Raw genomic sequence first — 144,179 nt, forward strand, 5'->3', positions numbered from 1 at the left:
ACTATGTCAATAGCCGCGCAATGACGTTTAAACCGTCGAGACGTGTTTTGTTTCGCTTTTGTCCGATGGTTTTTTATGCGAAAATTGACTTGAAATTTGACCAGTGCGTAGAGGACGGTCCTAATAGTGTTTTTGAGAATTGTGTGTTAAGAACACAATAAAAAACAATATCGCTATTATCGACAGTTTTTCGATTTGAAAATTTATTACAAAAGGGATGAAATCCATCGTGGAAAACAAGAAAATCCTCCCTGATGACCAATTTCCGGACAAGACATTCAACAATTGGTTCAACGAGTAATGGACGTAAAGAAAAATTGGAAGAATATCAAATTTGTTCTGCTACCTTCTTTGATGTCTCACTGGCTTCGACAATGTCATGGAGTCATCAGTAATCAAAAAGGGATGCTAATAAATCAGTATGTAGATACTATCAGTTCCTATCTAGGATAGATAGTTTAAAATCAAGCAAGAAGACCAATATTGAGAACTAAAACAAATCAATGCAGAAGTGCCACAAGGTAGCATACTAGCTACAACACTTTACTTGTTATACACAAGTGATTTTCCGAAAATGGTTGGAGTAAAATGTGCAACGTTTACCGATGACACAGCGCTGATATCAGTTGGAGCAACAACTCATCCAAAATCCTTCAAAAGGCGTCTGACTAAATAAATAAATGGAAAAAAATTGAGAATCAAGTTCAATTAGGATAAATCTTTGCATTTAAAAAAGTTTGACCATGTTCTGTCTTCGAACATCAATGCAACATAGCGATACAGCTAAATTTCTGGGAATCAGCTTAGATTCCATGACTGAGACGAGCAGGTGTAGAAAACAAGGACAAAAATAGGTTTTCGTATAGACGATTTTATTTCTTGATCGGAAGCGAGTCTAACTTTACTAGGGGTAGTACCTATCAATTATTATTGTAAAACTAGTCCTAAAGCCTATGCACATATGATATTTAACTATGGGATTGTATCTAACACGGAAATATCAAAATTATACAAACACTCTAAATTATTGTAAAATCACACCTATTATGATCAATACACCTTGATAGGTAAGTAATAAGGATTTACACAGGGGTGTTAAGATCCCTGAAACAATTGCGGAAATCAAAGGTATGGAACAACACAACAGTCTCGTCTCGTCTCGAAGCGACCAAATTTCTAAGAAACCAAAACATCTTTATAAGGTTGGAAAAAACAAAGCCATATAAAACCAGCCAATGCTGGCACTTAGTGTGAGGAATTAAGGGAAAAGAAGGTTTGGTGGCCATCGTTGATTATGCTATTTGTAGGGTTCTCGGGGTGGGAACGTGTAGGAAGGCTAGAGCAGTAGGGTGAGGATGGAGAGGTTGGTGTGTAACTTTTGGAATCGGGAATGGACAGTTTATTGACAAAAGCAATGTTGAGGTCGTTTTGGTAGTAGCATCTGTTTGACACATGCCATGAGAAACTATCCAATGCTAGCAGTCAGTGTTGGAGATTAAGAAAAGGGTGGGTGAAACTTTTGGAATCGGGAACGGAACGGTTCATTGACCAAAGGAATGATGAGGTCGTTATGGATATTAGCATCTGTTTGACACATGCCATGAGAAACTATCCAATGCTAGCAGTCAGTGTTGGAGATTAAGAAAAGGGTGGGTGAAACTTTTGGAATCGGGAACGGAACGGTTCATTGACCAAAGGAATGATGAGGTCGTTATGGATATTAGCATCCGGAGGACACATGCCATGAGAAAACAGCCTATGCTAGCAGTCTGTGTTAGAGATTAAGAAAAGTTGGGGTGAAACTTTTGGAATCGGGAATGGACAGTTTATTGACAAAAGCAATGTTGAGGTCCTTGTGGATAGTAGCATCTGGAGGACACATGCCAAGAGAAACTAGCCAGTACTAGCAGTCAGTTTTGGAGATTAAGGGAAGTTGGGGTGAAACTTTGGAATTGGGAATGGACAGTTCATTGACAAAAGGAATGATAAAGTCGTAATGGATAGTAGCATCTGGAGGACACATGCCAAGAGAAACTAGCCAGTACAAGCAGTCAGTGTTGGAGATTAAGGGATGTTAGGGTGAAACTTTTGGAATCGGGAACGGATTATTTCGTAAACAAAAGGAATGTTGAGTTCGTTGTGGATAGTACGGTTAATAACGTAATAAGGAGCTTTGATGATTTACTTGAGGATTTTTTATTGGAAGGTTGGATGTTGGATGCCTTGGCAGAAACCCAAAGTTCACTCCTTATGCCCAAATTGATCGCAAAAAATCTTGTATAAGTTTATTTTAGTTTTGACGTTCAAGTCAGATTTTAATCCTAGACTTTGTCTTCAGTTTTGTGGGGGATTCCATATTAGTTTACTGCCTAGGTGTAGTCCTATTATTTTAAAAATCGTTATAGGATAGTAAAACTCATTACATATATAAATTAGAAAATACGTCGAACATTTTTTTGAGTTGTTAACAAAACAGATAATTTGTTTGGCGGATAGAAATAAAGTAGCAATTAAACACTTAAGTCCATCCCAGTTTAACTGACATGTTTGTCATATTTCGAGTGAGGGTTGAAATGTCGGGATGAAAGCGAGAGCGGCACTTGCCCCAGGACAGAACAACAAAGAGAAATTGACCAACACAATTGGACTTACCGAACGTGCACAAATCCGTCTCCACTCCAGTCCATCACATTAGCAATAATGTTTCCTTGTAAAGTATACGAATAGGGAACAGTAGAAGTGTAATTTTGTTTATTTTGTTCAAATTTGGAAACGATAATCGCGAAACATTTATAATTGTGTTACTTGTTATCGAGCCTAGTGTTGCTTTATCTTTGTTTTAATAAATCAAAGGTTCTTTTTGTCGTGACTTGTGCTAAATGATTAACATCGTAAAGGAGGGCATGGATAATTTAGGCATTTTGCTGACTTGAAACATTGAAGGAGGTGAGCAATTAAATTTTTAGCTTTGTTTCTTTGTGCCGTACCTATTAAACTTCTTTAAAGCCATCGATTATTGACTAACAAAGCGGATAAAAAAACTGGAAAAACCGCGATATTTTCTTCTCGCAGTTTTATTATTTTATTTCTCACAAGAAGACCAAGTTTCAATTGACTCGAAATAATGCCAAACTTTTATGCTCGCCGACCTACTCAGGGCGTAATTTCCATTACAGAATATTAATGGAAATTCTCTTTCCTCCCCCGCCCGTTAGAAGGGTTTTTAAGCACTTTTGAAAGCCGGAGCGTGGCAAAGCTTTCCATCCGAGTAGGATATCCGTGGACGGGGTCAGCAAGATTGATATCGGGATTTGAGAAATGAATGTAAATCCTTGGCAAACATTTATAACCAGTAGCTCGCAGTTCTCTTAAAAGGGGTGAAGTTAACTTACCCTCCATTTGAAAAGATTTGCTTTGTGTAGTTTAATTTGTCTTCTAAAGCCACTAGTATTTTCGTTAACTTTTACTACATTTGTATTAAAAAACGGAATATTACAACTTTCAAAAAAACTTTTGCCAAAACGAAGGTCTATTCACAAAAAGTGGAGGAGTACTATCCGGTATTTTGGAGTGTAGAATCACCAGAAACAGCTTGGCCCATATCCGTGACCCACCAACCTGGTTATTTCAGAGGAGCAATGCCACATGGCACATACGACATCAAATGTCAACATTTGTTACACAGCAATCTTTAAAATAAACCAAAACAATGTTTAGTTTACCGGATCAACCCACAATTTGATCATTTGCGATCATTACCCATCCGAGGATGCGTGTGCTGCATAGTCATACCAAACTCGTTTTGGCATTTACCAACCATATTTTATGTTTTTGGGTGATCTTTTAATATAGTCCGGTTCTTTTTTATCTGTTTGATTTCATTTTTGTTCACGCGGTGTTTCTTTGAATGTAGTGTCAGTTATGTATACGAGTGTATTTTGATGTGTAATAACTCAATTTTTCTATTCGTAAGTCCAACATAAACGTTAAACAAATGAAACCTGTTCAATAGAACACACAGGTAGGTTAAACATTGACAATTGGTCCTTTTAAAAATTAAACCCCCTTACAAAGAAACCAATGAAACAAAAACCGTTAGTTTTCTGTTTTTTTGATTAATCCAGTGGGTAATAGTAAAAACAAACCTATAGAGTAAATCCTAAAAAAGTAGCACAAGAAATTTAAAATTTAAAAAGACAATTATTCCGAAATCGTGAGATGCGATCTGGTGTGATGTAGGTTTCAGAAAAACATTTTCTTTATCGTGCCAACGTTTCGATCTTTATTGAGATCATCTTCAGGGTCTGGGATTTACAAACATTGTTTTCATTTAACAAATACATTTTGGGTGTGGAAAAGTGAATTTATACAATGCAAAATATATTTTTTTATATTCAATCAAAGTATTTTTACTCACTCAAAGTATTTGTCTTCTGTGTAAATGTGCCATTCTTGCGTGTATGTTGAGAGTGCCAGTGAGATTTTACTGTTTTATGTTTATATAGAAAAGACATTTTTCTATAAGGCGTCGGCTTCTTTGAGGTGAAAAGAGCCGACGAAGGGAAACAATGTGTTGGTAATGGTTCGGCCAGATTATCATTTCAGGATTATATAGAAAGGGATAAAAAGGAAAAAGAAAGCTAAATTGTTGGACAATTAGACTATGAGAAATATTTGATGTGTGGAATGTAATGTAATGATATGTCTTTTCTAAACCGATTTCCTTCCCCACCCCTTCAAAATCCAACGTATATAAACATAAAACAGTAAAATCTCACTGGCACTCTCAACACGACACGCAAGAATGGCACAATTACACAGAAGATAAACACTTTGAGTGAGTAGAAATACTTTGATTGAATATAAAAAAATATATTTTGCATTGTATACATTCACTTTTCCACAGCCTAAATGTATTTGTTAAATGCAAACAATGTTTGTAAATCCCAGGCCCTGAAGATGATCTCAATAAAGATCGAAACGTTGGCACGTAAAGAAAATGTTTTTCTGAAACCTACATCACACCGGACCGCATCTCACGTTTTCTGAATAATTATCGATTAACGGTCACTAATCACCACACATTTAAAAAGATATTCAACAATAGATCAAATTCACCGTGTAACGGACGTAATAGAAAAATCTCTTGAAGAAAAACAAATTTGATCTGCTATTTTCCTTGATGTCTCACAACCTTTTGACAAGGTTTGGCACGAAGGATTCATCAATAAACCAAAATGGATGGTGCCAAAGCAGTATGTCGATATTACCAGTTCCTACCTGACAGAAAGACAGTTAAGAGTCAAACAAGAAGATCAATATTCAAAATTAAAAACAATAAATGCAGGAGTGCCACAAGGTAGCAGGTTAGGACCACTTCTACTTGTTATACACCCGCGATTTTCCGAAAATAGATGGAGTGAAAATTCCAACGTTTGCCGATGACACAGCGGTGTTAGCACCAGGACCGACTATCACCCATTCATCCATCATCCTCCACAATAAACGAATGGACAAAAAATTAAAATCAAGCTAAATCAGCATAAATCAGTTCATCTAATCTTTACAAACAAAAAACCTGGACCATGTTCCATCCCTTATACAGCGATACAGCTAAATATCAGGGAATGACCTTAGATGCCAAGCTGAGATGGAAAGAACACGTGAAGAAAAAAAAGACAGAAATAGGTTTAAGGTATAGACAACTTTACTGCTTGATAGGAGTTGACTCCAACCTTGCTATAAAAAATAAAATATTATTACATGAACAAAAAAGTGGACCGTGTTCCGTCGCTCAAAATCGATCGAACTACTATACCATTCAGCGATACAGCTAAATATCTGGGAATGACCTTAGATGCCAAGCTGAGATGGAAAGAACACGTGAAGAAAAAAAGGACAGAAATAGGTTTAAGGTATAGACAACTATACTGCTTGATAGTTGTTGACTCCAACCTTGCTATAAAAAATAAAATATTATTACATGAACAAAAAAGTGGACCGTGTTCCGTCGCTCAAAATTGATCGTACTACTATACCATTCAGCGATACAGATAAATATCTGGGAATGACTTTAGATGCCAAGCTGAGTTGGAAAGAACACGTGATGAAAAAAAAGAAAGAAATAGGTTTAAGGTATAGACAACTATACTGCTTGATAGGAGGTGACTCTAACCTGGCTATAAAAAATAAAATATTATTATATAAACAAGTCATAAAACCTATGTGGACATGTGGTATTCAACTATGGGTGTTCAACCAAACAACAATATCAAAAACGTACAAACACTCCAAAATAAAATCTTAAGTAACATGGTCAATGCACATAAGGACATAGGTAAGGAATAAGGACTTGCATAGGGATCTTAAGATCCCTGAGGTCACGGCGGAAATACAAAGATTCGCCGGCAAACACCATCCTCAGCCAGCACGAGAATCTTGAAGCGACCGAACTCTTACCTAACCGAAACACGGTCAGAAGATTAAAAAGAACAAAGCCATATGAACTTGCATAGTTAAAAATGAATAGTGAATCGTGAAACGTAAATCTTATTGTACATATTGTAATATTATTGTAAAATTGGTTGGTCTAATAAGACCAGTTTTAATAAACAAAGTTAATAATAAAAAGTTTAAAAAAATAGACTAAATGACTAAATCACAAGAACAGCTTCTTTTGGCCAACAATGGACACTGGGCAAAGAGATAATAATTGAATCGGAACGTTGAAACCAATTGAATTACAGTTTCACAGGGGCAGTGAGAGTCCTTGCTTACAACGTTAACCGATGCGCGTCCATTTGCAATTAAATTTTCAATTAGATTCCCTTTCAATATCGAAGTCCCCCCAGGATACGAATCCGGCGATGTAGAATTGGCTATTTGATCAAAACGATACACGGCGGACCCTCCAGTCATCACACCTCGAACGACTTTCAGAACAATTTTCACCTTCGACAAACAATCCCAGATAAGCGGGAATGAAAAGAATTTTCGACTAGATTTTTTCCTCTCTATGTGAACAGTAACAACAGATGAAACTTTTCTGTCGGGAAGTTGCGCCAGCTCGGCGTAACATAAGCATAACAATGCCCTGGGAGATTTGTAATATACTCTCTTTGAGATGGAAACGATGCAATTTGGAATATAAATTACTTACTGACTTTGCAGATGGAGAAAAGTTGAAAGGACGCTTACCTGAAAAAAAACACAACTTCTTTAATATTTTATAAAAGGATAAGTAATAATAATAAGATTTGGTTTTGGATTTCGTAGTCGCACAGAACTGTGCTTACAAAACAAAAAAGATTGTAATTCAATTAATCTTTCTTTTTATGTAAGGTCTTGGTTGAGATGAAAAAGCTAGTGTCATAAGCGGGATTCGAACCCACGACCTTCGCCCTCAATTTAATATAATACATTACATAAAGATTAATTATTTGAGAAAAGTTATTTGGTCAATCGAACCACGAACTCTAATGGTTATCAGTTACTATCACAAAAAAGTTAATACACTTACAACCATTCATTGACCACCATTATCGTCATAAAAAAATATTTTAATTGAATTAATCATTCTTTTTATGTAAGGTCTTGGTTGAGATGAAAAAGTTAGTGTCACGTACCAACCTACGACCTCGAAGTCAAGATTGCTCAAGTAGTTAGAGCAGCGGCGTATTGAGCCGAAGGTCGTGGGTTCGAATCCTGCTTATGACACTAACTTTTTTCATCTCAATCAAGACCTTACATATGGAAGAATAATTAATTGAAATTAGGAATTATGTTGGGGTCGTTTTGCCAAACATGTTACCGCTTGGCTTTACTACCAAGTCCGTTACAGATTTCACAACAGGACATGGCTTTTTCTTCTCAATCAAAACCTTACATAAAAAGAATAATTAATTAAAACAAGTAATTTGGTCAATTGGACCACTAAAAATAAATAAAAAGATATAATTTTTCGTCCTATCACACAAAACATATTAAAAAATAGTTAACTAAAATCTGTGATCCCAATGCAAATAACTTCTTCTTATTTAAATTAAATTTAATATTAATTTGTAAAGTAACATACATGTTAAGTAAGGGATGAAAAATTTTTATGTCACGAGCGGGATTCGAACCCACGACCTCGAAGTCAAGATTGCTCAAGTGGTTAGAGCAGCGGCGTATTGAGCCGAAGGTCGTGGGTTTGAATACCGCACGTGACACTAACTTTTTCTTCTCACTCAAAACCTTAGATTAAAAGAATAGTTATTTAAAAAAGTAATTTGGTCGATTAGAGCACTAAAAATAAATGAAAAGTTATAATTGTTTCGACCTATCAAAAATAAAAAAATTAAAAAAAAGTAAATTAAAAATCTGTTATCCCGATGCAAATAACTTCTTCTTGTTATTTAAATTAAATTTAATATTAGTTTGTAACGTAACATACATGTGAAGTAAGAGATGAAAAATTTAGTGTCACGTGCGGGATTCGAACCAACGATCTCGAAGACACGATTGCTCAAGTGGTTAGAGCAGCGGCGTACTGAGCCGTGGTCGTGGGTTCGAATCCCGGGTGTGACACTAACTTTTTCATCTCACTCAAAACCTTACATTAAAAGAATAATTAATAAAAACAAATAATTTGGTCAATTAGACCACTAAAAATAAATAAAAAGTTATAATTGTCTCGACCTATCACAAAAAAAACATATTAAAAAATAGTAAACTAAAAATCTGTGATCCCAATGCAAATAACTTCTTCTTGTTATTTAAATTACATTTAATATTAGTTTGTAACGTAACATACATGTGAAGTAAGAGATGAAAATGTTAGTGTCACGTGCGGGATTCGAACCCACGATCTCGAAGACACGATTGCTCAAGTGGTTAGAGCAGCGGCGTATTGAGCCGAAGGTCGTGGGTTCGAATCCCGCACGTGACACTAACTTTTTCATCTCACTCAAAACCTTACATTAAAAGAATAATTATTTAAAACAAGTAATTTGGTCAATTAGACCACTAAAAATAAATAAAAAGGTGTAATTTTTTAGTCCTAACCCAAAAAACATATTTAAAAAATGGTTAACTAAAATCTGCGATCCCAATGCAGTAACTTCTCGTTGTTCTTTTAATTAAACTTAATATTAGTTTGTAAAGTAACATAAATGTTAAGTAAATTTTAAGTAAAATTAAACTTTGTATTAATCTGTAGTAAATTAATTTGTTTATCGAATTGATGTGCAATGGCGAGGTAATGATTATTAAAATTTCATTCATGATAATTTCACATAGAGAAGATTCATGTTGAAATTATCACTTTAGGTCAGTCATTCTCGTCAGTGATCAATTGAACATGGGTTCATCCACACTCCCACTCAAACTCAATTTGAAGATGATCGATAAAAAAAAGTATACACCAGTTTAGTATTTTGATAACGTTGAAACCATGCATCACTCGAAAATGGCGAGTTTTGCATACTTTTCCTGTTGAAACATTGCGCTGGATGAGCCGAATCGGTTGTAATTTTGAATTTATCTCAGTGGCATTTGATAATTAACACCGCCATAACTGTCGCAGCTTTGTGAAAGGAGATCCCGTTGGCCGGGTCATTAACGAGGGCGATATCTCATCGATTCGAGCCCATGTCCTTTTTAACGTCAGCTTTGGTAACTTCCATCATTTTAAGCCAGAAATTTGTATTTTTGTAAAAACCACAAACATATATCTGTCCGTTTTATCTCGGATTACCGATTAGCTGATAACTCTGAAACGGGCGCTGAGCAAATATCGGACTGAATATTCATCAGCCTTCTTTTTGGAGCGGAAAAAAGGAAACAATTATCACCCCATGCTAAATTATCGCGGTCTTTATTTTCTTTTTAGCCCGAGTTGTAAATTCCTCAGGGACGGCGCTTACGCAGTTATTCAATCTCAAATTACTTCAGGAATATCTTATCGTTTATTTGATAACGCGTAACGAACGACAGCCTTAAAGCTTATCCACCCTTAGTATTTAGTGCTTGACTATTAAAAATATCTAATTATCTGGGCAAAAGCAAATAAAAGGTTATTTATTTTCTTCAAAATTAATAAATAACAGTTGTAGAGTTTGTCTTTGTCGATACCAACTGTAAAATTACAAACGTTCAGTTAAAACTATACAAAGTAGATAAAAAAGTAAAAAAGTTTTTCCCTCAAATTATAAAAACTAAAATCTCGTCGTTTTATAATCTAAACCTCTGAAAGGAATAACAGCAAAATGGAATACTACAGGAAATATTTAATGATATGATACAACGTGCACCTTTCAGAATAGACCATGTTAAGTTGACACCAGGACCGTTATTTTTGGGCCAAAGCCCGCGTATGTGTCTGGCAGGTAGAAATGTTTTTTGATGTGTCCCACTTATTGAAAGATACATACCTCGGCTCCAAATAGAAATGCCGCCCAATATGAAAATTGTGGGTATCTGGGTCCACTGTGTCCATTTTTAGAGGAAACAAAGCTTTTTTACTGTATGTAGCATTTATAGTCTTGCAGTCCTGGCGTGTGTTGAGATTAAATGCATTTATTAGCGTGAAAGTGTAAAGTTCGAGGGTTGATGACGGAATATTCAGTTCATCGACCCTCAATGTTCGTTAAGTGGACTGTATATTAAAGGCTAAATAAATTCAAAATTAAAGAAAATGGGAAAGAGTGAATCCGAGGAGAGGATTGGGATAAATTCGAATTTTCACTTACCCCAACGTGTCTCGGTACGGGATCAAGCAATTCGGCAACAGTTGTCCTCTTCTTTCTTTGACTAGGCAGGGCCCCACAGTCTCCGGCGGATTCAGACGTTTGGTACCGAATGCTTACTTGACAACGGCAATTGAAAAACATAAATTGCGCACAAACACGGGGTTTAAATACTCGGGTAAGACAACGATGTTTTCGGCAGTAACTCTAGGCAAAAACTGACTCGCCGACCGGCCGGAGACATCCAGAAGGGTTCAAAAGGGCGATTGGCGTAAAGATCACCACCCACCAAAGCACGAAGGGCTTTAGGAAATAGGACGTCAAAAATATAGGAAGAAACACAAGAAAACAAAATTGAAACTTACATAAGGAAAATAATTAAAGGAACAGAAATTAAACTGCCTGGAGGAGAAAACTAAATAGGTACCCACCTAGAGTAGTCAACAGACAAATAGAAAGGAAAAGACAAACTCCAAATAAAGCAACAAAAAAGTAGAGTTTCCAACCACCAAACAAACAGACACTCAATTATTTTATTTATGTAATAGGTGTCAAAGGTGATGGAGGAAAATTCACAACCACCCTAACAGAGTGAATGGGTTTGGATTTGGAAGCTGATTGCGTTGGGTGATGTAAGTACGATTTAAGTAATAAGTTTTATCTAAAAATTCATAGCTCTTCTGTTTTTTTGTAATAAAAATCACGATTAAAAGAAAATGGCAGCATCGGTGCACCTGATCCTGGAGGGTCTGACATGTCACCCGATTAAGGATAGGCCATGCGAGGTGAAGGCAAAGAGTGTTTGGAACTGCATGGAGGCCCTGATGGAAGTCAGCGACAGTAATGACCTGACCCTGGCATGGGTCCCTGGACATTGGAGGCATAGTGGCAACGAAAAAGTCGATTTGTTGGCTAAAGAGGGAGCCAACATGGACTCTCTAGGTCCTGAACCCTATTGTGGAACTTAATGAGTCCGAAACCTGGTGGAACAATACCACAGGCAAGCGAATAGATTCAAAGAAGGGCCATCCGTAAAACCTACAAAGGAATTACTGGACGTCAACCTTAACCGAACCAGGATTCTGAGTGGACTCCTGACATGACATTGCCTCTTAAGAGAGCACATGCACCGTATATGACTACAGACAGAAGAACCACTGTGAGGATACTGCCAAGAAGAGAACACATTCGATGTTTCTGTGAAGATCTATATATGTTCGGGTTCATGCAACTAAGTCAGGAAAAACCGCAAGCAAGATCCTACACTAAGAATCCTGGCAAAGCTTTTGAGGCTGATTAATAACCTGTAGCTGGCCAGTGAGATATAAAAACAGGGGAGGGGTATAGAATATATTTGGAGTAGCTTTCTTGCAATAACTTTGAATTTGGATGAAAACTTATAATTTTGTTGCCCTGGCGTGTGTTGAGGGTGAATGCATTTATTAGCGTGAATGTGTAGTGTGAGAGGGTTAATGGCGCAATATTCAGTTTATCGACTCTCAATTAGTTTGTTTATTCATAGGTGTCAAGGGTTATGGAGGAATATCCAGAACCACCCTAACTGAGTGGGTTTGGATTTGAAGGCTGATTGCGTTGGGTGATGTAAGTACGATGTTTTACCTAAAAATTCATAGCTCTTCTGTTTTTTATAATAAAAATCACGATTAAAAGAAAATGGCAGCATCGGTGCATCATTTTCTGGAGGGTCTGACATGTCACCCGATTAAGGATAGGCCATGCGAGGTTCACAAAAGGCCAAAGCCCGCGAAGAAGTCCGAGGAAGGTCGCTAATTGAAGGTACCATGGGTGACCACCCTATACGAAAATATATTTTGATTTGAGAATGCACGTATTTATTAGCGTGAATGTGCAGTGTGAGAAACCGATGGCGGATTATTGACTACCCCATGGATTGTCAATTAGATTAGTTAGATAATATGTGTAAAAGATGTTGATAGTATCTATATCGAGTTCTACACTATCTGTTGATAGCACCCTGTCCTCGGTGGCTGGACAGATAAAACAAAGGTCTGACCCCGTCAGTCCGACATTTAACACCCAAGGTGGGTGATTCTCGCGGCCTGCCGTTAATTTATTGCAAATTACCAAAGCTGGAATTGCCGGTGAACGAAAATTGATAGGCTCAACACTGCGTGTACATATATACATACAAGTGAAGATCTGAGCTTATATAAATCAAAAATCCTTTCCCGATTGAATGGACAATATTTTATTACAAATGGATCAAAATTTAACGTTTTCGTTTACCGTTAAATCAACCAGCATGATCATGACATCACAAGACTATAAAAAATAATGCCGATACTACGCAATAATCAGAAAACTTTCAAGTAGAGAGTTATTTTATATGATCGACAGATTGGATTTATTCTAAAAATATCAAAACGAAACAATACATTTTCTAATGTTTGCCCATAATTTTTAATGTTTCAGAACCTCTTTGAAATGTTTACATTAGCATAAATCGAAACTAAAATATGTTGGTACATTTGATTTCTGATTGTCCTCAACAGAAAGTTCACCGCGAAAGAGATAAACAGGAAGCGGGTTGGTAAGAATGTGAAATGTCTGAAGTCCGAAGTACGAAGGGGTGGAAAAGTTCAACTGTTTTTACCGGTACTTACAAACAAAAAGTTCATTACGGAGAAAACATCGGATCATCGTCCAATGTCACGAAATGTCAATTAATCATCAAAGTGAACCTAGTTTGATGATAATGGTGGAAACAAGCCTTATTTTTCCCCTTGCAGAAAAAGAAGTTTTTTAATTGAAGTTTGTTCATTAAATAAACAGTCATATAAGAACATTTATTGAATTTGCCGCTGTTAAAGAATTTTTAGAAAATGTAAATAATAGTAAAATTGAATGATTCATTAAAGCAAAAATAGGTTTAGTTATTAAAAACATTTAGTAAAAAATTATAGTAGAAGAAAGCCTGCAATTTTTCAATTAGAAGAAATAAATCAAGTAGAGAGCATTATTTTTCTTGTACTCTATCTTAAAATTAAGATCTTTTGTGGATGAAAAATGGATAGACATAAATATATAAATAAATTATTTTCAGAAAAATGAACTTTGTTTTTTTCTTTTGTTTTTGCTTAAGGGCGCATCGGACAGCTAGGTCGTTTCAACCCCGAGCACATGCGAAATATTGCAACACTCTTTCAATACGCATTCACGCAAATAAATACATTCACACCTATATACATTGCATTCATTCTATTTGGTAGATGGAGTATTCAATATTCCTTCATTGATCTGCATACAACCGACCCGACTTACACAGCTCGAGGGACGATGGGGATGATAGCCCCTCTCCATTCACTCTAATAAATACATTAAATTCACTAATTTCGTGGTCCACTTGACCAATTAATATATTACAAATAATTAAGGTTTTTAGTTGAGATAAAAAAGTCAATGGCACGAGCGGGATTCGAACACACGATCTTCGGCTTGATACGCCGCTGCTCTACCACTTGAGCTATCGCGACCTAGATCCACTCGGACATCAACTTCCTATCTTAACCCCACCTTTTGAATTTTCCCTCCTTTTTGCCATTTTTCAAATGTCGTGTAATCGGATTGGATTCTGGATTTGTTGGTTTGATTGGTTGGATTTTTTATCTCAACTAAAAACCTTAATTAATTGTAATATATTAATTGGTCAAGCGGACCACGAAATTAGTGAATTTGTTCTTAACATTTGAGTTCGAGGAAGCTTTCACGCTTCCAGCTTAACAGATCAGATAAAAAAACGATACGGTGGTAGAGCAGCGGCGTATCTCGCCGAAGATCGTGGGTTCGAATCCCGCTCGTGCCATTGACTTTTTTATCTCAACAAAAAACCTTAATTAATTCTAATAAATACACTCACTCATACAAAACAAATATTTTGACGGCTATATAAAATAAAAAATTCCAAATTTCTGTAGAAAGGTGAACAGGGGATCCTGTGACTACCGTGTTTGAGAACCATTCTTAAAACCAGCACGCTCTCTATATGAAGCCAGTGCATGCTACGCCTCTATTATGAGGGGCACATCGAGCATCCTTTCTCAGCATAAGGGGCACCTGCGCGGGCGTTGGCCCTAATGCAAGTGCCCTTGTGTCAACCGAATATGGCCAATCCTCAGTCGGGTGAGGACGATTCCTCGTCTCCTTCTCAGGTTCTCTGAGGGCCATCTACCGGTACCTTATTATTTTAGCATACGAAATAAAGTTTAGGTGGTAAGATCTTTAGAAGTTACAAAAGCAAGAAAATTTTTTTGAGCTGTTCCGGGTGTTCGGTCGTTTATTTCACCATCAACAGGGCATGTTTATTAAAAAACCAAAATTAACACAAATATAGTAACATAATATTATGTTGTTATATTACCATATTTATATTATATTTATAACCAACTTGTACAACAGAATTTGAGTTTTATATAAAAGTATACAATTTTTTTAATTTTATGCATTGAAGTGAAATGGTTCACAATAAAGAGTTGAATAAAATTTTATATGGTATTTGATCAATTGTTGTAAATAACGGATCATAATGACTTAATATTATGTTATTCTGTATTTGGGTTGATTTTGGTTTTTTAATAAACAGGCTCTGATGTTGCAATAAACCACCGAAAGCTCGGCACAGCCCAAAACGTTGTTTTTTTGCATCACATGATCTCTAAAGTCTAAACGTTAAGATCTTATTACGTTAACTGCAGGTCGATAAACATCCAAACCCATAAAAAATATCATTATTTGGTAACATTATGAGAAAAGGGATTTGGAAAACATAGTCTTTCACAGGTAAGTGAACAAAGTAAATTATGACTTCAGTACTTAAGAATTGTGATAACAGTACCTTTATCAGATATAAAAGCACTTCAATTAACGCCTTAAAAATAAAAATTGTTTGACAAAGCTACCGGCCAAGATAATCACACGTACGTTCTCAAATTGGCTTCGTTTGTTTATAAATCGACGCGATAAAATTATAATTCACGCTCTTAAGCCGAAACTTCATAATTGGAACGATTTCAGTCACGGACCGAGATCAACACGTGTCTTGAGGACACGTAAGTGCAAGCTGACGAATCGTTGTATGTTTAAACGCGTTTTTTGTAATTCTAATGTACACGAATTAATTACTTTTTTGTTGTTTCATGATTAGGGTTCGTGTTAATTGAGCAAAACGTTTGATGTAATCTTTCATTCTCTAACGCCCTAGTTATGATCGTTAATGGATTCATCACTGTGTCAATTGCTTCTTTTGTTTCCCACTTTTCACAACGCCCGGTGGAAAGTTAAATTTGAATAATTCTGTACTACCTCGATCAAAGACCTGTTTCATAAATGTTTTGACTGTCTACAACTTTTCTAATACTGCGTTGAACTCGGCATCAAAACTTTTTCATACACATACGAACTGTACTGACTCTGATAAAACACTGGTTCGTAGATAATGTAAATTATTAAAGATAAAGTATTAAAATTTCATACAAATCTCACTGTAAAATATATGACTCTAAAATTTATAATTTGATCGATCATCCTTATTTATTAATCCTTTTAAGGGCAAAAATTCTAGATACTTCTTATTACCTTTGTTTATTTGAATATCCCAAACTTAATTAAGATCTTTTCAATTAATTAATCTTTATGTAAGGTATTGGTTGAGATAAAAAAGTCTGTGTCACGAGCGGGATTCGAACCCACGACCTTCGGCTAAATACGCCGCTGCTTTACTTCTTGAGCTATCGTCACTTCGTAGCAAACAGGAGGGAAAATCAATAGATCAATAGTTTGAATTGAACGATCGACTGCTGACAATATCCCTCTTCACTCGAACAAAAACAGCATTGCTTGGGTTTATTTCTTGATTTAGATCAGGACTTCGATTGAGTCTGGCACTCGGGATCATAATGAGATCTTTTCCCGGCGATTATGCCGAGTCCGCCAGGGAACTGAATTTTCACCTTATGTACACATTAGGTCAATAGGTCGGGTGTACCTCAGGGAAGCATACTTGGCCCATTTCTATATTCAATATACATTGCAGACATTCCTACACATGTTAGCATTTCAACATATACATTAGCTGTAGATTTGCGTAATCTTGGATTTTTCATAAGACCTTTCTGGGTGTATGGTTGAGAAATGTTGGGCTCAACCAAGGATTCCAATTCCCAACGTCTCGTGTCAATCCAGTCTAAAATTTTCCGTCAAATTATAAATGATCCTTCTTCCGTTTCAAATTGCACTATCCATAACGACTTACACATCTCGTTTGTACATGAACCCATCAAAACCCGTTATAAAAAATTTCATTTCAACACAAACAATAATTACAATTAATTAAGGTTTTTAGTCGAGATAAAAAAGTCAATGGCACGAGCGGGATTCGAACCCTTGATCTTCGTCTTGATATGCCGCTGCTCCACCACTTGACCTATCGTGACCTCGATCCACTCAGAAACTAACTTCCCATCTCAGCCCCACCTTTTTTTTAATTTTCCCTGCTTTCTGCCATTTTTTATCTCAACCAATACCTTACTTAAAGATTAATTAATCGAAAAGAATTTATTTGTTCGGGCCACGAAACCTAATGAACTTAATTAAAATGTAAAACGGATTCTTTTGTAAAGATATTACATGGAAAAGAAGAAAGGCAAATTATTAATGCGTACATGAATAAGACATTTGAACAAATGTGAGAGTTTGTGTTCTTCGTTGGATGAAAATGCTTTCACAAACGTTGTGTAATTCTTGTAAATCTTAAAAAAAAAAACAAGAAAAAAACGCCCCGAGGTGTTGTAAAAGGGGCGGCAATAAATTTTATAAACTCTCCAAATTAGGAAGGAGGCTAAAGAAGGCGTTTTGCGGTAACAATGAGATAAAATAGCCATTCTTGACTTGAAAAAGTTAAGCTTATTTAAGCCGCGAAGTATTTTTTGAAATAAAACCATCTTGGTAAAAAAAACTTTAGACAAATAGTTTAACAAATAATTCGCAAATAAATATTTACACTGTTAATTAACGGAAAAGTTGAAAAAAAATCAATTAAAACAACCTATAAATTGTCTTTACTTTATGCTTTTTTCCTTTTTACCCTAAAAGCCTCTATTCTTCTTTTCTTTTGTCGAATAAAAGTAATTTATACAACGATACAATTTAACCTTGTTATTAGGGGGCGTCGGTGGCCGCAACGGTTTAGGCATTGACACGGCGTTCATCACTGTAAGGTAAAGGTCCCGGGTTCGAATGCTGGGATGCTCGAACCGGACATACTTACAAATGAGCTTTTTTTCAAAAACACCGACATACAAAGGGTTTATTTGACCTCTGTGTTGCGAACCCTTTTAAAAAAATTTCAAAAAATAAATAAAAAGCTAGTTATTTTTATTCTCTCGGGTGATTACGGATCATCGATCGATTAAAAAAAAAAACTTCTCGGGCAGACTTGCAGTAGCTAAAGGTCTCACGACAAGAGTTCGCAGTTTTCTGGTTGAGATAAAAGGGATGGTCAATGACTAGATATATCGACTAAAGATGAAATATCTAGTTATTGACCATTTCATGCCTCAGCTATTGCCAAGACATGGAGATTTGCCATGTTTGCCGCAAAACCCGTCTTCAGACTCAAACCCAGCCCGACGAGCGAGTGCGGGGAGGAAAAAACGGCGGCACACGTCTTACTAAGATGCAAAAATCGCATCGTATTCCGTGTACGCTGGCTCTTCAAGATTAATGAGCAAACAGCGACCATGGATCCCCTCAGAACAGCGATTGCCGCTCTGGCGGGTTTCAACGCAACACAAAAGATGTGGAAAAGCGTTATGAGACATAAGGATTGCAAACGTAACCAATTAAAAGACAAAAATGAGAAATCAGACAAGCCTATAGCTCCTCCACGTGAACATCCCGAGCGAGCCGCCTCCTGGCCCATCTTGGATACAGTAAAATAACTGTGACAAAGAGCTCGCTAGGTGGAGTAGAGATGCGACCGTCTATAGACATAAGAAAGATCATAGATTCTGTCAATAACCTAAAAAGGTATATAGCAGCGCAAGCCAAGAAGCTGCAAAGAGATATGGCTTAGGAGCGGCAAAACAAAAAGGAACAGACGATTGAGATAAAAGGATCTATTTTGAGAAGAAAGGATGGTGGTGAGGATCGTTTCACGAAGAGTAAGTCTGTAGGGTTTACTGTGTAAAGGACGGGTCAACCTAGGATTCAAAGGAAGAACACAAGGGTACGTTGTTGTTCCCCAGCATCTGTGCTCGAATCCAGCAAAAGAATTGTGATGAACATTCGCCTTCAATTACTCAATTAATTATACACAATCTTTTCGAAATGTAAAATTTGTGTCACAGGGATTCGAACCCACGACTTTAGGCTAAATACGCCGCTGCTCTACAATTTGAGCTACCGTGACTTCGATCCCCCATGCCACAAACTTCCCATTCCGACTCCCTGTTCAATTGTAAGCAAATTGCGGCTTCATATAGAAATAATTTACAATTTGGGACATGGGCGATCGAAGTCACGGTAGCTCAAGTGGTAGAGCAGCGGCGTATTTAGCCGAAAGTCGTGGGTTCGAATCCCGCCTGTGACACAAATTTTTCATTTAAAAAAAATTATGTATAATTAATTGAGTAATTATATAAGTAAAAATATGCTGATAAAAGTAATTAAAAAGATTCGTATTCAAGATCTTTAAAGGAGTAAATTGAATCTGATTTGCTTTTCTCCGAATGTCGTGGGTTCGAATCCCCCCTGTGTCACAAAGTTTTCATTTCAAAAAAATTATGTATAATTAATTGAGTAATTATATAAGTAAAAATATGCTGATAAAAGTAATTAAAAAGATTCGTATTCAAGATCTTTAATGGAGTAAATTCAATCTGATTTGCTTTTCTCCGAATGTCGTGGGTTCGAATCCCGTCTGTGTCACAAATTTTTCATTTCGAAAAAATTACGTATAATTAATTGAGTAATTATATAAGTAAAAATATGCTTATAAAAGTAAGTAAAAAGATTCATATTCATGTTCTTTAAAGGAGTAAATTGAATCTGATTTGTTTTTTCAAAATATATTTTCCGAGCCTACTTTATAGAAACGTCTTTTGGTTGTTCTAACCTTTTATATAATTAATCATATTTAATGTGATTCAGCATATTATTTTCTTATGCTATTTAGAAATAAAAAGAGATCTGCTTGTACATACATATTAATATATTTTCAGCCAGTACCATTAATAAAATAATTACAGATACTCTATAATCTGCCCATGAAAACAATGACCATACCTCATTATATTTTTGTGAAAAAGACGTTTTTTACACCAGAAATAAATTTGAGAATCTTGAAAAAACCTAACTGTTTAGTTAACTCGGTTTGTAATAATTTCAAAAGCGGTTTACGTAACTGGAGTTGGAACTGGGACAAGGAATATAATGATAAAGACGAGTTTTCTTGTATTTCTTTCTCTCTTTATCTCATTCAAACGTCCATTCAAGCGTAATTGTGGCAATCATCTACAAAAACCTTTTTCTTATGTTTGAATTATTTTCTTTCCCTTTCCCACTTGTGATGTGCCGAATTCGGATTGTTTAGAACTGATGTTAAGCCTAAGAGCCCTTCAGGGGATTTTAATTACTCTCGCAAGCTATTAAATTGAGCCGCACCGTAAACATAGGATGAATTCTTTTTTGGTGAGATCCTCTACAACACAATGACTCTTTGAAAACTAAAATCGACTAATGAGAAACAAACAAGAGCATCGAAAAACATTATTTAGTCTATCTTTTAATTATTCCACAGTTATCTCATTACAATTTTACAACCTTGCTAAAGAATCAGGATTGGTTTGGTTTAATTTTTGTCTCGTGTAATACTGGCTCCTGAAATAATTTATGTATAAATATATTTTCTATTTGGTCTTTTCTCACCTTTATTTTACCTACGTCATTTAATGGGAGATTCTCTCCGGGTGGTCTGCGGGTTGAACTTGTAATTTGTTCGTTACCGATATAGTCTGCGTGTGTTATGGTAGTATAGACTGACCAAAAGGATTGAAAACACAGAGAGAAAAAAAAAGAGTGTTACTAATTCGCAGTTTTCCTAGTGCCATTTCATTTCAAGGAAACACGGTTTCGCTGCTCTATTCTCATCAGTGAAAGTATGATGACCTCAATGAGAAAGCAGTGGACCTTTGCATTCTTTTTTTGATTCCTACGCAGGGATAGGGATAGTGAATAGGGATAAAAAGAGGCGGTCACAAGGTCTTCTGCACTTCGACCGGAGAAGATCAGCCCCCCTGTTTTTTAAAACTCTCTGGCCAGGTTGAGGTTGTTTAATCACCTTGCCAGCGACTCGTTAGTATAGGATCTTTTTTGTGGTTTTTTCCTCCACCTATACAGACTTTCACAGAAACATAAAATGAGTTCTGCGGTATCCTTCTCCTCCTGGCAGTATCTGCACAGTGTTTCTTCTGTCTGTACTCATATCCGGTGCATGTGCTTTCTTAAGTGACAATGCATGTCAGGGGTCCACTCCGAATCCTGGTTTGGTTAAGGTTGTCGTCCAGTAATTCTTTTGTAGGTTTTGCAGATGGCCCTTCTACGAACCTTTTCGCGTGCCTGTGATATTGTTCTACCAGTTTTCGGACTCATTAAGTTCCTCAATAGGGTTCAGGACCTAGAGAGTCCATGTTGGCTTCCTCTTTGGCAAACAAATCGACCTTTACATTGCCTCTATGCCCCGAGTGCCCAGGGACCCATGCCAGAGTCAGGTCATTACTGTCACTGACAGCCTCCATGCAGTTCCAAACACTCTTTGCCTTTAGTGCTGCCTGACTGTCAGAAAAATCTTCCGGGAATGCATTCCTAGCCTTTTTATTTCCCTGGCACATTGTTCAATCACTATGATTTCAAACTGGAAAACTACCATATATTCCTAGGTATACCATCAGTTTGGTCTTTGAGTTCATCCCGAATTATCCACCCCCCTGCCTTCACCGGTGTTCCTTTGGCCAATTCTTCCCGTTCTGGGATCAGTGCCTTGTACTTTTTTGTAAAATTGTATTTTGGAGTAGTGACATCTGTATCTGTGACCTGTATTTCCTTCCTCAATTTACATTTTTATTTACATGGTCTATTCTTGCAGGTAGTCTATTCCAAGAGTCTGTGAGCTGTTGTTCTGGCTTCTCCTTGGATTGAAATATGAAGCGGTGGGAGGTTTAACAAAACCTCCAGGGCCGTAGTTGGCATTGTGCTATGTGACACTGAAACAAGTTTGTCTTTGGTTGCCACTTAATTACCTGATTGCTTTGGCCCGCAGAGTCTTCGCCCAACGCACCACCGACCCATATGTCAACATTGGTCTTAAGACGCAGTTAGGGTCATGATTCCTAGATAATTAGAATATCTGTCCCAATATTTACCCTTCCTTTAAAAGTTTCGTTATCGTTTACTCACTCTAGTTCTTTCACAAGCCAGGTGCATCGCCTGTTCATTCGGACAGTGCTCATCTAGTTTAAACTTTCTGTTAGCAATCTGCCAGACTAGAAAACTATGAATAGGCATCTAGCAAATTCTTGTTTGCTACCATCAGGGTAAACTTCGTCAAAGGGCCGGTAGCACATATTCATCACCGGAAACGTCAAGTGCTGCCACTTTTCAAATCTTGTCGGTATGTCGAGTGTCGCTCCACTGATGTTTAGTGTGTACGGACCATTCCGAATTTTATGGACGAGTACCAGATCTTGGACGTGTAAGAAAATAGGTTTTTCTCCAGCAATTGCACGACCGGGTATATTATATATGTGTGTGTTTAACTTGGTTTAGTTAAAAATTCACGTTAATATTACTACTCTTTTATTATTTTTTTTTATATAGTGAAAGTACGGGCGAGCAGGAAGAGGAATAAAATTTCAAATTTACGTATAAAAGTTGCCTTAAAAAAAATGGATAGCAGTTGCAACTTTCACCTTCTTTTATGCACCTTTATCTAGACAATTGTTCCTCTAAAAGCAACTTGCCCTGTAGAAATCTTCCGACCGGTTAAAAAGTGAAAAACAAAAAACACAGACAGAAAAGGACTCTTCTTCTATCTAGTAAGGTAAAAAGAAGAAAGATGGTTGATTATGATATCTGTGAAACTGTTTAACCCCTCTTCTTTGAAGTTCGTTTCCTTAAATAGGCCTGTAAAGTGCGGAAGGTTGTCTAAGTGGGACGAATCTCGAAGTGGGGTTGCTGAGATTTATCGGAGAGGCCCACGGCCATACACCGAGAGGGTTCCAACAAAGTTTGCTTTAGTGCTTTTCGGAACGGCAGTTTCCAGCAAAGTCCAACGGCGTTCAAATGGAACACGGCAATAGAACAACCCGATTGCCAATTTCAGGGTTTCGGAATAATGATAAATCTAACTTTAATTCTTTTTTTAGGTTCTTTATTTTATCTTGAAAAACAAACATTACAAGGCGTTACATAATTTTGAATAACATAAAGTTTAAAAACATTCAAAAAAGATATCCATGGGAAGTATAAATTGAAACTGAACACTGTAATTTACGTGTGGGTTAATTTACCTTCATATAATTTTTATTGTTAACTTTTTTTCTTTTTAACCAATAATTTTTAAGATTCCTCAGTTTTTAAGCCATAATAAAACGAATTATGTTTCTTTAGTTTTTCAAAGGAACCAGACATAGAAAACCTCACCTAGCCACTGCTATACCTAGATAGATATCCAAATTTGAAATGAATAAGAAAACAAAGCAATTAATAGCATGTAGTACTTAAAGTTCATACGCATAGATCAAGATTATTCCTTATAATTAATTGAGGTTTTCAGTTGAGATAAAAAAGTCAATGGCACGAGCGGGATTCGAACCCACGATCTTCTGCTAGATACTCCGCTGCGCTATCAAGCCGAAGATCGTGGGTTCGAATGCCATTGACTTTTTTATCTCAACTGAAAACCTTAATTAATTGTAAGATGTTGATTGGTCAAGCGGACCACGAAACTAGTGAATTATTCCTTATTTGTGCGGAGTGGATCGAAGTCACGATAGTTCAAGAGGTTAGAGAAGCGGCGTATTGAGCCGAAGGTCGTGGGTTCGAATCCCGCCCGTGACACTGACTTTTCCATCTCAAACAAGACCTTATATATAAAGAATAATTAATTGAAAGATGTAATTTGGTCAATTAGAACACTAAACTTAATAGATTTAATAAGTAAAAGAAGTATCACTTCACTAACAGCTCCCCATGGCCAATTCCTAAGTCCTAAGAATCGAATCCTGATTACACGGCATTTGAAAAATGGCAAAAAAAGAGGGAAAATTGGGAAGATTGTAGGATGAGATGGAGGGTTGGTGTCCGAGTGGATCAAAGTCTCGATAGCTCAATAGGTTAGAGAAGCGGCGTATTGAGCCGAAGGTCGTGGGTTCGAATCCCACTCGTGACAATGACTTTTTCATCTCAACCAAGACTTTACATAACAAAATAATTAATTGAAAGATGTAATTTGGTCAATAGACCACTAAACATAATGGATTTATTCCTTATGTTCCTTGGACGTATTTAAAGTTTAACAAACTTCCTGAAATTATAGAAAACAAGAGGCTAGTTGCCCAATGGCACAACTAGGTCAAATTGGCTAAAAATGATTACACCTAATATCTTAATCCGTTTAATACAAGATTAAAATTGGAAATGGAAAATGACTTACACTATATTATATATAATAATGCGGCAGAAGGCTTAAATTTCACGCATGAACGGTGAAGCACAAGGGATAAATCTTGCATTATGCGGGTTATGCCATTCTGTACATTTAGGGGTGAAGTTGTGAGCCGGAGGCATTAATTATGCGACACCGAACCACAATGGAAGCAAGGAGGACTAAATGCAACTTCTAAATGTTAACAGGAGTAGGCTATCTCTTTACTTGTCTCCAATTATTCTGCCCGTTGGAGAGCAAATTGGAGACGTTGTTGGCAAACAGTGTAGTCTCATTCTCTCCTACGTTATTCTGGTGTCATTCGGTTGTACTACCTTACAATTTTCGGATGTTCCCCAAACTGTTTAACCACCAACCAACAAGTAATTAGGTCTTACTTAAAATTCCTGACAGTACACCGTGTAATAAAAGTATGAATGGGTTTTATACGGTTTACACACCTATTTTACAATAGATACTCGTACACAATCATTTCTTTAGTGAAAGTTACAGTTGCAAATAAAAACAAAGAGAAAAAATTTATTATGCAAATTTTACGTACATAAACACGGGCAAACACAACACATATGTTTCGCCGGTTTATCAACATAATTTGTGAAGAATGAACCTAATAGATAGGTAAATAGATAGATAGATAGATAGATAGATAGAGAGAGAGAGAGAGAGAGAGAGAGAGAGAGAGAGAGAGAGAGAGAGAGAGAGAGTGACAGAGGGGGTGAAAGAGAGTGTGCAGGCAAAGATTTAAGTACTACTAAAAACTAAGGCCAAAAAATCGATTAAAAAAATGGGAATAAAAGAAATGTTTATATGTATTTGGATATAGAAGATAGAAATGACAAAGAGAGAGAGAGAGAGAGAGAGAGAGAGNAGAGAGAGAGAGAGAGGGGGGGGTGAAAGAGGGTGTGCAGGCAAAGATTTAAGTACTACTGAAAACTAAGGCCAAAAAATCGATTAAAAAAATGGGAATAAAAGAAATGTTTATATGTATTTGGATGAAATAACAGATTGGAGAGAATAGATCGAGAAATAAGGGGATGAGGGTAATGGAGATAGTGTGCAATTAAGCAAGGGTGAGAGGGTGAGTTTACCCCTATTTTCGTCTGACCCCATCTTGTGGAAGAAACATACAAGGATTCGTCCATTATTTCAAGTCTGCATTGGAAAACAAAACGTAGCCGTGTAAATGTAGAGTGAAAATAAAAATAAAACCTGAAATTATATATTATATACTTCTTTCGAAGCTGTAGGGTGTAATAACAATGAAGGACCGACCTAATCACACACTGGATGCGTATTGACGCCATCCAACGGTTAATTGTGTAAATTTACATCGAACGAAATGACTCGAGGGTTGTCCATTGTCATCCGAGAGATGTTTTAATTAAAGCGACCCGGGGTTTCTCGATCAATGCCGACCGAATTATCCCACAATACAATTAATTGACCGCTATTATTAGAAATGCCGCTCAGACGAGAACAAAATTCTCCCCGATAACCGATCGATTCTCATTAGAGTAAGCTACAAATTGAATGAGCTTGAAAACAGCCATTTAACCAGAGGGTTGACGATTGATTCATGGGGTACACGGTACGGTAATTAAACTTTCGTGCGGTTTACATAAAAGAGTGCTACATATGTACAGGATAAAAAAATATTATGCATCTTTATTTTATAAAATTTACATGAATTTAGTATGGTTTTGTCTAATTTCTACATTTGTTGAATTAGATGATCTTTGAACAGTTTGAAGTACTGGACTTAGTTTAGAGTTTTTGAAATTTCTTTGTAAAACTTACTGAGCCAAATGTATTAGAAAAAGAAATATTCTATGTGTAAATTTTGTCCTTTCATCGTGCTGAAATAAAGTAATTTAAACCATCATTTCAAAGCTGTAGAAGAAATACGACACAACCGGTTGAAACATGTCTCCTTGAAACCAAGGGATGTTAAAAAAGCAAAAATACATTTTTTGAGAAAGGATCATTTGACGTACTGCACTTGTTTTATTACTCCGCACTGCACTCGGGCCAATTGGACAACATTCCTACGTTTGAAATTAGTTAGAGCCAACAAAACGAACTCAAATAGAGAAATCAAGTTCATTCCAACATTTGTGCAAACTCAACTTACTAAATGTCAAAATAGAAAAATGTAATCAGATTAGATTCTAAAACCGCGGATGCCCAGGTAGTAACTGGATGGATCCGTCTATTCATAGTTGATCTCGTTCAATTCAAAATGCAATTTCCATTACCACATTAATCAAACAAGCTTAAATTCTTTACAAAATATTGTATTTATCAGTTGATTGACTTCACGAACACGAGCATTTTGAACCAATTTAATTTAAGGCCGCACCTGGAATATGCTTCATTAGTATGGTATATGCTTAATTAGTGTGATATCTGAGCTATCATCAAAAATTTGTACATAACGTCAAGTGCATGTTGTAATAGGCAAACTATAGCTCTCCCTATGAGGAAACATTTCTCTTTAGGCTGCAGTTTATTTGCAGTAAATACTGACTGGGGAGCTGGCCTTTGGGGGTGGAGTGAGTCGAGCTGAGAGGGCCGGTCTACGAAGTCCCCGGTCATGGCCGTTGCCCGACCAACAGTTGCAAATACCACCTGGGGAGGGTGGTCTTCCGGGGAGGAGTGGTTGCAGCCCGTGAGGGCTGATGTGTGAACCCCAGTGAGAATCCGTTACCCATAGGGGAAAGAATTCAGCCATGTGGAGAAAGGTATCTGAGATTGAACAGCTATAATCCGAGCTGTGTGTGTCGGGCGGTCACACAACCTCGAATTCGTCCCTCGAGATGACTGGTCGGAATGGGGTTCGGCGCTGGAACGGCCATCTCATCTCTTCTATCCATCCAGGGGAGCCATAGCCCATTAAATGTGGAACTACGGTGACAATGGATGGTACAGTGTGGCCAAGGCGGGGGTTGCAACCTGGAAAGGTGAGCCTCATGTTCTCGGTCACTTCTCAATCTAGGTCCTTTTATACTTCCTTGAGACCTCACCCAACCCTTGGATGCAAGAGGGGTATCCAGGCCCAACATAATGGTGTAGCCTTGGGAGCGTGGCATCTTCTCTAAAGGACAAGCTAGATTCGCGTCGGCCTCCGGATCAGATTTATCAGAGGCACACGAGGGTTAGGGTACCAAATCCTGTCTGCATAGACGGATACCGTTCTTGGTTTCCTTCCGAGGGCAGTGTTCCTTTAGGGGGTGGTTAGAAACTCCACTTTAAACAAAACCGCAGCCGGAGCAGATCTGGAAGTTCTTATGCTGGAGGAGCTCCAATACTCTTGCAGATCGAATCGCCTTCTCTATCTAGGGAGCCGGCAGGACGATCCAGGCTGATGGATTTCAGCCACCTTGGGTTACCCTTTGCCGAGCGGCTCACGGTCTAGTGCTTAATCCAGCCCCATCCACTCGGAAAGGACAAGCGAGAGTGAGGTTCGTCTCGAGGCGGCTTCTAAACCAAAACTTGCGCCTGTAACATCCATTCAGTCTCGAGCAAAGGTGCGTCATATCTCATCACGAGAATCAAAACGTCCGGTAGGGCCGAAAAGGCTAGGTACGGACGTTAACGATCCTCATGTCCTTTTAAGGGCTCTGAGTACGTACGGGAAGCAATGGGCTGCAGTTTCTTAACTCCAGGTACGTCCTAAATAAAATACCCCAACCTGCGGATTGAAAATTTTCAATAATGCTATATATCTTCCCTGAATTATTAGGGATGATGAAGTGCCACAATTTAACCTAAGGAACACTGAGCTCTTTGACTAAAGAAAGCAGGTAACCAAGTAGGTTTTACATTAGTTAACACAATTGTTCAAGATGATATAGCGTCGGGATATTGTTTCGAAGACCATGGGTTCGAATCCCACCTGCCACATTGACTTTTTTATCTTAAAAATTAGTAATAATTTATTTTTATTCGAATCCCGCTCGTGGCACTAACTTTTTAATTTCAACCAATACCTTACATGAAAAGATTAATTTAAAAAAGATCATGATGGGAGAAAAACAGGTTTTATTATTTACATGACATTAAGGATGGTGATGAAGTTGGATATTCATTTGATTAGATAATGATTCCGTCGTTGAAGGTAAATATAACGTGACTTGTGTTTGTTCAATTAATCAAACCGAACTACTGGCAATAGTGTCATTAAGTCATAAAGTCATTGGACTGCTTACGAAATTAGGCACCTAACAATTCTGAAACATAATTTACGAATAATACAGATAGTGAAACTCCATCATCATTATTAATAACGAAAGACTAAAAATAAGTATCACATGTCAAAGGAAATTAGTACATTGTCGGTAGAAAATGGTTGGCAATTTTGCGGCATAGATTAAGTTGTTGACCCAGAGGAAAAATAGAAATGAGCTACATCAGTTTTCCAAAATAATATATCAAGGATAAATACATTCGGTGCAAGAGGCATGGATACAGACAGCAAAAGTCGATTTAAGTAAAGATTCTTTCCCTACATTTTATTGTATAAACATCCATTACCCAATTAAAAATTAATAATGCAAATTTAATTATGTTTTTGAAGAATTTTATAATTACAAGGCTATGATTGGCCGTCTGACAAAAAAATATTTATTCAGAATCTTTATAAACATTGCAATAAATTAATCAATAATCCATTAGATCTCGTGGCCCGATTGACCAAATAACATGTTTCAATTAATTAATCTTTATGTAAGGTATTGGTTGAGATAAAAAAGTCAGTGTCACGAGCGGGATTCGAACTCACGACCTTCGGCTAAAAACGCCGCTGCTATATCACTTTAGCTATCGTGACTTCGATCCACTCGGACACCAACTTCCCATCTCAACACCACTTTTCGGATTTTCCCTACTTTGTGCTACGAAGTGACGATAGCTCAGGAGATAGAGCAGCGGCGTTTTTAGCCGAAGGTCGTGAGTTCGAATCCCGTGACACTGACTTTTTTATCTCAACCAATACCTTACATAAAGATTAATTAATTGAAACATGTTATTTGGTCAATCGGGCCACGAGATCTAATGGATTGTTGATTAATTTATTGCAATGTTTATAAAGATTCTGAATAAATATTTTTTTGACGGCGTGACATTTGTTATATTATGCAATTAGAATTTGTAACTGATCCATCTATAAAAAAGTGGTAATATATTCCCTTGGAGTAAGTGAATTTCTTTAGAAAACGAGTACCTAAACAAATTTATCTTAAGGATAAGGATTAAAAAAAAACATTGTTAAAACGTTATTTATCACGTGAAACATTTTTATGTGTTTGCTTGCATAGCCGCAATGGAATATAACAAGAAGTTTTCATATCCCAGGCCCTGAAGATGATCTCAATAAAGATCGAAACGTTGGCACGATAAAGAAAATGTTTTACTGAAACCTACATCACAACAGACCGCATCTCACGATTTCTGAATAATTATCGATTAACTATCACTAATCACCACACATTTTTTAAAAATATTATCGCGTGAAATATTTTTACGAGTAGTGTATTCTGTTACTTGCATAGCTGCAATGGAACAAAACAAGAGCAGTTTTCTGTAATGAATTTTTGTATATGTATAGAAGTGGCTGGATTAAATGTACAATATTTCTAAAACTTTTTAAACATGGAGTTAGTTATAATTTGATCTTTTCCTCTCCGATTTACTTTTTTCTTATAGAGACTTTTCTGTCCCAACTTTCATAATGTAATGCCTCAGGTGTGATATTGGGATTTATTATTTAGAGATCGTGAGGTGCGGCCTGGTGTGACGTAGGTTTTAGAAAAACATTTTCTTTATCGTGCCAACGTTTCGGTCTTTATTGAGATCATCTTCAGGCTCAAAGTGTTTGTTTTCCGTCTAGATGTGTAATTCTTGTGTGTCGTTTGGAGAGTGCCCATAGTTGGGATTTATATTAAGAATTTCATGTGATTTTAATGATAGGACTGTATTGAAAATGTTATATTGTTTTTTATGTAAGGAGCAGATTAAAGTACAGCTGTATTGTCTGGAGTCCAATTCATAGTTCCCGAATTGGTCAGATCGAACTTGTACAGAATAAATTTCTTCGATTTGTTTCTTATAAAATTCAATATACATAGGGATCCTCATCCCTTTGTAACAATTCAAAGAGCATTGGGGTTGAATAGAATAGCATGAGGAAGACAGGTATGTGACTTTTTTAAATATAAGTTGTTAAATAATGTAATATTAGTTAAATCATGTAATATTATAACCCAGTTAGTGACCGTTAGCCAAAGATTATTTGGAGATCGTGAGGTGCGGTCTGGTGTGATGTGGGTTTTTGAAAAACATTTTCTTTATCATGCCAATGTTTCGAACTTTATTGAGATCATCTTCAGAGCTCAAAGTGTTTCTTTTCTGTGTAGATGTGTCATTCTTGTGTAATTCTTGTGTGTCGTGTTGAGAATGCCCAAAATACATCTACACAGAAAACAAACACTTTGAGCCCTGAAGATGATCTCAATGAAGATCGAAACGTTGGCACGTTAAAGAAAATGTTTTTCTAAAGCCTACGTAACACATGACCGCACCTCACGATCTCCAAATAATAATGTAATAGATTGTACCTAGTTATTAACATTAATCCAGTTTGAAGTTCCTACTTTTTTTTCAAAGTGATACAAATTATATTATAAATCAGCCGATGCTAAGAATATTAAAGACAAGGGATTGATTGAAAGATGTATTAAACTCTAATAATTAATAGTGAAATTTGTTCTATTTAAAAAATAATTTCTGTTTTTTCATGTGTTTAGTGTATAGTATCCAATGTAAATATATATAATATTTATATTATTTATGTAATATCTTTATTGTATTTGTTTACCTACTGATGTATAGTATTTATCTGTATAAATAATCAGCCTGTTAAATAATTAAATATCAAAAAATGAATTAGATTGATTAATGACCACCTGAGAGGGTAGTTCATTGAACTACTTGTAATAAACATGCTTTAGTGCAATCTGCCACTTTTAATATCCAATATTTGATCCAGCTTAATTGTTCGAATATTACAGATCTAGTTCGCTTGAAAAGTGTCTATCCTTTTCAATACAAAAAAATTGTATCCTTAATCCTTTTTCTCGTTGAATGAAAAATTATGAAAAACTACCCATGCATTTCTAAAATGCTAAATCACCATAGGTTTTCAAAGATATTCTAACTATTTGTAAAAAAGCTAGTTCGAAAATAAAGTCCGTTTTGATGGAAAAAGTGTGTCGATTTTATATAAGATTTTGTAAATAAAGGACAAACCATCTAATTCTATCTATTTAATTGTCAAAAGTATTTTTAGAACATGTATATTTAAAGTTTGTACCACTTGAAGTAAATTGAACACCCAAATAATTAATTAGACTGACCATAGAGAGGCTAATGTTTCAGTCTTATTCAGCGGGTTAAATAAGTGTATAATTGATTAATTGTTTTCAATGCGTGTGTGGGAAACTATCCAGAAAAGTGCGAAACGAACAAGACAAACGCGACGCGACAAGAAGGAATTTAAATTAGAAAATTCGTTTTAAGAAACATTCAATAATAGCGTATATTTATTTCTGTACGATTCGTTTTTGAAAGCGGCTATATTTAAGCCAAGGATACACAATTCATCCGTTCATTTATTCTGCAACGGTTCAAAGTAAAGAAATGGCTTTTGTTCAAAATTAAAAAAAAAATATTTACTCACACAACAAGAACTCGGGATACATACCTGAAACAAATAGAATAATGTATAAATTCATGTTCGATAATCACAATTAAACTAGTACGATAAAAAAGGCCGTGTTTAGCCGTTATGTCCGTCGGTGAATTTTCATGGCAGGTATTCGCAGAACAATCCTCCAACAACATAGCCGGATGGAATATTTGCCCCAAGCGTGTTCAACACATTAATCACATAAGGACGACTGTTGGTCCTTTTGCAAAATATGGAGACGGAATTTCTCAAATAATTGCCAAGGGACGGTAAATAACCGAGTGTCATAGATGGCCTTAGATTGCTGGCTTGTTTACATACCTCGAGTTTGAACTAGCTCTGTTTATAATCAAACCTAATGTTGCTTTTGTAAATGACACAAAGAGAAAACATCAGACAAGTTTAAGGCCCCTAAAATCCTTTGGCTTAGTGAAAAAATAACTAGAACAGATAAAACCCGTTCTTATGTTCGAATTGAAATTTATTAAAACTACTGGCAGAACCGGACACTTTTATTTTATTTATTTTTCTTAGTAAAGACGTGTAAGGATTAATAGATGACTTAAAACACAAAAACAACAATACTAATTTGTGTTTATCTATCTAGAGTGTTACTAATCGTTTCACACTCTTTAGATTAAAAATAATGACATTCTGTTCAATTTTATCCTTTTCCTAAAATTTCTTTATCGTGCCAACGTTTCGATCTTTATTGAGATCATCTTCAGGGCCTGGGATTTATAAACATTGTTTCAATTTTACAAATACATGTAGGATGTGAAAAAACTAAATTTATCCAATGCTAAAAGATTTTAGATTAAAAAAATAAATTTATACAATGCTAGAAAATTTTTTAGATTCAAAATTATAAATCCCAGGCGCTGAAGATGATCTCAATAAAGATCATCTTCAGCGCCTGGGATTTATAAACATTGTTTCAATTTTACAAATACATGTAGGATGTGAAAAAAACTAAATTTATGCAATGCTAAAAGATTTTAGATTAAAAAAATAAATTTATACAATGCTAGAAAATTTTTTAGATTCAAAATTATAAATCCCAGGCCCTGAAGATGATCTCAATAAAGATCGAAACGTTGGCACGTTAAAGAAAACGCTTTTTTAAAACCTACGTCATACCAGATGCATCTCGCGATCTTCGAATAATCATTGGCTAACGGTCATTAAACACATTAAATTTTTAATTAAAAGCATGTTTTTAAGTAGCGAAAATCTCGCCCGGGCAGATGCATTGGCGTCCGTCACATAGCCCAAGTCCTAGGTGTGTCCAGCTGTTTTCAATATTAGAAGTAACGACTAATTTTTCACTTACAAACACTCTAGACCGAAGGTATGGTTTTGAAGATAAGAAGCAAATAGTCGATACTGCGAAGCTTTCGACCTATTTTAAGGTCATCATCAGGGCAAAACAAATTTTAAATACTCTACAGATTGACAAATTTAAGTTTTTACAGGCGATTTTAAATTTCCTTGAAGACCGAATCACATCATTGCCAAGCTCTTGAAGTATAGGGATAACCTTCTGTTTTCTTGTTAATTATTAACAACAAATTACTGTCACTGTCCTTGGAAATATCTACAAATTGACATATTTAAGTTTTTTCAGGCGATCTTAAATTTCCTCAATTCTCAGTCCTAACATTTCCAAGGACGGTGATAGTAATTTTTTGTTAATAATTAACAAGAAAACGGAAGGTCATACCTATACAGTTACAGGCCATTGCAATGATGGGATTCGGTCTTCAAGGAAATTTGAAATAGCCTGTAAAAACTTAAAAATGTCAATCTGTGTACATATTTAAGGTTGTTTTCCGTGATGATGACCTTAAAATTGGTCCGAAATCTTGGCAGAAGCGACTAAATTTGCTTTTTATCTTTAAGACAATACCTCGATCCAGTGTTCGTCGTGCCAAGCTTTAACACCCTCGATCGTCTACGGGGGTTAGTCGGAAGTTTCGATTGAAGGTAGTGGTAGACCGCGATGTAAGACGGCTTGAGATGTTGAGATAGAATTATAATTTAACTTTTTTCTTGCTAGCTAGTACTTGGTGAGGATAGCCCGGTAGTTGCCCCGCTTTAGGTTCTGTACTAATGACGAAGCCTCGAGTAGAAAGATGATGACCTCTTCACAGATGAGTGCCGATTTGGTTTGTGCCCGTACTGATATGATTATCATGGAATCGCACTAAGCTTCATTGAGTAAAGGATACCACAATGTATTGGCCAGGTGTTTTCTTAACATGAATCCTACATAAAACTTGTGGGACGTGATAAAGGGACAGGTTAGACATAGTCCGCCGCCTCCCACAAGCGTTGAACAGCTTCAAATCGCTCTTGTTGAAGAATAGGGTTCTGATTCACAAGGAAAAATCCGAAATGTTCTTTGCTAGTGCAGACAGAGAGCAGACTTTCATAAAGCTTACGTAGATGAAATGTCACAGCTTTATTACTTAAAATAATATCCGTATAATAGAGAACAACAATGTGGGCGTCGGTGGCCGCAACGGTTTCGGCGTTGACACAACGCTCATCACTGAAAGGTAAAGGTCCCGGGTTCGAATCCAGCGGTCCTGCATTCGAACTCGACATACAAACAAACGGGATTTTTTTCAAAAACACCGGAACCCCGAGGGTTGATATAACCTCTGCTACAAAAGAAGATAGTTTTCATACAGACGTAACAACAAATAGTTCGCAGTAGCCCTTTTTATTTTTTTCTGTAAGCAAACTTAAAGGAGAAACTTAGAAAACAAAACTTAATTAGAAGGTGTAACGTAGCGATTAAACTATTATCTAAAAGGCGGTAGAAGCCTTCTAAATAAGAAGCTACCGGTTCAAAAATATCGGCCCTTGAACCCAAGTGACGTTAAAAAGCAAAAATATTTTTTGGATCGGACCATTTGACTTAAGCATTCGTTTTATTATTCCGCACTGCCCTCGGGCCAATTGGACAACTTTCATATCTGCAGGATTAGTTGGAGCCAACAAACCGTACGAGAATTTATGATCGATTCTTTAAAATTATAAGAATTACTGAAGAATACGCTTGATTCAAAAAGTAGATTATTAGCCCTGTTACTTTTTTATGAATTGAAAATAAAATGATCTTTTAAAAGAGTTTACCATGGGGCAAAATTAAATTTAACTTGATTTTTAGGGTTAAAAAAGGGCATTAGTTATTACTTGAAATATTTTTAATTAGTACAGTTTTCATAAACGAAATGCAACACTGAAGTTTTACCATTTAAAAAACTCAACTAATTAATTTGTAATTCTTTAGGAACTAGTATTTTTCCATATTCCTAGCCGAGCTAAAGAAGCTTGACCAAAGATGTAATGTAATTTGATAATTTTGGTATCAGTACATTTAAAAAAACAATAGACCAAAGCTAAGCCAAACATATAATATTTTACTAATAAAGTAAGCTTGTAAGGTAATTCTTTTGTATAACTACTTCACTTGAAAAAATGGTCAATTTCGTTAAATATTGAGTCGTGATTTGATCATATAACTGTCCAATCAATGCTATATGATTGCAAAAAAAAATTAAGATAAATAAATAAATAGCTTGTAGCGTGATGTACCACGTTGCGGTTTGTATCGTGAAGAGTCCAAATTTGTCGCCTTAATGCTTAAAGTTTTAAATCCCAAGTGTTATTTATTATAAATAGTTATTATATATTTTATTCCCTAATTTCGTGGTCCGCTTGACCAATTAATACATTACAATTAATTAAGGTTTTTAGTTGAGATGAAAAAAGGGTAGCTCAGGTGGTAGAGCAGCGGCGTATCTAGCCGAAGATCGTGGGTTCGAATCCCTCTCGTGCCATTAACTTTTTTTCATCTCAACTAAAAATCTTAATTAATTGTAAATTATATATTTTCTTAAATATGTGAATAAATATAAATTTAAGCACTAAGCGTGTGTATAATAATATATAACTAGGATTGGAGATATGTTTTATTTTATCGTTAATTTTTTTTGCAATTCATTGTTTTCCGATTAACCCAACTAATAAACTAATGAATAATAAATTTTTCAATTAATTGTACGGACTAAGTCGCTTTCTCAGTCTGAACTTTCGTTTTTTTAAAAACTTTTTCTAACTTTATCTACCAATCTATCTCTTCTCTTCTCTATGCTTCCATTTATCTATTCCTGTATCAATCTTTCTATTCATATATTCATGAAACTATCTATCTATGACGCCAATTTCTAATTTTGTGTCTTTCTCACTCATTGACGCTCTCTCTCTCTCTCTCTCTCTCTCTCTCACTCTCTCTCTCTCTCTCTCTCTCTCTCTCTATCACTCTGTCTTAATAATAATAATAAAGTTGATTGAACATTACATTACGTTTAATGAAAAGTATAAACGATTGGGCATATAAATTCCATCTTCCGGGACTCTCTCTCTCTCTCTGTCTCTCTCTTTCTGTCTCTCTCTTTCACACACTCTCTCTCTCTCTCTCTCTCTCTCTCTCTGCACCTGATTATCTAAATATTTATCACTTTATCATCATCTATCTCAGCCAGTAACCAGAATCTATATTTCAATCCAACCATCTATCTCTGTCCCGCTCTGTCTGTCCGTCTGTGTTTCTCTCTCATTTTTATTCTTTTTCTATCTATTTTCTTGTACTTTTTCACGCTCTATTCTACCCATCCAATATGATCATACACCGGACTTTTTTTTTAACTTTCTTATACGCTCTCACTTTGTTTTTCTATAAGTTCTATCTATTTAACTATCGGCGACTAAACTTGAACCTCGCTAGGTGGAAAGCATCGAATTTTTTTAATTCAGCTGTATTTTTCTATGAATTTTTAATTGCCATGCTGATCTTTTTGAAAATGCTAAAATCAGCAGAAAGTATTTAAATACGAGATGATGTTCAACTGAATATTCTTGCACCGTGCCTTTTAAACCGATTTAAAGCTATTATTGTCATTTTTTCCTCCAGAAAAATGGAAAAGGAGAAAAAAATGGCAAAAAGAGGAAAAACTCATAAGGTGGGGTTGAGATGGGGAGTTGATGTCCGAGTGGATCGAGGTCACGATAGCTCAGGTGGTAGAGCAGCGTATCTAGCCGAAGGTCGTGGGTTCGAATCCCTCTCGTGCCATTAACTTTTTTTCATCTCAACTAAAATCCTTAATTAATTAAAAACCTTAATTAATTGTCATTTTTTTAAATTAAAAACATATTTATTATTTTTATAAAATCAAAAAGGAACGAGTCTGTTAACGGCAAATAATAAAGATTGAAGTTTATTAATTGGTACTAAACATCTAGACAAGTTAACTAATTGCAATTAAAAAAAAAAGAATACGTAAACATATTAAATTTTCTTTCTATCTTTTTTCCCTAAGGAGTTACACCTGTACTCAGGTGATATTTTCATATTCCAGGTGGTATTGTTCCAAAAAAAGGTCCTGTAAAATTTTACATTTTGCTGCCATCAAAGCCTTTTATAAGCTGCATACCTATTAATCACTCAGTTTAATTATTTATTGTTTTGATGTCAAATTGAAAATAGTAACTAAAAAATTAATATCTGAAATAATATCTAGGTACATTCCATATCCAATTGAATGTTATCGACAATAAAAATAATTTTTTTATAATAGTATTTTAACTTTTAACACGTTTGATGATTATGTAAGGAATATTTCTAAAATAATTCGAACCTTTTTAAACCTTAACAATAAACATATTTTTTTTGTTAATTTGTGTATCAATTGTAGTTTTTGTAAGATTGAACTAGGCGATATTTAATATTTACTTTTTCATCTTTGAACAAATCCCTCGGGTTTCGCCCTGAAGGCTCGTATGTCAATCCCACTCGGTTTAAAAGTTGAAAGACAAGATATCTGTTGCCTCCCCTGAACAAAGTGACTTTTATTATATTTTTAAAACCACTGAAATAGAAGGCTAGGATCATTTCAACATGACTAAAAATAAGCCCCTTTCGATCCCAGTCTACTTTAGACTTTTAAAACTTCGTCTAGGGTGTCAGGTGGGACGCCCTCGTACGCAGCCATGCTCTGTTTCTAACCATCACGGATTTTAGGTATATCCGGTTGACAATTTGTAAATATGAATTGTATATTTACTCAATACGCAGGTGCTCTAAATACCTCAAGTGTTTATAGCACCGGGTATTGAGTTGAAGGTCGTGAGTTCGCGTCCAACCGTCTTTGCATAAAAATTGGAAATAATGATGAATAACGCTAGGGACTTATTACATAAGCTTGCATAACTTCTTCCTCAGATTGTTATCCTCGTAGGAGCGAATGAGCAGTTAATAATAAGGTTAAGTGATACTTCAACAGCTGCAATTGGCATTGTCCTCATGGTTGCAGTGGCACTGAGGCATGCTAGTGTTTGATAACCACTTAGAAGGTTAATCGCCTTAGGTAGCATGGTCTTAGCCCTACACACAACCTGTATGTCAACATTGCCTTAATAAAATGTACAGGCATAAACTAAGTTTGGGGTATAACCCACCTGACAACTAGGTTCGATACTAAGTCCGTATGTCGTCCTTCGACGACTACAATCTATACAGTAGAAGCCTTTTTTGTTTTCTTAGGAATAAGCCGACTAGAGCCAACAATCACGGCATCAGCAATTTTAGATCAATATATTCTCAAATGATGGCAGGAGCAAATTGTTTTATTGTCCACATAACAGCGTATAATTATTCAGAATATTCCCCTTTGGTTTTGTAAGATGTTTCACTCCATCTGTCATTACGGTAATCATTGCATATTACATTAAATAAAGAAACCCCATAAAATTGAATGAACAAACAACCAACTTTAGTTATTATGATCTTATTACTCAAAAAATTCTCCTCCAACACCTTCCAAAAAAGGCCATCATATTCATTGCATACCTATTCGTACAACCTACTTCCCTATAGCTTGGAAGCACTCGTATATTCGAATGTTCCCTAAGCCAAAAAAGCCAACACATGGTACTACTTCATATAGGCCAATAAGTCCAATACCTACTTTGGGTAAAATTTTAGAAAAACTTCTACTGAAAAGAATTCTTCTGATTCTAAATTCTCAAAACATAATCCCAGACCATCAATTTGGTTTTCGTAACCGCCACTCAACTGTCCAGCATGTCACCGCGTGGTAGACATTATTTCATCCTCCCTTGAGATGGGAGTACTGTTCCGGAGCCTTTCTTGACGTAAGTCAAGCTTTTGATCGAGTTTGGCACCCGGGCCTGCTGTTTATGCTGAAGGGCATCCTTCCATCCACCTACTATCTCGTACTGCACAGTTACCTCAGTGACCGATTCTTCCATGTCATCGAAGGCCATTCCCTCTCTTCATTCACTGTACCAGGTTTTCACAGCTGACATGCTATCTCATCCCGAAACCACCACATTCACATTTGCAGACGATACGGCAATTCTCTCTAGCAACTCCTTGTCATTTCCACTCAAAACCTCCAACAACACGTCATACTACTAGAGTCTTGGTGTAAAAAGAAAAGGATAAAATTTAACACAGACAAATCCACCCACATTACTTTCACTCTTTGTGAAAAGATCCCCCCCCTGTTTTCTTAAACAATATTCCCCTCCCAACTGCGGACAAGGTGCGGTACCTCGGATTGTACATCGACAAACGCCTGACGTGGAATCCTCACACAAGACTGAAACGTCAGGAGGTTATGACACGATTTAGAGTTCTTGCACGACTTCTTGACAAACGCTCTAATTTACCTCTCAAAAATAAAAGGCTGCTTTACAACACCATAGTTAAGCCGATTTGGACTTACGGACTGGAAGTGTGGGGTACGGCCAAACATTCCAATATCCACCTCATTCAAACTGCCCAGTCTTTATAGAACTACGAAAAATACTAGTTGCTCCATTTTATGTATCGAACCAAACTACACATACAGATTTACATATTCCTTTCGTACAAGATGAAATACGTTTCTGTTACCGTAAATTCATAAAAACCTCCCGACTAACGTAAACCAACACATCAGAAACCTCGCATCCCGACGAATCCCCTCAAACCCTCCTCGCAGACTGAAGAGACAATGGCTGTGAGATCTCCTAGGAAGTGATGGTGAAGACAGTGAAAGTGGTAATGACACACGTATCAATTGAACAAACAATATTATTGTAACATTGGAGTAATACCAATGGGTGTTTTCTCAACTCTTGGTTTTAATTTTGTCTTGTTTTAATTACCTTGCTCACTGTTACTTATTATCTACTTTAAGGTAGTTGTAATGTACTACAAATTATAAAAAAAAAGTTGTGCAATCATTACTCTTCAGGGTTTTTTTTTTGACATGGGCATCCGACAGCTTGGCCTTTCCAGCCCCGAAGCACTAACCTGATACCGCTACACACTCGATACCCAATCACGCAAATAAATGCATTCATACCTATATACATTGATTGCACTCATACTCTTTGGTAGTTCCCTGTAATGAACTAATCTAGATTGGGGTCCATGGTGTATTTTTATTAAATTTCCGCCATCGGCCCCAGTCATACACACAACCTGAGAGGCTACTTCAGCCCCTCCCCATTCACACCAATAAATACATTCACTCATACAAGACACAGAAACACAAAACACGTAACTTTATTTTTATATACAATAAAAATTACCAATTTCTTTAAAAAGCGAAACAGAAGACCCTGCTGTGCCAAGAACTCTCTTTAAATCTGGCGGCATGCCTACTCGCGCACTGTAGGGAACCAAGGCACGACACGCTTCGACTATGTGGGACACATCGAGCAACATTTCTCTCACAACGGACACCTGCGGGGGGAGTGGCCAACCAGCAAGTGCCCATGTGTCTACTCTTCATTGAATCATCAACTTCCGGAACAGCTGGCCACAGTACCAGCTCAAATCATAAATCCTCCAATTTAAACAAATTATTATTTCTCTTTACATACTGGTCGATAGGTCTGATTAAAAGAGTAAAACATCCCATTTATCCTGAATAAAAACGAGTGTACGAAAGTGAAAAGTTTCTCGAAATCAAGCCGTACTGATTTATAATAAAATTTTAAAGTGCATGTGTAGTTTAATGCACATTCTCTGCGGGAAAGAGGTCGGCCGGAAATAATACAGGGATTGCATGCCAGCCGGCGGTAGAAAGGTCTGACGGCTTTGCCAAGATTCAGACAGGCCCCGGGTCTGTGGAAAGTTTTTCCGAATTCTTACGTCGAACGTAAGGTTTAATCCATGACGAACTTTGCAGGTTGATTTGATGACGCACAATTACGGATTGTGACAACTTGAAAACTTCCTTTCCGAAAAAAAGACCGAAATTTATTTTAAATAGCGTGACATTTAATTAAACAACACGACCCATAATATTATATGTTTATAAATACACTTTTTTTGAATAAAGTTGACAAACTTAATAATTTTGTACACCCTTCATTCAAAGTATGTTTTAAATCCTAAAATTTAACTTGTTTATGCCTTTCTACACTTCTTTTTTAATATGTTAAACTTGAGTCTAGATGACTAGTAATTTGGTATTTCGCACAAACTAATAAACAATGAACTTCAATATCTGTCCAATAGACTTGTTCCTCTTCGACTTATAACTATGAATATTAGTTATAATTGACGGTTTTAATTATTTTAACTAAGTATACTGGTTATCTAAGTTCTTTGTTGGAAAGAAAAAGCTAGTATCACGAGCAGGATTTGAACCTACGATGGTGGTTAGCGCAGCGGCGTACTTGCCGAAAATGGTGTGTTCGAATCCCACAATAGCTTTGTCGTCTCAACCAAGGCTTAAATAAAAAGTATAATTAATTAAAATAATAATAGGTTTTTGATAAATTAACGAGAAAGAGAAAGAGAGAGAGAAAGAGAGAGAGAGAGAGAGAGAGAGAGAGAGAAAACGAACGAATAAATGAATGAATATCGTTTTATTTCGAAAATCTTTTTAAAAAATCGTGAACGACCTGTCAGCTAATGAGAAAATGACGAAGAACAAAGAAATAACGAGATAGAGAGTGAGAGAGGGCGTGAGATAAATGATAGATAGATATATTGAAATAGGTAGATAAAGCTAGATAGGGATAGAGATAAAGATAGATAGATTTTNCGAGAAAGAAAAAGAGAACAAACAATCGAATGAATGAATATCGTTTTATTACGAAAATTTTTTAAAAAATAGTTAATGACCTTTCCACTTATGTGATAAAGATGAAGAACAAAGAAATAAACGAGAGAGCGAGAGAGAGATGGAGAGAGAGAAAAACAGAGAATGAGAGAGAGCGTGAGATAAATTATATATATATAGTGATAGATAGATACGTAAATAGATAGGTAGATATAGAAATAGACATATATATTGAGAGAGAGAGAGAGAGAGATGGAGAGAGAGAAAAAAACTGAGAATGAGACAGAGTGTGAGAAAAATTACAGTAGCCTTAAATTGTTCGCAAATCAAATTTGATTTTAACTTAGAAAGATTTAAATAATTTGTAGAAGCTTTCAGTAGTACGTAATGTTATCCTAAAAAAAGGATTTTAACCAAGAACACAAATCTTTTTATGTCTAGCTCTATATGAACATTTCTCGAAGGGAAAGCATAATCTAGGATAAGTTTGTTTATATATATNGAGAGAGAGAGAGAGAGAGAGAGAGAGAGAGAGAGAGAGAGAGAGAGAGAGAGAGACAGAGACAGAGACAGAGACAGACAGACACAGAGAAATGGAGGGAGAGAGAACGAGAGATAAATGATAGGTACATAGATATATGGAGATATGTAGATAAAAATAGATAGAGATAGAAATAGGTATAGATAGCAGAAAGGATATACAGTGAGTCAGAGAGAGGGAGGGAAAAAGAAACCCAGGTTGTGGATGATGTTAAAGAGATAGAGATAAGCAGACAAAGGAGAGAGCGAGGACGAAAGAGAGAGGGATAAAAAATGAAGGGAGACAGAGAGAGAGTAAGGCACGTAATTAGCGTCATATATAGATAGTTAAATGAATAGATAGGTGGATCGATACATATAGCTATAGAAAGAAATCTGCGAATGAGGGAGATATAAAAGGGGGTGCGATTAGAAAGATTTAATGAAAATACCGCAAATCATCCCTTTTGATTATCAGTTGATCCAAACAAAGAAAATCTATTCGAGGTTTCTGGTAAAATTGTGTGTGGGTGATTCCTCGTATAAACGTGAGCTTTTCCTCGCTACGGTCTAAATCCAACGTGTCCCCGTCGATTCGGTTTGACGAGCCGGGGGATCGTAGTGAGGTCGAAAAAGGGATCCGACCAGATTAGTCGGAATGGAAAGAAAGCTTTCAGCGGCGGTAATATGTTTAAACTACCGTACAGTGAGATTTATTTAATTAAGGTACTCCATAGGGACCAGACCTCCGAAGGAGAAAAACGTTAACGACAGCAAAACGGATTTGGCGAAACTGATACTGGAAACCAGCAACTTACAACCAACAACAGAAATAAATAACAGAAGTAGAATTTTTGGTGATGGCGTAATAACTAGGGCAAGTAATCAATCACGATCTCTCTTTAATTTTCAATAATGGTACAAAAGCTCCTTTTAAAAAACCTTTTTATATTGTTGAGAGCAGACAAAGACTGTTTGTTGTGGGACCAGAGAATCAAATATTTGTCAGAGGTTGGATCATCCGAAATCATTCTCTCCAACAACAAAGCAAGTCAGTTATCAACGATTTTGTCGTCCTATTCATGATACTGATTCAGAGTAAATTTATATTATTTTAAATTTGTTTGATGGTGGATGATAGAGATTATTGAAGGTGGAATTCAATTATGTTTGATATGATGATATTTTTTCTATAATTCTTATGTGACTTGTCAGATTGTCACTTCTTTTCCAGACGTTGAAAGTTGATTGAAAGTAAGAAAACGTGTAATAACACGTTGAAATTCATGAATAAGAAAATTGCCGAATTTGATCGAGTAAATACGGCGGACAAAAGTTATTTACTATCAAGGTCGATTCCTTCGGAATTTACCAATTGTTGCAGCAAATTGCGTTGTGCCGGACTAAATTAAAGATTTTCTCCCCCGGGCTTTGTCGGGAATAATACGATATTGATCCAAATGGGGGTTGACCAAAATTGAATATTGCCCTGGAGATAGGGTCATCAATGGCCCAGACAGGACAGGAAAACATCGACAGATTGTACTTTTAGTCTTATACGAATAGGCTCTATATTCAACTGTAGTGTTAAGAAAACATTCCTTGGATAAGAAAAACTGAAAAATCTGTTAATTTTACAAAGTAGACCTCATTTTTATCCTTAAAGAGACGGGATTGTAATCCTAAGGATTTCCACCCAAGAGATAACATGGACAATCAGATCTAACGAGTCTCATAAATCATATGCTCCCTCACACCATAACCGTCATTACATTACCAATACAAGCCGGATGTTTCAAAATATTGAAAATTTTCGACGTTTATAGGAAATGTAATGTAATGATTTGGTTACAATTTTTCTGCAATAACAACCCTTGTAATTAATATAAACGATAGTTTACCTCATATTTTTTAATTTGACTTTAAAATTTATCGTCAATCAGATTCTAAGTTTGAAAATTATTACAATGATTTTTGTGCTCACGCGACTGAAAAATTTGAGCAATGCCGTCAAACTTTTCCTTCGGTTAACTGAATCTTATCGAGAAAGACTGAATTTAAAATTTGTTTATAATATATGATTTCGAAGAAGCTTTCACGCTTCCAGCTTAACAGATCGGTTAAAAAGAACGTTACTTATAAGTTTTCAGTTATTTTATTCTTTATTTTTTAAATTTGCTTAAACTAGAGTAAACTGGTATTATTTCAACAGTTAGAAGTTTCTCATGAGCCGGTACAATGACTAAATTTAATTTTTTCTTTTTAATATTTGATTTTGATGAAGCTTTCTCGCTTCCAGAGCTTAACAGATGGGGTAAAATAAACTTTAATTATAAGATTTCAGTTTTTATGTTTTTTATTTGCTTATATAATAGTAATCAGGCATTATTTTGATAGTATAAAAATTTATCATGAGCGGATATAATAAAATTAATCCATTCCACAAGATTCTCATGACAAACCGGCATAAAGGCTGATTTTTTTTTCTTTTGTTCTTAACATTTGATTTCTAGGAAGCTTTCACGCTTCCCGAGCTTAACAGATCAAATAAAAAAAACGTTAATTATAAAATTTCAGTTTTGAATTTTTTATTTGTTTAAACATATAATAATCAAGAATTTTCACAGTATGAAAATTACTCATGAGAAGATATAATAAAATTAACCTGTTCCTCTCAATTTTCATGACCACCTGACATAAAGACTTAATTTAATTTTTGTCCTTAACGTTTATTTCTAGGAAGCTTTCACGCTTTCAGCTTAACAGATACGATAAAAAGAACGTTCCTTAGAAGTTTTCAGTTTTTTTATTGTTTATTTTTTAAATTTGCTTAAACTAGAGTAATCTGGTATTATTTCAACAGTTAAAAATTTCTCATGAGCTGGTACAATGACTGAATTCAATTTTTCGTTCTTAAAGACTGAATTTAATTTTTTCTTTTTAATATTTGATTTTGAGGAAGCTTTCTCGCTTCCAGAGCTTAATAGATGGATTAAAATTAACGTTAATTATAAGATTTCAGTTTTTATGTTTTTTATTTGCTTATAAAATAGTAATCAGGCATTATTTTTATAGTATAAAAATTTATCATGAGCTGATATAATAAAATTAATCTATTCCACAAAATTCTCATGACAAACCGGCATAAAGGCTGATTTTTTTTTTTGTTCTTAACATTTGATTTCGAGGAAGTTTTCACGCTTACAGCTTAACAGATCAGATAAAAAGAACGATACTAACAAGTTTCCAGTTTTTTATAGGTTTTTTTTTTTGAAATTGGCTTAAACTAGAGTAATCCGGTATTATTTCAACAGATAAAAATTTCTCATGAGCCGGTAAAATAAAATTAACCTGTTTCTCTCAAATTTCATGACAAACCGGCATAAAGGCTGATTTTTTTTTATTCTTAACATTTGAGTTCGAGGAAGCTTTCACGCTCTCAGCTTAACAGATCAGATAAAAATCACGATACTTATACGTTTTCAGTTTTTTATTGGTTATTTTTTTAAATTTGCTTAAACTAAATTAATCTGGAATTATTTCAACAGATAAAAATTTTTCATGAACCGGTAAAATAAAATTAACCCATTCCCCAAGATTCACATGACAAACTGGCATAAAGGCTGAATTTTTTTTTTGGTCTTACGATTTGATTTTCACGCTTCAAGCTTAATAGATCAAATAAAAAGAACGTTGTTTTTAAGTTTTCAGTTTTTTTATCGTTTATATTTTAAATTTTTTAAACTAGATTAATTTGGTATTATTTCAACAGTTAAAAAATTTCTCATGAGCCGGCATAACAAAATTACCCCGTTCTTCTCAATTCTACAAAATTGTACAATTAGTAGTACTAACCAAGTTCTAGACGTTCAATTTCAAAGCTTGCAATTGAAACTCTAATTATCTCTGCCTCTATTTAGGCTAAATGTAGTACACATTACATAAGCATTAATCCCAAAACTGGAGTTTTAGACTTTGATTTTGAAACAGTTGGAAATACATAATACAGAACAAATGAGTAAATTTAGTCTGACCCAATATGTACACACATATTTATAACAATGATCAAGTGTTTTGTGTGTATTTTTACGCCTGACCAACCTTCAAGTAGACACTCTTGAGTAGAAGGAGTATCTTCCTGGACATACTAAGGTAAAAAAATTTAAAAACAGTAAAGTAATTCTTGTCATACAGGAGGGCTAAACGTCCACCAACACCTTCTGTAGCGCGGATGAGGGAAGAAACCACTTTACCATACTTCTTTTACACTATTCTGAATCAAAAATCCATGAGCTGTTTCGGGATTCGAACCCAGGACCGTTACCGTGGCCACTCGGTGTCCCTACCCTGGGCATACTTGAACACTTGGTTTCGTCTAATCCGACAGACACTTTCATATACGCCAACGTTCCTGGTTCCTCTCCATCTGCTATTTATCAGAGTAACACTGGTGTTTTTCAAGGAAACGTACTGACACCACTCCTCTTTTCCGTTTACATTGATGACCTTTTCCTTAACCGCATACCTTAACAGATGATACGGCTATCATTTTTTCTAACAGTGATCCTATCATAGCCTCACGTTCTCTCATTTAACTTTTCCATAACCATCTTTAATCATAACTGTCTTCGATGTCTTCGAACTTGGCAATCACACCATATAGTTTTTGACTTAATTAAAAAAATTAAAAAAATATCCAACAGTCTTCCTCAGCAATATTACTACACGATAAACCACGCACCTTGCGCAGGATATGAACGGTTAAACCGGAATTGGCCTATTTGAATAACACGTGCAGACATTATATCAATATTCAAAATTAATTAAGGTTTTTAGTTGAGATAAAAATGGGGATGAGATGAGAAGTTAGTGTTCGAGTGGATCGATGTCACGATAGCTCAAGTGGTAGAGTAGCGGCGTATCAAGCCGAAGGTCGTGGGTTCGAGTCCCGCTCGTGACACTGACTTTTTATCTCAACTAAAAACCTTAATTAAGTGAATGATATTAATTGGTCAAGCGGACCACGAAAACTAGTGAATATTCAAAATGATCAAATGTCTAAACTGTAGATACAGAAGAAAAATGGTTTTTTTACAACATGCTTATGAAATTACGGGCTAGAATTCAAAGAATTCAGCAAAGATTTCCAACCATTATAAAAATATCGTACTCATAGGCTGAAAGTGAAATAGAGTGAAGGCTGAAATGACTTAACTGCTTGTGCCCTAATAAAAAATGCCCAAATCGAAAGGGTTTTTAGAAATTTGATTATGATCATTTAGCATGGTAGTATGCACGACGAAATTTACTTGTCTCAAAATAGATTTGTCTAGCTGTATATTTCTACATTCGCTACACAGGTTTTTTGCTGTTTTGACTGTCGAACATCAATGTTTCAACACAAAATTCCGTAGACTGAAGATGAAAGGTCGAGGAAATAAAAACACACATTCAAGGTAATATGCTGGCACCGCTTCTCTTTTCCCTTTACATTTATGAGTTTCCCCTTCATATACCATAACCGATGATGCGCCTATAATTTTTTTTAAGGTGATCCTATCATAGCCTCGCGTTTTCTCATTTAACTTCTCCATAACGATCCCTAACCATTAATTTTGATTGAATCTAAAATTTTCTAGCATTGTATCAATTCCTTCTTTTTATCTAAAATTTTCTAGCATTGCATAAATTCACTTTTTTAATCTAAAAATTTTCTAGCATTGTATAAATTCATTTTTTTAATCTAAAATTTTCTAGCATTGTATAAATTCATTTTTTAAAATTTAAAATTTCTAGCATAGTATAAATTCAGTTTGTCACATCCTACATGAATTTGTAAAATTTAAACAATATTTACAAATCCCAGGCTCTGAAGATGATCTCAATAAAGGATCGAAACGTTGGAACGATAAAGAAAATGTTTTTCTAAAACCTACTTCACACTAGGCCGCATCTCACGATCTCCGAATAATTTAAACACACAATTGAACAAATTTTCAAGTGTTAAACCGTAATCTATAACGCAATCGTATTCTCGGTCAGAAATAAGTTTATAAATATATTTAGATTGGACCGAGTAAAAAGAGACAACTTACAGACGGTAATTCCTGATTCAAAATGGTAACAGTCACTACAAAATTTAGTTATCTGAACATCGACTTATGTGATAGTATTTTTACCCAGTCCCTTAACATGCTTATGCGATTTTGACAGTCAACTATAGAATCCGTGAATCCGTTTCAACATGATTCACTGGACTGAAGGTGAAAGGTCACAGAAACGTGAACATTTTTGTTGAATTCAGCTGTAAACCCAATACAATCGTAGTTTCGGACAGACACAAGATTGCTTAGCCAATTTAAGTTGTACTCGATCATGCCCAAATTGAAAGGTTGTTTAAAAATCTGAAAAAGAACAGACAACTTACAAACGGTACTTTCTAACTTGGCGTCCCAGTTTGTACATAATTTTTGTGGTTGTCATAGCATTAACTTTACAAATCATTTTGTGATTTTAATAGCCATAAGATAAGATTTAATCTGAAGGTGCTAGGTCAATTGACTACAAAAGTCTTTATAGGGTAACGCGATAGTATAAACCAAAAAAAATCTAGTTATGCCTGTTAAGAAAAGCACATTAAAAGGTTTTTAAGAAACCCAAAAGTTCCTTATTTTTATTTGGAATTAAACAAATGTGGCATAACGTTTTGAAGCAGCGTTAAGTTCTTTTTGAAGCAAAATTTACCCGTTGAAAAATAATGATTCTTCTCTCGTAAATCTTTCTCTTTTAAAGTTAATAACGTTATAAGACGTTAAAGGAACTTCCAAAGACAAATTTAATTTAAAAGTTTAACCTTTCCAGCCAAGCTAATTTTGAAAAAAAGCTACGAAAAAGCATTAGCTCGTTGATTGTAATGGTAATAATCAACATCTGGCCAACGTCCAAGGGAAAGGACTTAAGAATAAATAAACTTTGGACGATCCCTCGTTTAAGAGGCGATATTTCTCCCCAACCTGTCCACTAATCCTCAAACGCTAATTCACTATTTAGATACACGTGTAAAGTTTGACTTAATACTCGAAACCCACAAAGAATTAAGCGTATAATTAAATAAACAAACGGGATTTTGTCGTGACATTAAATTCAACTAGTTTCCTTAGACAATATTTATATACAATTAAGCAAAAGAAAGCAAATTCGATACTTCGTTATTTTATCGACTTTTTATTCGAGGGTTCGGAACAGCAGAGGTTATATCAACCCTCGGGGTGCCGGTGTTTTTGAAAAAAAAAAAAAAAAAAAAAGTAAGTCTGTCGGGTTCGAATGCAGGGCCGCTGGATTCGAACCCGGGACCTTTACCTTCCAGTGATGAGCGCCGTGTCAACGCCTAACCGAAGTCTCTCGATTATTCTTGTAATAGATTATTAATTATATCAAAATGACTTCCCATTTTTAAGTAACTTTTTTCTTCAATTTATTTATTTTTATTTGACGTAGTTGGTTAAGTCCTTGCTATTTTCCATTATTTATGCCAGGAAGATGGGAGTTGATAGAAAATTAATCTTTAATGTATGCAGATTATTTTTTTATTATAGTTATTCTTGGTATGTTATCCGCATTGTTGAATTTGTAATTTTGTTTATTAATATTTTATGGCTTTTTTATTTTATATTTTTTCCAGCTAGAGTTATTAGTTTTATTTTTTTTTAGAAAGCTCTCAGACGGAGGTTGCCCTATCTTTTAACTGCGATCTCGATGTACTTAAAAAAATTCAGTTTACACAGCTAATCTTAATTAAAAACTAACATCATTAAACAAACTTGTATATCTATAGAATTTTTTAGCTGCCAAACATCGAAATTATCACAAACTGTAACACTGTGTCAGGGTTTTAAAATATATATTCTTTACTGTGATACGCACACAAAATTTGAACAGGCGTGAAAATAATTTCGTCTGTTTTGTCCACCAATTGCAACGCATTGCTCCCAAATAGAGAAAAGACCTCTTTTTCTCTTTTCCGTGTATTATTTTTCTATTATTTTAACACTTTCTCGTTTATTTTTTTTTATTTCGGTTAATTATTTAAAAAATATTTGGCACGGCCTGAATCGATGATAAAGCGAAGTCCCAATAATAAATTTTATTCCTGTGAAATAACTCCTTAATAAGTATTTCCTTAATCTGAATGTGTTATCAAATTTTTACAATATTCTAAGGGCGAAAGAGGGAAGAGATATAGAGATAAATAGATACATAGAGAGAGATATAGATCGTATGAAAGAGAAATAGAGAGATAAATATAACTACTTAGTTTTAGTTGAATGCAGTACTGTGGGATTAAAAAGACCGATGGATAAAATGAAATTAATGTATAAAATAAGATGCAGAGAGTAGAATAGCAAGATTCAGTATAACGTAAAGGGAGAAAAAGAATGGGAGAAAGACATAGCACAGAGACATCGGGGAGAGAAAGAGAGAGAGAGAGAGAGAGAGAGAGAGAGAGAGAGAGAGAGAGAGATAGAGAGAGAGGAGGAGAGAGAGAAATAAAAATATAGAGTGAGATACAATTAATGAAATAGCAATATTCAGTAAAAAATGGTGAGAAAAAGAGCAAGAGAAGAGAAAGAGAGAACATTAAATAGAAGAGAGAGAGAGAGAGAGAGAGAGAGAGATAGAGAGAGAGAGACAGACAGACAGACACACAGACAGAGACAGAGACAGAGACAGACAGACAGACAGACAGACAAACAGGGAAAGAAAGAGTGATAAATATATAGGTTGTGCTACAATAAATGAAATAGCAATATTTAGTAAAAAGTGGTGAGAGAAAAAGAGCGTGAGAGAGATCAGAGAGAAAGAACGAAGAAAGAGAGAGAGATTATGATATAATAGATGGAATAGCAATATCCAGTAAAACGTGGTGAGAGAAAAAGAGAACGTGAGGCAGATAGGAGAGAGAGAGAGAGAGAGAGAGAGAGAGAGAGAGAGAGAGTATAACATAGGGTTTGATACATTATATCAGTGAAATAAAAGAAAGAGTAGAACGATTCAGTAATCATTCAGTAAAAATGAGAGTGGATAAGAGAACGATGAGAGAGATAAAAAGAATGAGATAAATAGATAGGTATTTAGATCTCTCTCTCTCTCTCTCTCTCTCTCTCTCTGTATATATAAGTATAAGTAGAGAGAGAGAGAGAGAGAGAGAGAGAGAGAGAGAGAGAGAGAGAGAGAGAGAGAGAGAGAGAGTGCGAAGGAGAGAGATAGAAAGAGAGAGAAAAAGAAGGAGAGAATGAGAGAGGGCGAGGAAGAGAGAGATAATCCGTCAGATACTGTCTATTAGTTCTTCACTGAGGACGGCCAATTGATAATTGGGGTATGTTATTATACAACAATTCATTAAGATTATGTGAAAGAAGTATTTTCAAATTAAAAGCCCAATATTTGAACAAGATTTTGTTACTGTCCCGGATGTGATCCAAACATATTTACATTTTTTAAACGGATAAATTAATTAAAACATCCTCTCAAGAAATAAAAGTCTGAAAATAACCGTTACGGCAACTGTCCAATCTAAAGTATAACTAATTGACGTTTTTTAATATTCGATCAGATAATGTATACTTGTTAATAAAGTTACTCCATAAACAAATATTAACAAAACAAACATTAACAACTTAATCCAACAACATAATCCGGACGGAGGGATAAGCCAAAGTTTAACGTATGTTTGGTATAGTCGATGTGAAAACTATAGCAACCAGTACAACCTGACGGCCCTTTAAACATAATTAATATATTTATTCCACGGCATGTTTCAATTTTGGTTTTACGCGCGTCTCAGACAAAATAATATATGATTTTTTTTAAAATTTAGAACTACGTCTGTATTTGGTTCAAAGGCGAGTTTTCGAATAATAATGTCATTCTGCTATGGCGTGAAAGTGAATTTTTTATCCCTTCATTAACTGCAGACGAAATTAACATATGTACGCAAATAACCCCTTTATATAATTATTTATTAGCAGTTTATTAGTATTGGCGTGTTCAAAAATGTGTTTACATTACGTAACGTTACTCAGAAATGATCAACGAACATAGACAATAATATGCCCATAAAGAAGGCAATTCAATTTCATCTGCACGCTATACGTACAGACGTCCTTGCCCTCTATCAAGTAAATAAAACGTTCACTTTTTTTTTAAACATTGTTCCACCAATAAAATTGTCGTTTTTTTATCTTGTACGAACATATTCCGTTAAAACGCCAAATAATTTTACGTTAAGAAAATGAGATTAACACACTAGATTATGAGAAATTAATAATACACCATGTAAATAAATACTTATTTCTAAACACAATTCTAAGAATTCTTCGGCTGGATTTCCATTTGAAAAAAAACCGGTTGTCATACAGTATGACAGACATTTGCATTTTCTTAAAAAATGAGGTTTTCCCCACGATCAACGGTGATATCTCTACCAAGACGGGAAACAGACAGGCTCATAAAATTCTGGAAATAGGACTACCCGTACGATTGATTATTTAAATAAAAAAATTAATTAACAGGAATATTGTTTTGCAAAAACACAAAATTGAACAGTTGCTTATGTTATTATGTTTGTTGATCGACCAACAGATAATCTATGCGGAGTTTCAATCTTCATGGAGGTCATTAAACAGGTGAAGAAAGAAGAAGACTAATTGTTGGGTTCACCAAGCTTTCGGCATCTTATAATGCCATCATCAGGGACTATTTAACCTTCACAAATCATAACAGTCCAACCTGAGGCGACGGTGTTTGACGTCGTGTCTCTCAACTATGTACATAGTTGTGCTAAGGTTTTAATAGTTTTTAATTCTTTTTTATAGTTATCAGGTGTTAGCGGAAGTTTTAACATCCGGTCTATGAGCCAAATGAAACCAGCAGCCTTTTGGGACCAAGGGTGGGAAGAATCCGCTGGTATCATAGTGTCTGTAGTTGTAGGTTTTCTATATATGTCTATTTCTATTAGGCTGTTTATTATGAACAGTTTTAGGTCTAAAAAGTTCAAACAACCATCTTTGCCAATTTTCAATGTTTATCAATTCTATCAACTTCCTATCTCAACCCCACCAAGGAGGGAAAACTTATAAGGTGGGGTTGAGATAGGAAGTTGATGTCCGAGTGGATCGAGGTCACGAAGCTCAAGTGGTAGAGCAGCGGCGAATCTTGCCGAACATCGTGGGTTCGAATCCCGCTCGTGCCATTAACTTTTTTTCATCTCAACTAAAACCCTTAATTAATTGTAATTTATTCATATGGATTTTTATTAGCGAGGTACTATTAATTTTTATTATAAATTATTGTTTTTGTTAATTTGAATAGTGTATATAAATAATTATTTATAATTTTATATAGATGACTATTTTCATCATGTTAAATGTAGTATGCTGGCCATATGCTTCATAACCTTAAACCCAAGACGTTTTTACAATAGTTCTACCAGGTTAATCGTTTTTCTGCACTCTTGGGAAAGTATGTACATTATTTTATTGTGTTAATTGTTAATTATTTATTTTGTATATATTTTTTTAATTTTTAATAAATAGGCCCTGATGATGGCACTATAAGTTGCCGAAAGCTTGGTGAACCCAACAATTAGTCTTCTTCTTTCTTCACCTGTTTAATGACCTCCATAATAGGCATGTATGATAAAAGGTGTGAATTTGATTTTCATGTTTTGCACATTTCTTTACTTTATATACAGTTTTTAACTGTTTTGTTCCTTAATTTAAGTTATCATTTTGTGGAATATTTTAACACCAAACACACCCATACCGTCTGAACTATAGGACTCCTTTTCATGGGTCATCCTCATTGAGGAACTATCAGAGTGTTTCTGAAATTTTTTCTCCATTAATTTTTCCTTCATCGTTCGGTATTACACCTCATATCTCTTTCTATTTGTCTATCGATGAGGTACATAAGTCCAAATAAATATAGGTAGATAGGGAAATAATTGGAGAAATAGCAACTATACAGATAGATACATACAACCTGGCAGACGGACTAATGCCAATCGTATTTTGTAAATTTAAAATGTAAAGTGTATAAAGTTCAATAAATTTACTTCTTGATTATTATTATAGAGAGAAAGGGAGAAAAACAGAGAGAGAGAGAGAGAGAGAGAGAACACACACACACAAAAGAGAGAGAGAGAGAGAGAGAGAGAGAGAGAGAGAGAGAGAGAGAGAGAGCGAGGAATAAAGTCGATAAAGAAAAAGAGAGAGAGAGAGAATGATGGAGAGGGAGAAAATGAGAATGAATTTATGATATATTCGTTTCCCTTAAAAATTTAACGAATTTAGACCACTAAAGATCTCTGTTGCAATTAGAGAGAGAGAGAGAGAGAGAGAGAGAGAGAGAGAGAGAGAGAGAGAGAGAGGAAGGGAGGAGGGGTTAGAGAGAAAGGGAAGGGAGGAAGAGGACGAGAATGGATTTTTGAAATATTCGTTTTATTTTAAAATTTAGCAAATTTATACCACTAACGATCTTTCTTACAATTAAAGATAGAAAGATAGATAGATAGAAATAGAGAGAGAGAGAGAGAGAGAGAGAGAGAGCCCTTTTTTTTGTTCATAACATGAAAGAACCCAAAAGGATAGATAAAAGTTCCAGATAAACCTATGCAAAAAAAGTCAGCCTATCGAAATAGTGATATCTACATTGTGCCCAACCGGTTAGGTTTCGGTCCTATTGACCAAATAAATTCTTTTCAATTAATTAATCTTTAAGTAAGGTATTGGTTGAGATAAAAAAGTCAGTGTCGCGGGCGGGATTCGAACCCACGACCTTCGGCTCATACCGCTGCTCTACCACTTGAGCTATGTGTACGATGTGTGAGCAACCCCGTTCTTTTATTTTTATTGATATATTCTGAAGTAGATTGGGAAATGTAGAGAGGCAATTTCGTAAAAAAATGGAAAAACTGCGAGTGGTAAAGACAGGTAATGAGAAAGCGCAAACGAAATTTTGGAGAGAGAGAATTAGGCTATGAAAGGGTGAGAAAACTGTGCTTTTTGCAGATGTGCTTTGGATTTGATAAACAAAGATAAAAACAGACAGTCTAAAAAAGAACAAGAAAGAGAGTAAGAGAGTAAGAGAGAAAGAAAGAAGTAGAAGATAAAAAAGGGCGAGGGAAAAAAGGAGATGGTTAGATGAGGAGAGAGAGAGAAAGAGAAAGAGAGAGAGAGTGAGAGAGAGAAGGGAGGAAGAGAACGAGAATGGAATTTTGAAATATTCGTTTTATTTTAAAAATTTAGCAAATTTAAATCACTAACGATCGCTCTTACGATTGAAGACAAAGATATAAAGAGAGAGAGAGAGACAAACAGAGAGAGTGGGAGTGATTAAGATATGAGGTGTGATACAATCTATGAGAGAGATACAAGGAGGAATAGAACGATTCATGAAAATTTTTAGGTAGTAAAAGGACGAGAGAGAGAGTCAGAGACTGTATGATAGTTCCTCACTGAGGATGGCGCAAAGGCACGCGTTCGTGAGACATTAAAACCAGCGAGGTAGACGTACCCGGTTCCAAACGTGTTCACCGCAGACCAATTCGCTAAGACATTATAGACATAATCTACATGAGGTAGGTACTCATTCAATAGACTACTGTCTTCCCACAATGGTGTTGTGTTCAGCACCATATGCTGAAATGGTGAACACTTTTCTCGGTACTTAATGGGCACGGACATGGTTTTTATTTCTAGGAAGTATGTAAGAATTGCACGACCTATGCGTAGTCACGTATGTGTATAATATTAATTGTATTAGTGCATCAAATTCAACCTAACTGGAAAAGTTTGTTGGTAGAATGGTTAAATCGCCTAAATTATTACGTCAAAAAGAAAAACGGACAAACGGCGTATGAATGTTTTGCCATTTTTTTGAAACCAATCTAATTTCACGTGAGAGCGGCTCCCTGGTCGTCTCTTTAATCCTTGATGTTGTCGAAGTCTGAAATTGACAGACGTTACTCCACAACGGGCGAAAGAAAACTGGGCTTTCCAATTTTTCCTTCAGACCCAGCTTGGATCAATAACGATTGAAAATAAAAGCGTTGCCTAAAACATGTATGTTGGATTTTTCCCCATAAAGTTCCTGTTTTATTGAGATAAAAATTTCAGGATGGGGAATGACAGAAGTTTTAAGATTGTCATCAACATCGGAGCATTGTCAGTTGCTCACTTTTTAAATATTTAAAAATAGATTCAGGTATGTTGAATAAATGGGAGTCATTGTCATGCTTTGATGAATTGTTGATAAATCGGGGATGTTCAATGTATTGATCGCGATTGCCTTTAAACTACGTTGTAGGTCTTAGAAAATATGTTCATGATACGGAAAATGATTATTATTAATATGATTAATGAAATATATTGGACATTTTAGGAAATTAGTTATGTAGAATTTATTACCAGAACCTGTATTATTTCCATTTTGAGAGAAATCATGATTTTTTCATGAAAAAAATTTGTAAGCCAAAAAGTGTGTGAAAAATATTGAATATTGGGTGTCCGAGTGGATCGAGGTCACGATAGCTCAAGTGGCAGAGCAGCGGTGTATCAAGCCGAAGATCGTGGGTTCGAATCCCGCTCGTGCCATTGACTTTTTATCTCAACAAAAAACCTTAATTAATTGTAATATATTAATTGGTCACGCGGACCACGAAATTAGTGAATTTAATGATTAAAAATGAAGTATACTTCACTAAAGCTCTCCGTGGCCATTTCATTTATCGTCGATAATCCAACCCGATTACACGACATTTGCAAAATGGCAAAAAAAGGAGGGAAAATTCAAAAGGTGGGGTTGAGATGGGAAGTTAGTGTCCGAGTGTATCGAGGTCACGATAGCTCAAGTGGTAGAGCAGCGGCGTATCAAGCCAAAGATCGTGGGTTCGAATCCCGCTCCTGCCATTGACTTTTTTATCTCAACTAAAAACCTTAATTAATTGTAATATATTAATTGGTCAAGCGGACCACGAAATTAGTGAATTTAATTATTGAATATTTGGAGGAGGCGTCAACAAATTGTACACGAATTCTTGAAGCATTGTTTAAAAGGTTTGTACAAATTGATTATGAATTATTTCCAGCTACGTCGTACATTTGAAAAAATCAATTAATTTTTTATATAAAGTTTTGATTGAAATGAAAAGTTAGCGCCACAAGCGGGATTCGAACCCACCACCTTCGGCTCAATACGCCGCTCGTATAACCACTTGAGCCATCGTGACAAAGGGAGCCAACATGGACTCTATGGGCCCGAACCCTACTGCGGCTTAGCAGCCTGCCACAAAAGAGGATACATCTTAAAATGGATCCTTAATGAGTCGAAAACCTGGTGGAATAATACCACCGGTATGAGGCACGCGAAGAGATTCATAGAAGGACCATCCGCAAAACTTACAAAAGAACTGAAAGTGAACCGCAGCCAAACCAGGATTCTGGTTGGGCTCCTGACAGGGCACTACCAATTAAGAAAGCACATACACCGGATAGGAGAACAGACAGAAAAAAACACTGTGCGGATACTGCCAGGAAGAAAAGGAGACCGCAGAACACATTTTATGTTTATGCGAAGGTCTTTGTAGGTGCAGGTTCTTGAAACTATGACAAGAAAAACCACAAGGAAGATCCTACAACAAGGAACCGCTGGCAAAGCTATGGAGGTTGGCCAATGAGTTATAATTAACAGAGGAGCACAAAAGTTCTATTTAGGTCGAGGTGCAGTAGGCCTTGTGGCCGCCTCTCTTATCTTATCCCTATCTTGATCCCCTGATCCCATTTTTTAAATCGTATGTAGTTTTGATAGTTTGTGATAGTTACTGATAGTTTTGTGTCTTTTAGTGAGTGCGGAGAGTGAAAGTATTTTCTGGCGAGAATGAGTACTGAGGAATAGCGGAATAACGCAACCCCATGGACCCTCAATTAGATTAGTTTTATAATAGGTGTAAAGGGTGATGGAGAAATATCCAGGAGTCGACCACCCCAACTGAGTGAATCGTATAGTACTAACTTTACCAGTGAAATTAAGACTGAAGAGAGACTGATTACAAAGACCTTGCTGTTGATAACCCCCGGGGACTAACCTCGGTTGCTAGACGGATAAGTCCGAGGTCTGACCCCTGCCAATACTCATTGATCTTCGAAGCTGCCTTTAATTTATTGTTAATTACATAATCTGGAATTGCCTGTAAACTGTGAGAAATGATTTTCTCAACTCTTTACTTTTATAAATCAAAAATCAGTAAAACCATACAGACCTAAATTTACCATAAAGAAAACTTAGATGAATCGCTGATAATTTTTGTCCAAATATGATAGCCCGATATCACCTTGTAATATTTATTGATCGTAGGTTATTATTTCTCTGTATTTGCGTATTAAAAAAAACCATTAGTTAGAGATTTCCATGCAATAGGAAAATTAGTCGAATGAAACAAGGTTGAAATCGGATTGCAATTGAATGGATCGTGTACATCCAGAATAAAAATGGACTGTTGCCACACTATGATTTGTCTGAGTTACGTAAAACAAATTACCTATTACTATGTGAAGGTCGAGAAGGATGGTATTTTAAAAGTACCGGTGTCATTAAGCAGAAAATGCTTTATGAAGAGGAAAACGTAGAAACGCAGTTATAGAGAGATTAAGTCCCATGGATATTATATTTATCTTTTTCATGCTCTCAAATGTATTATAGCTTTGCAATAAAACACAAAATGTACGCATTCTCAGTCGTACACTATAACATTTTTTTCCTAAGCCCTGCCGGTTTTCTGATACTTGCGCTTATCTCACGGGATAAGTTAAACTGTTTCATTAACTATTTAGAAATCGTGAGATGCAGTCTGATGTGATGTAGGTTTCAGAAAAACATTTTCTTTATCGTGCCAACGTTTCGATCTTTATTGAGATCATCTTCAGGGGCTGGGATTTACAAACACTGTTTACATTAAATTAACTAATTTCGTGGTCAGCTTGACCAATTAAATCATTACAATTAATTAAGGATTTTAGTTGAGATGAAAAAAAAGCTAATGGCACGAGCGGGATTCGAACCGACGATCTTCGGCTAGATACGCCGCTGCTATACCATTGAAAAATGGCAAAAATGAGGGAAAACTCATAAGGTGGGGTTGAGATAGGAAGTTGATGTCCGAGTGGATCGAGGTCACGATAGCTCAAGTGGTAGAGGAGCGGCGTATCAAGCCGAAGATCGTGGGTTCGAATCCCGCTCGTGCCATTAACTTTTTCTCATCTCAACTAAAAACCTTAATTAATTGTAATGTATTAATTGTTCAGCGGACCACGAAATTAGTGAATTTAATGATTTAAAATGAAGTATACTTCACTAAAGCTCTCCGTGGCCATTTCATTTGTCGTCGAGAATCCAATCCGATTACACGACATTTGAAAAATGGCAAAAAGGAGGGAAAATTCAAAAGGTGGGGTTGAGATGGGAAGTTGGTGTCCGAGTGGATCGAGGTCACGATAGCTCAAGTGGTAGAGCAGCGGCGTATCTAGCCGAAGATCGTGGGTTCGAATCCCGCTCGTGCCATTAACTTTTTTTCATCTCAACTAAAAACCTTAATTAATTGTAATGTATTAATTGGTCAAGCGGACCACGAAATTAGTGAATTTAAATAATTAAAATGAAGTACACTTCACTAAAGCTCTCCGTGGCCATTTCATTTGTCGTCGAGAATCCAATCCGATTACACGACATTTGAAAAATGGCAAAAAGGAGGGAAAACTCATAAGGTGGGGTTGAGATAGGAAGTTGATGTCCGAGTGGATCGAGGTCACGATAGCTCAAGTGGTAGAGCAGCGGCGTATCTAGCCGAAGATCGTGGGTTCGAATCCCACTCGTGCCATTAGCTTTTTTTCATCTCAACTAAAAACATTAATTAATTGTAATTGTTTACATTTAACAAATACATTTAGGATGTGAAAAAGTGAATTTATACAATGCAAAAGATATTTTTTTATATTCAATCAAAATATTTCTTCTCACTCGAAGTGTTTGTCTTCTGTGTAATTGTGCCAGTCTTGCGTGTCGTGTAGAGAGTGCCAGTGAAGTATTGCTGTTTTATGTTTATATATGTTGGATTTTTGAAGGGGTGGGGAAGGAAGTCGACAAACATTTTGAGTGAGTAGAAATACTTTGATTGAATATGTAAAAAAAAAATATATATATTTTGCATTGTAAAAATTCACTTTATTCCACATCCTACATATATTTGTTAAATGTAAACAATTAGTAAATCCCAGGCCCTGAAGATGATCTCAATAAAGATCGAAACGTTGACACGATAAAGGAAATGTTTTTCTGAAACCTACATCACACCAGACCGCATCTCACGATTTCTGAACAATTATCGAATAACGGTCACTAATCACCACACATTTTTCATTAACCCTGAGTGCGAAATCTTAGCCGGTTTCAAACCACAGCTGTCAGTGTAACCCAACGCGAAATATTTTCCCGCCGACTCGACGTCAAGCCTTAGAACGGAAAAACGAAAAATATCCTCCCTTGCTCGTACGAAGCATTTAGACAATTTATTGTTAATTATTGTTTAAACATAAAAAATTGAGAGAATGTGGAAAGGCGATACGATCGATATACAAACGGGCTTAATTTTTCAGTTTTAATCCAATTAAACTTTTCCTCTCACTTTTCCAATAAGGACCAATGAAAATACGGTCTACTCACGTATTATGACATTCTAAGCATGTACCTGAAACAGAAATAAAGCAAGTTTAAATAAAGTAAAACTTTTTAAAATTATCATTTAGTATTTTTAATATAATATTTCCATCTCTTCATAACGATTAAGCCATAGTGGAAAGCATAACATCAAAAAAGGAAAAAGTTTAATGTCAATTTATTGAACTTTCTTATGACTTATAAATCATCATTGTATATTTAAAATAATATTTTGGAAAGATTTCAAGTAAATTGTACATCGAAAACAATATGCTATCTATTAGTAAATCCTAAATAGTCTTAAAGAGTTTTTTTCATTTTTCATTATAATAAATAACAGGTGAAATGTGAAAATTCCTGTAATATGTTAATCTCATGTTAATTTGAAACGTAACAATTTAAATTTTTATATAGGACATTTAAATGAATAACGTTAATTTGTTTTTGGCAGATTATCAAGTTGCAGTTTTTTATGTTAAATTATAAACCACTGACTTTGGGGATGTCATATAAGTTTAGGTTTGTGTTAAGCATGCCAGGATTGGTTAATATAATTGGATGGAAAATATTGACAATCCAACGGGGTTTCTTCTTGCATAAACGCCTCCAGTTTGCTCGCTATGGTTGGTCGCCCAGGAGCCCGTTCCTTTTTTCAAGGTTCGGGACGTCTCAAAAAAACAGTTTAACCACAATACCGTTGTTGGTCTTTTATTGAGAAGTTTTTCCTATTAAAATTCTCGCTGACAGATCTATTTATATGTATTTTTGTTTAGGTAAATTCAAAAAAGCTTTTGGTTCCATCGGTGGCTACGAACAAATTGGACAAACAGTTTCATATTTCGGTTTATCATTAATTTTAAAGTGTAATATAAAAAAAACAATCCCTGGGCTTGCAATAATGGCGAAAAAGAAATCAATATCTACGGGATAAACATTGAAACAAAAAATCAACGCGAAATACGTGGATTCGTTCGACATTAGCTGTCACACACTATCATCATTGATCTTCCGACAGGTAGGTTTACCGAATTGCAATATTAAATGTCAAAAACAATTAACAAGAAGATAACAATGCAAAAGAGATAAATATTTATGTCGTATGTTGAGGGCGAACGTATATTCGTCATATTCACTTTTCGATATAAAAAAATACAGTCTTCACATTTCAAAACGACTTTATTAACTGTGTGAAATTCATAAAAGATGGGTCTCGAACCCAGGCACTCGTCCAAAGCTGGCTCAATACATAAAAATCTAACAAAGGTCTCACTCGTCTTCATTTTTGCAACCAACAACTGTCGCATTTAAAATCCACTAACTCATCATTGGGCGCTGATCAGTGACTTACTCTAAAACTCTTATCTGCAACTGACTCGTGACTAACTGAATGGTGACCACTAGTCAGTTGTCTAGTGTCACTTAACCCCACTCAACTACTGATTACGAGTGACTAGCCTTTTGGTACCACCCACCCTTTGCAAACGTCCAAACCTCCCCAGGCTTCACCATTTTGGATTTCTTGAGCTTGCCTTTGGAAGGGATTCTCACGCAAGAAAAAGCGCCAAATTTGTCGTGTTTTACATATCCTTATTCTGATCGTTCAATACAAATACAATAATCTTTACACAATTAATTATTAATTAGTTACAAAACTAATTATCTATACAAAAATAGTCATCTCACATGCATATCTAAAAACATTAGAAGTCCAGCCAGGCTGAGATAAACATTACCCCTCAACACGACAACCAGGAATGACACATTTATACGGAAACCACACACTTTGAGCACTGAAGATGATCTCAATAAAGATCGAAACGTTGACACGATAAAGAAAATGTTTTTATAAAACTACGTCATACCAGACCGCATCTCACATCTCCAAATAATGATTAAATTTTTTTAATATTTTTAAACATAAAATGTCAAAATAAAAATTACATATATAGTAGCATCATCAAAACCTAATCGATTTTAATAATCAATAAACGAAATTTTCTGTTTTGTATCACTTGTCAGTCATAGGGTCATAGTTAATTTGTTTAGATGATGTACCATAAATCGCATTGGACCTATGACAGGAATTAGTTTACTCACTTTATTTTTTACAATTTATATAAAAGAGGAATATGTTAAAGTAATATATTGTAAATTTTATTCAATAAACTCATTAAAAAAAAAAACTTCATTTCAGAATCGAGAGATTTCATATGAATTTAAACTATATTCATGGAACTTAGAAAATTTGTTTTGTTATTTTGAAAAGCTTACTTAATTATTTTCTGAAATATACTTCTTCCTTACAAAAACAGGGGAAAATGGAATTCACACCTTTCAATAATACAGACTTAATCAAATAGAATATCATTGAACAAGACCTGAACAACTTGCAACTCTTCTTATTTTATTTTATTGTTTAGTCTTTTTTAAGTTTTTGCGCACGCTCACAGCACTAGACAGCCAGGCAGAACTTAGGTCCCTTGCCTTGCGCGAATTGAAGGCAAACAGTGTTTGGAACTGCATGAAGCCCATGACGGAAGTTAGTGACACTAATGACCAGACCCTGGCATTGGGATTGAAAAGGTTGACATATTGGCCAAAAAGAGGGTCAACATGGACTTTCTGGGCCTAAAACCCAACTGCAGATTAGCAGCCTGCTACAAAATTGGATACATCTTAAAATGGAGCCTGGAGGATCGGACTCGAAGTGGAGGGATCATCCTCAACCGATTAAGAATAGGCCGTGCGGGTTTGACACACTGGCTTACTTTTGAACCAAAGCCCGCTTGTAAGTCCTGCATGTAGAGATAAAAATCGATGTCTTGAATTGAAAGATGGCATTACTTGACTCCAAATACAGAGCGGGTAGGAATGCCACCCGACAAGAGATTTATGGTTGAGCAGCGAGTATCTGGATCCCCTTGACCCTAAGGTAGGTGGTGTGGTAAACCAAAACTCTTCAGGCCAAAGCAATAAGCCTGCTAAATAGCATCCAAATACAAGCGTGTCTCAGTGTCACTGGTGCCCAACGCCAACTGCAGCCCTGGAAGTTTTGTTAAACCTCCCACCACTTCACATTTTAATTTAAAGGGAAGCCAGAGCAACAGCCCACAGGATCATAAATGAACAACCAACTTCTAGGATAGGCCATGTGAATAAACAATTGAAACTGAGGGAGGAGTTACAGACAGGAGCCATTTTAGGTATGCCAACTGATGCCACTACTCCAAAGTACAACTTCACCAAAAAGTTCAAACCTGACCTGACCCTGGCATGGTGACATTCGGGGCATAGAGGCAACGAAAAGGTTGACATGTAGGCCAAAAACGGGGCCAACATGGACTTTCTGGGCCCAAAACCCTACTGCGGCTTAGCGGCCTGCCACAAAATTGGAAACATCTTAAAATGGATCCTTAATGAGTCCAAAACCTGGTGGAACAATATGAAAGGTATGAGGCATGCGAAGAGATTCATAGAAGAACCATCCGCAAAAGTTACGAAAGAATTACTAGAAGGCAACCGCAACCGAATCAGGATTCTGGTTGGACTCCTGACAGGACAAGGAAAACTAAATGGGTACCCACCTAGGGTAGTAAACAGACAAATAGAAAGGAAAAGTCAAACTCAAAATAAAGCAAAAAAAAAGTAGAGTTTCCAATCACCAAAACAAACAGACACTTAATTATTTTATTTATGTAATAGGTGTCAAAGTTGATGGAGGAAAATTCACAACCACCCTAACAGAGTGAATGAATTTGGATTTGGAAGCTGATTGCGTTGGGTTATGTAAGTACGATGTTTTACCTAAAAATTCATAGCTCTTCTGTTTTTTGTAAAAAAAATCACGATTAAAAGTAAATGGCAGCATCGGTGCACCAGACCCTGGAGGGTCTGACATGTCACCCGACTAACGATAGGCCATGCGAGGTGACGACAAAGAGTGTTTGGAACTGCATGGAGGCCCTGATGGAAGTCAGCGACAGTAATGACCTGACCCTGGCAGGGTCCCTGGGCACTCGGGGCATAGAGGCAACGAAAAAGTCGATTTTTTGGCCAAAGAGGGAGCCAACATAGAGTCTCTAGGTCCTGAACCCTATTGTGGAACTTAATGAGTCCGAAACCTGGTGGAACAATACCACAGGCACGCGAATAGATTCATAGAAGGGCCATCTGCAAAACCTACAAAGGAATTACTGGGAGACAACCTCAACCGAACCAGGATTTTGAGTTGACCCCTGACATGCATTGCCGCTTAAGAAAGCAAATGCACCGGAAAGGAGTACAGACAGAAGAAATACTGTGCAGATACTGCCAGGAGGAGGAGGAGACCGTAGAACACATTTTATGTTTCTGCGTAGGTCTTTGTAGGTGCAGGTTCTTGCAAGCAGGACAAGAAAAACAACAAGGAAGATCATACACCAGGCAAAGCTGTCGAGGCTGTTTAATAACCTGAAGCTGGCCAGTGAGTTATAAAAAACCGAGGGTCCATTCTATCTAGGTCGAGGTGCAGTAGGCCTTGTGGCCGCCTCTTTTATCCCTATTCTTAAGCCAACGGCACTAACACCCATATGACAAACCAGTCACTGCTAACACCTATTGACTGGACCGTGTGAAACTTTTGGAATCGGGAACGGTTCAATCCGTAGACAAAAGGAATGATGAGATCATTGTGGATAGTGAGGAAGAAGCAAGAAGTTTGTCTGAGGACTTCCTATTGGAACGATTGGTTCTTGATGTTAGACGGTTTGGCGAAGCCCCGCAGCTTCACTCCGCAATAAACTCTTGTATAAGGTTAGCTACGGTTGACGGATTTCGGTCCTAGAAAACTTTGTATTAGTTCAAGTCTTCTGTTCTGTTGTGTCTTAAGTCTTGTGATGGGATTCCACGTCAGTTGACTAGATATAGACCTAAACTTACTTCACCAGATATACGGCACATTATTAAATTGAAAAATCCTGCTTAAAGTATATGATTTAATTTAATTAGCTTGATCTGAGTCATTTTGGGTGTTTAAGCGTATGCCTGTCTGTGTTATGTTTGATAGATTTCAAAACCGTTATCTGCTGAGCTGTTTTTTCCGAATGTTTTTTTCTTTAATTTAAAAATTTATTTCTGTGGAAAATGTTTAAACTCTACATTGAATGCCTTATCTTTTGCTCTCGTAATTGCACGGTGACGAAGCAAAAATAAACTTTTTCTACCTTCGTTTTCCCTTTTAGAATCTAATTTATTTTCATATAACGTACTGCAAATCTTCAAATTTTACGGGAGAAAAGGCCAAAAACTGTATTGTATACATCGAAGGAAAACCGATAAGTTTTCTTTTTCACCCCCCCCCCAAGTAAATCTCCTCAATATTGGCAGGTATCTACTTAAAAACAACAACGATGACAAATTTACCACATATGTTACACTACCAACAAAACAGCCAATATTACATCCTGAATAGTTTACGTAAATTATCAAACACGCTTGAATTGACCTCAACAGTACATAATGAAGTTCTATCGCAAAGAAGTTGACACCTTAAAAGAAATAATATTACATCCAAATCAATTGATTCTAACTTTAGTCTACAATTCTAAAACCCTTCTTGCATAGAAAAGAACAGTTTAAATTTTTTTGTATAGATGACCGATAACCTCTACTTCCGTCCCACGAGGTAACACTTCTTTTGGAAATCATTATGCATGCTCTTTCCCATATATTATACTTTTAAAACCGTCCTGTTTAATTTCTTTTCCCGTAGACTCACAATAATTCGGTCGGTTTTTTTTGCCAGAGAAAAACCCCTGGATCGCACCGTTCGGCTCTAATTTCCGTAAATTAAGTAAGAATCCATGGGATTAACGGATTATCCAATTAATTAGCCGAATCGAAAATCGAATCTACAAGTTTGAGACTCGTTTTTTTTCTAAACATTCTCAAATAAAAATCGAAACATTAAAACTCTACTTCAAAAGAACCGAACAGTTTATTCGTGTACCTTTCTTTAAAAATCAGTAACTTCCAAATTGCATGTTAATCATCCCTTGGACGACATGCAGAAATCAAATAACTCATTTTTTTCAACTTCTGGACTAAATGATTAAACGTAGCCAAATTTGATGGTACGGAAAAGCATACAGCGCATAATTATATGTTATACTTTTATAGATAGGTGTTTATTTAAAGATTGTGTTAATATTTTACATTTTTATTTGTAAAACTATAATTTCAAAAACGCAAAAGAGGGTCCATTTTCTCCTTAATTAGTTATCAGTTTATCGTTTTTTTTTAATGTTAGGATAAGTGTAAAAAAATTAATTAGATGTCTCTTTCTTAAAAATAAGATGGGAGCTTGACTTTTGACCTGATCTCTTGACCCTGGCTGACACCGATAAGTGTTTCGTGTTGGGTCGGCGAGGGCCAAATTCTAAAATCCACATCTTTTCCCCCTTCGGACCCAGGGTCGTATAGAGCATAGAGACAGGACCGGTATGCATATTGACCCGACTTCTTGTAGGTCGACCTATAAAAAGATGCTTTTCAAATCGATCCCCTTCGCCGGTTTTCCGCTTTCCGTAGGCAAGGGCCGAACACCCCGCCTATTCCGTATAACTTATATAACTTTCCCCAATCCTTTTGTTTACCGTCAAATCATGGCTTTTGTCTTAAACGACTTTGTCAAGAAAGGCAACGTTTTTTATTTTACGATTTTTTTTTCATTTTTTAAATTATTATGGTAAACAATTACTAAACAACCTAAAGGAAATAATCTTTACTAAAATCAAAATATCTTTGTTGCATTTTATTTATTTGAAAACGAAATTTCGTTTCGAACCTTTTCTGTATATTCACTATTTTTCGTGGTCCGCTTGACCAATTAATATAATTTAATTAATTAAGGTTTTAAGTTGAGATAAAAAAGTCAGTGTCACGAGCGGGATTTGAACCCACGACCTTCGGCTTGATACGCCGCTACTCTCCACTTGAGCTATCGTAACTTGAAAAATGGCAAAAAGGAGGGAAAATTCAAAAAGGTGCGGTTGAGATGGGAAGGTAGTTCCCGAGGGGATTTAAGTCACGATAGCTCAAGTGGTAGAGTAGCGGCGTATCAAGCTGAAGGTCGTGGGTTCGAATCCCGCTCGTGACACTCACTTTTTCTATCTCAACTTAAAACCTTAATTAATTGACTTTCCTATATCAAAAATGTTCTAATCAAACAAATATATAGTGCTAATTATTCAACACATAATTAATAACGAATGCAAGAAAAGGCTCAAATAAAAGAATGGCTAGTGAATAACTGAAAAAATATCGGGTTGTCCGGAAAATAATGCAGGATTTTAAGTTTTCATTAAAAAAAATCTATATAAAATATTCTGTTTACGTTTACAGGATTACACACTTATTAATCCTCTTCCAAATGATATTGTTTGTTTACCTCTGTAGCATTCCGCTACTTGGAAATAATTCAGTCATCCTTATAATGTCAAAGCGAGAATTTCGTACGATTTTCTTTTACGAGTTTAAACTCGGCCGAAGCGGAGCCCAAACGGCTAGAAACATTAACCAAGTCTGGGGCGAGGGTTGTGTTAATGAGTGCACTGTGCAAAGGTGGTTTAAAAAATTTCGGGAGGGAGATTTCAGCCTTGAAGATGAAGAAGGTCGTGGAAGGCCTTCCTCTCTTAATGATGATGTTCTGCGATCAGTGGTGGAAGAAAACCCCAAAACAACTGTTCGAGAACTTGCAGAGCAACTCAAAGTCAGTAAAACGACCGTCGCTGACCACCTCAAGGCGATTGGAAAAGTGAAAAAACTCGAAAATTGGGTTCCACACTCATTAAACGATCGCCAAAAAATCAGCGCTTTGATGTTTGTGCATCACTTCTTTGTCGAAACAAAAATGACCCATTTCTGGCCAGAATTGTTACATGTGACGAAAAGTGGATTCTCTACGATAACACTAGACGTTCTGGACAGTGGCTCGACAAAGGAGAAGCTCCAAAGCCCCCAACTCATCAAAAAAAGGTAATGGTTACGGTATGGTGGGCTTCATTTGGTTTAATACACTACAGCTTCTTAAATCCTGGCGAAACCATCAATGCTGAATCATACTGTAACCAAATTAATACCATGCATCAGAAATTGGCAGTAATGAAGCCCTCTTTGGTCAATCGGAAAGGGCCCATTTTGTTGCATGACAACGCTCGACCACATGTGTCACGTGTAACGTCACAAAAATTATTGGAGCTTGGCTATGAAACTTTGCCTCACCCACCCTACTCTCCGGACCTCTCGCCTACTGATTACCATTTTTTTAGACACCTGGACCACTACTTAGAACACATAATATTCAAAAATCAAACGGAACTGGAAAATGCATTTATTGACTTTATCAATTCTAAAAATTCTGAATTCTACTCAGACGGAATTAATAAGTTACCAACACGTTGGGAGAAATGTATTGAGAGTATGGGAAATTATTTTGATTAAAGAACATTGCTTTAAAGTAACTAGTTTCTTTTTTTTGTTTAATACCAAAATCCTGCATTATTTTCCGGACAACCCAATAAATTGCATTGGAATATATGAAATATGTGATAGCGAGCTATGTTGTATACGTATAACAATTTTCTAAAGAATTTTTATTCTATGTCGTTTTATTCAGTTATGCCTGTCTGTCTGTCTTGATCCGTATCTGTTTATCTTAACCGACCTACTTTATACCTAAATCTTCTTTGATCTTTATGTATCTTTGCATTTTATCTACATATGCCTTTCTCTATGCTTCTTTTTTTTCATATTCTCTATTTCTTTCACTCCCTCACACTCACTCTCTCTGTCTTTCTCTCTCTGTCTCCCTCTGTTTCTCTCTTTTTTCTCCCTTTCTCTCTTATCTCTTCGCTCTCTCTTCTCTCTTCCCTCTCTCTTCTCACTCTCTTTTTCTCTCTTCTCTTCTCTCTCTCTCTCTCTTTTTTTCTCTTCTCTCTCTCTTTCTCTATTTTCTCTCTTCTTTCTCTCTCTTTTTCCCACTTCTCTCTTTTTACTCTCTCTTACTCTCTTCTCTCTCTCTATTTCTCTATTCTCTTTCTCTCTCCCTCTCTCTCTCTCTCTCTCTCTCTCTCTCTCTAACACACACACACACACACACACACACACACACACACACACACACACACATTATTAGATTAACCCCATTCCTCTTTTTCATCATTTTTCCCCAATTAACACGAAATTTCTGTTTTTTTAAATTTAATTTAATTTTAACTAACAAAAATTCGATGTAATGAAAGAGGAGGGTATATCGCTAGAAACCTCCTCAAACGAAAAAATTGTTATGAAATTTGCCACGTTCTACCGTGAGCTTAAAAATTTCCTAGAATTTAGTTTTTTTACAAATTTTAAATTCAGCAGTTTTCAAAAGATTTAAAGATCACTCAACATTGAATAGTTCAAAAGCTACAATGGCATTATGACGAAAAAAGTAGGTAGTTGAAAATAAAAAGAAAATGTTGAACATATGTGTCACGATATCTGAAGTGGTCAGAGCAGCGGCGTGGGTTCGAGTCCCGCTCATGACACTAACTTTTTCATTTCAACCAATACCTTACATAAAAAGATTAATTAATTGACATATGTAAAAGGGTTGAGAATCACGGTTCAGAGGAACTTTTTTCTAACTCTAAAGGTGTGAAATTCAATGGCCACGATATAGGGGGATTTAAATGATACCTCTAATGTTTTATGTAAATGTAAGATTATATGTGAGGATACATATTCTTACAATACATTCCCTAGCCCAGCAAGCACCATTAAAATAAGTATGATTAACTACTGTAAGGAAATAACAATTTTTTAGTTCAAAGATTTTAAATTTAAATAATCATTGAACTAAAATTATTCGGTACTGAAATCAATACAATTTTTCCTTTTTTTCAAATTTTCAATAACCATACTTGTTGAAATTTATAAAAGGTCTTAATCAAAAAATGTTGTACGCAGAATAATAATGTGGCATGATTTAAAACAAAAAATAAACAAAATACTGCTTTTTTTGCTTATTTTAATAAAGATTCTGTAACCAATACTGACTTTTTAGTAAATCGGTGTAAATTAATTTGTTGACTGATAATTTCGACGACCTTCTGAGTAACCGGTATACCTAGTGCAACATCTAACCTCATTTATCTCAAAACCTAGGTGACCGATTTTCATCATTGATAATTCTATTTAAATAAATTGATATGTGCGTTTTATAACTGTGAAAAAAATCATTAAAATCGGATTCTTATTTCCATTTAAAAAAAAGTTTATTTTTTACAAATAATTTTTTTAATTTGAGTATTTTTTTATATTTATTATTCTCGTATATTTTATGTTACATATGTCGTTAAAAAGCTACATTTTTCTTCTTTCAAATGGTATGTGCGATGTTAAAATCCTTTTAACCGTTTTTGAATTATAGCCGTTTCTTTCAGATCCCATAACGACTTCTTCAAAATTGGAAGAAATTTAAGTGCCAAAAAATCGTTAAATGAAAATTCAAACAAAAATTTATATTTAGAGATCTCTAGAGGTGGTAAAAGGAAATTTCATATTAGTTAGAAAAAAATTGGATTTCAGAAATTTGGTGGTTAATGATAAACTTGAATAGATTATATTACATTTTTAACGCAATCTACATAAAAAATGCTGTAAAACAGTAAGGGATGGTTAAAATTATATATTCATATAGATGATTTGAGCAATAAAATATTAAATTACGGTAAATTTCAATTTTAAAAAATAGCGAAACTAGGGCTTATTCGCAAGAAATGGAGGACAAGTTTTCGATATTTCGGACTGTAGAATCACCAAAAAAAAGTTTGGTCAAAATCCGACACACCAACCTGGCTGTCCGCTTTTTAGAGAACTTAATATATATAAAAAATGTGAAAGTTTAAGCTTCTTAAAAAAACCACTACAATCCAATAATTGTTTATCAGTTGACTAGCTAACAAAGTATTATTTTTAATAACCCGAAACATTTAGAATAGCTTTCTTAAGTAATTTTTTGTTTGTATTTTAACGGTTAGAGAAGTGAAACCTTACCGATCATAAATACGCAAATAAATCATTTATAGACAAAGTGAATTTTATTAATTAATGCGACTTAATTACATTGTACAAATAATAAAGACAGAAGGAAACAATCAGGAAATAACATGGTATTGGTCAATAAGTGAAAAATATTTAGTTTTTCTCAGTCCATAAAGAATTCATTATCGAATATGTATTAATTTTTATTGGTCATCATCAAAATATGTTCAAATATGAGTCCAACAAAGTGCAGTTTAAATATATATATTGTTGAATAAAATTCATGTTTTCCACACACAAAAAAATGTTAATTTATTTATGGGTTACAATATACAGAATTGCTTACAAAGTGAGAACTACAAAGTAACGTAAACATAACTAAAAAAAAGTATCGATTTAAAAACTTTTTTTATCTTCAAATTGTATTATAAATTCTCAAATAATCAACAATGTTATATTGTCGCCTCTGTTTAAAAAGAGCAACAGATTTGATGTAATAGGTCATGAGCGCTCTCATAAAAAACTCGTCCGTTATGTAAAATTGTGGGAGAAACTACGCGACAAACTACCCGAAAGGAGGCCTTGAAAGGCCATGGGAGTGGCATTTCTCACAGAGTTGCACGTGGATCCCAGCGACGCGTATTAATTTCGAGGATTTCGAGGATGAAGGGAATTGTTGTGCACTAAGTTACAGCTTGTACCGTTTCTATTCACTTCATACATAAACTATCATGCCTGAAATGAAATGCAACTAATTTTTTATTGTTAAGATAAATTTCAAAATCAATAAAGACCTTTAGGACCTCAAAGGGAGAAGAATTATTTATGTTTAAAGTTTACGTTTTGAATAGCTTATGCACAGGGTGTTCGGCTACTCGTGTTAAAATCTTTGGCCGTAGATTCTACATTCAAAATAGAACCAAAAAGTCGTAATTAACTTCGGTCCGAATCTCAGCAGTTTCGTAGTTATTCCACTTTTTCTGATTTTTTACGATTGCACGACTTCATTCAAATAAACAATGATAACTCCAAAACTAAAAGGTTTTGCACAAATCCGTTGATAACATTGAAAACTACGTTAAATTTCCAATAAGATGTGATCTATACTAAACTTGCAAACGACCGTGAAACAAGAGTTTTAGTAGCGAGAACATTGAAATATATTTTTTTTTTCAAATTTGAAAAACTTACTATGGTGAAAAATAGTAAATTCAATTGCTTCAATTGCTCAATATATATATATATATATATATATATATATATATATATATAGAGAGAGAGAGATAGATAGAGAGAGAGAGAGAGAGAGAGAGAGAGAGGNGAGAGGGAGAGAGAGAGAGAGAGGGAGAGAGAGAGAGAGGGAGAGAGAGAGAGAGAAAGAGAGAGAGAGAGAGAGAATGAGATAGAGAAAGTGAGTATTATCATAAAAATTTCGACTGATGATACTCTCTTTCTGTATGATGAACATTTTATTCATAGATAATACTATCATGTTATACAAAAACAAGTTCCTTTTTTTCTATCTCAATGTTTCTTCCGCGCACGTACACAGGTGTTTTTTTTTCGTACGAAAATGATATCATTCATTGTTGTATTCTTTACCTTTTCTTTCACTTTGGCTTTGTTTTTCTTTCTTCTGTTTCTCTTCCCTCTTTCTCTCTCTCTCTCTCACTCTCTCTCTCTATCTCTCTCTCTTTCGCTTTCACTCTCTCTCTTTTCCCTTTCTTATTTCCCCTTCACAAATTATGTATCTGTCTTTCATTTTATACGCATCTGGGTTTTTCTCTTTTTATATCTGACTCACTCTCACTTTTATTCTTTTTTTTTAACGAAAATGATAACATTCATTGGTTAATTTTTTATGTATTCTTTACGTTTTCATTATTGTTTTTCTTTTTTTTTGTTTTTCTGTCCTCTCTCCCACTCTCGCTCTCTCTCCCTCTATCCTTCTCCCCACTCTCTCACACACTTTTTTTACTATCTGTAAACTGAGGGTTTAATCTTAAAACACCCTAATCCAGCAAGACCAGGCAGAAATCGAGCTTTATTTCTTAGTATGTATACAGTAGTATGTAAAAAGATGACGGTTTAGGAAAAATTCATATGAATGTTGATAAAATAATAAACGATCCGTGCAGTAGTAGTTAAGTCGTTAAAACTGTCGCTATCGTCGGTGAACCTTCACATGAAATTATATGAAAAAAATTGAAAAAGTTTTAAGTTTCGTAACAGACCAACATGCTAGCAGCGAAATCAAGAAGATTGATTTTTATTATCAAGGGGTTGTTCTGTTTTTTTTTATTATCCTCAGTCGATTATTTGGAGATCGTGAGATCGGGTCTGGTGTGACGTAGGTTTTAGAAAAATATTTTCTTTATCGTGCCAACGTTTCGAACTTTACTGAGACCATCTTCAGGGCTCAAAGTGTGTTTTCTGTGTAGATGTGTCATAACTGAGTGTCGGGTTGAGAGGGCACTCTCTAATAAAGAAGAACTGGAATATAATGAAAAGATTAGAAAATAAAAAGTACAGTTTTAAAACCAGATAAAAACAGATATTCAACCAGGCATAGTGAGATAAAAGAAAAAAAATAGGTACGTAAATAGTACGTAAATATACTAATACATAATTAGAGAAAAAAGTTAGAGAGAGTGAGAGAGGGAAAGAAAATAAATAAATAGAGAGAGAGAGAGAAAACAAATATTTTGAGCCCTGAAGATGATCTCAATAAAGTTCAAAACGTTGGCTCGATAAAGAAATTGTTTTTCTAAAACCTGCGTCACACCAGACCGCATCTCACGATCTCGAAATAATCATTGGCTAACTGTCACTAAACACCACACATTATCCACGGTAATGTACCACTAATTTTTTTTAGATATAAGAGTATGTAATAAATGTTTCACTTAAAAAATAAAACAGGACAAAGCAAAGTTCATGGTCTCATTAACATCATGCTCTTCGTACTTGGCAAGCTATTTTTTTCCAAAAAGTAAATATGTAATAAAACATTTATTTTCTATTTCCAACGGTGGAAATGAATTGGAATATAAATAACAGAGTATTTGGGGTTAATTAGGTTGGAAATGTAAGATAGGATATTGTTTACTAAATTTAATATATTAGCATTAATTTATGCCAAGTTAGAACACGTTAATAATATTTAAAAATGTATCAATTTCTGTTTTAGTATTCATTGTGGTAGAGAAAAAATCAACTTTATAAATCGAAAATATACTGATTAAATCTTGAAAATCGTAAGCTTATATTAGTTTCTAATTCTTCAAACAATAAAAAAATGCATGAATGTTAAAGCATGATTATCCTGACGTATCAACAAAAGGTTGAATATTATGCACAGTTCGAACTAAACACTTCAGTTTTGCAAATTAACACGAAGCACGGCAATGAAAGTTAACAAATTTTCTTGTCTTATCCAAACTCGGTTATAAATTCAGCCCAGTCGGATTATTCCCACATTAGGGTAAACGGATGATTTATGACACCAGTTCCAATCTGAGTTCGCGAGCCCAAATAATTTTTTACGGGTCAAACGGCGTTTGTCAAGCTGGCACCCTCGGTGGGAATTGGCCGACCATCCATGTGTTTTGCCCTGGAGAGGGCACCATTTTTTGCCCCTAGGCGCTAAATGATATCTCCCATACCCCAAACCCCATACCAATAAAGGTCCTGTTAGAAGATGCATAACACCTGGAATAAACAACTGTGTGGGTCAATGTGAAATTAAAATCATTAAAGGTCAATTAATGTTAATCCCACCTGATCAGATTACTATTATATAAATGTTATAAAGGACTGTTTATGTTTTTTGTTTTTTTTGAATTTTAAAAATTTGTCCATCACAGTGATGATGTTGAGACCACCCCGATTCGGCCTGACGACGCTTATAGAATAGTGAACAATACGATATTAGAAAAGTGGAAGCGTCGTTGGGCCGACTCGACTGACGCGCTGGTGTCCGTCAAGCCGATGGTCAACCGGTGGAGCCTGGAGGGAAAGTGTTGTCCTGACCAACCGGCAGACCGGTCACACACGTGCGACTCATGGGTACCTGTTGGTTGGCGCTAGTCGACCCAGGTGCCCAGTATGCCAAGAAAACAGACTCACGGTGTCGCACGTGTTGCAGGGGTGTTGCAGCTTGGCCACGTATAGGTACCGAAATGGAATACCACCGGGCTATAGGAGAATGCTCGAGCATGGCAGAAAAATGTTTTTAGGTTTTCGAGATACATTGGGATAATGAGTTGTATATAGTGGGGTATTTATTTTATAGGTTAAAGTTTAGATTAGAATAGGGGTTTGCTGGTCGGCGGTGCAGCATATCATCTCACGGCTCCACCGCCGTTCCGCCATGGCGGGAATAAGAGTACCCTCCGACCCGGATTCTACACAGAGGATATGCATGTGTGATTGGGTTTGTATATAGGAGTATTTATGTACTTATTGTGTGAGTGGGTGTGAGAATGACTAGTTTTAGGGAATGGAAAGGCGCCGAATTGATCAAAGAAGTCGATGACGCCCCATCAGAACCCAACCTCGGAGTCGCTCAGGCACCAAGATGGGTGACTCCCCGGGAGCCATCAGGGATAGACCCGAAGCCCCCAGAGGTCTCGTAATTCTAATTCTAAATAAAGTTTGTCTTTAAATCCGCCTACTAATTCCAAAACTTCGTTTAAACAAAACCAAGCCTATTGACGTAACTATATTTTTTCCAATTTTACTTTATTTAGCCTGCTTATTCTTCCCATATTCTGTCTGAATAATGAACCATCTTTTCAGGTTGCTTCTATCCTTACATCCTGGAGTATACTTTCAGACTGATTTTACTTCTAATTTATTTTTCATTAAAGTTAGCCGGTAATTCATTAATAGTATTTCTTCCCATAGATTTTTGGAGGATTTTTTTTTTTTTTGAGACAAGGGCAAGGCTGGCAACTATAGATCTGTTTCAGCAGGGGTCGAGAACAACTTTCAAAACTTTTAATTCTTTTTTGATGAAAACGCCGATTCATCTTTGACCAAAAGGTTCACCATAATATACAAAAACGTCGGGTTTTCTCCGGTCCAGTTCTATTTTAAATAATTATTCAGAAAACGTGAGATACGGTCTGGTGTGTTGTAGGTTTCATAAAAGCATTTTCTTTATCGTGTCAACGTTTCGATCTTTATTGAGATCATCTTCAGGGCCTTGTGCTGTCTGCATTTCAGCAAAAAAAGGACCAGAACGCATCTCACGATTTCTGAATAATTATAGATTAACGGTCACTAATCACCACACATTTCTATTTTAAATATTGCTCTGGAGACATTTATTATTTGTAAAGTTTTTTTCTGAAGTGCAATTTTCACAAATGTACAAACATATCTGTACAATATTCAGAAATGCATTTAATTCATACAATTTCTTTAGAAACATTAACGAACTTAATTAATATATCGAATGTAATTATTCCAGTTTTGTGGATTCCACGGAATATTTAATTGGAATTTACGAAAAAGAGCCAGAAGACCTTCGAATCGATGTTATTTTCACCATTCATTCAATTTCAGCCCCTTTGAGATACTTGTTTTAGTTGAAAATTTGTCAGGATTGGACAATAATGTTGTCCGGGTTCGGATCGGCTGTGATTATTTTTGAATCGTTTTTCTGTGAACCTTGTTAACCCTTTGTATTTCTTGTTTAAAAATTATTTATCTCAGAACCTAATACCTTGAGCTTTAGAAATATTCTTTTGTAATTAGGTACCTGCTTTATTAAAGGAAATCATTCAATTATCAATAATAATCGTCCGGTTGCAAATTATCCGAAATTTTTAAGGTTTTTTGGCATATTTTAACTGAATATTCATCTAATACTATGTAGATAATTTATTATTAATTCCATTTGATTTCGTGGTCCGATTGACCAAATAACTTCTTTCCAATTTATTCTTTATGTAAGCTATTGGTTGAAATAAAAAATGGCAAAAAGGAGGGAAAATTCAAAAGACGAAGTAGAGATGGGACGTTAGTGTCCGAGTGAATCGAAGTAACGATAGCTCAAGTGGTAGAGCAGCGGCGTGTCTAGCCGAAGATCGTGGGTTCGAATCCCGCTCGTGACACTGGCTTTTTTATTTCAACCAATACCTTACATAAAGATTTATTATTAATATTGTAGAAAATGGTTCTACAATAGGTTGATGATGGTCACTCTGATCTTTCAAAGTCATTCGGTTCTGTGGAACACGCGATATTATTATTCAAATTGAGTTGTCTGGGTATTCTGTGAAATCAACCTGTATTCGGGAATTCCCCAAGGTTCACACCTTGGCCCAATACTGTTTATACTATAAGTTTGTTCTATCACACAATCACAAACCGGTTGAGAAATAATCCGTGATTTTTGACTGCGCATGCGCGACACTTTCGGAAGGCTGCATGAACTATGACTTTATTTATATATTTTGTTAAGATTGATACATAATCATATGTACGCAGTTGATTTTTTTGCTATCAAAAATCACAGTAATTTCTAAAGAGTAGTGTTTTTAACCTATAATCGTTTATTTATGTATAAATTTGTTTGTATTATTTAACTACTCGGTTAAATTTCGGTTAAAAAGAACAAAAAAAATTATTAACGATCCCCATAAAACTTGATGTGCGCGAACACATTTTGGCCAAAAGAAGCTATTGTGGAGTGAAACATTCCGGCTTAAATTAGGCTTACATTAGATAAATTACACTCCCAAGACAATGAAGAACAGTTTCATCAAAATTTGGTCCTATTAAACAGGGCATAGAGAAAACAGATAAATCCGGCAGGATATTGCGGACGCAATTTACGTTAATTAGCAATTTCTAGTCGACCCTAGTGTCACGACAGTCATTATTTATGATTCCATAAGCAAGCCTTTCTTCGTTCTCAACTTCCAAATCGATCTACGATCTCCTTGTGCGATGATTCTGTTTATTGTCTAATGCAAAGCTTTTTTTAAATCCGTCATGTGAAACAGAGCCCGCTAGCAATCAAATAAAGCAGTAAATATAATTTTTTGAATGAAAAAATATTTCAAAATAGGATGTCGTTCCTACGTACGTTTTATCACGATAGTGATCTTGATAATCAGGGTGATGCAATGGTCGAATGAGTGAACTTTCGACCCGACCCACATAACCGAAAACACGTTATCTGCGCATCTGAATTTGGCCAACAAAAAAATATATATAAAAGCAATGTACGTGCGAGATTATTTCCTTCACAATTTCTTTTTATCGCCCAAAATTACAGGGAGGTTAAACATGGCTTCACTATTGTCTGAAAAGAAATAATGCGTGAAAAAAACAATAAATCTACACTTCTCCACTTGTATTTACGCAATGATAACCGGATGATCTTTAACCCATTTGATAATCCTTTAAAATAAATCGTGGTGAAATTAAGATTTCAGCAATGGTCTAACAAGTGTGAAATTACCACTAGAGAAAATTAGATAACACCTGATGAACTTTCTAGTACAAATAGGCTTAATTGACGTTGAATCATTTATACAAGTCATTTTAAAAGTCTTTAGAAATTTAACAATTGGCCCAATTACTACTCGCAATGAATTTGAATATTTACGATTCGACGCAATGCTCGACAAGAAAATTTTTAAATTAAAATAAAGGTCTAAAAATATGATTTTGTATGGATTCATGTAAATGAATTCATGTCAATGAACACTCTTTTCACACTATTACTTTAAAATTTTAACGTGCAATTTAAACAAATAATCGATACAATTGTTGTAAGATGAGGTGTGTCCCAAACGCGATGGCACAACATTCGGTAAATTTGAGTAAAATATTTCAATTAGACTAAAAATTAAAAAGAGTGTTTAGGAAAGAAGAGGAAAAATAGTGAAATTTATGATTATATGGAGATCGTGAGATGCGGTCTGGTGTGACTTAGGTTTTAGGACGTAGAAAAACACTTTCTTTATCGTGCCAACGTTTCGATATTTATTAAGATCATCTTCAGGGCCTAGGATTTACAAACATTGTTTAAATTTAACAAATACATGTAGGATGAGAAAAATTTCGTGGGCCCTCTCAACACGACACCCAATAATGGCACATCTATACAGAACAGAAACACTTTGAGCCCTGAAGATGATCTCAATAAAGTTCGAAACGTTGGCACGATAAAGAAAATGTTTTTCTAAAACCTACGTCTCACCAGACCGCATCTTACGATCTACAAATAAAAATTTGTATTGTAGTTTGAAGAGGGGAGAAGGATGTCAAGAATGTGTATAAAGGTTATTTGACAGATAGTTAAATATTACAAATGGTTTACAGGAAAAAAAACGAGAGTGGTGCTGTTTTAAATCCTCCGTTGTAAAACCAACTTATATGAACATCCACCGCCTTTTTTTCTCAAGAAATTAAGCCAAAGCCTCGTCAAAAAGTAATTTTGATCCCGCTGGAAATTTTTCATAGAGAAAAAAATTCCACCTCGTCGTGAAATGAAGTTGGCGTCGGTGGATGTAAAATCCACTATGGTTCACGCTCGACTTTCCCCCACGGCTGGAATTAAAACATTCGAGATTCAACTCTGAACGTAATTACCCCAAGGGGACAAAACACTTGGAGGAAACTAAAGTAGATAGCTTTAATTGCTAGGGGGTCTTTTAAAGGGAATTAACTTCTATTTTAAAAACGTGAGCATCGTCCCTCACGGTTTCAACATTTGAAGGCGTACAGCACTTTTAGTAAGTCTCTTAATGGCCCGCATTCTTCTTAGCAACACCTCCGGGACGAATTTACCCGAAGAAACAGCCGGCGATAATTTATAGAATAGCCATTGAGGGGTTGCAATTATAATGACAAGATGAACAAAACTATAACCTAGCGTCAACATCATGTGTGCAAAACCTTTACTCACAAAAAATTAACTGGAAGAATGATGGTTGCATCTTTCACTTATCGTGTTTTTCTGAGCTCATTACGCACACTCTCTCATTCCCGTCTCACCTACTAACTCCTTCCCTTATTCTCACTCTTTTTCCTTTCAAACGTAAACACTTTCTCTCTCTCTCTCTCTCTCTCTCTCTCTTTCCTTTCAAGCACAAACACTCCCTCTCTCTCACTCTCTCTTTCCTTTCAAGCACAAACACTTTCTCTCTCTCTCTCTTTCTCTCTCTCTCTCTCTTTCCTTTCAAGCACAAACACACCCTCTCTCTCACTCTCTCTTTCCTTTCAAGCACAAACACTTTCTCTCTCTCTCTCTCTCTCTCTCTCTCTCTCTTTCCTTTCAAGCACAAACACTCCCTCTCTCTCTCTCTCTCTCTCTCTCTCTCTCTCTTTCCTTTCAAGCACAAACACTTTCTCTCTCTCTCTCTCTCTCTCTCTCTCTCTCTCTTTCCTTTCAAGCACAAACACTCCCTCCCTCTCTCTCTCTCTCTCTCTCTCTCCTCATCTAACGATTTCCTTTTTTCCCTCGCCTTTTTTTATCTTCTACTTCTTTCTATCTCTCTTACTCTCTCTCTCTCACTCTTTCCTCATCTAACGATCTCCTTTTTTCCATCGCCTTTTTTTATCTTCTACCTCTTTCTTTCTCTCTCTCTTATTCTCTCTCTCTCTCTCTCTTTCTCTCCCTCTCTCTCTCTATCTCCCTCCCTCTCTCTTTCTCTCTCCCTCTCTCTCTCTCCCTCTCTCTCTCTCACTCTCTCTCTCTCTCTCCTCATCTAACGATCTCCTTTTTTTCCCTCGCCTTTTTTTATCTTCTACCTCTTTCTTTCTCTGTTACTCTCTCTCTCTTTCTTGTTTTTGTAGACTCTCTGTTTTTATCTTTCTTTATCAAATCCAAAGCACATCTGCAAAAAGCACAGTTTTCTCACCCTTTCATAGCATAATTCTTTCTCTCCAAAATTTCGTTTGCGCTTTCTCATTACCTGTCTTTACCACTCGCAGTTTTTCCGTTTTTGTACGAAATTGCCTCTCTACATTTCCCAATCTACTTAAGAATCTATCAATAAAAATAAAAGAACGGGGTTGCTCACACATCGGACACAGCTCAAGCTGCTCAGCAGCGGTATGAGCCGAAGTTCGTGGGTTCGAATCCCGCTCGCGACACTGACTTTTTTTGTCTCAACCAATACCTTACTTAAAGATTAATTAATTGAAAAGAATTTATGTGGTCAATAGGACCACGAAACCTAACCGGTTGGACATAATGTAGATATCACTACTTAGGTTGACTTTTTCGCATAGGTTTGTCTGGAACTTTTATCTATCCTTTTGGGTTCTTTCACGTTATGGACTAAAAGGAACTGACTTGGCCTAGTGTAGAAATCATTACATCGAAAGGCTAATTTTTTTGGAGGGGTCTGGAACTTGGCCTTTTTTCGCGGTTATGATTTTTTTAAAAGATGGTTTTTGTTGGTCCTATCAGACAAAATAATTATTTTAACTGATTTACTAATTTTTATGTAAAGTATGGATGAGTTGAAAAATAGTACCACGAGCGGGACTCGAACCCACAACGCTTCTACCACTTGAGCTTACGTGACTTCTGCAGTGGATTCGAGTACCGTTCGAGACTATGATGTTTTAACTCAACCATACTTTGCATAAAGAGTAGTAAATCAACTATAAAACATATTTCTCTGAAAATTCACAATACGACTTGGATTAATTTCATTCACATATTATTGTCGACAAATGGTATTGATTTAAAAAAAATATAATGGAATATCGTTAATTAGTTTGCTCAAGAATGTTGCACAATAAGCAATTTTATCGCAATATAAAAAATAAATCATTTAACCGTGACCCTACGAGTTGACTCTATAATTCCTAAATCAAATCGGTGAGACGTTAAACGTAAAATATTAGTAATTAAAACTATTTGGACAGGTAAAAACGGCAGTATTGATATGCTCGAATACCAGGCCATGAATAAATACAGTTAATTCCCTAGTTCAACACGGATTTGTAATATTAATGTTGACATACAAGGATGATAAACAGGCGTATTCGTGCTCCAGGTCGTTTTCCTTCGTTAAACAGTAAACCTAGCACATTCGTTCAACTTGATGAGTGTAATTATATTTAATAAGCCAAAGTGTTTTGGTCAACTACCTTTGACCAACTTTAAATGTAACGTCTTTACATCTAATAGTGAGATACATAGATGGAGAGAGTAGAGAGGGAGAGAGAGAAAGAGACGAACAGACAGAAAGGGAGAAACAAAGATAGGAAGGGAAGAAAAGATCTTAAGCGTTTTAATAGGTTCTACCAAAGAAGATGTATTGCCTGCAATTCAACTTTTCCATGACGGATCGATAGATAGCCAACTCGGATAATCTTCTGAGGGAATGTCGGTAATGGAACTGGCGAAATACCCTTTCGTCAAAATATTTTTTTATGTTACATTACATTCAATTATTTTGTTATAACAGAGCCCATCTGCCTGCATTATCGAATCAACCGATACTCAGTTAAATCTTTTTTTAAGTTCTGTTTAAATTTCATAAATAATATTTAGACAATCGTGTAAAAATTGGCATGGGTATAGAGATGGGAACTTATGAACGAAATTTACAACCGGGATGGATATAAACTAGCAATTTACGGCTTGGTGGGACTTAGATTCTATTTGAAACAAGCTTTTGTGAAGAAGTTGGTTCGTTCGCTGCGAAGTCCCCCATCTCGGTCCAGATCCTGCAATTACAATTGTAATCTTTGATCGAATAACATTAATAACTATTGGTTTAATTAACACAAACTCCGGTATCCTAACTTGTCAAAAATAAAACTATACGTTAGATTGTTTAAAGGTTGTTTTATTGTTTTATTTATTTTGTATTTTTTACCAGGTTTCGCAACTGCAGAGGTCATATGTTGCCGGTGGTTTTGAAAAAAAACACAAAAAACATGTGTATGTATGTCGGGTTTGAATGCAGGGCCTCTGGATTCGAACCCAGGACCTCTACCTTACAACGATGAGCACCGAGTCTACAAACCCTTGCGGTCACCGACGCCCTCTTTTTATTGTTTTAAAAATAGTATTTTGTAAATTATGCAGGGTCCAGACCCACACGGCGTTAACTTTTTTTCCATAAGCAATTTAGTAAACATTGGGATTTGATTGAATGAAATTGGTGATGATATTCTATGTTAAAGACTTTCGAAGAAAAAAAATACGGTTTTTTTAAAGCCGCAAAGAAAAAATGCATTAGCGACAAGTCTAGTTTATTCGAAGGTACTTAAAAAAATACGTTTATTTTTTCTTGGAAAGTCTTTGAAATAGGATATCATCACCAATTTCATCCAATCAAATCCCAATGTTTACTAAATTGCTTATGGCAAAAAAGTTAACGCCGGAAGTGGCCGGACCCTGCATAATTTACAAAATTCTATTTTTAAAACAATAAAACGAGGGCGTCGGTGACCGCAAGGGTTTGTTGACTCGGCACTCATCGCTGTAAGGTAGAGGTCCTGGGTTCGAATCCAGAGGCCCTGCATTCAAACCCGGCATACATACACATGTTTTTTTTTCAAAACCACCGACAACTCGAGGATTGATATGACCTCTGCAGTTGCGAACCCTGGTAAAAAATACAAAATAAATAAAACAATAAAACAACCTTTAACCAGTCTAACGTATAGTTTTATTTTTGACAAGTTACTATACTCTTTATAATTTTTAAAGCTACTAAATAATAAGATATGTGTCTGCACAGAAGTTTTTAAAAAACAGCGAGAGTCATCATCAGCCATTTCTCGGTTATACTGTATTGTTTTTAAACCTGCGTAACCAAAATTACAAAAAGCAAATGTTTCCAGTATTTCCATCTGTTCACCTGTCATAACGAGCGAGTGCTCACGCAATGCCTTGTTTGTTACACAATTAACGCATGAAAGGTACAAGAAAAGAAAATCCACATTCATAACGTTCTTTGGATTTGAATAAATGTTCTGTCAATCAAAGAGAAAATCTCTAATTAAATTTTCCCTATCTTCCAAAAAAACCAAAATAAAACATGGCTATGTACTCCGCACAGTGATTTTTTTCGTGATAGGACAAGCAGACGACGATCGACTATAATCTTTTTTCAAAATAAAATGGACAAAATGTCCTCTCAGTTAGAAGGGCTTAACCAATACAAGTTCGATGTCGCGAACAAGGGGTCCATCCTGTTTACCTTTTTTCATATCATTACCTATTAAAATTCCATGTGCTGTGCCCAGGATTCGAACCCAAAACCGACAGACGACACCCAACCACTCAGCCGTTTTATCAAACTAAACGATTTTTTTAAATGGCAAAATCGAATGGTTAAAACTTACTTGTAAGTTTTTCATTTCAAGGAACTCAAAATCAGATAAACATCCGTATTATAAATAGATTAGATATGATCATTTTAAGCCGATGTTTTTCCACGTTACCTTTTCTAAAATAAAAATAAATACTTCACAACACTAATCGGATGTCCGTTTCAAAGGACAATCCAAGCGGATTATATAATATTAAACGAAACAGATATATGAAATACGACTAAAAAATAAACAGAAAATGAGAGAAAAACGGAATGGGCTTTTAGAGAAAATACCATCGGAGGGAAAAAAGTATTTTACCATGGAAATTCATTTTTGGGAAAAAATAAATTGCAAGGAAAAGACTTTCTCTCTATCATATTTCGAATCAAAATCCTTTCAGGAGGAAAAGGCTCCGAGGAAAAGAAACCGGAATATTAAAATGACCTTTCCAAATAAATAAAAATAAGATTCATTTTGTATAGAATACACATAAATAAATACCTTCCAGGTGATTTTACAAATTAAAGAAGAATAATGTTGTCAATTAATTACTGCCATTTTTTTGTTTGCGAAATGTATTTTATGTCATTCTCTCCTTTCTTTGTAAACTATCATAAATTTTCCGACAGGTTTTGTTTATACAGTGATTTTTTTAAAGTAATTGGAGATGAGATTTCTGTTTTATAAAAAGCACCTGTTCTGTTTTCCTTGAACGTAATCCCCAGCTAAATCCTGTTAGCCGGCCAGCAGAATCTACGTGTCTTGCTTACTTCCATGGGTCACAAGAATTTTTAAAGGCAACTTTGAGAATCGACCTTAGATATATTGTGTGCATAAATGTAAGGTTATTTATGAATTTTTAACATTTGATTCTATATTATTATTTTATGAATTATCTGTAGAAACGATATGACTGACATCCATGAGGTGATAACATTAGTGTCATTTTTTTGTCACTATCAATCCAATATATATACATGTATCACTCAAATCCATTTAAAATTCTTTTTACTAAGGGTTCAAAATTAATATTTCACTAAGTTTCCTTCTTCAGAGATCAAGACCCTCAAGAATTTCGTTTTGGAAAATAAAGTTGATTTAAACTTTGCCTGAAGAAACTCCAAAACACAACTGACTTAGAGCTGAAATTACGCGTAGAAAATAAATATAAATCATTGCTGTCAAAAAGTTCAAATAATTCGCATCTTAGAGCTACATGTTCTCTATTCTCTGTATATCAAATCTATGTCTTAGTAAGTTAATATTTAGAATATAACAATCATCAATGACAAATCAAAGATCATGATATTCCAATTAAGAATTAGACTGGTGAAAAACAAATTGAATGTCCGAAATGAACAGAAAGAAGTTATCACTTTTATATCTTAACAATTCACTAGTTTTCCTGGTCCGCTTGACTAATATCTTTCAATTAATTAACTTTTTTAATTGAGATAAAAAAATAGCAAAAAGGCGGGAAAACTGAAAAGGTGGGTTTGTGATGGGAAGTGTCCGAGTGGATGGAGATCACGATAGCTCAAGTAGTAGCGCAGCGGCGTATTTAGCCTAAGGTTGTGGGTTCGAATCCCGCTCGTGACACTGACTTTTTCATCTCAACTAAAAACCTTAATTAATTGAAAGATATCTTAATAACGTTAAGCCCACTTCCGGACTGACCTTCCCTGTCCATTTAAAAGACAAAATAGACAATGTTTTGGACTTAAAACTTATGTAAGCGGATAGTCAATACTAATAATATAATCTTCAAGTCTGTAAGCAGTTAATATTCGGATTTTTCTTGGAGTTTGCAACACTATTATTCTTTCAGTTGCTTCTTATGGGGCTCAGATCATGGAAGAAAGTACCACGATGATATTAAAAAATTATTTTGGTTTAAAAAAAACTATTAATGAGCGTGTCTTCCTACTTTATGTACTGAGAAATTATTTACTTTGTAAAGCTTAAAACACAATTATTAACACATTAACAACATTCTAAATGATTTTAATATGTTTAATAATAAATAGGCAAATATTATTTCTAAGGTTTTCAATGGTAAAAGAGGCTGGTTTCATATGAACAAGTTGCTCTGTGAATGTGCAATGAATGCTTAATTCAGACAATTTAAATGGGCGTTGGATAATTGATCGAGACTGAGAGAGAGTTTGTGCAATGCTCGAGACAAAGTATCAGCCTGCGTGAGACTCACAATTTAAGCAGCAATTTAGCAGAGTTACAAATGTGATTAATGCGAGCCCAGTAGGTGTTATACACCTTAAAAGGTTTTGAATGTTGAGCAGTACGTAAAAGATCAAATATACACGTGAATAATAAAAAAATTCACTTCATGTGTGCGTAAATAATCAATTAGGATAATGAAAAACTGCAAAATTAAATAAATAAATTCTTTACCTAGCATATACTTAAGTTGAAATGCCATTTTTTAAATAACTAAAATAAATCAGATATTTGAAAAACATTGATAGGTTGTTGACGTTATAATAATAAATAATTTGATATATTCAATCAAAGGGAAGTTTCTAAAAAGCTACATTTTTCCTATTTTGATGTTATATACATGTATTTCTATAAAATATATATATAATTGATATATATTCATATCAAACGCCATATTATAATTGATGAATCATTGAATGTTATTTTTTTATTGTTTCTATAATTATTTATGTATATGTATTTTTTGTGGAAAATCACGAGTTTTATGATGATTTACAAATTTATTCTATCTGTCGAGAAATAATGAACTGTCTTCCTCGCAATTCGCTCAGAAGTAACAAGGAGAGGCTAGGTTCATCGATGAAACTATTTTTTAAATTGTACTAAGTCGAAAGTATTTGATTTGTCAGAGCGAGAGAAAAAATATTTTTCTAATGTGTGGTGATTAGTGACCGTTAGTCGATAATTATTTAGAAATCGTGAGATGCGGTCTGGTGTGACTTAGGTTTCAGAAAAACATTTTCTTTATCGTGTCAACGTTTCGATATTTATTGAGATCATCTTCAGGGCCTGGGTTTTACAAACATTTTTTAAATTTAACGAATACATGTAGGATGTGGAAAAAAGTGAATTTATACAATGGAAAAAAAAACTTTTTATATTCGGTCAAAGTATTTTTACTCACTCAAAGTGTTCGTTTTCTGCGTAAGGATGTGGAAAAAAGTGAATTTTTACAATGCAAAAATCTATACTTTTTACATTCGTTCAAAGTATTTCTACTCACTCAAAGTGTTTGTTTTCTGCAAAAGAAACTTTTTTAATTTTTTCCACATCCTACATGTATTTGTTAAATTGAAACAATGTTTGTAAATCCCAGGCCCTGAAGATGATCTCAATAAAGATCGAAACGTTGGCAAGACAAAGAAAATGTTTTTCAGAAACCTACATCACTCCAGACCGCATCTCACGATTTCTGAATCATTATTTTAGCAATGTTAAGTACATTTCTAAAAAATATTGCTTGCTGCCTTTGTCGCCCAAGTATTTTAAAGTTATTATATATCAGTAGATATGCATTTTTATCTAGCTTAAGAAAATGATATGCCAGATTGTAATAGGTGTTGTTAGAAATATAAAAAATTTTAAAAACCAAAAGAAGCTTCTGGTAACCTTTAAGTACGAAATTGCATAGCAAATAAAAATATTTTGGGCTTGATTACATGAACCACTTTGTTGTCCGATGTTACACTTAAAAATTCATCTCCTCTAGATTTTTCCAACGTTTTTACCACCGGAAAGCAAAATATTTTTCAGATTAAATTAACAAAACTTATCAAACGTCTCAATTGTTGTCTCAAGTTCTAATTTTTTACAGGTACCATGTTTGGGCCATTATGATTATTTTTTTGAATTGTAGTTCGTGAGTTCCTAAGTCTTCGTTATAGTTTTTGTAAATCGGTTAGTAGTTTCAAAGTAATCATCATTATTGTGATTTTCGAAAAAAATCAAGCAGAAAAAATTTTGGCGAGATAACTTTTTTTTCGAAAATTTGTAATCATACTATTTTTTGTAGAGCAAGGGCAAAAATCAACATTATTTTCTTTAAGTTTTTATGAAAAAATTTTGTAATGCCTTGAAATGAATTTTTAACAATTATCAACAGTTGAATTTTGATTCACGTATAGGGTCAAAAACTTTTCAAATGCTGAATAAACATACGAGATAAAAAGCGAGATTAGGCCGACCCAAATTCCATTTCTCTTGAATAATTTATCATAAGATTCATAAATTAGCGCAATTTGTGTTGACTTCAGTGCTTATGTAAGCAGTGCCCAATCTCGTCGTTTTCTAGTGTAATAATAGAAAATGGGTATTGAAAAAAAAATCCATTATTGAGATACTTATATCATGAAAAATATAAATTATGTACTTTTTTCTAAAATTTTGTATGAAAGCACGGATCAAACAAGATTCTTGATTGAACAGCAATATAAAAAAGTCATTTCTTTTTATCCAGCTCTTTTATTTTATTCATCGTCTTTAAGAAAGCCACGAACAGCTAACAGTATTTTTGTTTACCAAGGCTAACAATCGATAAAATTTCTTTTTGGGACGATATGGCCACTTGTTCAGAAATAGACAAGGATCTGTTTGAAATAGACAAATTTTGAATTTCACAGTTATAAAATTAAATATCATCTCCTCAGTGCCAATTTGGTCGATGAAATTCTAATAAACGCGTCTAGGTACTGAGTATATTGGTATGGCCAATTACAAAATATTTTGAGCAGTTCGTAAAAGATAAAATGTACAAGTCTATTATAAAAAAATTCACTTCATGTGAGCATAAATAATCAACTATGATAATGACAAACTGCAGAATTAAATAAATAAGAACTTTACCTAGCATATATTTAAGTTGAAATGGTTTTTTTGTAAAAGATTGGAACTAAAATAGATCAGATATTTCAAAACCAATGATCGGTTGTTGACGTCATAATAATAGATACTTTGATATATTCAATCAAAGGGAAATTTTTAAAAAACTACATTTTTTCTATTTTTTTATTTTGATGTTATTTGCATATATAAATATATTAGTTATAATGGACTGTATTAATTATTTTAAGTAAGTATACTGGTTATCTATGTCCTTGGTTGAGAATAAAAAGCTAGTATCACGAGCAGGATTCGAACCTACGATGGCCCAACTGGTTAGCACAGCGGCGTAATTCGCCGAAGGTCTCGTGTTCGAATCCCGCTCCTGACACTAGCTTTTTAATCCCAACCAAACCTTCAATAAAAGTAAAATTAATTAAAATAACAATTTTTTTAAAAATAAATAAAGAGAAACAGAGAGAGAGAGAGAGAGAGAGAGAGAGAGAGAGAGAGAGAGAGAGAGAGAGAAATAGAGAAAAGAGAACGAACGAAATAATGAATGAATATCGTCTTACTTAGAAAATATTTTTATAAAATTTTGAACTGCCTTTCAACTAATGGAAAATAGACAAAGAACAAAGAAAATAACGAGAGAGAGAGAGAGAGAGAGAGAGAGAGAGAGAGAGAGAGAGAGAGAGAAATAGAGAAAAGAGAACGAACGAATGAATGGATGAATATCGTTTTACTTCGAAAATCTTTGTAAAAAATCGTGAACGACAAGAGAGAGAGAGAGAGAGAGAGAGAGAGAGAGAGAGAGAGAGAGAGAGAGTAATAGAGAAAAGAGAACGAACGAAAGAATGAATGAATATCGTTTTACTTCGAAAATCTTTGTAAAAAATCGTGAACGACGAGAGAGAGATTTTATTGATATATATTCATGTCAAACGCCATATTACAATTGATGAATCCTTGAATGTTAGTTTTTTGGTTCCTATAATTATTTATGTATACGTCTTTTTTTCTTTTTTTTTTTTTTAGAAAATCATGGATTTTATGGTGAATTACGAATTTATTCTATCTCTTATACGAGAGTTCCATCTTTATCAAAAGGCCTATTTTCGTCCCTTGCTTGAATGGAAGTCTACAACATGCACACTCTTATCATTTCTGTAGGATTAAAGTACTTAAAATACGGCCGATGTTAAAATAAACAACGTTACAGTGTCAGTGTAATAATTCAACATTAAACAGTCCAAGATATAAAATACGAAAAACCGGGACTGTGTCAACACAAATTTCGACCCTTATCGTATCTACCTGAGATAAAAATAAAGGACGTTCTTCCGAATCCTGGCGTGAATGAAAATATAATTTGTCTTCCAAAAAAAAAAAATATTACCAACTATTATTTCATTTTAAATATGGGGATATAAAAGAAACAAATTTATAATAGGAATTAAGATTTAATTGTGCTATCGCTATCGTAATGATAATAAAATCTTAATATCTTCTTTTTATATTTGCTGATATAAAGTAGGAAATACACTGGTAATTTAATTAGTATGAAATGAAACCTTTTGGTCCGACTGCTCTTGAAATTAATAAAATTTATGATTAAATTTAACTTCATCATAATTTTAATCAAGTCCTTAATAAATCAACGTTCAGTTCTTATATAAGTTTATTCCTGTAGGGCAAGCAGGTAGTACGTGTATAAAAGCACTCCTAATGGGCAATAGCTTGTGTTTATTTTAGGTCCCCGGTGTACTTCAAAAAGGACAGGCGTCGTTGAGGAATGGTTATTTTTCAAACCTGCCCTAATTAGCCCTTTAATGTCGCCTCTTCTAATTACATCAACGAGATATAATAAGAAAATGAGTATATTCATTAATAATGGCCAGCGTAGGAAAAACTGATGGTAATCGATACAAGATCAACAAACATGAGTTAAAAATAAAGTTAAATCAATGGTAGAAGAATTACACGATGTTAAACAATAAAAGTACAAATAAAAAAGGAAAAACTATTTCATAAAAAATACTGTTCGTCATGCATTGATTGATGTGTCCTACTGATTTATGGGAGGAATTTTTTGGCTCCGTATAGAGAGCGCGTAGGAAAGCCACCTTTCAATTATCCCCATCAGGCAACATAAACACGCAAATTTTCAAATATTGTTCCTTTTACACTGTCATAAACACAGAATGAATTGTCTTCAGAACTTTCAATTAATTAATCTTTATGTAAGGTATTGGTTGAAATAAAAAAGCCAGTGTCACGAGCGGGATTCGAACCCACGATTTTTGGCTAAATACGCCGCTGCTAAACCACTTGAGCTATCGAGACTTCGATCCACTCAGACACCAACTTCCCACTTCAACCTAACTTTCGAATTTTCCCTCCTTTTTGCCATTTTTCAAATAACTTCTTTCAATTAACTAATCTTTTTATGTAAGGTATTGGTTGAAATGAAAAAGTTAGTGTCACGAGCCGAAGGTCGTGGGTTCGAATCCCGCTCGTGACACTAACTTTTCCATTTCATTCAATACCTTACTTAAAGAATGTCTTCAGAACCTTCCATTCTTACCATCCAAATACAATTTGTTCTAATATTTAGATAATTTATTGGAGTATTTTTTTTATTTTAAAAAAACATTAACCATATGTGAAATGGATCCAAAAGAATAAATAAATAATATTTTTGTGCCAAAAGAACCACTTTATTTAAATTTACTAAGGTTTAAATCCTACTAGTTCTATAACTATACGTTTACGTACTGGAATAAATTTTTAATCTTTTAATTTATAAATTGAATCAGGAAAGAGATTTGACCGTAATTAAAATTAAATAAAAATTTTTGAACCTTGCTTTTGTAATTTAATTACTTGTGATTAAAAAGAGTGATAAACCGATCGTAAAGTGTCAACGGGTCGTAGAAGTGGCGCTATCAAATAATCAGTAGCGATAATATTTTATATCAATGTACCCACTTACGAATTACAATTTTTACATTATTATTGAAACACGTTATTTGAGTATTAGTACTTTTCAAGATTCCCAATCGCACCTGCAAACATGACTACGCCGGGCCAAATTTTCGAGAGGGAGTGGCCCCATATGCCGGTGCGAATCGATACGAAAACGGACTCAAGTCGGCACGTCGCATTCATGAGATTTCAGCACGGCCAGCCAAATTTAAGTCCAAAAATAAATAACACTACTCGACCAGCCGAGCCTGACCTATAACATTTGTGAGACTATCGATTCCTGCCTAGGCCTCCTCCCTCGAAACACCCGCTACCACACCCCATACAAATCCCGACCATATTTCTGCCTCTTAAAACCGTACTTTTTCACAATTTAAATTCATCCTTTAACCAAAGATATCGTTAAACATCAGTTTTGTTTAACCCGGGAAATATGGTAATAACAATCCGCCTTATGGTATATTTCGTGGTATAATTTGTCTGGGAGAGGTTCGCGTGTGCAATTTAGCTGCATTATGTAGACTAAGATCTAAAAATAGCACAGTATAAACTTTTACAAACATCAATTCGACAACAACAGTGAAGAGAAACCTCAATTCCCGGCAAAATACCTCTCCACAGTATTCACCCCCTCACCTTGACATACAAGATCAACTTTATTGATAAAATTAACGGATAAATAAATAACCCTCTTCGAATCTCACCCCTCCTAAGACTTTAACTCCCAAAGAAGTCAGGACTATCGTGGAATCCACACACACGACTAAAACGAGTTGTCTGTAGCCTTAGATCTAAAATCCTGAATAGACTATTTGCCAAAAGATCTAAACTAACAAAACACTATTATACACTACCCTAATGGATCCAATTTGAACCTATTGGACAGCCAAGCATTGGAATTTTAACAAAATCCAATCCCTACAATCCAAAACCCTTCGGGCAATAGTGGATGCTCCATTCTACTATCACCAATCATACAATTCACTCCGATCTCAACACACCCATGTCCGGCTACAATAGATTTCACCCCAAACTATCATGGCAACCCGTTAATTCGCAGCCTGTCCAGCTCAACCCTTCCAACCCTCATAGAAAACAAGGGCAGACTTGGCCATCTAATTGTGTAACTTCGTCAACTCAAGGGACTAATGTTCACTTCACGCTACAATGGAACTTAACTGACTTTCACTGGATGGTGGACGTTCAAATCAATCACGCCAGACATGTAAATGTGCATAGAATAATGTATATGCGTATATCATTCTAAATAACATAATTTTTCCTTGTTGCATTTGGTACACAGTTGTAAAATAAATAAATAAAAAATCGGTTGAAAATGTTAAACAATTTAATTACGATCTTTTTTTCAAGTTTAATCGATTATTTTCGCCAAATACCAGGATTTTTATTTTAAATATACCGATGTAAAATTGACTTTATTACTACAAATGTTCGTTTTTAAAATGTACTTCTTGATTTAAACAACAAAAACATGCATTCGTTCTCGAGAAAGAAAAGAATAAAGTATCGCTTATATCAAAATTTTCGTTTGAATTCATTAATTTCCGTAAATAATGAATAAAATATATATAAAAAGTTATATTTTAATAATTGAGGCCCTTTGTTCCAAGTAAGCAGAAGGGCAGACGGTGTGAAATTGCATTTTGCCAATTTTTCCCTTTGGCTAATAGGAAGTCACGTTTTCATATGGAATAATTTGACCGTCATTACAATCAAAGTTTTTTTATGGCAAAATTTGAAACAAATGTCTATCCGTATGGTAATCCATGATTTAAAACAATGTTTTAAGACTTAAATTAGATATTGCCCGGGCAATAAAATTATGGGGGTTTTAATTAAAAAAACTTTATATTAGGGGTACAAGATCTTCAGTTTGTTATAAGACATTAATTTAATTATTATATATTTGTAAATATTATTCTGTTTGGTCAAGGGGTTGAAATGAGAGTCTTACTAGCACTCTGGGATGTGGTAAAATAAAATATTTTAAATTTTAAATCTTTGCCTACATTTCGGTACTTTATTGTACGTTCTTTAGGGGTTGATTTTTAGTCAGAAGTATATAAATTTGAATTTTTTTATTTTCAGGTTAACTCGGAAACCTTTTCACTTTTTTGTTCTTCACGTTTTCGAGTATGAAATGACTAGACTAGTTTTATATATCACAGACGGTAAAAATAAAAATAAAAATAGTGTAAAAAAGTTTTAAGAGGGGAATTTATCCACCTATTGTATCGTATCGACCTAAGATAGTGGACCCATATGGGAGTAATTAAACACGATTTTGGTTTTATTTTTTAAATCAAGGTAGACGAACAAATTTTTCTTTTTCTTAATATTCTAAAGGCGTATGATTTACTTAATCGTTTATTTTTAAGTAAACAATTTATATATGTAGTGCAAGTTTTATGTTTTTTCTGATCTTAACACAAGATAGTTAAGTTTCTTTAATAATGAACAAGTTTACAGAGATGCTTTTTTGATTTTGCAACACGATGTGAAATTGGTCTGTTGGTGTGGTTCAATGTTAAAAAATCTCGTCAAAATGAAAGTGACTGACCTTCTCCGATGGGAATGGGTAGTTTTCTCCACCTCGTCTTCCTCCCTTTTTTGCCCATTGCACACGGGAGGGTCGGGAGTTGTGCCTGTTCGCGACAAGGTGTCCTCTCGGCGGGTTCCCTCCTCAACACAAGCCGGTAACAAACTGACTGACTGCCTCCTCGGCCGGCGCGGCGGTCCCCTCCTCGCGCTGCGCACGCCCTCTGACAAAATCACATTCATTAACCCTTTACGATGGCAGAAATGAGGGGCGGCGGCACTCTCCGATAAACAATTATTTTCCACCCTCCGCCCCTCGGAGAGCCCTGGCTGGAAAACATGGTAATTCGGTTAGTTTTGCATAAAACTGTGATTCAAATAAATATTTTGTACCGTCTGTTACAGAAGTGGTCGGCCTTGATTGCCTTGATTCGTTGCATTAAATGACAGACTAAGAACCGGCGATAATAATGATTATTATTATTTTTTTAGGGTTTTTAGGGCAAAAAAATTGATATAGTTTAAAAAAAAAAGGTAAATTCATTACTTATTTATATATTTATTTGAGCGTTTCGGTACATTACGCACATCATCCTCGGTACGTTACACACATCATCCGATTCTACACTGCTCATTAAAAAAACGAATATACGACCACCTGGATTTTGCACGAAAAAATGGGCAACTAAAAAAGTTAAAAACAGAAACTGAGCCTTTTAATTTAAAGATTAAACGAGCTTATTTGTGGACGCAAATAATATAGACAAAAGGGCAAATATTGAGCTAATTTATTGGTTTAATTGAAAAACGCCTTTTTTTACAAAACCCCAAAAAATTAATGATTTTGAAAAAAAATACGCCTTATAACATAACGTAAAATACTAATGTTCTTTCCTTTGTTATATTTTTGTCTTTTAAATATTAATTTCCCAATAAAAAAAGACCGACCTCCTGGTTTTTGCCCGAAAAAATGAGCAACTAAAAAAATTTAAAACAGAACCTGAGCCTTTTAATTTAATGATTAAACGAGCTTATTTGTGGACGCAAATAATATAGACAAAAATGTAAATATTGAGCTAATTTATAGGATTAATTGAGAAACGAAATTATTTTTTTTTGCAAAACCCCAAAAATTAATGATTTTTTTTAAAATATGCCTTATAATATAACGTAAAATACTAATTTCCTTTCCTTTGTTATATTTATGTCTTTTAAAAATATTAATTTCCCGTAAAAAAAAGACCGACCTCCCAGGTTTTGCAAGAAAAAATGGGCAACTAAAAAAAATTGAAAACAGAAACTGAGCCTTTTAATTTAAAGATTAAACGAGCTTATTTGTGAACGCAAATAATATAAACAAAAATATAAATATTGAGCTAGCTAATTGGATTAATTGAGAAACGAAATTATTTTTTTTTGCAAAACCCCAAAAAATTAATGATTTTTAAAAAAGTATGCCATATAATAAAACGTAAAATACTAATGTCTTTCCTTGGTTATATTGATGTCTTTTAAAAATATTAATTTCCCGTAAAAAAAAGACCGACCTTCTGGTTTTTGCACGAAAAAATGGGCACTAAAAAAATTGAAAACAGAAACTGAGACTTTTAATTTAATGATTAAACGAGCTTATTTGTGGACGCAAATAATATAGACAAAAATGTAAATATTGAGCTAATTTATAGGATTAATTGAAAAACGACATTATTTTTTTGCAAAACCCAAAAAATTAATGATTTTTAAAAAAATAAGCCTTATAATAAAACGTAAAATACTAATGTTCTTTCCATTTTTATATTTATGTCTTTTAAAAATATTAATTTCCCATAAAAAAAGACCGACTTCCTGGTTTTTACACGAAAAAATTGGCCAACTAAAAAAAATTGAAAACAGAAACTGAGCCTTTTAATTTAAAGATTAAACGAGCTTGTTTGTGAACACAAATCATATTAACAAAAATATAAATATTGAGCTAGTTAATTGGATTAATTGAAAAACGACATTATTTTTTTTTGCAAAACCCCAAAAAATTAATGATTTTTAAAAAAGTATGCCATATAATAACCGACTGCCTGGTTTTTGCACGAAAAAATGTTCAAATTTGAAAAAGTATATTTTTCAGCCTTTTAAGTCACAGACCTGCGCCAGGTCTCATTTTGTAGAAAGTTTTACGCTGAACAAGATGCCTTTTTTAAATGTTTTCCTAACTTCAGTCGTTCATCTGTAAAATCAAAAATTCGGGAACATTTTGCACATGCTATTTTCCTGGAGCGACGCCCTATAGCAAACGATAAGAAATTTCAATAAGCTTCACTTTCCAATTTGCCCGATTTTTCAACCGTTTGCGAATTATTCGCGATTTTTGGGCAAAAGGGTGGTTTTTTGACGCGCTCATGGAAAAAACCTATTCCTCTCCCTCCTGATTGTCAAGAACAAATCATTTTAATCTTGATGTTTTTGAAAATTTTACACTCTACAACTTTTGTTCTAAGGACTTTTTCCAAAATGGGAACAAGGAAGCTACAATTCTTACATTTTATTTGTTAAAAATCATGGTTTTTAAAGGTTTTTGAATTAAAAAAATGTTTCAATACAAAAGAGGAATCAGCAACAGTATAGGATCTTCTTTAAAAAAAAAGGAAAATAACATATCAAAAACTTCTCAATTTCAGCATTTTTGAATTTATAGATGAAGCTAGGAAAACATTAAAAAAAAGGCATCTTGTTCATCGCAAAACCTTCTATTAATGGAGGCCTGGTGCAATTCTGTGCTTTAAAAAGCTGAGAAAATATGCATTTCCAAAGTTGGCCATTTTTTCGTGCAGGAACGAGGTCTGTCTTTTTTTATGGGAAGTTTATATTTTTAAAAGACAAATATAACAAAGAAAAGGTTATTAGTATTTTACATTTTATTATAAGGCATACCTTTTGAAAAATCATTTTTTTTAAATGTCGTTTTTTAATTAATCCAATTAATTAGCGCAATATTTACATTTTTGTCTATATTATTTGCGTCTACAAATAAGCTAGTTCAATCTTTAAATTAAAAGGCTTCATTTCTTTTCAGTATCTATTTCAACTTTTTTAGTTGTGTTGAATAATTTATTAAGTAATTATGTGCTTGGATGAAACGCATTCAAGGAATTGTTTACTTTATGAATTCCAAAAAGGAAACAATGCTGTAAATGTTTGTAAATTCCTACGGTGGTTTGCTCGATTTAGAGAAGGAAATTTTGTTCTTCGTCCTTCTGAAGTTGACGACGACCTTATTAAGACATAGGCTAGAAAAAAATCAATATTTGCGATCCGCGATGTTAAATATTCCCTATAAAATTTTTGGAAACTACATCCAACGATTTTGGTTTGTTGAAAAGTACGCTACATGGATCCTACACAAATTCAGCGAAAGGAATTTAGCGGATCTTAATTTGCTTTTCACTCTGACGACCCATTTCTCGTTGATTGGTAACATGTGATGAAAAATTGATATGTTTAGAAAAGAGCCTTTTGATGTTTCGATAAAATCTCCTGACAAAATCGACAAAATACTTCTTAAGTTTTGAAAAATAAATCTCTTGGTGGTTTAGAAAAGATTCTTTTGACGTTTCGATAAAATCTCCTGACAAAATCGACAAAATACTTCTTAAGTTTTGGAAAACAAATCTCTTGGTGCTTTGGAAAAGTAGGCTTTAAAAATCACCTGGCAGTGTCGACAAAACACATCTGAAGTTTTACAAAACAAGTACTTTTTACTAAGTGAATGAGTGAATTTATTGGCGTGAATGAAGAGAAGACGTCAAGGATTATGCTGTTCATAACTTTAGAGTAGTCCTTGGGGTTAAATAATCTTTGAAATAGTATGAATGTGTATTTTAAAGGATTTAGGACATTTTCGCCAAATATGGAATCGTTAAACATAAAAATAGGGGTAATAAAACTATAAAGGAGATAGACAAAGCGTGAGGAGTTGCCAATAGACTTAGCAGCTAGCCGGGGAAAAATTTGACTAGTTCATCAAATACTTATTACAAATAAATGTTCTAGTATTTCTCTTTCTAATATTTTTATATTTTTGAAGTCAAAATTGTGGTTTTGGTTTTTACCACGTAAAGTTAGTCTTATGTTTTTTTTAAATGTTTTATATCATTGCTATGCCACTTTTGATATAAAAAATTATTTTAAATTGTTTTGTTCAAGCATCGCAAAATCGTAACTTTTATGGTAAAAAAACACCTTCAAATTAGGCAAACCAAAAAGGAATTTTCCATTTATTTATCTTTTGTCAAACTAGATCAAATTATATTGACATATATCGCTACCACAACTTGAAACGTAGTCTTGAAACTTTTCGAAACATTATTACTTAAATTCACCAATTTCGTGATCCGCTTGACCAATTATATATTATAATTAATTAAGTTTTTAGTTGAGATAAAAAAGTCAATGGCACCAGCGGGATTCGAACCCACGATCTTCGGCTTGATACGTCGCTGCTCTACCACTTGAGCTATCATGACCTCGTTCCACTCGTACACCAACTTTTCATTTCAACCGTACTTTTGAATTTTCCCTCCTTTTTGCCATTTTTCCTAAAAACCTTAATTAATTATAAGTTATTACTTAAAGTACATTATTTTATTACTTACAAAAATTGGTAAAACGATTTTAACATCGGTTCAGAAATAAAACGTTAGATATTACAAAAATTAAACTAATTTTAATTAATTTAAACAGAAACTGAAAAATAAATATCCACTGTTTATTCAGTGAAAATATTGTTCGATTTGATTTTAATAAATTTTAATAAAAGAAGAAACTTTATCTTGAGATTTAAATACGCAAAGTATAAGTTTAATAATTAAACAAAAAAGCATCTTTTATGAGGTGTTTGTTTACGTTTTGCACAGGTTCACGTTGAACTGGAACAGAATTTTAAAAAAATCTTCCTGTCATAGTGTAAAAAAGACTACAAATTTATTTCATAAATTCTCGAGAAGAAACAAAGAATAAACAAGAAGAAAATAATTGTGTAAATTTGCTGGATTATCATTGCCGAATAAAATGCTCTCGACTCGAGGTTTATATGTAATTTTTTATTACACCCATGTAATTGTGCCATGTATGATGTAATATTTTTTTTGAACGATGTAATAATTCCGCATTACGAGGCTTTTACTCTGGAAACAATAGTATCTTTTGAAGAATCAAATTGTAATATTTCATACATAGTCTGTTTTTCCCATTTATATTCCCATATCTGGAGTGGATGATTGTAAATTTTAAATAATTTTCCCATTGTAATCGACGAGAAGATCAACCGTCGATTAAAGATGGAGTAGATAAGTCCTGCCGAGGTCAACAAAGTCAATTTAATTTTGCCGCGCTTTCGTAATTCATTATGCCATCTTTAATGACTATTTAGACTACAAGTTAGAATACAAATATTTTAAGCTTAATTCGGATTTTATTTTGTGAAAAAACAACGAAATAACTCATCATGAGATCTCTAACGAAGCATTTATTCAAAATTCATGCATAATTTTCTATAAAATAACTTTCAATTTCAACAATTAAAAACTTTGAACTGGCACAATTAAAAAAACAATTTCGCAAAGCTCTCTCTGTCAAGAGAGAAACAAGCATTTAAGCTAACTTTTCAATTACATTTAGCTGTAATTACTGTTCATCTCACAGTTGTATTGATGAAATTGATTAAAATTCTTTCCATTTAGATGATTGTGGTTTCCTTTAAAATAGAATTTTATTTCAAACGTTCTGAAAAACACAATAAACAACGTGCTTTGTCTTGATAAAGGCTAATCCTTTGGGTATCGTTGAAAACAGATCTACTGCGTGCCTCTTGATCGGCTAAGAAAATATATCGCCTTTAAGATTTTCAGCTTTCGGTATTTTTTCTTTGCAGAATTACGTTTCAAATAGAATTTAATTTTTCAGAAATACTATATCGTAAAAGGCAAAGAAATTTTCGAACTTTAAATGCCATAAAAAATGCACGATTGAAGTCATTTTTAAAGATAGATCCACTACATAAAACGCAATTTTTTATCCTAAAAACTAGTTGGAGATTGAGAGAAAGAGAGAGAGAGTGATTAAGAAAGAGAGAGAGTGATTGGGAAAGAGAGAGAAAGAATAACAAAACAAGAAAGAGAATGTAAGATAAAAAAAGAGATTAAAAGCACACACATTTCAGTATCAATTTAACGCCTATTTATTTATACGAAAGAACGTAAATACAGGCAAAACGTGTAAGGATATAGAATTGCTAACAGTAAATCTGTTTAAACATAACTGCACTATACTGTTTAAATGATTGAGATAATAATTATTTCATCAGTCTTAAGTTTTTATTATTTTGGGATAAAATCAAGAGGATTTGTTATATCCTCGTTTGTAATGACGTAAATCATAATCATTGCGTTGACATAGTGTGAAAAAAGCGAACTTTCCAACGGTTATATCGGCGTAGGTTTTAAATTAAATCCTGATGAGACTAGGATTTTTTTTTCAAAATATCAAAAAGTTTTTCTAGCTTTTAAGAGAAAACACTGACACAATTGAAACTTGATGGAACTTATGGACAATATGAAGGATATAATATATATTCAATCGTTTTAACGTTTCTTAAAGAAATTGAAATTACTAATGCTCATTAAAAAAAAAATCTGGTAGTTTAGTACAATTTTAACGTGTGTGGTGATTAGTAACCGTTAATCGATATTTATTTAGAAATTGTAAGATGCGGTCTGGTGTGATGTAGGTTTCAGAAAAACATTTTCTTTATCGTGCCGACGTTTCGATCTTTATTGAGATCATCTTCAGGGCGTGTTTGTCTTCTGTGTAATTGTGCCATTCTTGCGTGTCGTGTCGAGAGTGTCACAACAGACCGCATCTCACAATTTCTAAATAAATACAATTTTAACGTTTATTTATAGAAAAATGTCTGAAAACTCGTCACATTCATAATTTTTCCTATCTCCAAAAACTCTAGTATGTTTTATATTATATTTCTCTGTCTAATATTTTTACATTTTTGAAGTCAAAATTGTGGTTTTTGTTTTCGCTACGTAAAGATAGTCCTATATTTTTTTTAAATTTTAAATCATTACTATGCCACTTTATGATATAAAAAATTATTTTAAAAAATTATTTGGATCAAAATTCGCAAAATTGTAATTTTTTAATAAAAACACCTTCAAATTATGCAAACCGAAAAGAAATTTTTCATTCATTTATTTTATTTTATTTTTTTGTCAAACTAGATCATATTATATAGACAGGTATCGCTACTACCAGAGATAATTAATATTTCATCAGTCTTAGGTTTTTATTATTTTAGAATCAAATCAAGATGATTTGTGATATCCTCATTTGTAATGACGTAAATTATAATCATTTTGTTGACAGGCTAAAGAAGAGAAGTTTAACTCTTGCCAACGGTTGTATAGGGTGTCCTTTAAATCCTAATGAGTTTATGATTTTTTTCCTTCAAAATATCACAAAAATATCCCTTGCTTTTAAAAGAAACCACTGACACACTTAAAACCTGATGGGACTTTTGGACAATTTGAAGGCTGTAATCTATATTCAGAAATGGAAATTACTATTGCCCGTTAAAAAAAATCATGTCTTGTAATTTAGTACAATTTTGATGTTCATTTATGGAAAAATGTCTGAAAACTTGCCCTTTCATCATTCTTCCTATCTCCAAAAACTCTCCAATTTTTTATTTTATATTTCTCTGTCTAATATTTTTATATTTTTGAAGTCAAAATTGTGGTTTTGTTTTCACTACGTAAATATAGTCCTATGTTTTTTTTTATTTTATATCATTACTATGCTACTTTATAATATAAACAATTATTTTAAAAAATTATTTGGTTCAAATTTTGCAAAATCGAAATTTTTATGGTAAAAACATCTTCAAATTAGACAAAACAAAAAAACAAATTTCCATTTAGAAATGTGTGGTGAGTAGTGACCGTTAATATATAATTATTCAGATATCGTGAGATGCGGTCTGGTGTGATGTAGGTTTCAGAAAAAAATTTTCTTTATTGTGCCGACGTTTCGATCTTTATGGAGATCGTCTTCAGGGCCTGGGATTTACGAACACAAATCACCACACAAATTGAATCATTATATATATTTTTTTTCACCTCCTACATGTATTTATAAAATTGAAACAATGTTTATAAATCCCAGGCCCTGAAGATGATCTCAATAAAGTTCGAAACGTCGGCACGATAAAGAAAAGTGTTTCTAAAACCGATGTTACGCCAGACCGCATCTCACGATATCCGAATAATCAGTAAAAACCTGATGAAATTATTCTACAAGAACAATATTTCATTAACGCAGCAAAATTGAAAATCCCTGGAATAGTTTAACTGGGTAAATTGAATTAAGTGAATTATATTCTCTTAAGCAGTACTGTTTAACTATCTTCTTGATCCTAAGTCGAAACCAAGTGCAACGAACCGTAAGTCGTCGGGTAACATTTTAGTAAGCAATCGGCATTGGTTAAGCTGAGTGATGACGTCCGAAAAGTGATAGTGACATGGTAATCCTTCTTCAAAAGTTGGCTTCCGTTGGATTTTCCTTAACAATACTTTGATCAATCGATTTGTGTCTTTCCTAGCAGGACGAAAGCAGTTTGACTCTAAAATATTTTTTTTAAAGAATATTGAACTGTATCTATAACCAAATTATATTTTGAGTTGTATAAATTCACTTTTTTCCACATATTACATGTATTTGTTAAATGTAAACAATTTTTGTAAATCCCAGGCCCTGACGATGATCTCAATAAAGGTCGAAAATTTGGCACGATAAAGAAAATATTTTTCTGAAATAATTTCCACTTATTTTTTTTTCAAACTAGATCAAATTGTATAGACGGGTATCGTTACTGCCAGAGATAATTAATATTTAATCAGTCTTATGTTTTTATTATTTTGGAATCAAATCAAAAGGATTTTTGATGTCCTTACTTGTAATGGCGTAAATTAAAATCATTGTGTTGACATAGACTGAAAGAAGAGAATTTTAACTTTTTGTATTGGTTTTAAATTAAATCCTGATGAGTCTATGATTTTTTCTTCAAAATGTCACAAAAATATTCTTCTCTTTGAAAAGAAACCACTGACACACTTGAAATTTGATAGGACTTTTGGACAATATGAAGGCTATAATCTATATTCAATAATTTTCAATCAAGTCTCGTAAAAGAAATGGAAATTACTATTGCCTATTAAAAAAAATCATGTCTTGCAATTTAGTACAAGTTTGATGTTCATTTATAGAAAAATGTCTGAAAACTAGCCCGTTTCATAAATCATCCATGTAAAATGTTTGTGAAAAAGTCAACTTAGTCGTAAAAAGAAATAAAAAAAATTATATTTTAAAATCTGGGCGTTCTTGTTTAAGAAACGATTTGATTAAGAAGACTTCTACACATAAATGACCTTTTGAACTTTTTTTTCAGTTTACTAAACGAATTGTTAAGAAAAAAACAGGAAGAAAAATAGTCTAAATCCTCGAGTAGTAAAACTGTAAAACTAATTTCAATTAATTAATCTTTATGTAAGGTATTGATTGAAATGAAAAAGTCAATGGCACGAGCGGGATTCGAACCCACGACCTTCGGCTTGATACGTCGCTGCTCTACCACTTGAGCTATCGTGACTTCGATCCACTCGGACACCAAACTTCCCATCACACACACACACCTTTCGAATTTTCCCTCCTTTTTGCCATTTTTCAAATGTCGTGTAATTTGAAGTTATTTGATCAATCGGACCACGAAACATAATGGATGTAAAACTAACATAAAACATAATTATTGTTTAAGATATAACACCGATGAGCTTTTAAAGGTTCTATGAAATTTTAAAAAATTAAACCCATACATTTTGTACAGTAACATTTCGCGTTCAGTAAACCATGACACAAAAATATAATAAACCACTTTTCCACGGTAATCTATCAATCTCTTATGAAGAGGGCATTGCTTCTCTTCCGGTAAAATTATGCGCATTAGTTTATCCTGGCTCGTTATTGTGTGTTAATAATAAATAAATTTATATTTGTATGCATGGGAGATTTTAGCAAGGAAAACAGTTCATTATATATTTTTATATGCAAATGTTTGCTTGAAAATTAACCTGTTTTGATTGATTAATATTGTAACTATCAACACGTGTGTTTTGTTTTTATTGTAAAAATAATCCTAGAACTAATTAGTAACAAGCGTAACATTCATGAAAGTACATTATTTTTATATAATAATCTTTTTAAAGATGTTAAAGAAATAGAATTATGCTGGATTAACCTTACCTTTTATGATAGGCGTTTCTCTGGCTTTATTGATTAATTACACCACTAAGCACTATACCAAATATTATAACGTTTTACATTTTACACGCGATCGTTATCTCTTGCTCGTATTGTAGTTTAATCCATGACAAATAAAGGCAGACTGAAAACGCAAACCGGTTGGACTTTGCATTGTAACTAGAAGAAGATTGTACTCTGGGAGAAATTGGCTGTTTGGAGATTAATTTTGGATTCGAAAACAGTCCGTGTTTATCCACGTCTACAAGCAGCATAATGCGTCTTGAATTGTCAAAGTACGACTAAAGTTTCACTATTTACATTCAATATTCATTAATGGAACAACTTTGACGATTCGAAACAAAAAGAAGAGGGTAGAGCCTGAAAGTGGCACGCGATTCTTGTGTATATTTTATTTACAATGTCAAGAAATATAAATAACTAGAGAGAAAAATTCCGCCCCCTTATCAGATCGTTCTATTATTGTATCGTCATAAATAAAAACCACACGTTAAATCAATTTACAACGCAAATTGATAACATTTTTATTTTTAATTGGGATAATTTAAAACAATATTTCATTATTATTCAGAAATCGTGAGATGCGGTCTGGTATGATGTGGGTTACAGAAAAACATTTTCTTTATCGTGCCAACGTTTCGATCTTTATTGAGATCATCTTCAGGGCTCAAAGTGTTTCTCTTCTGTGTAATTGTGCCATGCTTGCGCGTCGTCGGCACTCTCAACACGACACACAAGAATGCAAGAATGGCACAATTACACAGAAGACAAACAATTTGAGCCCTGAAGATGATCTCAATAAAGATCGAAACGTTGGCACGATAAAGAAAATGTTTTTCTGAAACCTGTATATAAGTAGTTTTTTTGCATTTTATAAATTCACTTTTTTCCACATCCTACATGTATATGTTAAATTTAAACAATGTTTGTAAATCCCAGGCCCGGAAGACGATGTCAATAAGGATCGAAACGTTGGCACGATAAAGAAAATGTTTTTCTGAAACCTACATCACACCAGACTGCTTCTCACGAATTCTGAATAATCATCGATTAACGGTCACTAATCACCACACACTTTTTGGTTGAGATGAACTTTTTCGTCTTGCTTGAGATGAAAAAGTTAGTGTCACGAGCGGGATTCGAACCCACCACCTTCGGCTTCGGCTTGAATCACTCGCTCGTGACACTAATTTTTTCATCTCAAGCAAGACCTTACATAAAATGAATAATTAATTGTAATTAGAAGTAGAGTTTAATTTGTTTTCAAAGGCTGCCTTGTAAAACTTTGAATTTAATATTTGGTAAAAAAACCTAAATCTTCCAAAAATTGCAAACTTTTAAATTTGTAAAAAAAATATACTTTGCAACCTCACTGTAAAAAATTACGGTATGGCTTGGCAATTTTCAATTCAACTTCTTCGTAATTACATCGAACCAAAATGCTGAAATTTTATGCTAAATGAGAAAAAAGTGATGACAGTGTGAAGAAAGAAGAATGGGGTTAATCTAGTAACACGACATTTTGGGCAAAATTTATTTTCTTACTTTAACTTAATAAAAAATCACAAAAGGAAAGAAAACACATACGACAGAGTCAATAAACATACCAAACAACCAAGGTAGAAAATTTGAACAAAATAACTACACTAAACACAGTCCAAAAAATAACAATATAGAAGTTCGGATATGCAACTTTAACCTAATAAAAAAGAACAAAAAAAAAAACTTCAATGTAATTCAATCACTTTGTTTATTGCCCCGTTTTTATGTGTTTTGTTTGATTTTCCTTTTAATTTTGGAGCTTTTGTTCAATATTATATTATAAGGTCTTAGTTGAGATGGAAAAGTTCGATCCTTAAAAAAAAAGATTTTTAAAAAAGGAAAAGATCGTGTCATGAGCGGGATTCGAACCCACGACCTTCAGCTAAATTCGCTGCAGCTATACCACTTGACCTATCGGGACTTCGGTCCACTCGGACACCAACTGCCCATCTGAACCTAATCTTTTTGCCATTTTTCATATGTCGTGTAATCTGTTCTATTGAAAAATGGCAAAAAGGAGGGAAAAGTCGAAAGATGGGTTGTGATGAGAAGTTGGTCTAGGTTCGAATCCCGTTCGTGACACTGACTTTTTTATCTCAACCAATACCTTACATAAAGAATAATTAATTGAAAATAGTTATTTGGTCAATCGGACCACTAACTCTAATGGATTATATTATAAGTCGTTCAGGATTTCATCTTTAATGTTGATTTTTATTATTAGAAATTTACTAAAATTGTCCCTCACCCAATTAAATCTTATACGAACAACAGTCATTTGCACAGTAAAATAATTAATATACAAGCAATGTAATCACAATAAATAAAGCAAAATCAAAGGTTGAAATAAATTGCTGATTTTTTTTCAACGTTGATAAAGTTTTTCAGTATTGAAGAAAAAAAGGGTGGTCTTGTTGGAGAAGAGTGAAGCCTAAATATCTTATCGAAACCTATACTAACTCCTTCCAGTTGAAGAAAAAAATTATCTCTTATCATTTCATGTTTTAATCTAATAAACAAATTGATTTCTCTTCTCCCTAAATCAATTTTATGAAGACCCTAACTTTCAAAAATTAATTAATATTTTTATGTGAAAAATTTAAATTTATTTTATAGAATGATGAATATGATGATTTCATAATTCCAATATTAAATTTTGTATTTTTGCATTGGATTTTTAAATCTTATATGTACGATATTTTTTTTTTTTATTGGTCGGATGTTAGTATATCCTAATTCGATTCGAATGTAATTTGGCGGAAGATCGCAGCCCGGAAATGATCTGTAATGACTGTTGACAACGTTGGCACGATAAAGAAAATGTTTTTCTGAAACCTAAATCACACCAGACCGCATCTCACGATTTCCGAATAATTATCGATTAACGGTCACTAATCATCACACAATATTTCATTCTTGACCACATTTGGAAACTATTTAACAATACTTAGATTTTTTTAAAAATGATTACTGGTTTATATAAGCATACGTACGTACACGCTTTTACAGAGGTGAACGTATCACTTCTCACAGTCCACTATCAATTCCTGGTTTGTAATTTATAATAAAATAAGGAAGGTTTCGATAATCACCCACCAAAAGTGTTGGCAGTCCGGATCAGACCTTGGTTAACCACGAGTTATCAACAGTTAGGTCCTTTCAGCACCCAATGCAATCAGTTTCTAAATCTGGGTACCTTAAGGTATAAACCTTTCACCGGAGAGAAGCTCTCTCCGGCGCGGAACTTTAAATACCTCATACTCGTTGAAGCACATGGAAAATCCAAATACAAACAAAAAACCGGGGGAACCAGTAAAGGAAAATCTCATGGAGTAGAAGGACCTTCTTCATTTTAGGCTAACGTAGAGCTCCGGGATAATCTCTGGTCTTCAAGAAAATAGGAGATATAAAAATTGAAGACAAAACCACTCAAATGGGTCTAACAGACAAGATTAGCAAACTAAACCACAAACCCAAAAAGATTTCGGTCGTTCAGAAGCGTAAATTAAAATAAAGCGCGCAAAACAAAAGGGGGAGCCCATCCTGAAAGCAATTAGCAAAGGAAAACAAAACCTTGAACGCGCAAACTTCCAAAGTCCAGCATCAAGCACTGGAATCGCAGCCCCTAAAACCAGGGCCGACGCCAACCAATGGTTGTAAAAGAAACACCTGTTCACTGGGTAGCACCCCATTAAGTGGAAGTGTTCCCAGAACATATTAAAAAAAAAGAAAAATAAAGGGAAGCGATGTGAACCAAACCAGCTCCCTATCTAGTTGCTGGGGAGGATAGCAAAACATGCAAGCCCTGAAACCGTTAAAAATGGCCGTGGTGTTTGAAGGATATCCAAGCCAAGAAATAACAGAAGATCGACTGGAAAAGGCCAAAAACTTGAAAACTTACGAAAATAGGTCCTATTTAAGATACAACATTAGATATGGAAGATAAGTACATCGATATATTTTGATCGATATAAATACGGACAGTTTGGGAAATAGGGATTTTTAAATATATGAAGTGTTTTTGTTGTGCTTTGTTATGTACATTTATAAAAATGAATGTAATTTATTAGCGTGAAAGTTATTTAACTCCGCCCTGAGGTATATCAAGCACTCTGGGGAGAGTGTGCGACGTCTGCAGGGTGAAAGTCAGTTATTAGCCAGAATGGGGTGGATTTGATCCCGTCCCGAGGAATTTCGAGTACTCTCGGGGTGTGAATGTGACCAGACTTCTATGTTTTTATCGGGTGTTTTGTTTATGTTAATTTATCGGAATGGACGAAATTTATTAGCGTGAAAGGAAGAGGTTGCTTGACCTCGCTCTAAGATAAATCGTGTAATCTGGGATGAGTGTATTGACTACTGGAGAGTAAAAGTATCTATTAGCGAGAATGTAGTGGGTTCGACCCAGCCCCGAGGAATATCGAGTACTCAAGGGTGAGCGTGTGACCTTTGGAGGGGAAAAGTAACTTATTAGAGAAAATGTAGTGGCTTCGACCCAGCCCCAAAGAATATCGAGTACTTTGTGATCAGTAGGTCAGGTTGAAGAGAAAAAGCAACTTACAAGCAACAATGGAGTGGGTCTGACCCTTCTCTGCAGAATATCGAGTTCTCTCGGGGTGTGAATGCAACCCGACTTCTATGTTTATATCGGGTGTTTTGTTTATGTTAATTTATTGGAATGGACAAAATTTATTAGCGTGATATGAAGGGGTGGCTTAACCCCGCTCTAAGATAACTCGTGTACTCTGGGGTGAGTGTATTGACTACTGGAGAGTAAAAGTATCTATTAGCGAGAATGTAGTGGGTTCGACCCAGCCCCGAGGAAAATCGAGTACTCAGGGGTGAGCGTGTGATGCATGGAGAGGAAAAGTAACTTATTAGCGGGAATGGAGTAGGTTTAACCCCGGCACGAGGAATATCGAGTATTCTGGGTTGTGAAAGTAACTCGGGGTAGTGTGATGTTTACTATCGGATGGTGATGTATAATGTGTGTTGTATGTTTTGTGTCTATTCTGTAGTTCACAACCTGTGGTAGGAAAGGCTAGAAGTTTAAAATATCGACTTAGTTTACGACACAGAGTATCGAGTCGCTTAAATGGCTACAGATTGAAAACCACGCATGAAAAATAACAAAGAGAAGCAAAACCTTGTATATGGCCATCGATGACTTAAGCTGTTTGTCTGCCCCTGAACTTTCCACATTATTATTACAATTGACTCGTAGATATGAAGTATTGCCATTAGAAAATATATTATTGCCTAGTTATTCAATATATGAAATGGAAATAGATTTTTAGACAAAAATTTAACTTAGCAATCTCATCCTCATAAAAAATTATTTTTGAGATATATTTTCACCGCTTAACCTCATGTTTAGTAAGCATTAATATGGCGGGTATATTATATATTCTACCTCCTAATGAAATTTCAGTTCAACAGCCCTGGGGGCACGCTTTTTCAAACCTCGTTACGAAATAATCCCTTTTTACTAATGTGCTAAGCATCCAAAAATTAGTGGGCCTATTGAAAGCAGTTTAGTCGAAGCATTTCGAGTGGAAACGTACGGCATGAATACTAAACGGGAACGCGTTTATTCTGTTCATTATGATTAATTTCAACACATACGCGTTAACCCGCTGGCTATTAGCGTGCTTTTATAACATTCGAACTGGCACCATCCTTCCTCGCTAAAGACCGTGGAATCGATAATTGTCCATTGTTTAAATTAAACACCATATAACAGTCTTTTAAAGAATCGAAAATTGGTCCTCGACGGGAATAATAATTTTGAGATAATCCCCACATTAAACAGGCTAATGGTCAAAAAGTGAAAACCTTGTCAACTGTGTTTTTTTTTTCCCGGCAGCGATCTTGATAAATTGCATTGCTTATACATTTTTTCCTTTTTAAATTTCAGCAAGGTTCAACGAGGTGGTGAAAAAAAAGGATAAAGTCAATAGATCTTTTTTATTGACTGATAGGAAGAAAGTAAATCTAAAAGTATATTATGATGCAAATAGCAGACCTCATAGAATTTAAATAATTCCTTTATCATTGTAATCCTTAAATAAATTTACCAGATAAATTTTAACTTTAATAATTTTTAAAAACTGAAAAAATGTTTGGTTTAGAGATTTATTTATTATTTTATAGATTAAAGGAAGAACAACCTTCGATTTATTTTTGGTACATGAAAGGTATGCCTGAAATACAATGCAATCATGAGATCGCAATGCCGAAATGATTCGATGTTTATTCATGTCACTTATTAGTTAAATATTCATGAAAATAAGTAACGAGCTGTAGGCTGGATGAATAAAGGAGATGATCAATAAACAATTTCATTTATAAGGACTGATCCGCCCCGACGGGATTTACTCGGGTGTGTTTAAATTGTTAAAATAAGCACAGGATTTCCTCATCAACGGTATAGAATAATCTGAATCTTAAAGATTTTTTAAATTTGTTGCCTATACATATTTGTACATATTACAAATGTAATCACAGTAGGGTTTTTTCACACGATCACAGCACTAACTGCGGGAGTGAATGTGATCGGACTTCTATGTTTCTATCGAGTGTTGTGTTTGTGTTAATTTATTGTAATGAATCTAACTTATTAGCGTGAAAGGAAGGGGTTGCTTATAACTCCGCCCCGTGGAATATCGAGTCTTTGGGTCAGTGCATGACGTCTGGAGAGTAAATGTAAGTAATTAGTGTGAAAGAAAGGGGTTGCTTATAACTCCGCCCCGAGGAATATCGAGTAATCTGGGGTCAGTGTATGACGTCTGGAGAGTAAAAGTAATTTATTAGCGTGAAAGGAAGGAGTTGCTTATAACCCCGCCCCGAGGAATATCAAGTACTTTGGGGTGAGAGAATAACGTCTGGAGAGTAAAAGTAATTTATTAGCGTGAAAGGAAGGGGTTGCTTATAACCCCGCCCCGAGGAATATCAAGTACTCTGGGGTGAGTGTATGACGTCTGGAGAGTAAAAGTAATTTATTAGCGTGAAAGGAAGGTGTTGCTTATAACCCCGCCCCGAGGAATATCAAGTTCTCTAGGGTGAGTGTATGACATCTGGAGGGCAAAAGTAATTTATTAGCGTGAAAGGAAGAGACTGCTTATAACCCCGCCTCGAGGAATATCGAGTATTCTGGGGGAGTGAATGTGACCAGACATCTATGTTTGTGGTATATATTGTATGTTTTGTTTCTATTCTGTATTTGATAACTTGAGATATAAACGGAAGATTAGCATTCTAGGATATGAACGTAGTATATATTTGAAATCGAAGAGTCAGTAACCAGATCGAGACGTTCAAATGGCTGCAGTTTAAAACAAATATGCGCGAAAGTAGAGGAAACACGCAGAGGGCCGGTGATGACCTCAGCTGTTTGTCGACCAAAACCTTCCTACTTTATTATCACAGCACTAACACTGATACATCGCTGCACCCTGAGGACACATGCCAAGAGAAACAAGCTAATGCTGGCACTCAGTATGAGCGATTAATGAGCAAGATCGATTAAGGTGACATGGCAGTTCTCGGGATGGGAATGTGTAGAGAGCGCTCCTGTAGTAGAGTTATGCCTCTTTCAGACTAGGCGGTTTGGTTAGTTCAACTAAGTTGCCCGGTTGACTCTCAGCTAGACTACCGTGTGAAGATTCGGTTACCCACCAGGCAACTTGTGGAATCTACCTCTCTTCCCAACGGGAGGTCACTACATGTTAGAAGGCGAGGAAGCAGGTGCACTTTTTGTGCTTGCTCTTTTGCAAAAAGGAAAGCAAAAAAGGAGTAAACCCAGTAAAGAAAAGTGTTTATCCGTTGTTATAAAATGAGGACAAGGGCGCTTTCTCTAAAATACTGTTGTGCTACCTCCAATCTTCGTTTATTTTAATTTTATCACTATGCTCCTCACACCTCATGTCCCACACCACAGGATCTTCAATGAACTGCTTCACATTGAAACTTGCAAACGCAACGCTTTCCATGGTGAACTCAGTTGACTCAACTAGGCGACTGGTGTGAAGGACGAATAGTTGTGTCTTTCATGTTGTTTAGCCAGTGGGGATGAGATCATGAGCGACCCTTGTGCATGCTGGCCACCCGCCTGGGCGGACGAGTGAGACTACGTGTGAAGGGGTTGGGGCTATTCCCAAACATTCTGCTACCCCGAGAAGAGGCTTTAGTTCGAGAGGTTGATGTGAAATTTTTGGAACCGAGAACGGATCATTTCGTTGACAAAAGGAATATTGAGGTCGTTGTGGATAATGAGATTAGTGTCTTAGTAAGCCGTTTTTGATGATTTGTCTGAGGACTTCTGATTGAAAAGATGCCCTGGATGTTAAATGGTTTGGCAGGACCCCACAGCTCGACTCCGTATGTCCAAAGTGTTCTCAGAAAGTGTCGTATAAGTTTAGTTTAGATTTTGGTCCAAGGTTCTGTTTTGTTGTCCCTTATGTTTTCTGTGGGGATTCCACGTCAGTCTGCTGTATAGGCAAAATCCTAAGTATTTGATTTGAATGTAAGTCGCTTTGTTATGGATGTACTGTGGGAGGGCAAGACTTTCAAGAATGTACGCTGAATACATTTTTCTTCACTGTCTTGCCCTCCAATTTTTGCACTAGTCTTCGATAATCTCGAGATGATCTTTGAATGGATGTAGCTTGGATTTGAGTAAGAAGACAAAATTGCGGTATTGTCCGCGAAGCTGGTGATGATGGTATGGGGTGTGCAGGTAGGTGAGATTAAAGGATCCCTTGTGGGACTCCAGCTCTTATTTCCAAGGACTCACTGCCGCACCACTCTTAAGCAGCGGACTGTTAGATAGGATTTCAGGATAAGATAATAAGGTGTGGGTACGAAGCGTTTAAGTTTACGGAGCATGTCCGGGAGCCAGACCATATTAAAAGCATGTGGTTCATCCAGGAACGCACCCAACAAGTACTATTTGTTCTCTAGTGCTGGTGTCTTTAAGACTAAAAGTATAAACATAATACATAAACAAAACAGAATTTTACTTCTTTTCCCGTTTTACTTTTTTGTTTATTGAGACGTTTTTGGTGAAACCACGAGACAAGTAAATTTTGTCTTCCACAACGGAAGGCCTACCGCGACCATCAAGATTGAAATATCCAAAGACGGTTTTATAAATGTTTTCTGAGCTTCAGTCATTCTTCAGTAATTCAGAAATTCGGTAGCATGTTAATTTTTACACTTTTTACGAAAACTTCAAATTGAGCAGTGGGATAACATTGGCATATATTCCTATATTCCTGGGGCACCGAACCTGTGTTCAGCATTATTCACTAAACACAAATCAGGATGATGATTTTAATTTAAATAACGTCGAATTATGAAAAACAAAAGGGCATTATTAAAGTTCAAACCTCACTGATTTTTTTTTTTTCAAGTTTTAGTAATTTCCGAAACAAAAGTCGGTTGAATTTTAGGAAAATAGTGAAATGTTGAAACATGTATGACATAAATATGTACATAGAAAATTGGCAGGTCAAAATAATAGCGGCAGCGATCAAACTCCGAGTGCAATTTGAACAAAAGCTTAAATGTTATTGTCGTTGGCAATGTTCCGAAATTTTTCTAAACCCGTCCGATATTTTTTCTCTCTCTCTAAATGAATCCTACCTGTCCGACCAAATGAAATTTTTGACATGTTTCTAGTCCGGGTTTCGATACCGGCGGGAGGCTGGGTGGACCGCTATTTTTAAACGACTTACCTGATGTAAGCCACACCTGCCCCAACGTCCCGTCTTTTCCGACTAATGACTGTGAAGATGACGTGATAAAGATTTCTTGAAATTATTTCGGGAAAGCGACGAGCCGCGTAACAAGATTAGAAATGCTAAATTTTCCGTAACTGTTACCGTGTTTTCCGTAAATTATCACCTTGGCATGCATTACCATAAAACAATGTAAGATCAGGTTTCCCATAATAGCCTTTTTCAATGAAAAACAATTTTCGAGCAAAATTGAAATTTATATAAAATAGAAACTGCCATCTTTCATTTGATATAGATTTTTTCATCGCTTTTGGTACATTAAAATGTTTTTAAACTTTAAAGTTAATTAAAAAAAGAATTGTCACAAAACTTGATATCGGGAGGATTATAGATAGGATATGGGGTATAAGTCCAAATGGAATCAATATTTTATTATAAAAGCCAACTATCCTATTCGTCAGTGCGTTTTTGTCCATTTTGGTCCAAACGCCTTAAATTCTCTGAACCTAATGGTAAAGGTATCCAATACAATGGACCACGTGTGTTTAGTCTGGTTGCGAATTTATCTTTTTATGTCTTCTGTTGGCTAGCAAAATGCAAACAAAAAAATTTACAACCTACTTTCTTGAATTTGATTCATTTTCCATTAGCACTTGATGAAGGGACTGTTCGTAAAATTGAGGTTAATCTTCATGAAGAACCAACCCGTTGCTGCATGCTTTTTGTCCAACGCAAATCTTTTTACGTGATGAACGTCTAATAGTTTAATATTTTTCCTAGTTTCTAAAACAGTTATAGATTTTCTTTCATGCTTCAACAAAGCCTTTGACAGCCTTCCTCTTCCTACATAATATTTTTCTGTTTAAAACTGACTTTGGTGAATCAACAATAACCAAAGAAGAAGCAAAATTGTGGTGTAACTGTTCAAAATTGATAAAATCCAACAAGGACTTAAACGTTCTTCTTGAAACACATTCGTTGAGCTTTAAATTACAAAAGAAAACTTTACATTTAACCGTACTTATAATAAAAAAATTATTAGTAATTAGCGTTAGGGTATACACTCGAAGCTGAAAAGCTGATCCTGTACACAATTTTTAATCCTCAAATCTTATCTGGCTGAGACACTTTTTGAATTACGCGTTGGATCCCCTTCTATCATTTTCACGGAGTGCGGAGTCCGGCAGGGTAGAGTACTTGGTCCGTTGTTGTACATAATATACAGTTCAGATATTCCTTCTTTATAATTTGCTTATATTAACACATATAGTCTTAAAATTTGCGATCTATGGTTATGTATTCTTTGTCAAATGTAAAATGGATCGAAGTCACGATAGCTCAAGTGGTAGAGCAGCGGCGTATCTAGCCTAAGGTTGTGGGTTCGAATCCCACTCGTGACACTGACTTATTTGTCTCAACTAAAAACCTTATTTAATTGAAAGATATTAAATGGTCAAGCGGACCACGAAATCAAGTGAATTTAATAAGTTAAAATGATGTATATCTTCACTAATGCTCTCCGTGGCCATTTCATTTGTCGCCGAGAATCAAATAGATTACACGACATTTGAAAAATGGCAAAATGGAGGGAAAATTCAAAAGGAGGGTTGCGATAGGAAGTTAGTGGATCGAAGTCACGATGGCTCAAGTGGTACAGTAGCGGCGTATTTAGCCGAAGATCGTGGGTTCGAATCCCGCTCGTGACACTGACTTTTTGTCTCAACTGAAAAAATTAATTAATTGAAAGATATTAATTGGTCAAGCGGACCACCAAATCTAGTGCATTTGTCATTAATGTTTAAATATTTGCGCTCACGTAGTTTGTAGAGTAATGAATCATTTAAAAAAGATGTGATAGCAAAATCATGCAGCTCAGTGGTAGTATGTTTAAAAATTAATTCCTAAAAACAGCCATACATAAAATAAAAATGTCGACTCTGCAAGAAAAAGTGAATAGAAATAATTGTAGAAAATTTTCAAACAACTTTTCTAACGCTCACACCAGATATTTTTGAGACAAAAATTTTGGAACGTGAAATGGCCATAATTTTGGCAAAAGCATCAAATCTTATCTGGCTGAGATATATTTTGAATTATGCGTTGGATCCACATCTATCATTTCCACGGAGTGCGGAGTCCCACAAGGTAGAGTATTTGGTCCGTTATTGTACATAATATACACTTCAGATATTTCTTCTTTATGATTTGCTTATAACACCACATATAATCTTAAAATTTGTGATGTATAGTGATGTATTCTTTGTCATTAATGTTAATATTTGCGCTAACGTAGTTTGTGGAAAAAATGAATCATTTAAAAAAGATGTGACAGCAAAATCATGTGTACACAAAAATTTAACATGCAGCTCAGTGTTAGTATGTTGAAAAATTAATTCCTAGTAACAGCCATACATAAAAAAAATGTCGACTGTACAAGAAAAAGTGAATAGAAATAATTGTAGAAAATTTTCAAACAACTTTTCTCACACGAGATATTTTGGAGACAAAAATTTTGGAACCTGAAATGGCCATAATTTTGTCAAAATCATTCAATCTTATCTGGCTCAGATATATTTTGAATTATGCGTTGGATCCTCTTCTATCATTTTCACGGAGTGCGGAGTCCCACAAGGTAGAGTATTTGGTCCTTTGTTATACATAATATACACTTCAGATATTTCTTCTTTATGATTTGCTTATAACACCACATATAATCTTAAAATTTGTGATCTGTGGTGTCTTTGTCATTAATGTTAATATCTGCGCTAACGTAGTTTGTGAAAAAATGAATCATTTAAAAAAGATGTGACAGCAAAATCATGTGTACACAAAAATTTAACATGCAGCTCAGTGTTAGTATGTTTAAAAATTAATTCCTGATAACAGCCATACATAAAACAAAAATGTCGACTATACAAGAAAAAGTGAATAGAAATAATTGTAGAAAATTTTCAAACAACTTTTCTAACGCTCACAGGAGACATTTTGGAGACAAAACTGTTGGAACGTGAAATAGCCATAATTTTGTCAAAAGCATTAAATCTTATCTTTGTGATAGAACGGGAGACAAACGATTAATTTCCACGGAGCCACTCGATTAATGAACCGCCCGTGGACGAACCGCCTCCAGCTTTTCAAATGGCTGATTTATATCCGAGAAGGAGATAAAACCTTGGGGATATTTGAAGTATTTCTTGCCAAAGGGCTCTTTTTCAATGATGGTTTTCAAAACTGCCCAGTTATGCCTTAAACATCCATTTTCCCAAAATCACCAAGCAGATTATACGTCTATAAACAATTGGTGTAAACTTAAAAGAGAATGAAATACCACCTAACTTTGGGCACAAAAAAAGATTAAATTATACTTCCAGTTTATATGCATGATCTGGCGTATGAAGCTGTATATCGTTCATAATTCATGTGAATTTTCGACTCTAGATTGAAATCATTAAAGAATCACTCTTTGACATTTTTTATAGTTAAAAAGCGTGACATGTTACGCTGGTATCGCCCAGAGAGTAAAATAACCAAACCAAACGAAAAGAAAAAAATAGAAACAATACTGTATTTTTGGTTGGGTTCACAGAGAGAAAATTTTCCGGATCTTTTTGTCCTTGTACAGGAGATTAGGGTGAAAAAATTCCCTCTTGCGCGGGAAAAAAGGTCCATTGTGCATGTTCTCACAATGATCTATTCACACAGGCTTTGCGTAGCTCTATTTGCCATGAAGTTTCACTTTTAAAAGTAAATCTCTAATTCGTTGGGTTTTCAACTCTATCGTTATTTACCCGATCTCGCTAAATAACACTGCTCCGAGATTTTTTTTAAAATTTTCCAGTAGTCCATTCTGTAAGGGATTTGTACAAATCGAATATCTGATTTTTAACCCTCGCCCTTTTTCAAAAGCCAACAAAGGCCTTAACATAGAAACGCCGTTGAAAAATCAGAAATGTCGTGTATGATTAATACCTAAATAATTTGGTAATTTAAAAAAAATCATTTGTCTCTAAATAATTAAATAAATAAACACATTCGTTCGTTTTGTTTCTTTATCCGTTATTGTTCTACAAAATCAAAAACGAATTGTTTCACTACATTTATTTTGTTGTCTGTTTACAAAAGGTTTGTAAATCAAAATTTACAAAAATACATTAAAAAAAAGAAATTTTCTAATTGAGCTCTATTTTTTCGTTGCCTCCAGACCATGTTTTAGTTGGAAAGTTTTTGACACAGAATTTAATTAAAATAGTAGTGTTCAAGCAGTAACGGATGGCGGCAGTTGAACTAACTTTTTACATTTTGCTTTCTGAATTAATATATTTTAGTCTGTCTTGATAAAGAGGAAACAATAATACAAAAAACGTGAGATGCCCCTAATTTATGTGTAAATTTGCCGATTCGAAAAAAATTAAATAACTTATGACAGTTTATGGTATTTAATGTGCATGAATATATATTTGATTTTATTAGTCTGGTTGTAGGGTCCGCAGACTGGGGTCGACTCATGCCATCATATGACCCTTGGTGGCTCGACATTATCCGATCCAGAGTTGGATGCCATTAGCACAGTTTCTATGGATCCAAAATTTTTGATTTGCACAACTATAGTCATATCACCCTTTGGGACGTCCTTGATTTGGAGACCAATCGCCGTTTCTTTTGTATTTTCATCTAAGTAGTTTCCCTTAATATTTCCATGTCCAGAAACAACGACAAACTATCCATCCATTTGGATGCGACCCAACGACTCTAGAAAACTCTGAACATTGTGGTCACTTGAATTGGTTGGTCCAAGGCGTGAAAGTAAAATTCTGAAACAGAGCAAATCACCTGACTGTTCTTTTCAGGACATACGTGATTAACAGCCTTGGTATTGCCGACAGTTCACTGTTACAGAATCAATGCAAAGAAAAAAGAAATTTGCTAAAGCTACATATAGACAAGCTCCCATGCCACTGGAGCTCTTTTAATCCGCCTGTAAAGATATATGCCGATTCAGAATGCATTTGTTATTTCAAGAAGTTTATTATGTGCATTCAGGATTTTAAAAAATCCTGCTTGTATTCATGAAAGGGAGCAAGGCTTTGCGATATTTTCCCAGTGAATATGAAATTTTCGTATATTCAAAAATGCATTTTTTGGATAGAAAACATTGTTATTTATAAGGAGAAGAGACATGAAGAAAATTAGAATAATAAACATTGACAGTGAGAAAGTAATAAAAATAATAACATAAAGTATAAGTTAGGTACAAACATTTGAAAACAAAACTAATATTTTTAAAAAGATAGTTCCTACTCACAGTAAGTTGTTTTGCAACGATCCGGATTTCGAGCCTTTCAGCTCATCATCAGGTTGAAGGACTTCTACCACCACGTCTCTCGACATGAATTGCCAAAGTGAACCCCTGATACCTCCGCCAACGCGACGTTCCAATTAGCAGCTGATTTGTTTAATGGCGCTCAATTTGAACGTGCGAAACGCGGAAATTATAACACAAATAAATATTATACTAGTAAATACTTAATATTATTAAAGTACTATAAAAATAATAACAAATAAAATAATTAATGTAAAATAATTTGGAAATTATGTTTTGTTTCTTTTAGATGGTCCTTAAATTCGAAAATTTGCTCGATTTAGGCAAGTGTTCTTTTCCTCTTGTTTTTATTTCTCTTCTTTATTTTTTATTTTATTTACCAACTCAATTGTAATGATTGTAATATTAAATATATAGGACAAAGCGGTAGAGAAATAAAAACGAGAGTAAAAGAACACTTGCCTATATCGAGCAAATTTTCGGAATTTAAGGACCATCTAAAAGAAACAAAACATAATTTCAATTCAAATCTAAATACAAGAGTGTTACATAGTTTCAACAAAGGGAAAGTATTAGATTGGTTTGAGAAATTTGAAATTAAAAAATGAAAAATTGAACATGGTAATAAATGCATTAATAGTATAACAGATTTTGATCTACCTCCAATTTTAAATATGTACATAAATAATATCAAACAACCAAATAATTAAATTAATTATTTTAATTGTTATTATTTTTATAGTAATTTAATAATATTAAGTATTTACTAGTATAATATTTATTAGTGTTATAATTTCCGCGTTTCGCACGTTCAAATTGAGCGCCATTAAAAAAATCAGCTGCTAATTGGAACGTCGCGTTGGCGGAGGTATCAGCGGGTTCACTTTGGCAATTCATGTCGAGAGATGTGGTTGTAGAAGTCCTTCAACCTGATGAAGAGCTAAAAGGCTCGAAATCCGGTTCGTTGCAAAACAACTTACTGTGAGGAGGAACTATGTTTTTAAAAAGGATTGAACACCACATTCACTCCATCATTTATCATTTCTATAAAGTAATATTGGGTATTTGACTAGTAGCAGAAAATAAAAACAATTTAAATATAATTAACTATACATGCAGGGTGTGTATTATTATAATTAACTATTTATACAGGTGTATCAACTTCTACAGACCACCCATTAATTCAGAAACGATTAACATTAGAAAAAAAATGGTCGTATACAAACGCCAAGTTAATTGTATTTACGAATCGCGTGGTGGTAACAGGTTTAACATGACCTTCTCATATAGCAGGGAAATGACACTCTTTGTTATTTTAAATAAGAATCTCAAATTTTTATTGCACAATTCGATTCTAGACCTTATTTTATGCCACAGTTACGGAAAGGAAAATTTTCATTGGATCGACCATTTCTGAGTTATGTCCAAGGTATGCTTTCCGTAACAACAAGATTGCCTACCTTTATTTTGAAAGCAATTGGCATTAGCAAAAAATAGTTTTGTACAAACTCCAAGTTAATTTTGACTAGGAATCTCGAGATGGTAACAGATTTAACATAACCTTCTCATCTAGCTGAGAAATGACACTACCTTTGTTATTTTATAATTTGTTGAACTCGTGAGGAGAAGTCAAGAATGAGGTAGTTTAGAAAAACACTTTTTTATTTTTTTGCCGACGTTTCGACCTTTATTCGGGTCATTTTCAAGGCCTGGATAAATTACAAAGCATTTGTTGATTGAAAATATTCTATTTAAGATGTGCATATAAATTTTGAAGTATTTCATATTCACATAAAGTGTGGTGCTATACTTGTGGTGTCATATGGTTTTGTGTGAAAGTTCACGTTTCACAAAAATTTTTCTCAACATTTTCACATGAAACAACCGGTCACTAAGTAACACATATTTGATATTTTAAATGAGAATCAACTATTTTTATTACTATACGATTCCACTTTTACTGAGAGGAAAATTGTGATAGAATCGACCATTTCAGTAAAAGTGGCATAAAATAAGGTCTAGAATCGAATTGTGTAATACAAATATAGGATTCTTATTTAAATAAACAAAGTTAGCGTCATTTCCTTTGTAGATGACAAGGTTATGTTAATAGAAATAACATTACGTAACAGGTTATGTTAAATCTGTTACCACCACGCGATTCCTAGCTGAACTTAACTTGGAGTTTGTATAAGACTATTTTTTGCTAAAGTTAACCATTTTCATTTAAACACAAAAACAATATATTGGATTTAACTAGTACCAGTAAATAAAAACAATTATCAATATAATTAATAATACATATATAATTACATATACATACCATCATACATATACACATTGTTCATATATACGAGATGTCAGTTGATTGTTGTTGTACGAGTTCCTCTCAAATTCCTCTTAAACTGGTTTTAGCTGTATTATTAATATCTATGCTGCTGGATAGCATATTGACCCAGTTTATAAGTGTAGCTCATACGGGAAAATTGATAGTAGAATACGGTTTTACCCCGGGTGTAGACAGATGAGACGTGAAAATAGAGGTATAAAAGCAATTCTGTGTAATAAATATTATTATTATAACGGTAAGATAAATATTATATCAGCCATATTTCTTTTTGCAAGGAGAAAATCTTAAGTTAAATTAAAGTTCCAAAAGGAATTTAAAGAATTTCAGTTGTGAATTTTCAAACATAGACCGAACAAAACTAACATTCTCAAGAAATGGTCGGACTATTGAAGAAACATAAAATTCAGAGGAGCGATTTCTGTAAAACCATAGGAGGATCTATAAAGAAATCCTAGTAATTTCTATGCCCTTTTGCAAACTTTTTTACATGTAGGTTGAATCTAAATTTCGTATCAAGCCAGATTCATAAATTTTTAATGCCAGGTACTTATGTTAATTGAATTTGATTAATCATATATTGAAAAGAAATATTTGTAACTTTACAGGATATCTGTCAGTGAATCCATGAATTTTATTTTTATAGCACCATTCAATGCTGAAGAATAATACAATCCTTAATATAATGGATGGAGAAAAATAATTTTAGATCGTCTGCAAATCATAATAATCTTACTCAATGAAGAATGTTGAGATGGTCATTAATCACAGAAACAAAATGATGTAAAATTCATAGGGGGTTTAAGCATACATTTGCAACTGGTAAAGTGTATTTGTGGTAATTTTCAGTTATCTTTCTGTTACATAAATGTCCAGGGACGGGTTCAGGTTAACGCCCGGTATATGTATGTATCTATTGCAAATTAGTTCAGTTATTGAGTAAAACTTTTTTTTAAATTTTCAAATAACCTTTTTCTTGCTCTCCTTTGTAATATAGGTGGGTTTTTATGTTCTTTTTTCGGATTCCAGAAATAGTTCGTTGTTTTGATTAATAACCTTTCTATGTCTGACACACCTGTTTCCTTTAGTTCAAATCACGTGTGGATTTGTATTGTCAAATTTGTCAATCACTGGGAATTTATGTCCAAACCGATTTATTTGTGACGTGGATTGCCTATGTTTTGACTTTTTTTATTATGAAGATTAAGTTTGTGCTCTGATCATACAAGATGATTCGGGCTATAAACTTTACGTCTTGCTTTATATTGACGATTTTTTCATTTTGCCAATAAATAAAAATAACTATTCAGAAATCGTGAGATGCGGTCTGGTGTGATGTAGGTTTCAGAAAAAACATTTTCTTTATCGTGCCAACGTTTCGATCTTTATTGAGATCATCTTCAGAGCCTGGGATTTACAAACATTGTTTCAATTTTATAAATACATGTAGGATGTGGAAAAAAGTCAATTTATACAACGCAAAATTTTTTTTTATATTCAATGAAAGTATTTCTACTCACTCAAAGTGTTTGTCATCTATGTAATTGTGCCATTCTTGCGTGTCGTGTTGAGAGTGCCACTTTGAGCCCTGAAGATGATCTCAATAAAGATCGAAACGTTGGCACGATAAAGAAAATGTTTTTTTGAAACCTACATCACACCAGACCGCATTTCACGATTTCAGAATAATTATCGATTAACGGTCACTAATCACCACACATTTTTATATTCAATCAAAGTAGTTCTACTCACTCAAAGTGTTTGTTTAAATTCAACAAAAACATGTAGGATGTGGAAAAAATATAATAAAATAATATTTAAAAAAATATAAAATATAAATGTAAAAAATATGCAAAAAAACATATGTTTTATATTCAATCAAAGCATATATGTAGTTTTTTGCATTGTATAAATTCACTTTTTTCCACATCCTACATGTATTTGTTAAATTAAAACAATGTTTGTAAATCCCAGGCCCTGAAGTCGATCTCAATAAAGATCGAAACGTTGGCACTATAGGGAAAATGTTTTTCTGAAACCTATATCACATAAGACCGCATCTCACGATTTGTGAATAATTATGGACTAACGACAAAACTTGCTTTTCTCATTTCACTTTTTAAAAAAATCACTTCAGCATCATTCTTTCCAGGGCCAGCTTGTCGAGTGAGTTAACTGGTTTTTCAAATCACTTGTGAATTTTTTTTTGTCAAATTTGTCAATCACTGGGAATTTATGTCCAAACCGATTTATTTGTGATGTGGATTGTCTATGTTTTGACTTTTTTTATTATGAAGATTAAGAGTGATGTCTGATCATCCGAGATGATTCGGGATTTAAGCTTTACGTCTCGCTTTATATTGATTTTTTTTTTATTTTGCCAATAAATAAACCTTAAAAAAACTTGTTTTTCTCCTTTCTCTTAAAAAAAGAATCACTTCAGCATCATCCTTTCCAGGGCCAACTTGTGGAGTGAGTTAATTGGCTTTTCAAATCACTTGTGGATACATTTTGACAAATTTGTCAATCACTAGGAATTTATTTCCAAACCGATTTATTTGTGATGTAGATTGTCTATGTTTTGACTTTTTTTGTTATGAAGATTTAGTTTGTGCACTGATCATACGAGATGATTCGGGCCTTAGTTTTGCGTCTCGCCTTATACTGAGGATTTTTTCATTTTGCCAATAAATAAACATTAAAAAAACTTGCTTTTCTCCTTTCACTTAAAAAAAAAAAAAAAAAAAATCCCTTCAACATCATCACACCAGACCAAGGCCAGCTTGTCGAGTGAGTTAATTGGCTTTTCAAATCACTTGTGGATATGTTTTGTCAAGTTTGTCAATCACAAGGAATTTATGTCCAAACCGATTTATTTGTGACGTAAATTGTCTATGTTTTGTCTTTTTTTTACTATGAAGATTAGATTTGTGGTTTGTTCATCCTAGATGATTCGTGCTTTAAGCTTTTCGTCTCGCTTTTTGTTGACGATTTTTTTTTTCATTGTGGCAACAAATAAAAATAACAAACTTGCTTTCCTCCTTTCACTTAAAAAAAAAATCACTTCACTATCATGGGGCCAGCATGTCGCTAATTGGCTTTTCAAACGGGTTTCTTTTATCAAACAATAAATTTTAGTAAATTATCAATTGTTAATTTTATATCGAGAAGATCTCGCTCGGCCAGATTACCTTCACGTCTTCCTTGATACTTAACTCTAAACGGTACGTATTATAAGGGGTATAATGGGATATCAACTAAACCAACCTCAATCAAACCATCATCAAAAGGCTTCATGACAATAGCCTGATCCGACTTTTTGGAAATGATGATTTTACTCATGCATACTCATCCCAACGTCACCATTTCTAGTCTACTCTCTGGACCACATTAGGTTGTCTACAACTGGAGCGGCATTGGGTAGAAGGGCGACTATTCGTAAATCAGCATCTCGCTTGGATATTTGAACAATCTCTTCACTGATTGGTGCTGGTTTGATTTGTGGCAATAAGATGACCTGAAAGAGATGGAGAACTCTTTGATTTTTGGCCAAGAGTCACAGCTTTTTCAAAGCTAGAAACTTTTCGGTTATGGTATGGGGTAGAATCAAGGTCCATGTACGTACCGAACTAATTCTCGTTCTTACTTTGACTGCACTAAGGTACATTTTTCTGGAAACATTCGTCCCATTCGCTCCATTTATTGACGACAACTTTCAAGTTAATTAACGCTCGATCAGCATGTAGCTCGAGTTGTCACCCATTATTTTAATATTGTAGGGATAATCACGGCCAGAGGTTTTCCTGACTTTCATTAAAATAAGTATGTGTGGTGATTAGTGACCGTTAATCGATATTTATTTAGAAATCGTGAGATGCGGTCTGGTGTGATGTAGGTTTCAGAAAAACATTTTCTTTGTCGTGCCAACGTTTCGATCTTTATTGAGATCATCTTCAGGGCCTGGGATTTACAAACATTGTTTACATATAACAATTACATTTTGGATGTGAAAAAGTGAATTTATAGAATGCAAATTATATTTTTTATACATTCAACCAAAGTATTTCTTAAATATTAAATTAAAAATATATTTTGCATTGTATGAATTCACTTTTCCACATCCTAAATGTAATTTTTATATGTAAACAATGTTTGTAAATCCCAGGCCCTGAAGATGAACTCAATATAGGTCGAAACGTTGGCACGATAAAGAAAATGTTTTTCTGAAACCTACATCACACCAGACCGCATCTCACGATTTCTAAATAAATAAAATAAGTATGTTCTATTAACGATAAAAATACATATAGTTTGAAATAAACAACAAAATATGTGTGTTTTTGTCTTTATGTTTATATAGTTCCTCAATGTGCCAAAATTATTAAATATATGAACTATTCAAACCTAGTTAACAATAATATGTTTTTATATTTAAAAGGCTTACAAAACATATCTGTATTTTTGTAATGATAATATAAAATGAAATCGTCCTTGTTTCATCGGTTTACATGCGAAAATTATGACTTGAATATTCCAAACGTTTTATTTTATCATAAAAAAAATAGTGAATAATAAAACAAAGGTAAAACGTTAATACTTCAACATTAAATTTCGAATAAATTAATTTCACAAAAGTGTACCTCGTTTATTGTTTCTGTTATAAAGCAAAACCCCTCTTGTGTTGAAATTAAGCGTTATAAACGAAACGGTTCTAGCACTGTTTTTAGTCGAGCTTAAAAATGCAAAATATTCCATGTTTGTTATTGACAGAAAACAATGTTAAATGTACAACTTGTAAATGTATATTCAATGGAGGGAAAGATTAGGTTTCCCTACACGAAAAACGTATCCTTTTCATGTTGTATTTAATTAACACGATGAAAAACTAACATACTTTTTTCTAGACATGAACGGAGATAAATGTTTTCCAACATAAAAATTTTCTATGAGTTTTCAATCAGGAAGACCTAAAAGCCCTAGTACCACAATAACTGTGAAAACCTGAAATATGTGGTGTTTCGTGACCGTGATTTGATGATTATTCGGAGATCGTGAGTTAGTTTGAAAAAAAAAAAAAATGAATAAATGGAAGTTATTCAGATGCGGTCTGGTGTGATGAAGGTTTCATAAAAACATTTTTTTTATCGTGCTAACGTTTCGATCTTTATTGAAATCATCTTCAGGGCCAGGGATTTACAAACACTAATTACCACACAAATTGAATAGCATTGTATAATTTTTTTCACATCCTACATGTATTTATAAAATTGAAACAATGTTCATAAATCCCAGGCCCTGAAGATGTTTTCAATAAAGATCGAAACGTCGGCACGATAAAGAAAAGTGTTCCTAAAACCGACGTTACGCCAAATCTCTTAAAATCTCCGAATAATCAGTAAAAACTTGATTAAATAATTCTACAAGAATGGAGATCCCTTCAGGGCCTGGGATTTACAAACATTGTTTAAATTTAACAAATACATGTAGGATGTGGAAAAAAGTGAATTTGTACAATGCGAAAATATTTTTTTATATTCAAACAAAGTATTTCTACCCAGAAATACGCATAAGCAGAAAACAAACACTTTGAGTGAGTAGAAATACTTTCATTGAATATAAAAAAAATTTTTGCGTTGTATAAATTGACTTTTTTCCACATCCTACATGTATTTATAAAATTGAAACAATGTTTGTAAATCCCAGGCCCTGAAGATGATCTCAATAAAGATCGAAACGTCGGCACGATAAAGAATAGTTCCTAAAACCGACGTTACGCCAGACCGCATCTCACGATTTCCGAATAATCAGTAAAATCAGTAATCAATAATGAAATTATTCTACAAGAACAACATTTCATTAACGCACCAAAATTGAAAGTCCCTGGAATAGTTTCACTTAACTGGGTAAATTGAATTAAGTGAATTATATTCTCTTAAGCAGTGCTGTTTCACTATCTTCGTGATCCTAAGTCTAAACCAAGTGCAACGAACCGTAAGTCGTCGGTAACATTTCATTAAACAATCGACATTGGTTAAGCTGAGTGATGACGTCCGAAAAGTGATAGTGACATGGTAATCCTCCTTCAAAAGTTGGCTTCCGTTGGATTTCCTTAACAATACTTTGATCAATCAATTTGTGTCTTTCGTAGCAGGACGAAAGCTGTTTGACTCTAAAATATTTTTTTTTTTTTAAGAATAAATTAACTGGATCTATAGCCAAAGTCTAAAAATGATCACAATATTGAAAGTCTTTGCCTGAAAGTTTCTTTATGTATAGTAAATTTAGTTAATTACTATAAATTTAAATAAAAATATAATACTAGTAGAAAAAAATTATTAGCACTGTAATTACTACCTATCTTTTAACAAACTGACGTTATTTTAAACAATTTCTGAAACATTTCAAGCGTATATCGACAAGTTTATCTTGCCCAAGCCCATTTGTCAAGATCATTAGTTAGGCTCTGGTGGATTTCTTTCACCTTGAAAGCAAGTTTTCCAATAAAACTGTTTTATTTAATTTTCCTGGAAAGACAAGGCATACCGTATTATTTAAAATTACTAAAATAATAGCAATCAATAAATATAAATAATATTGTATGTTGGTTATTGACATGTGTGTATTGGTGTATTGGAAATATTAACTTATTTTTATTTTTAACTTCAAAAACGCTAAATTTTTCACTAAGTGAAATCAAATAATTTAATGACCTTTTTGGTGATATTAGTTCAAAAAAATGCATTTTAAAACGTGAAAGGACAGGTTTATCCCCAATTGCCTCGAGGAAAATCGAGTATTCTGTGGTACTGAGAATGAATGTTTGAATATAATTAATTATTGTGAATGAATGAGCTTATCCCCCTTTTTTTTTATTACAATCTGTAATTATTATTTACAATATGTAATACTCAGAAAGTAGGTCGCCAGGCCATTTCCTCTCGAGACGCGGGGTTGTAGGGATGGGTTCTAATGGACAGGGATTGGGCAAGACTATTTGGATGATGGGAGAGTTTTTTGTGGACCTTGGTAAATTTTTTGGGAATAAATTTATGGATATAAGGAATGAAGTTTTTTTCGGAGGATCTACGGAAGATGTCAACACAGAGAAAAACTTCTTTTCTGTTTTCGCCGAGCTTTCGACAGTTTTTATACTGTCATCTTCAGAGCCTGTTTTATTATTATATAAAAAAAACAATTAAAAACATGAAAAACATATGATATGATAATAAAACAGGCCCTGAAGATGACAGTATAAAAACTGTCGAAAGCTTGGCGAAAACCGAAAGGTAGTTTTTCTCTGTGTTGACCTTTTCCGTAGATCCTCCGAAAAAACTTCATGTTTCTAGCAGGTCGATAATCCAGCTCATCGATATAAGGAATGTGAAGGTCGTTGTGGAGTGTAGCATTTGAGACATAATAACGAGCATTTACAATGGATCTGAGTACTTTAGATTGAAAGGATTGGAGACGTTGGATATTGGAAGGTTTAGCGGTTCCCCACAGTTCTATTCCGTATGTAGTGTTTTGTAAATTGTAAGTTTGTGTTTTGTCGATATTTTAGACTGTCGTCCTATAAGTCTGTGCAGAAGACCATACCGTCTGTTTAGGTTTTGTCGTGTCAGTCGTGTATGTTGATTCCACGATAGTCGTGAGTCTAGGTGGAACCCAAGGTAGCGAACGCAGTCGGATTTAGGGATAGGAACATTGTTGTAGTATATCGTGAGAGTAGGTTTGCTTCGGAGTGTATATATGACATGGGCGCTCTTGCTTTCGTTTACCTTCATTTTCCATTGTCTACACCAATCTGCTTTACATGAGATATGTTCCTGCATATCTTACGAAGCAACCGCAGGATCGGAATTGGAGGATAGTACTGCTGTGTCATCTTGGTCAGATTTAGTGGGAATATCTGCAGTATAAAGGATGTAGAGGAATGGTTCGATCCCCAATTACCCCGAGGAATATCGAGTACTCTGGGGTAGTGTGAATATAGGATGGTGTGTGAACGTAATTTATTAGCGTGAATGGAAGGGCATATTCACAATTACTCAGAGGAATGTCGAGTTCTCTTGGGTAGAGTGAATGCTAACCAGTTTATTTAATTTACTAAACGATAGAAAGACAAAAAGAGAAATGTAATGCTAAGGAAGAAAGGTCTGGATTTGACTAATGTAGTTTGCCGGCTAAAACTGGAAAAAACTGACTCTGAAGATGTGGTTCGTTAATTAGGATTTCGCAAGTAAACGAAGGTAGGGTTCTACAAGGCCAAAAGAAATTCTTTTTATTGAAAACAATTCGTATTTGTTTTAAGATCCCTTAACACTCTTAAAAATGATTTTTTTATAACAAGCAATACGCATTTTCTGGCTGGATAAGACAGGGTCAATTTTTTATCCGATGTCCTTTTCGGATTTCAGGCTTCATAACCCCTCTGGATTTTATCCAAATTAAACATTATTCTAAGATTCACTAATTTCGTGGTCCGCTTGACCAATTAATATATTACAATAATTAAGACTTTTAGTTGAGATAAAAAAATCAATGGCACGAGCGAGATTCGAACCCACGATCTTCGGCTTGATACGCCGCTGCTCTACCGCTTTGAAAAATGGCAAAAAGGAGGGAAAATTCAAAAGGTGCGGTTGAGATGGGAGGTTGGTGCCTGAGTGGAGCGAGGTCACGATGGCTCGGGTGGTAGAGCAGCTGATAGTAGCTGAAATTTTCTACTATGTCAAAGACAATATTATTTTGATTTGATTTTTTTAGAGTTTTTGAAGTCATATTAAGTGAACTAGATGAAGGTAATTCAAGTAAAACTCCTCAGATATGTTTGTTTTGTTTTATATATTTCATGATATTTCATGAGGCCAATTTTATACTATTACCTGTGGTTTATCTTATTTTTTTTAAAACGCGTTGTTTTTCAACGTCATAAACATTTTTCCAACTTTTGACAAAAATCAGAGACATCTCTGGATTAAATTTTGGAAAAATTTGGCTAGGTGGCGGAAAATTTGATTTAAAAAAATTATTTTGTGATTTTCATAAAAATTTGTATTCGATGGTTTTTCGCGGTGCAGCAAATGAATATCAACTTTTTTCTTGCAAAATAAATTGATTAGCTACGACGCTCGTTCAAAAGTTGTGTTAATTAATTAATAATCAGTTGCTTACTATTCTCCCAACAAAATTTACGCCTTCTACATGCATCAAATTTTACGCTTCAAAAAATCATACAAAGTGATCCATCTCTCCATAGGAAATTTTGCAGGGGTTTAGAAGTTTATAAATCAAAACCTGGATATAACATAAAACGTGTATGAAGGTAATCTCATTTTTCTCACTAAACAGCCTAAACTTATAAAAGGACAGCTTTCCAACACTTTAATAACGTTGAATTTGGATAAAATCCAGATGAGTAATACTTTTTTACTAGAAAATCGTTCATGAGAGCTGCTCTAGGCGAAAAATGTATATTTTTTCCTATAAAAAATCGTATTCAAAGGCTTTAAAGAGTGCTTAAAACGAATCCAAAGTGCTTTTCTAAAAAAAAAGTTTCCTTCTCATACCAGCCAAAAAGAACGATGGGGTGACTATCTTCAAAGATTGTATTTTGTAAATTGCATTTTAACCTACAGTTGGAAAATTTTCTACAGATTTTAGACGGCAAAAAGCTTTAAAAAATTACGTAAGACACTTTATCCTTTATATTACGTAATCATTAATGCGTTTTCTACTTTTCCTGATGAGTTGGGTAGTCAACTAGGTTCAAGCAGTTCTTTTAATCTGTTATTTAAAAACAGCTTTATATTTTTTAATTGAACGCCATAAATATTCATTCCATGATTTGAAATAATTCAAATCCGACAAATTTCCGTAGTAAGATGATCAGATTTAGTTTAGCCATTAAAACTTTTGAAATTGTATCAAAAATTTGGTTAACAATGTCCCAATTTTAAATAAACGGTTAATGCATTTAGCCGAAATTGGTCTTGGCACGCTAAAACAAAATCAGCCTCCAAGAAAACTAATGGTCACAGCCCGGTGGACGGTGGCGGATGCCAACCATTACTTTCCCTTATCACAAAGTGAACACCCAGCGTAATGAATTTCCTGAAAAATCTCCAACGGAACAGGCGGATATTGATAAGAAGATAAGAATTTTCTCAAATACGAAAAGGCCATATGTTTATCAATTTTAGGGATAAATTAGACTTATATTCAAAATTTAACAAAAAGGGTTTCTAACTGGAAGCAATTGTAAAACCAAGGCTAACTTCAACATAACACGATATCATTAATTTTAAAATACTCTGAAAGGCAAAAATCTTACATATGTTCTTGTTTATTTTAAACTATGTGTAGTTTTATTGTTATATTGGGTTGTTTCGCATAAAATGTCAGTTTCAGAAATTCCGAGAGGATTTCGCGGTTTTCTGCTGATTACTTCCAATTGTTATCATATAATAATTAAGCAGTTATTAACCTCCGACTTTTGTTTAAAATGATGAGCTCCATGTTTTTGCCAATCCATTGCATTTTTTTTAGTATAAATCCAAAAATGAACTTGGAAACACGCGATTTTCGTGTAATATTACTTTATAGATTCACTAATTTCGTGGTCCGCTTGACCAATTAATATATTACACTTAATTAAGGCTTTTAGTTTAGATAAAAAAGTGAATGGCACGAGCGGGATTCGAACCCACGACGCCGCTGCTCTACCACTTGAGCTATAATCCTCGATCCACTCGGACATCAACTTGCTATCTCAACCCCACCTTTGGAGTTTTCCCTCCTTTTTGCCAAGTGGATCGAGGTCACGATAGCTCAAGTGGTAGAGCAGCGGCGTATCTAGCCGAAGATCGTGGGTTCGAATCCCGCTCGTGCCATTCACTTTTTTATCTAATCTAAAAACCTTAATTAATTGTAATATATTAATTGGCCAAGCGGACCACGAAATTAGTGAATTTAATGAATTAAAATGAAGTATACTTCACTAAACCTCTCCGTGGCCATTTCATTTGTCGCCGAGAATCCAATCCGATTACACGACATTTGAAAAATGGCAAAAAGGAGGGAAAACTCAAAAGGTGCGGTTGAGATAGGAAGTTGATGTCCGAGTGGATTGAGGTCACGATAGCTCAAGTGGTAGAGCAGCGGCGTATCTAGCCGAAGATCGTGGGTTCGAATCCCGCTCGTGCCATTGTCTTTTTTATCTCAACTAAAAAAATTACTTTATAGGTTTAAGCGCAGAGTTTCGGCAGGTGAGGCTGCAAACCACATCAGTAAAGCGTTTAGGAGAATGGAATTGTAAATAAACCACTGTTCGCCGTTGGTTTGCTTAGTTTTCGTAAGAGAATACCGAATAGAAAATCGAGCCCCGCAGAAGACCTCCAATTTTTGACAACGATGTCCTTAAGCTTCAGGTGGAAGGACACCCCCTCTCAAAACGTCAGGGGACTCAGAGCACAACTAAATGCAAATGATGCTACCGTGACAAGACATTTAAGGAACATAGGAAAAGTCAAACAGCTCGATCTATGTCACCTCATGAGCTCACTGAGCGACCACAGTTAAAGTACCTTGAGACATGCGTATCCGTGCAAGCCAGGCAAAAAATCCGAGCTTTTTCTTGAAACAATAATCACTTGCGATGAAAAGTAGATTGCATAAGACAATCAGCACCGGTCAGTGTGGTTAAACATTGACAAAAGACCACACATGCCAAAACCAAATTTACACCCAAAAAATTTATAGTGACCGTATAGTTGGTACATGGACGGAATTATTCACGTTTTCTTTTTGCCTAAAGGGGAGACCATTACCTCTACAGGACAGTCTGAGTACAATAAAGCAGCTAAAGTACTTCTCCATCGACACTAAATGCGAATTCACACTAGTCGAGGTTGTAAGGAAACTCTATGAGTTGCATGAGATGAAAAAAGAAATAGCTCTTTGCTGGGTCAGAGGTCATGCAGAAGTTTGACATAACGAGACGGTAGATAAACTGGCGAAGTCCGCCTCACTAGGAGACTTCCCCTGGACATACCCATCTCAACAAGCGACTACGAAAACATTACAAATAAAAAACTTGCAAAAAAACTGGCACACGGCTTATCTTGCATCTTCCTTGGGAAAATCTTACATCTCCCTATTCCCCATTCTAAGAAGGAAACCGTGATTCGCAGAAACGGGTGTTAGAAAGGGAAAGAAGAAAAAAAATTCTTCTCCACAATGTCGCGTCTCCGTACTGGACATGGCATATGTGGCGCCTACCTTCACAAGATTGGGTGTAGGTCTTCCCCAAAATGTGAATCCTGCGACGATCTAAACGATCTCAACCACATTATGTTGAGCTGCAAAAAATTCGAACTGCAGAGAGGATATATGTTTCAAGCTTTGGAAGGATACTCGGTCGAGAGCCCCTTCATCTAGGTACTCTCTTAAGTGCAGGAAGTACAGAATTCTGTATGAATTCATACGCAAGAGTCACATTTCATTAAATGCTTCCTGTATTTCTGTTACAATTTTAGCCTTTTCTTTTGGATGCTTTTCTTTCAGGATATTCCAGCGGCGGCAGGTATTCCAGCGGTGCTTGCCTGGAGGGCCGTCGCGCTTAAGTTAGTCTATGACCAATGGACTTTGTCTACGGTCATAAACCCTCAGCACTATGATTTATATAGCCTTCATCACCAAATGAAACTGAGGATCTGATACAACACTGCAGGCAAAAGGACTACAGCTAATCAGTGGAGCTAATGCTAACTCGCCCAGTGAGGTATGGAACAGCAAAAATACCACCAAAAGATGTGACACGCTAACAGTTTTAGTACTATTATTAAAAGTTTTGATCCGACATTTATAATATTGTAAACCGGATAGCGAATTGAACTGTGTTTGGGAAGATCGCAAACTCAGACATTCGCACATATCATGGAAACCATACAAAAAAACAAAACATGTAAAGCGGGTCGAAACCCTGAACTAACTGGAAGAAATACGGCGAATTACTGGGGAAAATTCACCAACTGCAATAGTTAACGCTAAAAGCACTCGCGATATTGAGCTAACTTCTACACAAATACAAGAAACTATAATAAGCTCATATTACGAAGCTTATCCACAAAGCACAAACGAACGACAAACTGGCGGCTAAGAAAGGAAAATCGCGAACTTTGAAATAGAGCGAGGAGATTGTAGAAAGTAGTAGTAGTAAAACACTAACAGAATACAGTATTGAGATCAAAAAGTCGGAACAAGAATCGTGGAGGAAAAATTGCAGAGAAGTTGAAAATATCACTGAAGCAAATAAACTCCACGAAATCCTTTCCAAAGACCCTAACCCCATTGGAACTCTAAAAAAACACCAGATGGCAAACACACACAAACCGGAAAGGAAACGTTAAAAAGGATAAGAAATGCGCACTTTCCGGAATAAAAAATTATAACTAACCTGGACATAAGGTACAATACTGATCCCCTCGAAGGCCACAAAGCCAGCAGGAAAGATAGGCAAATAGCCAAAACAGTAATCACCTGTGAAAAAAATTGAATGGGCCATTGACAACTTCAGCCCATTCAAATATACAGAAAAGGAAGGCGTATACCCAGTACTCCGACAAAAACAAAAGATATATCAATCCCTCTACTTGTAAAAATATACAGAAGCTGCCTGACAATGGGATGCATCCCAAGGAGGTCGTACGAAAAAACTACAAAAATGAAAAATCATACATAACATCCTTTCTACTCATAACTCTCCAAAGGCAAGTTGAAAAACATATAATGGACAGCTCTCTAAAATGAGAATCTCTTCATAAATATAGCTATCAGAAAGGAAAATCTTGTGAATCAGCACTACACAGGACAACGATACAAATAGAAGATTCATTAAACTACCAAAAAATAGTATTAGGAACTTTCATCGACATTGAAGGAGTATTTGAAAACACTGCATTCGAAGCAATGGTTATATCATTGAAAACAATGAGGAACTGATGCTGATGTATAGAACCAATGCTAAAAAGCATAAAATTTCAGGCCTCCTTATACTACGAAAAAGCAGCAGTGGTGGCGACAGGATGAGGAGGATACTCTTAATTTTTAATAATAAATAATTTTTCTTCCTTTTTGCCATTTTTCTGTTTGGAATGTTGTAGTGAATGATCTCATAAATAAACTAAATGGAAGCGGAATCTATACCCAAGGCTAGGCACATGACATTCAGGTCAAAATTAGGCTCATCATTAAAAGATCTCACGTGCACTAAACATGTTGGAACACTGGCGTTCACAACGGATCCTTAAAGCAAAATCCTCAAAAAATACCCTAATTGCTTTCGCCAAGAAGAGAAACTTAGAAATAGAAGACTTTTATAATGAAAATCTCCGGCTTAATTTTTTTTATTTATCTATTTATTTGTAGCCTATACATACTTGTACATAATACAAATTTGATCACAATTGTTCACCGCTCGGCCACAGCACTTACACTGATGCCAGCGCTCACCCGGAGGACGCATGCCATGAGAAGCAGTGCTGGCACTCATTTTAATGGATTAAGGGGCAAGGAGGTCTCGGGGCCATCGTGGTTTTAGGCAACGTGGTGGATTCTCTGGGTGGGAATATGTGGAGAGGGCTCTAGAGGTAGGGTTAGGATGGATCGATAGGTTGGTATGAAATTTTTGGAATCGGGAATGGATCAGTTCGTGGACAAAAGGAACGTTGAGGTCTTTGTGCATAGTGAGGTTAGAGACGTAAAAAGGAGCTTTGTCGATCTGTTGGAGGACTTTTGATTGGAAGGACTGGATACGCTGGATATTGGATGGTTGGCGGAACCCCACAGTTCCACGTAGTATGTCCAAAGTGGTCGCAGTAAAGTCTTGTATTAGGTTAGTTCAGAGCTGATGGTCAACCCGGATTTTGGTCCTAGTAGTCTGCGTAATTGTCCAAGTCTTCTGTTGAGTTGTCTTTTAAGTCTTGAGTGGGCATTCCACGTCAGTCTGCTGTCAAGGTACAGTCTTAAGTATTTGACTTGAGTGGAAGTTCGTATCTCTTCATTGTCGATGTATAGTGGAAGGCAAGACTGCTTTTTCAAGTGAACTTACATTGGATACACTTTTCTCTTGTCATCCAATGTCTCTTGTCAATCTTGTCCCCCACTTTTTGCACCAACCTTCGATGAGCTCAAGGTATAGTTGGATATTAGAGGTAGCTTGGATAGGATTCAAGTTAGAGGACAAAATTTCGGTATCGTCCAAGTAAGTGGTAATGATGGTATTGGGATAAGTAGGTAGGTCAACAGTATAGATGGTATAAAGGATAGGACCATGGATACTTTCTTTTTCTACCAAGGATCTCTGCTCTTGAGAACCTGAGTGCGTTCCTAGATGTAGCACAAGCTTTTGATAGGGTGTGGCACCCGGGCATACTTTATAAACCCAAACGCTTCCTACCCACTCCTTATTCTGAAATCCTACCTAACAGACCGCTGCTTTAGAGTGAGGTGCAGTAAAGACCTCTGAAATCAGGCCGGTGTCTCACAAGGGAGTATCCTTGGTCCAGCTTAAAAATAAGGTTAAATATTTAGGAATAATCTTGGATAAAAAATATTGTAGAAATCATACCTGCAGAATATCATATCAATAAATATGTATAACGATAAGAAGAACTCTAGGCAAAAAAATTGGGGCAAAAACCGAAAATGGCCCACTGGCTTAACACGGCCGTAACAAGACCCAAAATAACCTATGGATCACTAACTTGGTAGACCAAAGCACCACAAAATCTACCCACACACTAGACAGCATACAAAGATTAGTAAACTTATGCATCACAGGGGTAAGGAGAAGAACCCCTACAAGTGCACAAGAAACTGCTAAACCTACCTTCACTGGAAACATTGATAGTAGGAGAAGCTAGGAATAGCATATTTAGGCTCCAAAAACAATCAAATTGGTTTGTGAACTAAATTATTTTGACACCCAACCATATATATATTATGCATGGTGGGCGACCAAGACCCGAGGGGTTAAATGTCTGGGTAGACTCGTACCCCAGCCCTAAAAGGTCCGGGACTTGGTCGGCTCACGTGTCCTGCACAAACCCCAAGATTTTGGACCGTTTTATCTCGGGGAGTGATTTGGTGATGTCCTCTCCTTCAAATATTTCAAATCTAGACCTAGCACACTCTGCGAGGTAGTGCCTTACCGTTTCTTCTTTTATTTCGCAGAAGCGGCAGAATGGATCTGGTAGGATACCCATTACGAAGAGGTGTCTTCTCAGTGGGCAGTGGCCCGTCAGAATACCTATCAGCCTCCTACTTCCCTTCCTTGAGATGACACCCAACCATAATTAACCATTCACAGAAATTTTCTGTACAACATTCTATAAAGTCTCAACAAACTATGAGGAACAACTCAGCAGAACATCAGATACAATGAAATTGACTACAGATGCCGCCAAAACAAACGAAGGAACTGGATCGTGCGTTTTTTTTGTAGAAGCCAAAAAATATAAGCAGTCAAACTCAGTGCACTTCGTACACTAAAGTCCGCGGTGTTTCAAGCTTGTGCCCTAGAAAATCTTAAAAGAGGTTATACTGGCAAAACAATTGTCAAAAGATCGCATAGCCGAACAGCTATTAAAGCATTAGCGTATAAAAAAATCACATCGAAACTAGTCAGTGAGCACTGATGATATCTTGAGTGCCAGGACACAACACAATGCAAAAAGCAGACTGACCAGAGGAGGATTTGCAAGAGCGTAAGTAGACCCTTGGGATAACTAAACAAATACAGAATCCTCCATGGATTCAAATAAAACAAAAAGAGAAGAGGATAAACTCTAGGGGCGCTAGACACAGTAAACTTATGCTAAAACAACCCTCATCCTGGCAAACTCACTGCTTCAATTGGGCGGACCAGGCAGGAGTGATAGTCCTATAAACCGGTCACAAAACATCTACATAACATGGAAATTTTCAACGATGATTCCATTCGCAGATTATGCAATGAGGAGGACGATACAGCCACCTAGATCATCTTCGAATGTGAAGCGATGGAGACATAACCTAGGAAACAAAAAAAACTCTGGGAATGAATTTTTAGCAGCGACAGTCAATGACCTGATACTTCTAAGGAGAAGGATTGAGTCTGTTGGACTGACCTAAGGAACTAGGAAGGTACAATAAGCAAGTTGGAGCACGGCTGCAGTACTTGGCGAGCAGAAAACCCGCTTCCAAGTATCCACCATCATCATCATCAGCAGTAGCAGCAGACCTTTTCAGCTGAGCCATTAGTCAAATTATTCTTGAATTCCTGAATTGAAATGATTAAAATGTCCATGTTTAGGTTAATGAAGGTTAACGTAAAAACATTCAGAAATGTATATAATTTATGAGTGATTAGTACAAAGAGGTTACAAAAGGTTAAATGCAATTAAAACTGTTCTAGACGAGAAAGATTAATGTTTGGATTTAGTTGAGAATTGATTGTTCAAAAACATTCTGAAACTTCTGATTAATTAAAATTTTAAAGTGTATTTTTTAAGCATTATTCTGCTTTGACAAGAAAGGAATCGAAATAATTCTGCGCCGACTAGGCTCGACGTTGCTTATCGAAAAAGAATAATTTGATATGTTTTTCCGCCAAGGTACAAACATTTCATATATCAATCAAGCATCCAGAGGGCTTTTCAAACATACTGTAAGTACAGACTCGACCGGGGGTTTTAGGCTAAACGCCAAAATTTCACAAGGAGCTACTTGTTAAAATCAATATTCACCTTTCCTCGGATTCTGTACGCCCATTTTCTATGCGATTAAACAATGAGGAAATCGCGTTTAAGTATTAAAGATTACAAATTTTTACAAATTTTTGCTATTTGAATTTCCCACCGATAAAACAGTCTTTTTCATTTTTTAGCTTTTTCACTAAATATTATTCGGAGATCGTGAGATGCGGCCTGGTGTGACTTAGGTTTTGAAAAAACATTTTCTTTATCGTGGCAACGTTTCGATCTTTATTGAGATCATCTTTCAGGGCACAAAATATTTGCTTTCCGTGTAAATATGTCACTCTTGTGGGTCGTGTTGAGAGACACTCTCACTCTGTCTCTCTCCCTCCTTCCGTCTATCTCATTCTCTCTCTCTTTCTCTCTCTCTATCTCTCTCACTCTCTCTCTCACTCTCACTCTCACTCTGACCTTCTCCCTCTTTCTCTCTTTCACTCTCTCTCTCCCTCTCTACCCCCACTAACTCTCTCTCTCCCTCTCTACCACCACTAACTCTCTCTCTCCCTCTCTACCCTCACTAACTCTCTCTCTCCCTCTCTACCCCCACTAACTCTCTCTCCCTCTCTACCCCTCTCACTCTCTCTCTCTCACTCTCACTCTGACCTTCTCCCTCCTTCTCTCTTTCACTCTCTCTCTCCCTCTCTACCCCTCTCTACCCCCTCTCTCACCCCCTATCTACCCTCTCTCTCTCTACCCCTCTCTACCCCCTCTCNTCCCTCTCTTTCTCTCTCTCACTCTCTCTCTCCCTCTCTCTTTCTCACTCTCACTCTCTCTTTAATCCTCTCCCTCTCTCTCTCTCTCTCTCTCTCTCTCTCTCTCTCTCTTTTGGTCTCAAATTGTCCAATTCAGCGGATAAAAGCATCGTAACTGATTGACCGTGAACTCTAACATTGGACGATAGATTTACTTCATATTTTCGGCCTTTTCTGTCTCATTCGCTATCTCTCTTTTTTCGTTTACTCTCCTTCCCTCTATCTCATTCTTTCTCTCTCACCTCTCTTCATCTCTATTTATTTATATATCTATTTATCTATTCAGTTTATACACACACCTTATACCTAATATTCATTTTTTTAGACATAAACGTACATCTTTTTAAAAAAATTAAGTCATTTTGAACTTTGTTTTGCTTCGGGTTACAATTCAAATCCTAATGAGTCTCATTGTGAGTTTTCAATGCTCTTTTCAGTAGCGTACTCAGATTTTCAGTAGTATTAATATTTTATGAGATACAGCGTTATTCATGGAATCACGTTGGAATAGGCTGAAATTAGTTGAGAAGTGAAAATATCTGGAATATCATTGAAAATCAGACTTTGAATAATAGGTAGTTTTTAGGTCCATTCGACGTGGAGATAACCTCTTGCAATATTGCCGTCTATTCACAATGGGAGACACTCTGTATAATTTTCTTTGCATATTTTATGCATTTGAGAATAGTGGAGGTCTGACCAGGGCTGTATTAAAAAAAACTACATTGTACTAGCAATCGGCTAAGAATTTGCTATACTACCGCACATTGCTCGGAACAATATGTTAATACGAAAGTTAAGGAAATGTTTAAACATAGAATACGAAATGGGAACTAATGGATATGGTGTGTTCACGCTGTTTTGGGAGTGCACTTTACATGTACGATTCTGTTGGGATGAACGCAGAATGTGGGAAGGTTATTAACAAAATTTATGATCCGAGGATTTCAAAATGACCTAAGGACCATGTTGGGCATAGGGGACCGCAGATGGACTAATGGCTAGGTCGTGCGACTTTTGTAACCATGATAGGTTCGTTTTCCAGCATAACGTATTGATTTTTGATATTATTGAAATAATGAATAATATGGAGAAATTATTATTTATTATTTGGAGATCGTGAGATGCGGTCTGGTGTGACGTAGGTTTTAGAAAAACATTTCCTTTATGGTGCCAAGGTTTCGAACTTTATTGAGATCATCTTCAGGTCAGAGTGGTTGTAACACGACACCCGATAATGACACTTATACACAGAAAACAAACACTTTGAGCCCTGAAGATGATCTCAATGAAGATCGAAACGTTGGCACGATAAACGAAATGTTTTTCTAAATCCTACGTCACACCAGACAGCATCTCACGATCTCCGAATAATCATTA

The 144,179-nt window shown here is 34.9% G+C and overlaps 1 long non-coding RNA gene across 2 annotated transcripts; it reads right to left on the reverse strand.

The window, feature by feature from the left end:
* Positions 1–32,079: 32,079 nt before the first annotated feature.
* LOC112128207 lies at positions 32,080–106,945 on the reverse strand. Of its 2 annotated transcripts, none has more exons than XR_002910893.1 (3): positions 106,786–106,945; positions 96,452–96,653; positions 32,080–32,245 (listed from the first exon to the last, which is right to left on the reverse strand). It is a non-coding gene; the product is annotated as an uncharacterized LOC112128207 (long non-coding RNA). The 2 variants fall into 2 exon arrangements; XR_002910892.1 differs by lacking the exon at positions 32,080–32,245 and adding an exon at positions 61,545–61,705.
* Between the last annotated feature and the right edge of the window lie 37,234 nt (positions 106,946–144,179).

The sequence above is a fragment of the Cimex lectularius genome, unplaced genomic scaffold, assembly GCF_000648675.2.
Source record: "Cimex lectularius strain Harlan isolate CLEC.00 unplaced genomic scaffold, Clec_2.1 scaffold440, whole genome shotgun sequence".
Lineage (NCBI taxonomy): Eukaryota > Metazoa > Arthropoda > Insecta > Hemiptera > Cimicidae > Cimex > Cimex lectularius.